Source organism: Lepisma saccharinum, chromosome 6 (genome assembly GCF_977018435.1).
Source record: "Lepisma saccharinum chromosome 6, izLepSacc3.1, whole genome shotgun sequence".
NCBI classification, from domain to species: domain Eukaryota; kingdom Metazoa; phylum Arthropoda; class Insecta; order Zygentoma; family Lepismatidae; genus Lepisma; species Lepisma saccharinum.
Window position 1 is genome coordinate 38,064,413 of NC_139234.1, and position 144,179 is coordinate 38,208,591.

The following is a 144,179-nucleotide window of genomic DNA, read 5'->3' on the forward strand; positions in this document are numbered from 1 at the left end:
AACTTCTGTTTTGGAACGTTCGGGGTCGAAAACGTGTGGATACCATATCGCTAAATACAGTCTCCAAAATTTAATGTTCAAACTCTCTCTTCGCTACAGAAATCCCTTGACAATCTAAGATTTAACACTTTATCAAAAGCTTCCTATCTCCCCCTTTAAATTTAATACTCAATCCTACCACAAAAATGTCCATGCCAATTTTAGACTTACTGTTGATATTGAAGACTGGATATTGCCTCCTCCAAAAAATTAATTCTCAGTCTCCACACCAGAATTTCTGCAACATTCTAAGACAATAGTAATACACAAGAATTGGGTACCTTAAGGCTCAATGCCCCTCTAACTAAAATAGCCGCCATAATCTAAGACTTAGAGTTAAATACTGTCCCCGCCAACGTTTAATTCAGAATTCCCCCGTAAACCCACGTGTCAATTAAGGCCTAATATATAAGAGTTGGATATTTACCCCCCCCCCCCTGTTCCTCGCACCTTCAATAATGACCTTAAACGCTTTCTTTTCTTCATCTAATGGATTAAATATGGTGAATTTAAGGTGTAAAATTTTTACCTGTATTTTGGAAAAATATATAAATGTTCAATTTTACATTATTTGAAGGGAAAAAATCCCCCAAAGAATCTCGATGGCGCAGCCTACGCCATAATCCCCTCCTGTGGGCACCCCTGAATATACGTTTTCTTGGTAGAAAAGGCCTAGCATATAGAGGCCATAGTGCGGGGGAAAAAGTGGTAAAATGTGGCTCGGGAACTGCATCATCCACTTCCCGCTCCTCCTAATCGCCGCCACTGAATATTTGGATTAAAATGAACGTCTTATTAGGAATGATTTAAAACACATTATTTGAAACAAATTAAGAAACAAATTATTTGTTCATTGTCCATTAAGTATCCCTAGGCTAATGAAAGGCTATTTTGACAAAATATCACTCGTCATAAGTAATAAACAAGTAAGATTGAGAAATCTGTTCAGAATTTAAGAGATTATTAGCTAAGTTGCTATTCGTTTTCTGAAGAACTGTCATATTACTAATGCGGGAGAAGCAATACACGTATGGTTACATGAACATATTTTTTGAGGTAACAAAATGATTTAGGACACAAGAAATTCATCGAAGTTGATCATGGTACCAGTAATACTTCATCTATTTTTCATTGGATTGTATGGCGTGACCATTTCGAACACACTAGAATGTCAACCTCTATCCTTTGCAGCATACCCTGCAAACTTTATTCTTTCAGGGCAACAAGTCCCTGGCGCCTTGGACCACTGTCAAAGTAATAATATATGAGGGTTTGTATTTTGAGTGTCAGCGTGTGTTTGTTTTCGCCCCTTCGTTACGTTCATCTAATCACCACTGAATCTTATAACATCGTCATTATTAAAATTAGCAGAAAAATGACTTAAAATAAAACAAATCAACCAGAACTTACTCTTCCAAAAATGGAGTTTCATTAGTTTATACCTCTTAGAAAGTTGAGGTAGTAATTTCAATCGTTTCATTAGTGGATCAAGGCAGCTAATTCCGTGAACAATGAAGTTGTTTTCCGAAAGTCTCAAATATTTGTCTCAGGCAATCACCCTCTTAAAATAGACGCATCTTCTGTGGTGATAAAATGCCACGTTTGGTGCGAGTTCTTTCTGTATATTTTTCACCAATGGCATAACGCTGTCGCATTATAATGAAAAGGTTCTGTGTTTGACTCCCCCCTCCTCTGGTGGAAGCACAATGCACACTGGTTTGGACTACACGTTAAACTGTAGGTTTAGTCCCGATTAGCCTATCTGAGCATGAAAGTGGGCTTAGAAACAAACTAACAAAATCTCTTCTGGATACTTCGTGACATAACTTGTTTTTCTTTACTTCAGCTGTATCCTCAGATTCTGTTGACCTTTTCGGCTGATTCATGTGGCAAAATTTATGTGTGGAACGAGGATTTCTAAATAGGATAAGCCACTCATTAGCAATTGAATAATTCTGTAGCTTTTTCCATATATAACTGATTTATTAAAATTTATTCACATCGGTATTGTAGTGATTGTTGTGATTCCTTCTTATTAGTAGAACGAATATAAAGTTGATATTTCGTATACCATATTGATATTTGAAGATGACAGGTATATAAAAATCGTAATGAAGAAAAGGGACACTTCTGGAATTTCAATGCAGAGCTAATTAAAATTATATTATACTCTATAGCAGGCGTTGGACATGCCTGATCTATAGTATACTTAAACCCGAAGGTTTATGGCTGCAGCAACACAAGCCTTCCATCTGTCCCTATCCTGGGCAAGATCAATCCAATCTTTCCCATCCTTACGGATTTATTTTAGGTCCATTTCAACGTTGTCCCTCCATCCTCGTCTTAGCCTTCCTACTGGTCCCTTACCATCAGGTTTCCCAACAAGAATCCTGTAAACTATTATTTCCTCTGCCGTTCGTGTCACATGGCCTGCCCATCTAACTAAGTCTTCTTGATTAAATTATTCTAATATTAATTAAAAAGTCGAAATAATTTATTGTGTTGCTGGTGGAAGTAACGCTAAGATAATGTTTAGATATGTTTATTTGGAGATTATTTTAACCATAGCCAGGCCGGAATATATATATACGTAGTGGAGGCCCGGAGCTGCAGCCCTCAAGTTCACCTTCAATTCTGATTTAATCTTGATCATACCCTGCATAATTTTGAGCCTCCTAAGCCTACTAGCTGCTTTTAAACATGGAAGTATTAATTTGATCACAGTTTTTGTTTGAACAATGACAAAAGTGGCTTTTTATGGGTTGATAATATGTGAACATTTCCAGCATAGATAATATTCACAAGTAAAATATACATGCTATGAACACCAGGTTACACTTAAATATTTAATCATTCATATATCCCCGAGTATATGTACTTATTGAATTTGATTGGGTGGGCAATCGGGTGGGCACACGAATTTTTGGGTGGGCGCTTGCCCACCCGTGCCCACCCTTGTCGCCGTCCCTGCACAGATTCCAGACAGAGAGTCTATGGCTGTGTCCGAAACATTGGCGTACGCAGAGGGGGGGCTGATGGGGCTTCAGTCCCTTCTGAAATTTTGAGAAAATCTATATTTTCGAAGAAAAGCCGTGAAGAACTGGAGAAAAATCGAACCCCTCTTAAAATAACCACCAATTGTGATTTTTGGGAGTATAAACCTCTTAATATACGAAATATCTTGTTGTGTATACCGTCCCCCATAGAATACAGCTTTCCACTATCCACCTTTACAAATCCAGCCCCTCCCGAAAAAAAAAATCCTGCGTACGCCTGTGGGCCGAAAGGTCCATAAAGCAGGCTTGAAGTATGCGGAGTTCCGACATTTCCGACACCGTCATTTGCAACACTAAGGCAAAAACTGTTTTTTTCCCCGTCATAAGCGACACTGCTTGGATTTTACCCTACGATTTCTAATTTGTTTACCAGAATTAGCGACATTTGCGTACGTGCAGCAGCAATAGCATCTCTGAAGAAAGTGTTTACCGAGGATCAGATCAGTGGTTGTAATTATCACTTGAACCAATGTTTGTGGCGAAAGGTGCAGGAGTTGGGACTGACAAACAATTACAGAACAGATCCAGACGTGCAGCTGTGTATAAGAATGTGTTCAGCTCTGGCTTACCTCCCTGTGGCTGACGTCGTTGATGGATGGCTGTGTGTGATGGAAGATGCGCCAAACCACGACATATTGAGAAAATTTTTGGATTATTTCGTTGAACAGTGGATGAACAACTCTGTTTTCGATATTTCCATGTGGAAATGCTCCCAACAGCGGCACGCGACTAACAATGCAGTCGAGGGATGGAACCATACAGTTAATGTATTGACGGAAAAGTCAAGTCCTAACGTGTACCAATTAGTGAAGACTTTAAGATTAGAAGCTGTGTACAACGACTACTCATGTGAGAGGAAGGCCTTGAATCGTAAAGGGAAACGTAGACGACGTCAGTACATTACATTAGATGAGAGAATACAAAGAGCGTTTGCCGACTATGAAATGCATATACCGTGCGTTCATTTCGATCTTCAGCCGAGAGATCGGGAGAAGCGTGGCGGGCGGCGCTGACGGAGATGCCGACATTTACGGCCTGTAATGCCAGCTTATTTTTATGGACATATGCAGACATTTATATAAATATTGCAAAACGAGCACTAACCTGTGTTATAACACGCAAAAGTTCTGTAATTCATCCAAGTTCTGCCCTTATATACACAAATAAATACGCTTTAGAAACGATGTTAAGAGCCACATATAATAAAACATTTTAATCATAGTTTTGACTAGTAACGTCCTGCTTAAGTTTATATCCTTGAAAGAGTTTTGTGTTGATGGGGATCGTTTGGAGGTTTTGAATGTGCAACACTGTATCAAGATTACGCTGCAGACGAAACCGTTAAAAGTCAATGGTTTTCGTGAGCTTACTTGCAATCCGAAATATCCGAGCTCAGTTCTTTTTTTGTTCCTTCGCGACTAGATGAAGCCAGAGCTGTGAATATAGTGGCGAGCAGATGTAAACCAAGAGCGTGTTAATTTCGTACAGTGCACAAGAGTGTTATTCTTGGTTACTTGCTGTTACTTTTTTGTGTTATTGCATTGTGTATGTGTGTTGTGTCAGTGAGACGATTGGAATGCCAGCCGCAAGGTTCACGTTAGAACAAAGACCTGTTATGTATGACACTTACGTGAAAATAGACTCGTGTCGAGACTTGTGTAGGCAATTTATACAGAAATTTACAGGCGTTTCACCTCCACATACAGATACGGTTATACATCTTGTCCTTAAATTACGAGAAACTGGATCGTTAAATTTTAAAACACCTAACCAAAAACGACGGATTCTAACCGAAGCAAACCTCGATGAAATTGGTGAAGCTTTAGAACGTTCTCCAAACAAACCTCTACGCCGTGTTTCACAGGAGATGGGCGTGTCAAAATCATCAGCACATACAGCCAGTAAGCTACTAAAATTAAAACCGTACTCTTATAACACAGGTTTGTGCTCGTTTTGCAATATTTATATAAATGTCTGCATACGTCCATAAAAATAAGCGGGCATTACAGGCCGCAAATGTTGGTATCTCCGTCAGCGCCGCGCGCCACGCTTCTCCCGATCTTTCGGCTGAAGATCGAAATGAACGCACGGTAGATCTTAAGCGCTTTTTGAGGAGAATGGCGTACGTTCAGAAATTAGAATGAAAATAGTAAGATGTTGGTTCAACTACAACAGAAACGACGCATTCTACATTTCTACATTGACAAGGGATTGCAGTCTGCTTCTATACTGACAAGGGATCTAAACAATCCGTCATTGACAAAGGATAAATACATCCAGCTTTTAAACACCCAGCTTCCATGATGCCAGTGTGAAGGAAAACTAATAAAGGTTTTAAAAAACACACCAGTTTCCATGATGCTGCCAGTCCTAAGCCTAGATAAAGTGTGAAGGGAAGCTATTTACACTTTGTGTCCCAGATGACTGTGTCGCAACTGTCATGGAATATATTTCCATACAGTGTCGCACATGACGGTGTCGCAAAAGTCGTGGATTCGAAGTATGCATGGTCTTGTCAGAAGTGACGTCACCTGGCGCAGTTCGAAAGCGTCAATCAAACGAGCATTCGAGTCCACAGCGCGCAGAACTCAACAAGGCTTGTTTACTACCCTCGAGTGCTCGTTATTCACTTGTTTGCAATCGTGGAAGTCGAAAGTCGGCTAGTTGTTGGTTGTAGTTCTTCTAACTGGGCTCCCGCGTAGCTAAGTGGTTAAGCCACTTGGTTCGAGCGGTCCGGGTTAGATTTCCGGTGGGTGGCCCCAAAATTTCGGCTTCGACTCAGCGTCGTGAGGACAATTGGGAAACTACTTGAAACAGAAGAAGTAGCTGCTCCCGGTCACGAAAGCCATAAATCAGTGGCGATGTGGTCCGATGCTCTGACCACGAGTCATCCAACGAGAAGCAGCTCTGGCCCTTCGAGGGCTGTTGCGCAATATAGTTTTTAAGCCCCTATCACACGGAACTGGATTTCTAGTTGGAATGCTCTAGTTGACGCTGGACTGGCTACCCATTTGCTAGTTTTCGCCTCACACGGTACTTGTTATACCGTACTTGTCGATAGTCATTCGTTCCCATAATGGCGGCCGCGTGAGATGTAAACAACGTATCACTTCACACTTTTAAAATACGATAACTATTCAACCGAGAGGAATATCGCATCGCATTAAATGGTTTTAGGTAGAGAAGAATGGCGCTGATAAAATACATACTTTACAACGTTTACTATACACGTATGGAAGAATATTTTAGCTTTTTCAATTGTAAACATGCCTTTCGTGTTGTATGCACTCGGAAGCCACAGACAAAAAAGGCTACTTTAGAAACTCACAGAATATCTTCACATGGCCAAACTTTGCTCTGATTGGCTGTTCCACAGAATCTAGTCTAAGAAGTTAGTAGCAATTAGAACATGTCCTATTCCTCAAAACCAGTCAAGCAGTCAGCCAGGCGGCCATGATTACTACCCAGAAAGTCAGTTCATCGCCAACTAGGGCATTCCAACTAGAAATCCAGTTCCGTGTGATAGGGGCTTTAGTTTGGTTCTTCTAACTGACTGGATTTGTTTATTTTACTTCGCTTTTCTGCTACTTTTGGCTAATCGCGAAGATGAGGATGAGTGACGATATGATGAAAATGGATGAAGCGACATTCACAAAGAACACCGATGCCCAAATTGGGATTCCAACCCGGGACCCCTGGCGGTCGTAGCCCGCTGTGCTAGTCACTCCGCCACGGAGGCCGGCTTGTAGTTCTTCTATTGCGTGGAAATAATGGATTTGTAAATTTAAGAACTTTTTAAAATGCTATATGTGCTTTCTACGGTGAAAAACACGTGTTTATAACTCGGAAAAACAACGTGTTCTGAGTTTTATCTACTGACCGTGTTAGATGCTGCAGTCGAAGTGTAATTCGAGAGACTCTTGCTTCCAGTCCAAAACTTCGATAGTGAGTTTGGTCGAGTGCGCTCCCTAGAAGGGCCTCAGACGAGAATTGTCGCTTCTGCAGCAAGATAATAAGATTGGTAGTTATAGTTGACCGAAATATTTTTCGTCGTCCAATCTCTGAGAGAAATCAGTGACACAAATTTGTGCTAGTAACAAACACGTGTGATTGGTCAGCAGGTGTGCGCACAGCTTAAACGTGTTTTCAGTCAAGATGAAAACCCATGCTATGCTTCACCACCCCCCTTAAGTTTCATGAAACACACATGCCTCAAATTATTTACAAAGGTTACCTTTTATTAACATGTGATTCTAAAGCGTCAGCAGCTTCTGCCAGAAGAAATAAAGAAATAAACGGCATTATAATTATTTTTGGAAACCTCAAATAAAGTGTATCAATTCAAAGACAAATTAGTGATAATGACACCAAAATTATATTAACTTTAAATTTCAAACTGTGAAATGTAAGACATATAATTTCTCAATTTTCATGTGAAATCGTAATTTATTGTATTTGCCATTTTTATTCTTGCCATTTCTACCGTTGGCATTTTTTCACTTTGCCATTTTTTCCGTTGCCATTTTTTCCTTTGCCAGTTTTACCTAAATTCCTTAAAACATCGTTAAAACATTGTACAGTGGGATCCATGAGTATTACCGTGCAAATTGTCCATGACTATTTTCATTAATTTTTCTCTTACTACGTATGTGTCTTTAAGCGATGGATTTTTATGTATGTTGGTGAAGAAGTTGTCAACAGCTTGTTTTGAGTTTTCTTTTAATTCTTGAAGCTGTTATTGGGTCAAATAAAGTGCACGAACATGGTGATGGACAATTTGCAAGGTAATACTCATGGATCCCACTGTACATATCGATACTTTATTCAACAAATTAGAGGATCAAAAATAATGCCGGTTGGGCTCTCTTCTAGAGTTTAAATACAGCTCGTTGGAATGAGCTGTATGCGCTGCGCATGCGCGAACAACAAACTGAAGCAACACGATGCACGGTATTGAGAAAACGGCACAGTCCCAGAGGGGGCCACTCCGCGACTTGCACGTTATTGGCTAGAGCTTGTGACGTCACCAAGCGGACACGAGCGGAAGAAAGCTATGCGTAGAATGTAGCAGATGACCCATGAAACGCTGTGTTTTCATGCATCTTTTGATATTATACACCAAAGCTGTTAATTTAATTTGACAACAAGAGATCAAATACGCGATAGAAGAATACATTTATTCCGAAACAATGTATAGTTTATTTTTCAGACATTATTTGCGTGATATCTTGTCCCTCTAGGCTGTAGTCCACTGCCGGCTTTTCTTTCCAGCTAACCTATTGTTCTTGTCCGGGCATATTCTGATATGACATTTTACTGAATATCCTGGAATTTCTCTTTAATATTTTTACGTTACTTTTCAGATTCTCCAGTTGATCGCCACGATGAGGATAAATTTGTATTTGTGTTTTTGTTATTTAGCGTCTTCTTCCACTTTTGGCTAATCGCGACGAAAAGGATGAGTGATGATTAGTTTAAATTGATGAAGAGACACTTGCAGCAGGCACGTATCCAAGGGGGCTTAGGGGGCTCGAGCTCCCCGCCGAAAGTTTTCGGTTTACACTAGATAAAATGAGGTTTTTTGTTTCTTGTGGTGTGAAATAAAATAACGTGACGATAATTTAAGGAGAGAAATAATTATCGAGTCAAGCACGTATGCAAGGTGGGAATCAGGGGGCTCCAGCACCCCATTCAGGAAATTACGCTACATAAAATTAGGTTCATGGCTTCTTAAATAATGTGATGATAATTTGAGATAAATAATTTTCGAGCCAAGACACAGAATGTTCTATAACCCTGTTATTGTTAATAGCGCGCACCCAAGGTGGGATCAGGGGTCTGGAGCCCCCCTTATTTTTTTCAGTTTACACTACATAAAATTAGTTGTTTTTTTTGGATGTGATTTATTTTATTTTACTTCGCGTTTTGTTACTCTTAGCTAATTTACGAAGATGGGAATGAGTGATGAAATGATGAAAATGATAAATAGACATTCACATACAACCATGGCTGAGCGAGATTCGAACCCGGGACCCTTGGCGTCGCAGCGCGATGTGCTAACCACTTTTTTTTTTTTTTTTTATTATTTTTTATTTTTATTTTTTTTTTTTTAAAGGAAAGCCCCCTAAGCGGAAGCTTCCCCCATCACATTCACTCATATCATTTCATTCACATTTCTATTTCAGGACTTTTTCAGGACAGACAATCACAAATACCCATGCCTTACCCGGGACTCGAACCCGGAACCCCTGGCGTTGTAGCGCGCTCTGCTAACCACTTCGCCACGGAGGTCGACTCACTCAGCCACAGGATCCGGCAAAATTAGGTTTTTGTTTTCTTGAATAGTGTGCCGATAATATATAAGGAGAGAAATACTTACCAAGGCAACACGGAGAATGTTCTATAAGCCTGTTGTTGATAATATTGCATTAAAACTTTTCTTGCGTTTTCGGTGTTGTTGCAACACTATGTAAAAGACTTGTCAGCATTTGGAAGCTGCAAACGTAGTGCCACACGTAGGACGATTCATTAATTTTTTAATCTCTGGAAAGCGCGAGAGGGAACGTTCTTGAATAAGAGAAGGAGTCGAACTACTGGCAACATTAACGAATCGTTTTATCTGTGCAACGTTCTAGAATATAATGAGGTTAAAATACGCGGCTTCAATTTCCAGGTTGATCTGTACAACAGAATCGGTTAATGAGCATTCAGAGGTAAGTGTGATAGTTCATACAGTCTATTGGTGGATTTATAAGATCTAGTGATTCGAAAATGAAAAGGACTAAATACCATAAAGTAACGAAGTCTACTACTAGTTCCAGTTCGGGTCCAAAGCAGAAGACATTAACTACAGCGGAATTTCCGGAGTCTCAGTGTAGTGCTAGTTCGGGTCGAGGGCCGAAGAGATCGAAGGTCTCTCTCTAAAGTGAATATTTAAGCAGTAACGGGTATTGGAGCGGTTAATTAAAAAAGAAATAAGCTGCACAGATCAACTGAAAATCAAAGTTTTGAGTGATGAGTTAGTTGTGCCCGGACCAAATTTTCCCAGAATTTTAGAAGAGGAGGGTTATGCATACTATTTTTAGTGGTCAGTCCTCATTTTGCCATCTTTTCCTCTCTTTGACGTTCTTTTTTTTCTTTTAAGGAATACTTGATCAAATTGGGTTATGACCTCACCAACCCTCCCTTGGGCACGTCACTGGAGATAAATGAGTAAGCATTTAATCATATTGGGAGAAGAAACACTAGATGTGTTGGGATCGGAAGGGTTTTCATTGTGAATTAATTGTTTCGAACTGTATTCGAGAAGACTTACTTTGTTTTGTGCCAATATATGACAAGACTGCGGAAGTTGTGACAGACAATTGTGAACACTTGCATGTGCTTAGGCCTCAATATGAATAATTTGGTGGGTTTCGGTTTTTATAAGAACTGTAAACATGGGAGGACAAGACACAGTAGTGGTGTTCAGGCTCGAATCAGAGAGAAATATTCGAGAAATTTCTGCGTCAAGTTCGCAGCCCACAGTTTGAGTCTCGCGTTGTCGAGGGGATTGTCCATCCCATGCGTGTGTAACAGCTTCGTAAAAACACTCGAAGACGCCATAGATGTTTTGATGTCTGATGATAAGAAATGGACAAACACACATACTGAGATGGTTCCGGCACATAATGTTAATGCATGGAAACAGAGGAGTTGAGTGGTAAAAAATGTTCCGATTTCACGTTCTGAATAATTTGGCAGCCTTGAACAGTGGCGACGATTTTGGGGATAGTTGCTCCCCATTTTTTTGCCTTCACACTATGACCTCTTTATGCTAACCCTTGTATACCAAGGGAAGAGAAAGTAAACTTTCCTTGCACCCCCCCCCCCACTCCCGTTTTGAACCCAATTGCCACCATTGGCCTTAAACATACAATTGTGAGGTTCTATCTATACCCCTTAAAAATATGGTGTTTAGTTCCCCACGAAAGGAATTCCTGGATACATGCCTGACTCGCAGAGAACACCTATACCCATGCTGGGACTTGAACCGGGAACTTCGGAGGCGAAATCGAAAGTCGACCACTTAACGCCCTCGGCTACCGAGCCGCCGAATGAATTAGATAATGGCTATTGCATAAAGGGTGTCTTTTCGGAAAACATTCAAATAGCAATATTTCTTCCAGGTAATATATCCTAGGAACTTCATTCTTGCGGGCTTACTAGGTTCTGGCATGTGGGCCAACAATCTGTGTAGTACTCTGTACTGTTTGTGATCCACATGGATTTGTGATCATCCATTTCATCTACTCACCATTCATTTTCATCTTTGCGATTAGCCAAAGGGTAAATTATACTTGAAATAAAACAAAAGCAATACAAATACAAAACAAAAATAATGGAACGATTATGCCGTTACGTTTTCCTGTATTTTAGGCACGTCGCATGTATCAGCCAACAGTCAGAGATTGCTTTTCGGTCGAATGATACTTCTAATAATCGGAGGTAAATGCAAGCTGAGAATTATAATTTGATCTCTTATCCACCTGAGTTGAGGATCTAAATTTTTGGATTTTATGTGTAACAATATTTACTACTGCGAGGAATTAAAAAAAAACTTACGGCTAATTTCGTCACCGGCTTCCTATTCTGTAATAGTTACATTTGTTGTAAGAACATAATACATTAATTTACTTTGTATAAATATTACATTATCCATCGCTTTTCCTAATTGAATCTCATACCATATCCAACACACACATAAAACGTGTTTTACTAATAATACAGGTAGGTTTGGTTTGAGTTGGTTTCTTAAGTCTACTTTATGAACAGTAAGGCTAATTGGGACTGGACCCACAGTTTAAAGTGGGATCCGAACCACTTTGTGCCTCCACCGGGTATCGAACCCGGGACCCTTTGATTTCAAGGCGATGACGCTACCACTGCGCCATCGGGGAGGACGTGTTCCTTGCATTTTTCTACAGACGGCCAAGGATACTTGCAAGGGGCACAGAGGGCCAATTGCACCCTTCGATTTAAAATTTTATACAAATAAAAATACATTTCGTAAAATTATCTTGCTCGCTTTGCTCACAATTTCTCCTATTCTTATAGTCCAAGTTCAGAGCCATAGCTATATGGGGCGACTGGAGTCGGACCTGGGAGCCCCCGTAAAATTATTTGCGCCCTATTAAAACAATTTCTTTCTATGAAACTTAATATCAAATATTAATGATGACATTGTAATCCAAGAAGTCATTGGTCAATCAAGGGATTCCTATTTTTTGTCAGGTGTCGAAACATGTATTTCAACTATAATATAATACAATTCACACAATATTTTGCAAAATGGTTAACGTAACCAGTAGGCAAACATTGTCTGTAGTGATGATAGAGTCTCCCCTTTGAAGGAAATAGAGTCCGTGGTGGACTAAGGGACCCATGTTTTAGCAAGGTCAAAAAAAGTATTACAATTTTTTCCACAATTCATCAAAGTGCAGATCCTAACCATTATGTAATTTGGCCATCAATGTTTCCCCCCCCCCTAGAATTGACTTCCGTCGAAGGTTGGGGGACAATGCCCCTGCCCTCCCCTGTGGTTGCACCACTGAGTAAGTCCGAAATTTGGAGGAACAAATTGAATCAATCCTGCTACAGCAACTTTTTTGGAAGCGATGATCACTTTCTTCCAGGCGATTTTCTTCTATTATTATTGCATGTGGCAAGAGCACAAACAGGTTGATTTGTTCTCATTCTACCGGCATTCAAGAAAAAGTGTGTATAAGTAAATAATCGACCCATTTATCTCAAGCTTCCGTATACGATAACGAAGTAAGTTCCATTCTGTCCTCTTAATGACGTCATAGCGCGCACAGAATCATGGGAGAAAATAGTAAAGGATATTCACTTACTTCTTCATGCCATGTTCCAGTTTACAAGATTTGATTTCACTTGCTTTATTTTACTTTGCTTTTTGTGCCATGAGTGGGGATGAGTGATGATATGATAAAATTGATGAATGGACACTCAGAAACATCCATGTCCAGGCCAGGATTCGAACCCGGGACCCTTAGCGTCGCAGCGCGATGTGCTAACCACTCCGCCACAGGGGCCGGCCCAGTTTACAAGAATTATGTGCTTGATATACATGACGTGAAAGAAATACAATGTACATAAATATAATTTTACGACTTCGTTCAATTTTATTAGCATATTTCACAAATACATTGAGCATAATGTTTTACCTTTGTACTCGGTAATGGATGTTATATTTTTACATTCTCGATTATTTCTGTCAAGAACAGGATGATGATCTTTTTGATCATTGCGATGTAGTTAGCGAACTAATTATATAAAAACGTGTACTTGTGTCACCAGCATTTAAGGTGTTTGGAAATGTAGACAAGTTGCTAGAGTGAAAATTTACTATGTAAAGAATAACGATTATTACATTTGCATAATCAGTCATTGTGATTTCATGTAACACATTTGCTTTATTTAGCTCTGTGGAAAAGTAGGAGAGCGAGATATTATCTCAATCTGTTCTAAATATCACAAGCACAAGGGGAAAATATAATTATCAACTTACATGTCAGCGAATATTTGCATGACACGATTTCAGTACTTGTTCAGGTACTGTTAGAAGTAAATTGTCGTTGTTAGGGATGAATGAAACACGCTGATTATATTAAAACTTACGTCTTATCCTGAAAAATAAAATAACTTGCCTAACCTGTCTCTTGGTTTTTACCATTATTTAGCATGCTTACCGAAAACGAATATAATTATAAGGACTTTAGAATACGATATTCTTTTAACAATAATCTGATAGAGCACGAGGTTTATTGTATTCTCTTGCTTTTGCTTTGGGCTTCTTAATTAAAGTAAGTTGCTTGCATGTTGCATTAATATTCTCAACGAGTTTCATTTTCCGTTTGATCGTAAATCACTTTTAATAGGTTTGAATTACTGTTAGATCATTTACCATTGGTGTTTTTAGCATCTAGGTATTGCGAATAGGTTAGGCTAGGCTTGTATGTTTGTTGTTTTAGTATTTGTACAGTTTCTCTTTTTGCTTTCATGTAAGATTTTAATGCAAACAAATTACATAAAAAATGTAACCTACAACCAAATCACGGGAACTTGTGCATCCAAATATTCACCAGATTTCTAGAAAATTAAACATTAATTCAAATTAGCGCAGAAATTGAGTTTCCAAAGTGGGAAAGCTTATTTAATACGAAATTCCAATCTTGCAAGCTCTTTCCTCAACCTTCTGTACGTAAACGTTTACAAAATTATCTTGGAAACATAACTTGGGCTGTAAGTTTTAATTCCACGGCAATTTAATAGCAATTATATGCTAACGATGATAATTCTTTACGAATTTACACTAAGTTCCAAATGTAAGATGAAATTTTATCTAAATCGCCTCTTTTCCATTGGTAATTTGAAAAATAAAGATACATTATGCAGAACGGTAAAGATTGGGTTTTACTTTTATCAATATTATTTACGTATTTTCTAGTGTCATATAACCGGTGAAAGAGTGGTGATGTAGAAGTAGAAGCCCAAGGGGAAATACTCGGCATTTCGGATCTCCCTTTTTGGACAATACTAGAGCAACTGTGCGTTCTGACGTCACATGGAAATTATTTTTTTGTTAGGCTAAATGCCTAAGTTGTTAGGTTATGCTAGCTAGGTTTAGTTCTCTTAGTATAAATAATAAATTTTCAGTGTATTTATGCTAATGGACCGTGTTAAAAAAGTAAACATAAACATTGGCGAGGTCTTGCCCGGTCCCCCCGGAACTTCCGGTTTAGGCCAGTCCCCGTTGTTGCCAGTGCAGATTCACCATCATACGAAGTAAGAAATGAGCGCTTGTTTTCATCAGTTGTGCGACGATAGTCAAGAACGTCTAGAATCCGTCGGATGATCAACTGCAGAGCAGATTACACTGCATAACAAATTTGAAGACATTTTCTGTCATTTAGATGAAATCATGGACTAAACACAGGATACAGAATTGAAGTGTGAAAACCGTATGCTTCTATCACGTATCGTTTTCATTGGACAGCCACCTGATGCATGTGTGAAAGGCATATTACAATACACTGTACAGTAAGAAAGCACAGTAACAATACCTACAAACATGACGTTGGGGAGCATTTACGCTTGCACATATCTGTAGGGGGTCTCCCTGATGATAGACCAACAATAGTCAGCAAGCATACTGCCGTTTCAACCACTTTTCAAAACACACTTTTCAATGCCCTGGTGGAACCTTTCCCCATGTTCATCACTGACTGCTCCCAGGTTTTTCGGAAAAAGCCCACATGTGAGTCCAGAATGTGTAATTTGAGGTACATGTGGCATCCCATGATCTGGTTGAATGCCTGCCATGCTGCATTTGCTGGGTCAGAAAGTGTAGAATCAAACGGCTCTAATCTGTGTGCCAGCAAACACACCTTCCTTAACCTTTGCCCGTATCAGCGTCGCTCGAAAAAAGCAGCGGACAGATGTCATTTATTCTTTCTAGTTTTACCAGTATTGATTCCATTTCCCCCTTCGAAGGCAAATCCATTGCATGGGAGACCTTTGCTGGAGGGAGGGGTTGCTCTTTCGAAAGAAGCAGACCACAAGGTTCCCTGTCCGCTACTCTCCCCCCGCTCAAGAGTCTGACCATAACAGGTTTCCTGTTACAAGACAAAACTTTTTCCGAGTGTCTGAAAGAAGAAAAACCATAGACGAGAAAAACACACATTGACGAACATCGCAATACAACTGAGAGCCAAGGACTATTTAGGGGAGGCGGGGTGTCCAGGGAGTCTGAATCTTCTACGAGAGACTTACGAAGTACTAAAATTAAATAATGTAAATATGCTTGTTTTGTTTAGCATCTGTCGTATAATCGAGAGACGTGTATTTCCGTCAAACATATTCTAAGGGAAGGATTACATTGGGGTCAAACAACTTTGGATGACTGTATCAAATAAGATTTATGCACACCACTACTTAAGTAATATGATTAAATATTAAATTAAGAGCTTTTCATTTCGTCAAATGGATCTAACATCCTTTTTCGTTATTCAAACAATATTCAATTCCTTATCTGTTTCACAGGGCAGTTGTTTTTATACAAATTGAAGCGATCTGAACTATTCATGAGCTAGATAATGAATATGTGCGGTTATAGCCTATTCCTATTCATATGCCGTCTTTCATGTAATAACAATATTAATTAATATTTTAATTATTAATTTAATATTACAGTTATTTTAATTTGTTTTTATTATTAGAAGAAGGTACCAACATCATAGGCGTGCGCAGACTCTCTGATAAGGGGTGGGGGCAAAAGCCTTGAAAATTCAGTCAGATCGGGAAAGAAAACCTCATTTTATCTCACTGTTTTAGTTTTTTTGCATATATATGTGTGTGTGTGTGTGTTCGCGCGCGCGCGCGCGTGTGTATATTATATATATATACACCTAGGTATTAACATATTATTTAAATACATTACGTAATCTATTCATCCGCCCCTTAACAAACCAACAGCAAAAATTATATAGATTGTCTCTGAAATGTGAGCGCTCGTTTTCCTCCAAACCAAACTGTTATAGCAGCAACCGTCTGCATTACTTATTTGTTCTTACTTTCTCTCTGGTAATTTACAATGTATTGGAGAAAAGAAACTGCGAGCGAAGCGAGCAAGAAAATTTTTCGATCCAAATTTTTGAAAGGTGAAAACAGTATTGATTTAATAGGGCGCAAAAAATTTCATGGGACGGCATGGCATTCTCTTTTACAATTTTTCTCAATCAGATTGTTCGGCGCCCAGTGCCAACTCCCGCTACTTCCTAGCTACGGCTCGGAAGTTGACAAGACTACAAGAAAAGCAGCTACCGCGAGCGAAGCGAGAAAGAAAATTTTACGAAATGTATTTTTATTTGTATAAAATTTAAAGTCGAGGGGACAATTGTCCCTCTGTAACCCCCTGCAAGTGATCCTGACCGTCTGGAAGAAATAATGCAAGATGGACGTGAAAACTAATTCCGTCTTGAGTATCCTTTTGTCCTGCTACTAGTAGATTCTGCTAGTCTTGCTTTTTTTTACTTCAATGTATGCCCCCCCCCTATAATTGATTTCCATCCAAGGTTGGAAAGAGGCATAAGGCAATGCCCCCCTGTCCCCTTGTGGTTGCGCCATTTCCTTTTAGAGTATAATATTGTTTAATAACAGCGACAATATTGCTCTCCACAAAATTTCTAGGTGAAAGTATAATAATATAGGGGCATGGAACGTCTGGGAGGGGGGCAAGGATGACCACACCTCGAAAACTAAGGTAAACCTAAAAGTATATATTTCACAAGTATAATTATATTTCATTCATAGTAATTTACATTAATTATTATGTAATGGGGACACAGGAATGCGATAATTTCAAATTCAAGTGGTGTTTTTAGAGGGGACAGCACTAGTATCGGGGTAATATGACCCATGAAAAAATACCTTTCTTGTCCCTTTGTGGAAAAGTCTGCGAACGTCCGTGATTAGGGGGCAATCCCCCCTCCCCCGCACGTGCGCACGCCTATGACCAACATATATGGAATAGTTTATAACATCGAGTAGCAGGATATCTCTCCTGTATGGTGCTGTAAACTAGGGAAATAATGACGATGTTTTGTAGTAGTGCATAGCTATTCAGCCTGTTGCGGCACATGTGCAGAACAGGCGGAAGACATTCTTTTGTGTTTTCTGCAGTTGGTGGATTATCCTAGGTGAGATGATTTTGATGTTCTTTCTTTTCTTAACGTAATAAAAACGTGTCTTGCAACCTAAGGCGTCGTGCTTTGTGCTCCGCCTGAGGATGAATTATATGATGAAACTGATGAACGGACACTCACAAAGAGCATCCATGCCGGGATTCGAACTCCCGGATGTGCTAACCACTCCATCACGGAGGCCAGTGCTAATGCACATGAATATCACTCCAAGTTAGTCATTTGGAATCATTGGGAAAGTCGTGTAGTTAGTAAAATGTGTACTTTTAGCATTTTTGATACAATTAAAACTATTTACAGCCAATGCATATTACTCATATTGAACCGGAACGACGAATTTGTGAATTTACTACAGGACTTTTCAAACATCCGCAGATAAGGCTAATACAGTTTCTTGTTCATATCTATCATAGTTATCCTGAAATACACGTATGTCAGTTTTCACGCAGCTTACTAGTTTCCAGATATGCTTGATTCTATTAACTGTTCACTCCTATTATTCATAGTTGCGAACTATCTCTCCGGATCCGAGCATGCATGTGAAAAAGATCTGAATCACTCCGCTCCGGAGGGCTCCTTTAGTACCACCGCGACCTAGCTCCGAAACCCTGCCTGCTGGCAATCGTATAATTGTCAGCGATGTTCTCTCCATCCTTTCATCCTTAGGTTCGAGTCCTCGTTGAGCCTGCATTTGTCACTGAAAATTCTACGTAAGATATGGTTGTAGCGAAATCCGGATTGTCTCCGAAATGGGGAGATTACCTCCGAAATCCGGATTCTCTCATTTTTTCATCGGATTCCCGAATAGTAAAAAAAAAAAAATCTGGATTTGGCCATCTCTACTTCACACGTCTTGCGCGAACACTGACCTGCTGATGTGTAAGTGGAATTATCAGTGTGATAATTCCTAGTAATTCAGACTTCATAACATTCTGGTAGAAAAATGTGCAGAACAAATTCTCGAGTTAGTAACCTCAAAGTTGTCTTTTCGACAGCATTTGCTCTTTTTTTTTTAACTTCGGACGGAAATGCATGGTAAAAAAATCAGAATTTTCAGTTTTCATGAGATAATTTGGAAATGTGTTTACAGGACAATAATACATCATCATCACTGGCCCTGAGATATGGATCTCACTGGCACTGAGATATGGATCTCATACAAAAATAATTTAAATACACGAATACAAGAACAGGGGAAGAACACAGAAACGAGAACTGCCGGATCTACAAGCCGCAAGACCCCGCAGTACGGGGGTGGGGGCAGAGACAAGTAAGTCTCTAGAAGGCCCTCAGTGATTGACATAGTATAGGGTTCGTATATGCGTATTTTAAAACTAAACTTAATTACTCAGGGGTTCAGAAACGAATACAAGATATACAGGTAACGGCAGTGGCGGCGAGGGGGACAGTCGGCCCCCACTTTTCGCCACTTTTGTCCCCCCACTATGCTAAACCGTACAGTATCTACAATGGGAAATATACTGCCCCCCCTCGGTTTACCCAATCGCCGCCACTGGGTAAAGGTAAAGTTAAAGTTCCCTGTGCATATAGCACCGTGCCATGACGTCCACTTGGAACACACCAATGTGTTTATATATGAGTTGTTGAGGGACTTTTGAATCTCCCTCTAGGCTCTTAGATGTGACTTTATCAACATGAGATCAAGAACTTCACACACACATGCATTATAATATACATACAGACACACAAACACACACACATATTATATATATAGAGCGTAGAGGGTATGTTTATGTTTATGTTTGTGTGTGGTAGGTTGGTAGAGGGGAGCCTTTGGTTCGTTGTTGATCCATGCAGATCTGCAGCTGCCACCTCCAACCACGATTTTACGTACAACACGTTGTAATCATCTTGCGATCTTATAAAAGCAGGAAATGTACTTGAACATTGCAATGGCCTTGCCCTAAGGGAAGTTTTATAATGGAAAATATTACGTAAGATAGCTTCTACTTCTTTAATTTTCGATCGCAAGGCGTCTACCGTACTATAAAAATCTGGGGGCTACAGGGAGCTTAGATCTGTTGTTGGGGTTTCATCCCCCCTAACCTCCTTGTAGCTCCGTCCCTGGCTGTATGTATTTCGTCCAATGAGTACAAGCTAGCAAAACTGTGAATTTAAACAAGTTTGTAGATAATTCTGCAGCTGTTCATAAAAACAGACGTACGCGTATTTTATTAGTTTCTTGCTGTGGTTCATTTTCCCATTTCAGCAAAAAAGTATTCACACTCTTTGCATACGGTGAGTAAATGTGGGGGAAGGAAGAAGTCCCCCCTTAATAGTCTCACTTAGAAATTTAGTGCAGAGGAATCTAATAACCGTTCTTAAACAACATTATGCTTTTATAGAAATAAAAGTAAATACTATTTTCAAAACTACGAAAGGGTAGTGAATTACTTCCTATGTAATTGGACTCTCCCACTAGCAAATTTCTTATTAACACCTCCACATATTTCATTCTTTAGTTGTATTATCTGTATGTGTCTGCAGAATAAATTGCCCATATAGTGCACATGAATAAATTATGTGTAGTTCTTTTGAATTTGCGGTACTAAACCACGTTTATACGTACATTAGTCTTTGAACGACAGAGATGGAAAATAAAGAGCCAGCAGAGAACAATGGTGCCACTGAAGTTGAAATTCATCTAATAAAGTGATTTTAGGAAAGGTCGGGACACACACGACCCTGTTTTGTTCCCACCAATGTAATAAAAACAGTGAGATGGAATGAGGGCTTTATTTCGTCAGCTGAACTCCTATCAAGGCCCTTGCTCCCCATAATCGGAGGATCTGAGCACGCCTAAAATTCCTTATACAGAAATAGTGTTATTTGTCGTATATCCAGAAAGTGGATTGATTTGCTTTATTTTACTTCGCTTTTTGTGCCACTTTTGGCCAATTTGCGAAGAAGGGAATAAGTGATGATATGATGAAATTGATGAATGGACACTCACAAACATCCGCGGCCAAGCCGGAATTCGAACCCGGGACCCCTGGCGTCGTAGCGCGATGAGCTAACCACTCCCCCACGGTGGCCGGCCCCAGAAAGTTGAAAGTGAACGAAATTTTTATGGTGTGTTTTGTATGGTCACTATCAATAGTAAGTCTATCATATTATTTCACTAAATAATGTCTTTGGAAAAGAAAGAACAACATATAATTAATGTATTTTATTTTACATAAGACCTATGCCTAAAAGTATTTTTGTATATGATGACACAGAACTATCTTATGTTGTGACTTCTTTGGGTCTGACTGTAAAATATATATATATATACACTGGCTGACGAAAAAAGTGAAGCACCCAGATGGAGTGGTCGAAGATTACCCCATTTCGGTATACCTGCATACAATTGATGTGTGAGTAAATGATTAGATGTACAAGGATCTGTAATGTGTAGAACGCCCACCAGAGGGCATTTGTGACGTCACCTCCTGTTGCTGATAAGGTGGGACCAGTCACCTGCTGTGAGTGAGACAGTGCAGCACGAAGTTCAGAGAGGAAAACGAAGCACCGGCGATGCCTCGCAGACGCGTTAGACAGCCGATCCAGCAATTGACAGCATTTGACAGAGGCCGCATTGTGGGACTGCATGAGGCGGGTTGGTCGTATCGGGCAATTGCCAGGCATGTGGGCCATTCAGATGACACAGTGGCCCGATGTTGGAATCAATGGGTACATGAGGGCACCCATGCACGTCGTGCAGGTTCAGGTCGACCAAGAAACACCACCCCGAGGGAGGACCGTCGTATGGCGCTCCAAGCAGTGCGGGATCCCACAACTTCGGCACCTGTCATCCGATAACATGTACTGGACACTCTACAACATCCTGTGAGTTCCCGCACAGTGTCTCGACGACTCGCATCCGCCGGATTCGGGTCCTACCGCCCCATGCGCCGGTTGCCGTTGACACCACAACACCGACACCTGCGGTTGGTGTGGTGCCGTGCTCGGGAGGCATGGACAGAGGACGAATGGCGTCGCATCATGTTCAGTGATGAGTTTCGCTTCTCCATGACCTCCGATGACCATCGTGTGCGGGTGTGGCGGCGTCGAGGGCAGAGGGCACATCCTGCCTACATTGTGGAGAGACACACAGGTGTGACCCCTGACATCATGGTGTGGGGAGCCATTGGATATGCGTTCAGGTCACCTCTAATAGTGCTTCGGCAGACTTTGACGGCACAGCGATACGTCACAGACATTCTGCGTCCACACGTCCTACCCTTTATGGCACAGCACCCTGGGACAGTGTTCCAACAAGATAATGCACGCCCACACACAGCCCATGTGTCTATGGACTGCCTAGAGCATGTTGAGGTCCTCCCGTGGCCAGCACGATCCCCGGACCTCTCCATCATTGAATATGTGTGGGATGACATTGGACGGGGACTCCGTCCTAGTGCCAACCTGCGGGATCTGGAGGGACAGCTGCAACACCTGTGGACGAACGTGCCTCAGGAGAGGATCCAAAGGCTGTTTGACACTATTCCGAACCGCATAAGGGCATGCATTGCGGCCAGAGGGGGTGCGACACCCTACTGACCTGGCGCCACCATTCCACCTGTAACTGCCAACGGGCTTGACACTTGCATCCTATATTGTAATCAGTTCAATAAAGGTACATGGACTTTCAGCATATGTAGTTTCATTCACGTCCAACCACTCCTTCTGGGTGCTTAACTTTTTTTGTCAGGCAGTGTATATATATATATATATATATATGTAATTGGTAATAAAATAACGCAGTAAAGTATTAAATAAATATATTTTATCCCCCTACTTACAAATCATGAAAGGGGCCAAATTCGAAATTAAGTTGAACGGACGTTCAAAATGTTTAAAAATAGCACTATTTCATTAACAGATCAAGTATTTTTTACCATTGATCCTCAGAAATATCTCAAACTGACAATGAACTTTCATTGAACTTATTTATGATCGACAGCTAAAAAGTCATTCATTTGCGTGGCTGGTTGATAATCCACCACCAGATAGAATTTACACAATATTTACCTAAAAACTTTGAGTAAAGTCACCTTCCCCCTAAAAAAAATCCCTTGGTAATGGACTTTCGTGTTCTCACAAAAAAAAAGTTATAATTTGGCACAATTTTTCTTTTGCAGGCAAACCTTTTGTAAAGGTGTACTTGAGTCTGTGCAACCAGCCCTTCCCATTTGTGAACAATATACTGGGGAAATCCCCCGTTCTTCACTGTTGTCATTGCACTACAACCCCATCGTGATTTAGTATTAGGATATAGCGTAGTGAAGAACTGTTTACAAGCATCGCCCAAACCATTGATTCTCCCGCAAAACCTTTCCCTGCATTCTTTTTTCTTTTCCTAGCTCTCAGCATGCGGTTTTCTTGGAAGACTGGCGGATTGTGAAAGAAAAAAGGGACCGCGGAGGAGTAGGAGAGGGGGGGTTTGAGCGCAGCGGTACAGAGGGGGAAACGGCTAGCGCGACCAGCTTAGAAAAGTCGAAGTTAAAATTTACATACATTGCTCTGTACGTCGACAAACTACAGACATTCTAAAGAAAATTATGTAAGATCAGTTTCATTTCTTTGCTGTAGAAGAACAGTTGAAACTTTCTTGCGCTTTAAACTGTTGATTTAAGTTATTACATACAATTGGCGAGCAAGTGAATTTTACGAAATTGAGATCAGGAAAACTACGTAATAAATAATATATTTAAAAAAAGGCTGCGCGACATAGCAATCTTCATATTTGATCTTTAACTCAGTAAAATTTAAATGCCACACACTTGACTGTTCGAGCACAGAAAGTCGACGCAAGAACTTATTTTTTAGGTATCGTCACCAGCGGTGATACGGGCTCTTACCAGAGGTACCTGAAAGCTTAGCTTTTTCGGCCTAGTGCTTTGACGAAGATTCTCATCAAACCAAGCTTGATGTGTAATGGGACAGAAATACATTCTGATTGATTGATTATATTATAATAACTTCTCTCTTGTTGTCGCATCCCACATTTTGGGGCTTCTCAATTAGATCTCGTTCTTGATGCCTGTAGTAGCGGCCAGTGTTTACGGACATAATGATTATCTCTGTCCCGACTGTCCCACTCACAGAGGAAGCAACAGTAATTCATGTAACCTTCTTGCATACATCTTACCCTGTCATACCAATGTATAATTTCGAGCATTTATTCTTTGTAACACAGGAGAAACACACTTTCGGCTATTGTACCTTACGTTTCTTATGTCGTACCATACCCTGTTCGATTAAGAAATATTGACCCTGGCAGACCTTGTCAGCTCCTGTTCAGAAATGTGATGGATAAGCTTTCTACAGGAAATGGTAAGAACACTGGCCTTTGGCAAGAGGTGACGAGAGGCCAAGCGAGGGTTTAAATAGGTGCGCATGAGAGCGACACGAGGTCTTTTAATCTGGAATCATCGGAGAAGCAGGAGCTACTGGTCTTATTTCTAAACCGAACAGGGTAAGCTAGTCTATACCCATTCTGCCATTCGCATTGCTCACTTCAGTCTAAATCGAATCATGAGTCTATTTTAATGAATAGTTAGATATTTGTACCTGCCCGTTCAGGGCTGTCTCTACCATCAACTAGTACTAATCGGGAGGGGCAAGTTACATCCCTATTTAAGATCCCCGCGTTCAGAGGAACGCTACGTGGTTTGAGATGCGTGGGCTTTTCATCCATTTTTACGGAAATGTGATGAAAAATTAGAGCAACGTGGTTCTTTTGGAAATGAAAGCGTCATGCCTTGTTTTCCTTAACAGACATGAAAATTGAAAGGGTAGGCTGCGGAATTTTTTCATTTATTTCACTCTGAAATAAATGAAAATTGAAATGCATTAATATCATGTTAGACTTGTTTCTTCGCGGATTTTTTTCCTAATGGGGGTTAATTTTTTTTAAATAAGGTACGTCACCATTGTTAGTAATGCCTTATGTCATTTACTGAGTTGGAGGACGAGCTTGATACCACATTGGATAGGCTCATCATTCTCGCCAATAATGCTGTTGGTCCGTCTTTTGATGTGGAGGGCCTACCTTGTGCCTCATCCACCCCAATCAGAAGTCCTCCATTAATTAGAAGTCGCGCACGCGCGCAGGCTCACTTTCAAATTGATAATCGTCCCACAGTTCTTGTGGACCCACCCACCATGGCTCAACTACCTTTTGTTCATCCCTTCCTGTTCGAGAGCATTCAGTTTCAGGGTGCTTCGGGGGAGGATGTTACTAAATTCATAGATCGTTTCGAAAGTGCGGCGATTCTGAACAATTGGGACGAGACGAAAAAACGGCAATTATTCCCGGCGTTGTTATGTGGGCCAGCCCTCCGCTGGTTTAATGCATTTAGCCAGCAACCAGGCGTCAATTTAGTCAGCTATGAGGACGTCAAGAAAAAACTTATTGAAAAATTCACAGGCTCCCTTGATCAGCTGCAGATCGAGGAGCAGATCAGATATCGGTTCCACAGGGACGATGAACCGGTATAATCTTATGTTAGGATACAAGCAGACCCTCTTGTTTAAGATGGACCCTAACATGGCTGTGAATAAGCAGCTTAAATACATAAACGCAGGTCTTCAACCGGAATTTATCAGGGAGATATACAAAAACAATATAATTCAGTTCCGGAGCTTTTGAAAGACCTCAAGGAATATGAAAAGGCAAAGTTCCTTATGCGCCGTAGAACGGTGCAAGAGCTCTTGCATTCGGCTCAAAAGGAAACTCTTTTTCCGTCTTCTGCTGAGTTGCGCATTCCTCACCAGAACCCCGTAGTTAGCACTACGGCGGTTGCTCCGGAATCAGCACCTCGGGCTAATCAAGACATGACTAATCAGCTGCAAGCCTTGCAAGCTGAATTGGACCTTGTCAAAAGACAACAAACGTCTCTCCCAACTTCAGAACCGTCCGCTGTAGAAGCTTTGGCTAAGCAGGTTAGCAACCTAGCGTTAAAAGTCGAGGAAGTTATACAGTCACACGATCACGAAAATTTTCAAACTGTAGGCCAAAATTATCAAAGGGGTAATTTTAATCACAATCGTGGTGCAAACAACAGACGAGGCTTTCAGGGCAGGGGAAGTAGAGGCTACCGTTCAAACAACGGCCGGTTTCAGAATCGTTCCAATTTTCAGCGTGGCCGGGGGCGAGGTTCACCAGCCCCCCGCGGTCGTCCCGATCAAGGTGACCGGCGTGGCCCACTACTTTGTTATAAATGTGGTTTTCCTAATCACCACCAAGAATTTTGTCTTCAAAATCCAGAAGATTTAAACGCCAATTAACCGCAAGTAATGGAGACATACCTGCGGGCAGTAAAAAGATTTTAGTCTCTACTTTCCCGTCTGAAGACCTCATTTATGTACATGCCAATGTACATGGGGAACGTCAAAGGTTTATTGTCGATTGTGGGAGCCAAATAAGTGTAACAAGTGATAAGGGTATTCCTGCCCATGCTAAGAGGTTTAAAATCAACACTCTAGTTAAAGGTGTCACGAATAATTGTTTAACAATTAAAGAAATTGTACTTTTAGATTTTTCTCTAAATGGATTTACATTTAGGCACCCCTTCAGGGTGATACAAGATTTTGGTCATAATACCATCCTTGGTAATGATTTTCTAAAAGCCCCAAGTGCAACTTTAGATTTTGAAAGCAATAAATTGGCTTTGAGCAGATTTGGCACTCCCCCACGCAACCGCATTCGGTTTGATTCGAAGAAAGCTTTTGATGTTTCCGTTAAATTGGCAGGTTTGCTGGTACATACTGTTGAACCTGAATATGTGGCTTCTAAACGAATTGTTGTGAAACCAAGATCACATTTGTGCATCCCTTTACAATTAGTCAACACAGCAAATCAAAATTTAACTTTACTTGAGCCGGATGCAAATTTTCAGGCTAAATCTGGCATAATGGTACCAAGGTCGATACTCAACCCTGCTACACAACTTGTTTGGGTATCCAACCCTTTGAATTATAGAATTGTAATTCGCAAAGGTACTCGGATCGGTGGCGCAGAATCTTGTGAGTTGGCAACGGTGGATCAGGAAAATAGTTCTGTAACAGTTAATTTAACAACGGAAGAATCAGAAAACGACGATATCCCACAAGTGTATATATCCAAATTTGACATTAATCCTCAATTGGAGGAACATGAGAAAAATTAACTTTTAGAGATTTTGTTAAAATACAAAAATGTTTTCAGTTGGTCCGAGAATGACATGGGCCTTGCCACCAATTACAAACACAGGATAAAGCTTTCTGATCCTACTCCGTTCCATAAGCAGCAATATCCGATCCCGGTACATTTGCGAACAGAGATAAAGAAACAAATTGAGACTTTGAAAAAACAGGGAATAATCCGGGATAGTGCAAGTCCTTGTAACTCACCAGTTATTCTTGTGAAAAATCGTGACGGAAGTTACCGTTTTATTCAAGACGGTCGCTTTTTAAATAAACGCTCTGTGTTCGATGCGATGGCCATGCCTTCCATTCAGTCTATCTTGCCCGATATGGGGGGAAAGCAGTACTATTCTAGTTCCGATTTACGGTCAGGATTCTTTCAAATACCACTCACAGAAGACAGTAAACAGTACACAGCCTTCTCTATTCCCAACCTAGGTCATTTTGAATTTAATGTTTTAAGTCAGGGTCCTATTACTTCTCCAGCAGCGATGAATCGAACACTTCAATTGACTTGTAGCGGAATGCAAAGTGATAACTTCGCCTTTTATATGGATGATCTCTTTACCTGGGGCCATACCTTTAATGAAATGTTGACAACACTGGAAAAATTGTTTCAGTGTCTACAAAACGCTGGCTTGAAAATTTCTCCACACAAATGTAAATTTGGTTATTTTGAGATACTCGCCCTTGGACATTTGGTGAGACGTCATGGCCTACGCTTGAGTGACCGTATTATTTCTTCCATTAAGACTTACCGCACCCCCTCCACCACAAAACAAGTTAAACGATTTTTAGGTTTATGTTCATATGTCCGTAGATACGTCCCATCCTTTTCAGAGAAGGCCCAACCTCTCCAGTCCCTTTTGGGCAAAGGCAAAAAATTTGTATGGGGAAGGACCAAGAAACAGCTTTTACAAACTTAAAACACGCTTTAATAACTGCCCCAGTTTTGCTACCCTATGACCCTTCTAAAGAAACACGCGTCTACTGTGATGCAAGTCTGAAAGGCCTTGGTGCTATTTTAACACAGCCAAATGCAAATAATGATTTCCTTCCTGTAGCATATGCAAGTCGAACACTCAAAAAAGGGGAAGAAAAATTGTCCATCATGGAACTAGAACTATCAGCGGTTCTGTATGCCCTCAAAACCTTTAGGTTTTATTTAATTGGGAAACATTTCGAAATTGTAACAGATAATAAAGCAGTCAGTTATTTGCGTACCACCCGTAATTTGAGTTCGAAGCTCTCGAGGTGGAGTGCAGAGCTTGATTCATACGACTTCACGGTCGTTCATTGTAAATATACACAAAATATTTCCGACGCTATTAGCAGGGAATCAACCAACCTCCCGGACGACGAATCGCCAGAATTGGGCGAACCTCGTATATTTCTCCTCCAGGATGAATCAATAGATGTGGGAAAACACCAGCGCGACGACTAATTTGTTTCAGAAATCATAAAAGTTTTGGAGGGGGCAGATGACGCCCAATCCCCCTTCGAAAGACAGGCTTTTTATTATGTGCTGGAAAATGGTCTTTTATACAGGAACCATGAGATGGGTGGGGGAAGTAAGAAATTACTTTGTATACCTAAGTCCTTACGTCATACTGTAGTTGAACAATTACATTCTCACCCGTGTGGTGGTGGTCATTTAGGGTTTACTAAAACATATTACAATGCGCTCAATCGCATATATTTTCCCTATATGAAACGTTTTATACAGGACAAATGTCGCCAGTGCCTATCTTGTCAAACAAACAAGCGCCCTACGGGGTTGCCACAAGGTGAACTCCAGACCTTTCCAAGCTGTTGCCCTTTTGAACGCCTAGCTATAGATTTCGCGGGACCGTTCCCTCCCAGTGGCCCAAATAAATGTAAATATATTTTATCATGCATGGACTTTGGTACCCGATATATGATTGCTGCTCCTGTGGTTGATACCACTGCTCAAACGGCTGCTAACTTTCTCTACGAGCACATAATATTAAGATTTGGTTGTCCGAAAACTCTCAACAGTGATAGGGGTGGCTCATTTAATTCCTCTGTATTTAAAGAGCTTAGTGCTAAACTCGGTATTCAGTTAAAATTTGTTACTGCGTATCACCATAATACTTCCGGTTTAGAGGAACGAGGTATCGGTATTTTGCAAGGTATAATTAAGCATTTTGTAACCCCGAAACATGATGACTGGATTACCTATCTACAACCAGCTGTGTTTACGTATAATGTTACACGCGGCGACTCCAGTCGTTTTAGTCCGTTTTACCTCATGCATGTGTTCGAAGCCCGTTTGCCCTGGGAAAGTATGCTTCACGCAGATCCCTGCGAAAATAGTGCGAACACAGACAAACTTGAAAGGCTAAACAAGGCAGGAGCCGCAGCTCAAGAAAATTTACGTAAACGATTTGAATCCCAAAAGAAGTATTATGACAGACGTCATCAAGCAACAAGTTACGCTCCTGGTGAATTGGTATTATTATATAACCCCACTCAGAAGGCAAAAACGGCTAAGTGCTTTTCAGGTGTTTATTTTGGGCCCGCGGTAATAGTAAGAAAGGAAAATAGCAATGCCTATTTAGTGGAATATGAAAATAAGCGCGGCAAGATTGTGTCCGATTTAGTGGCTGTGCAAAGGTTAAAACGCTATCACCGCCCTTCAGGGGGTGAGGAAGAAACGAATATCGTATCTCTTCAAGAAGAAGATTTCGAACCAGTAACCAACCGCCCATACGTAGCCCAAAGCACATGTCGTAATTGTTTACTTTCTGTGTGGACCTTATTTTTATAATTTTTATATTTTATTTTAATTTTATTTTTCGTTCCATTTCCCTAAAAGTATCAATACGTCAATTCGTTTTCTCGCCAAACGTATAAAACCTAATGTACGCACCATTGTTGTTTTCTCGTAGAAGTAAAATTATTTTGTTAGGCAGTTGCATGTTTTATATATGAAGTTATTTATAAACACGCTCTGAAATATATGTGCATTTTTTCCATCCATGCATGAGTTATAAAAAGAATTAAATATGTTGTCAGTGAGCTCACTTAGTTAATTAAAGCAACGAAAGTGCGGCACGAGCGTTATCTAGTGTATATTTGTCTTTTCTATTGTGTATATTAAACCTACCGGTAGCATGTGAAAAGACCCGCTATTATAGTTAATAACGTAAGAAATGTTAATGTCCCCGTGACATTTAGCCTTAAATAAAGAAAGAAGTCTGCGTAAGCCGACTAAAATGAAGCAGAGAACCAAGTTCTCATTTAGACCATGTAATTTGTGCTAATAATAAGCAAGGTGTGAAGTTTCATACGTTTGACGAGATATTTTTTTTATCTATTTTCAGTTAAAATTATTCCTGGCCGACCGTTTGACTTTATCTTCTTGACCCCTCCTTGAATAATTCCTATTTACATTGCACTAATTGCATTGTTTCTAAAAACTAACTAAAATACCCGAGAAAATTTTAAGTTAAATTTATTTTGTGTAAAAATATGTGATTTATCAAATTTATTGATTTGATATTTATTGGCCGAAAAGTAATTCATTTATTCTCAATAATAACTAAAAATAACAGTTGTGGTCATTTTAGCAAGTTTAGGTTCAATAATTGCTACATATTTCAACAAGATGCAGTTTTTCCTATATTTATTAATTTTAATTGCATTTATCTCTCATGTCAATTCCCTATCCTTCAAGGAAGTGGTCATAAGATCTTTCCAATACCCGTACATCATTTGTTCAGTAATTACGTTAACACTAGTTTTTATTTGTATGTTAATTATTGCTTTCATTTGTTGTCAGCGAAGATGTAAAAAGTTTTGGAAAATAATTGCCCAAGGGAAATGGAACGAGTAAATATGTCTTCAAGTGTACAATTTTTAAATATATCCCAGTCGGATAGCGACTCTTGGCACAGTGGTCCCACCCAACCCGTTACATGTCGAAATCTTGAGTCAGTTTTTACCTTTCAAGACCCCTTTTATGACCAAGCAGATACTCCAAACGTAATTATCCCACTTGAAATTCCTCCCGTCCGTCTAGATACATTTAATGTTGCATGTCAAACTCTTAATCCATTAAAGTTAGATGATGTTAACACCTCATCTCGCTCTGTTCAAACTAATCCTGCTAAAGTAAAAAGAGTTAAAGGAGTTACGGTGAAAACACAAAACGTAGATGTGTCTCGAACCGACGACCCCCAGCCCCACTCTGAACCAATTGTCCCTTTCATTCAAAACATGTTTTATGACGACATATAATCAAGCTGCTTCTCCACGCACTCCCCTAGCCGTTATGCAACCGAGTTCGTACTAGCCTGGGGCGCCGAGCAAACATCTCCTTTTTTTATTTTCCTCTGATTCTGCCTCGATGAAATCCAGGTACATCAAGAACCAAAAGTTCATGAAAGGTACTCTCTTCCTCTTCCTATTTGCTCCTTGGCACCGCCTCCCTCGTTACCAGTCCTAAGTTTCTATCGTCGTGTTCCTCGCAGAGAGAGAACACGTTCCTGTTATTGGTCATCACTCACGGGGGGCTCCGCCCATCCAGAACGGCCGCTATATACTTTTCCCCTTTCCCCCCCTTTTTTATGTATCTTTCGTAATTAATGATCTTAACGTCATTGGAGCCATGTCATTTACTCTTTTATTATATCTTAGTGATCCCGAATTTACTTGTGGCTAGGTCCGTTTTAACAGCTGTGACGTTACCAAATTTTGGGTTAATTTTTTTTTTCGTCAGTTCCTCATTTTTTACAATGCTTTGACACTTCTGACATGATATTAATGGATTTCATCGGGTTAACTTTCTGATACCAGGGGGTATATTTTATACCATCTACATATTACTTTTATATATTTATCAATATTTAATCCTAGAGATTTTCGTTTATTTTATTGTATATTGATCATGTCCCAACAAAGGGCTTTTAGTGATATATCATAACTTTAGTTTTATATTGCACATTATTTTATATTTTGGGAGAAGCCAGGGGCTATATATATATATATATATATAATTTAGTCAATATATACATATATTACTTTTGATGAAGTCAGATTTTCATTTTAATGGTGTTCCAGTGTTAAGGCGTCAAATGACATTTTCCGCCTGTTATTTTATTTAGCCTTCATTCAAACTTTGTTTTATAATTTATATCACTTATTGGGCAGTTTATTTTATTTTAATTTACTTATCTTTACTCATGATTTTCACTTGCCTATAAAAGACGATTACTTTACACATTTTTTATATATTTTAAATATTGAATGACTGAGAGCAATGTAGTCTTTCCAAACCTACCTGTTTCCTACCCTGTTCGGAAATTCCACGAGTTCAAGGAATTTCGAAAATAGTCCAGCGATTTTTTTTGAGGCCGGAAGAAGAACGCATTCCTGAAGGCTTTGGAGCTCACCAGCCTCCTTTGGGCTTCAGCGGTGTATGTCACGTAGCAGCACCGAAAATCCTATTCCAAGTGACATCCCAGGATCGGAACAGCGTCAGAAACATCAGAAGAAATGTCATCTTACAGAGCAAACCCCCACCCCCACGACTCTAACCCCCCTTAAGAAGAAGCATGAACATCTTTCATGTACATCGTCCCCTTTTGCTCTGTAAGGCCAGGCAGTGTACTTCACCACATATTGTAACTTTCCGGGTACAGTCAACGACCCAAATGTGTTGAGACCCACCCCTGTGGATCAGCAACCTGCCAGGCCACCTGTGAACAGTTCATCCTTCCAGTGGCCATATTTACTGTTCCCCTTCTTGGAGTGATTGCAGCACGGTACACCTTCCGTTTTCGCATGCAACCCGTACGAAATGTGTCGCCATTCGATGTGTGCCGGAAATATGCAATGGCGTCTGCTGTGAACTTTCGGGGGCCTATCCTAACATTCCCCTCCCCCCCAGTGTTCGCCATTGGACAACGCATATTTTGGGGCTTGGAAACGCTACTTGGAGTGGCTTCCCATGGACTACCCTGTGTTCGCCCGCCCCACGGCCAACGTCTTTTCATCTGACCTTTGCTGAACAGTATTCCGGAACTTTCCACACCGGGATTCGAATCCGGTCCCCCAGTGCAATTGTGATCGGTCAAGGACCGTGTATGTCCCGGGACAGTGCTTCGTACCCCAGGACTCCGGGGTTTGAGTGTATTTGGATTGCCCTGCCTTCTGATTTCTCAAGTCATAGTGTGCACACATAGTGTGCTACGAACGTCACTGGCAAGTGAAAACATAATCTTCAACTATTTTTTTAATCTTCGTGTGGTTGTGTGCAGTTGTTGCTGTTAGGTTTGTATTAGCAACTAAAACAAATATATTATTTGTTTTAAGAAAGAAAAATACTGAAATCTACTTACGAATTGGTATATTACACTATATCCCATAATACATAATTAGAACAGTAACAGTGATAATGAAATGTCTTTCTTCTTATCAAAGATTTTTATCATTAACACAACTTAATTGTGAATGTTATAAAAAGATGACAGTCACAATAACCTCCCCTCCTGGGGTGAAGAAAATATAGACATCATACTTTGGTGGCTTAAAAATATACAAGATCTTAAATATACACATCGAACAGTTACATAACTTTAAAATATTCAACATTCAAAACAACATTTAATACTATGACAAATCTTTCAAAGAATGACAATCAATTCGAAACTACGTTGTATTCTTGCGCATTCTTCATTAGCTTTGCGTAACAGTTTGATATTTTGCAAATTAGATCTACATTTTATCTTTGGTCCATCTAAAGACGCCAAGTTAACAAAATTGTTCTTAACTTCCTTTAAGCAAAGCAATATTTGTAAGTAACCCAAATATTAAATTATACATTTGGTATTTGAGCAATAAATTAAATGATTCATCAACTTCAGCTTCACAATATTCGTTGCCATAAACTTTCTTATGAATATCTTCTTTAGAAGCTACATAAATACAATCATCCACATGAGAAGATTCAAATGTCAAAGTTTTATAAGATCCAATTACGGAATTTAGCGAGCAAGTATTATTTGTGGAACTCGGAACAAAAGGAGCTGATACTTCCTTACCACTTGAATGAATTAGTTCAACAGTAGACATACGATAATTAATTATAGCCTTATACTGCCACAAAAATGGTGCTCCCAAGATCAAATCGGCATGTAATTGTTTAACTACATATAAACCCACGTGGAAAAATTCATCTCCCAACTGCATAATGACATATTTAAAACCCACAACTTTTATACGTTGCTCACCAGCGAAACAAGCCAACTGAATTCCTTCTATTGTTTCCAGCTTTATACTTGGTAATAAAGAACTTAGAGTGATCCAAACCTTGTAATCCAACAAATTATTTTGACTACCAGTGTCAATTAAACAATTAAGAAACAAGTCACAAATTCTTCCCTGTATTTCTGGTGCTTCAAGTAAAGGTGTAGGACTTCCTTTATCTGTAACAGTCCACTCAGGCTCTGAATCAAACCACTCCAGCAAAAATGCAACAGGTAAAACATCTTCTTTATCAACGCCTAAATATTTAACTCTATTAAAGTCACCGAGACAAGACTTAACATGCAAAAGGTAAGGATCATAATTACAAGTAAGCTCCATGTGGTCATCCTTTGGCAGGGCGAATTGGAGCGCATTTCCCCGCCTTAGTTGTTTAATGTTCTCGGAGGGCTCCCACTAGTAGCATTAGTTACTGAGGAACATTCTTGATTTAAACTAATGTCATTGCAATTAATTCCATTTCGGAAATGTCCATTGTTCCTTGCTGAAATCTCTGAGTTAGTGTTAATGGAGTCACCTCGCAATTCTGTATTGGTCGGACTTTGAAATCTTCTATTCCTGTTGTATCTAGGTGCATCTGTATTATTGCTATTACTAGCGTTCCTTTGAGTGTTTGTTCTTCGATTATTATTATGAAAGTACAAACTTCGATCGTTACCTTGTCGCCTATAGCTCTCTTGATTAGCTCCAGATTGCCTATAGTTGTTTCTGGGATTCCTAGCAGCTGGTTGGCCCATAAGTCTCTCTGAAGCTACTGTTTGGGTAGATGAATCGCTGCATAGTAGATAGTATTTGTACCTTTGACACCAACTCTGATTTCTTGACCAAACGACCACAAAAAGTTGAAAAACTCATTTTCTCTCCCTGTTCCGCGCCTCATTTATTGCGCTGACGATGTTTCACGGGCGCAGAAAAGCAGTGATGAGTGAAAGATGAGCTCTCATCCTCTCATCCTCTCATCTTCTCATCTTCTCATCCTCTCATCCTCTCATCCTCTTATTCTCTCATTCTCTCATTTTCTCATTTTCTCATCCTCTTATTCTCTCTACCTTCAGAATATTGTCGTCAACATCAGAGATGAAGTTGGAGTGCTGGAATCAACGGGACCAAATGTTTATATATCGTGACCTTCGTAAACCTCTCTCTTGGGGGAAGGATGTGGCATATACACACGCGCGCGCTCTCATTCTCTCATTTTCTCATTTTCTCATCCTCTTATTCTCTCTACCTTCAGAACATTGTCGTCAACATCAGAGATGAAGTTGGAGTGCTGGAATCAACGGGACCAAATGTTTATATATCGTGACCTTCGTAAACCTCTCTCTTGGGGGGGAGGATGTGGCATATACACATGCGCGCGCGTATGCCTCTCATTATTTTCCGTATTGTGACGCAAAAAACAAACCTCTCATCCTCTCATCCTCTCATCTTCTCATCCTCTCATCCTCTCATCCTCTCATCCTCTCATCCTCTCATCCTCCAAAATGTTTGTAGATCGTGACCTTTGTAAATCTCTCTCTCGAGAACGATGTGCCACACACACACACACACACACACACACACACACACACACACACGCACGCGCGCGCGCGCGGGGGCCAAAATTTTTGAATTTACGGTTGGAAAAATGTTTTTCTATGACATGTTTTCGTTCGAGGCAAACAAACAAACAAAATAATAATTGTTGTTTTTTAGGATGCTTGGCCCCTATAACCTCGCCAGGGTGCGTGGTGCCCAGCCAAGAAGTAAAGGTTTTCTAACGGCTGCGGTTATAGATTACCGCACCTCTATAGAGTTTCACGTGTTTTTTTTTTCCCCCAAACTTCCATGAAACCCTACAGAGGACCTCCGTAATGCATGCAACGTGTACTAACGACTCTAGTGTTATTTGATGTTGTGATATTTTTGGATATAGAGTTTTATTGTGAGATATAGATAAAAATAATTATGTTTATTATAATATTTTCTTGATGAAGATGGAGAATATGTGCGTGTTACAAATAAAGTTGCATGCTTTTTTCTAGTGTGTGTGTATGTGTTTTTGATGTTTCGACAGCATCTGAAACGATAAAAAAAAGAAATTTTATTGTTAATTTTCACGTGTAAAAAACAACAAATTTTTTTGTGCAAATTTTCTGATTGTCTCGTGCTATAGTGCAAAAAAGATATTGTAACTGATAACTAATGAAATTGACATTTGTAACTGATCTGAACTAGTGAAATTCGTATTGTGCCATTGTAACTGATTGTGCTAGTGCAGAAAATTTCTTATTTGTGCAAGAAAAGATGTTAAAAACTTGTTAAAACTGCTCTGTGACCCTCTCGTTCTTCACGTCGTAGGCGAAGGACTTCTCTGCAATCAGGATGACACTGCATAGGGTATCCTCGGGCAAGGCATCGTGGAACTCGCAGACGACCTTGATGTTGGTTCGATCGTTGACCACAACCTTCTTTCTCTTAGATGTGTTGATGACGGTCATGGGTCTCCGTGCTTTGAACTCGCTGGGCGTGTAGTACATGTCCACGCTTCCCTCGGTCACGCGTTTGTAAGCCGAGAACGCTTCGTAAAGTTTGAGGTAATCGTCTTTGGTCACGTCGAGGTTGTAATTCTCGCGCGGGAACACTTCGTTGCGTCCATTCTTCAGATAAACGTTCTTGATCTTGCAGTCGTCGAACTTGCTGGAATCTTTTTCCTGATTCTTGTCCCTCCCGGTCTGAAAGAGCACTACGACGAAATCTGGCATGTCGAACTGTATGTTGTTGAACTGCGTCGTCACGTCGAATTCCATGTGACTTCCCGACGCCATCTTCTGCACGCACTGGTAACCGTGAAAGTGAATCGGCACCTGCGGATTTTTCAAGATCTCTGCTTTGTACTTGAGGGCGTAGTTCGTTTCGTATTCCACCACCGGCATTCTCAATTCCATGCTCCGGATGACGCACTTGGCTGCTTCGGGTAAAGTGTTGGCTATCGGTGTGGTGCCGTCCGGACCCAAAGTAGCGTATCGCATCAGTGCGTCGTTGTCGTTGGCCGCTCTTCGAAACGTGATCCTCAGTCCTCCCTTCCACATGATCTCCTTGTAGTCCGAGAAGAAACCAGGCAGCAGACGCATGGGAAAGAGCACCGTGTGACTTCTCGTCGATATTTTGGTCCCGGCTTCGAATCCCCCGGCCTGGTAGTACGCTGCGTCCGTTTTGGATAATTTCAACGTTCCCACCGCCGTCGACGTGATGCCTGGATAATCTATTCTGTCGATGACGGTGTTGTGTTTCCTCACCTCCACCTGCGAGAACAGGTGAGGCACGAAGTTGTCCACGAGTATCAAGTTTGCTGCTGCGGGAAACGCGTCTCCGCTTTCCTTCTTCACCACGTCGAATTGAAGGTAGAGGTCCGCTCTGTGAGGATGAACGAACCCATCGCCTACGTCCACGTCGTATTCGATCTCCCTGTTCGCCTCGTTGAGATTGGCGAACGTGCGACGGTTGGGAGGGAAAGATTGCAATTCGTAACTTTCGATTTGCTCCATTTTACATGTATGGTTATTTACTATACGTTGATCTCCACGATGGCCGTCGTAGTGGCACCTGCGAAATCCACCACGTCTCCTTTCTCGTTCGTCACCACCAACTCTATGTCGTCTATGCGGTTGCGACATACTGGAAAATAGATCGGCGAAGAGGGCGTGTAGATGATCGGTTCCATGAACTCGGAACTTGGTTTGAAAGTGGCTATGATTCCCGTCTGCTTGTGACTTCCTAACAATCCGTCCGAAGATTTCGTGATCATACCTTCGGCCACGTTACAGTGTACGTTCAGAGTCTCTATGGCCAAGAATTTAGGAATGTTGGTTGCCACGTGCTTGATGCCAGCTTCGAGTTTGGTGTCGTTCTCGAAACCTAAAAGTTCTCCCATGGTGCCCAGGTCCACGGTCTCCGTCGCGGATAGGATTTCCACTCTGTGCGTGACCGAATTTTGAGAAAGGTATGTGCCTTTGGGTAATTGAGCTTGCAAAGTGGAAAGATTGTATTGTCCTGGCGTGACGACGATGTGTTCGCTTCCGACGCTAATTTTGTTGTTGTGCTGCGTAACATTGGGTATGAGGTACATGCTGTAGAATGCACGCAGAGCCATGGATTTAGGATAGACGATGTCGTCGTGCAGCGTGAGTTTCAAGATTGAAGATTCGCTCGTGAGATGGAACACGCCCATCCTAGTGATGCTGTTTGAGGTTCCACAATGCTTTCTGGAAATCCTCGATCGTAGGGTTATTTATTTTAGAGAGAAACGCGAGCACGGAGAGGCAGAGATGACCGCAGTTCACGTCTCCGAAATTTTGAATGCGTTCGTCGTTGTAGTATATAGAGGTTTTGTTCGTTTTCAGATAATGGACTAAATTTGTAGGTGGAACACCTCCGAAAGAATCGAAAACGAATGCTTTATCATCATTTTTGTGGTAACATATCCAATGCGTGCCTGGATTTTCTTGACCGTCCAAGTTGACTACTCCGCATTCTCTTCTTTTGACGCTTGAAGGTAACGAGTCGGACATGAAAACTCCTCTGAAGTGTTTGATTTGTAACGGTTCGATCAGAGATTCAATGTCTCGGTTGGTGAGTGCTTCTGTTTCTTTTTTTAAACTTTTTCATCACGCCCTTCCCCTTCTTCTCCATGGCCAGGTTGTGACGTTTCTGTTCTTCCAATTCCGCCTTGTTCTTCTTCGAGTCGATGACTGTTTTCGCGATGGCGGCACTTCCGCCGGCCAAACTTCCAACGGCCCCCAATGCTGCCAGGATGGCCGGGATGCTGAATATGAAACCTCCGATCATTTGCTGTTTCCGCGAACGTTGCAATCTTTTCAATTGAGGTGTGCTGAGCAGCAATTTCATTCCGTGTCCTTTCGACAAGCAAGAACGTTTCTTCTCGCGTTGTTTCTTGGTGAGTAACCCATCGAGGGTACCTAGATTTTTTAGATTGGAGTATGGTATCTGGTACACGACACCCTTGGGCTTCATGTTGATGCTCTATGTGTTATTTTCACGGTATGTTATTTATATATATATTCTGAGATTTTTTCTTGTGTAGTTTTTTTACGGTATGTTATTTATATATTTTCAAGGCCTCGCAGTCGTTACACAAATTCTATTACGTGCTTCGTTTTCTTGCCAAGAAGTTCCTTTGTCCCCTTGTACACAATTCGAGTTTTGTTCTCGATTAAAATAGATAGCTTCTCGTCAGATAACATGTTAGCGTATCGATCTGGTAAAAATAGACTGTATTGTGCGTTGAGCAACAGGCGTACCTTGGGACCATACTGGGTAGAAACGATTGAACCGGAAGTTATCGTGTAAGGTTTGTCGACTTCCAATTCCTGAATTTTTACATACTCAACTGACAAATTTAGCATTTGTTTTAATGCTTGGAGATCACTTATTTTTTCAGTCGTCATATCAAAAAAAATTTCAGAGTGTTAGAGAAATTTAATTGTTTTTTTCACGATGTGTGTTATTTATATATACCGAAGATTATTTATTTATATATCAAGTTTTTTTGACACGTATATATATTATTATTTTTTAACAGAGGAAGAAAGTCCGTGCTTCGGAAAACGCGATGATGTGCGTAATGATATCTTTCGTCTCCTGCATAGACTTGTACCAATCTACTGTGTACCATCTTCTTCCCTGCCTTGCCTCCTCCAGTTCGTCCAACCTCTCGTTCAATTTTTCCCCTGCAGCCGAAAGCAGAATGTTGAGATCACCGCACCTCAGGCCGCTGATCTCCCGAAGATGGTCCTTGAGAACCATTTCACAAGGGATGTGAAATTCCGGCGTTGTTCTTGCTATGATCACAAGTTTATTAACATCTCCATTAACTACCTTTTTGAATATTTTAGATAGTAGTTCGTGCGGCAAATCAGTTATGCGAGACATGTTGTTATTATTATTATTTTTTACTCTATGTTATTTATATACCCCACCCCAATTTTTGTTTCGTGTTCATGGCGATGGTGGTACCCAGTGCGGCGACCCGTTCACCCAACGATGCGTCTCTGCTCACGAACCTTTCGAAAGCTGCATGTTCCAATTTTTTGTCTGCTTCGTGACGTGCGTCCAGATCCGTCTGCGTGGTGTTGTAAGCGATGTCGTGATCTTTGCATGCCGCGTCCAACGGATTCACACCCTTGTCTCCTCTCTCCAATCTTTTCTCGAGTTTGGTACCCGGTCCGCAGTACTGGTAGCCAGGTAAATGCATCTCGAAAGGTAACTTGTTGATGATGTCGTTCACGAGTCCCTTTCCTTCGGCCACGTTCCAAAATTTCGGAGGCAGCGTGTTGATGATTTTGATCAGGTAACCTATGCCCTTGTCGTCGTTCACGATGAAGTTGGAAAGTTTCGTGTTGATCATGTCCACGATGCCAACCTTCTCGTTGTAGAAATTACGGTTACCTGCATTCTCTTCGCGGGCAATCACCAACAATCGGTCCACGAGTTTCCTAACGTCGTCCACCCAAACGAATTCTTTGGGTAACGTGTTGTAGCGTTTGACGCCGCTGCCTGTTTTGACCTGGTTCCAAATCGGTTTGATGAGATTCCTGTACTTCTCGCCGCTGCTCGATTTCACCCTATTCTGCGAGGCGTCGTTGTTCTGGTACAAGGCATCCGTCATGATCAGAATTTCCTTGTAACTTTGGTAATCTTCGTCGGTGTAATCTTTCGGCTGCTTTTTGGCAACGAGTTCCCACAGTCCCACCGTACCCGGATACCTGGTCCAACTATCCTTGTCGCCTAAATTGACTTTAATGTCGTTGCCTTCGAAGGTCACCTTCGATTTCCCAATCTTCCACACCACACCGCCGCCTTCGCTGGTTTCCATGCTGGGATACAATCCGAACACTTCATCTTTGTCGAATTTCCCCGTGCTCAGGTAGTTTTGTGCCAAAGGTCCCAACTCAATTTTATCCGAAGACGACGTGCTACCAATGGCTCGACGTCGTGCCGGTGCATCCTTCAGTTCGAACGGCGTCGAAGGAATGCTCGAAATGGGTGTGGGTACGGCGTAACTTTTAGCTGCGAGCGGTACGAGTTCATTAATCAAATTTTTATTTTGTTCCGTGACACTTTTAATTTCTTTACCTACACCGCTGATGGCATCGATCACGGGTTGATCCTGACGTTTCTTCTCTTCGTAGAATCCGCGATTCTCGGATTTCCAACCTTTGAAGCGTTTCGCGAGGTAATCGCGAAGCTTGAGATTTTCGTCTTCGATTTTTCGTTTCGTCATGACGTTATTTATACACGTCGTTTCTCACAACGTTGCAACGTTTAGAAAGTCGTTGATTTTGTTTCTGTATTTTCCGTCGTTGGGTTTCCTCGTCATGTCGATCGTCGCGAATCCGAAATCGTCACCGTTCCAGCAAGTAGAGCAGCAGCCTTCCGAAAATTGATTGTAGCTCATGTCTCCGCCTACGTAGTCATCGTACGCATGCTTGAGGTTGGTGTGATCTTGACGAAACAAACATATGAAATTAGCGTTGTCGCGCACTAACTGTTTTGGAATTTTGGAAAACGTTTGAGCTAGGTAAAAACAATCCATTCCTTTGTGACGACCTTGCGTGAAAAAGTTGCGAATTTCATTTTGATTTTCCAGGATGGCGTCGTCGAACACAACGACTGAATTTTCACGACAATCGTCGAGTGGTTTTATTTCCGAGGCGAACGTTGCAATGTCCAGACCATCGTACAGTTTCATCAGTTGCTGGTATTTGGATTGCTCCAAACTTTTCGAGAACACGTACAGGTGCCTGTTCTTCCAATCTAACCAATTCGGTGCGAGGAGAAAATTGTCCACGAGCAGTGTCGTTTTCCCACACCCCGAAGGACCTACGATCAGACAGCGGATGCTGTCGGGAAGCAACTCGCCGTTCTTTTTTTTTCTCGTTTGACTTTCCGGATCCGGTAGACGCTTCACCACGTTCCACGTACTCACAAGATCACTTCGTCCGCGTCGATCCAACTCTTTTCCGGAAGTCCCAGCCATTTGACAAACAGTTTGTCACCTTTCCTACGCAATACTTTCTCGATGAGGTACGTGTCGGGGTGTTTCGTTTTAGAGAGTTCCTCTTCGTAAAATCTTCCTTTCAAAATCTCGCCGCTACTATCTTTTATTATATACGTGTGTCGGTTTCCGGGTAGAACTCGAAACACCGTAAAAAGTTCTGTGCTCCAATTTTTTGTGAATCCCTTCTCGAAGGTGCGTTTGAATTTGCTGATCCTCACCTGGTCTCCAATTTTGTATTTAGCTTTTTTTGTCGTGGGTGTGTACTTTGGACAGTAAACTGTAGAAATTAAACGCTGCTCGTCAGATTTCGTAACGTCAGCTGGCTTCATGCCTATCGTTCTGTGCCCCGTATCATTATAGGTGTCGACGAGTTCCGGCAGGATGTCGACCCATTTGTAATTTCCCCGAAGCGTGAATCGCTTCCACATGTGTGTTTTCAAGGTTCGATTAAATCTTTCCACGATGCTGGCTTTGATGTGACTGAAGGTCGAATAATGTCGAATCTTGTGTTTTTGAATAAACTTTTGGAATACGGCGTTGTAAAATTCTTTACCGTTGTCCGTTTGCAGAAACCGTGGTCGTCTGCCACCGCTTTCGCGAAAAATTGTCTTGAATGCTTCCGTGACGCACGTCCCCGTTTTGGCTTTCAAAGGTAGAGCCCATGCGAATTTCGAAAACGTGTCTATGACGGTGAGAAGGTACTTGTTGCCCTTGTTCAATTTATGCACGTTTTTCAAATTGCCGCTGCTCATCTCCACGAGGTCACTTTGCCCTTGGTTACCACAGCCAAACGTTCGTAGTTACGGCGTGCAGGTTTATGCAATTCTTCGACGATGGCTTGCCTAGACATTTTTTTAGAGATTACGTTTCAAGAGAAGCACAAGCGTGATGGGATTCAAAGAGGGTGGCACTTCGCTCGTGTTTTGAATGATCAGCTTATCGCCGGCACTCACGTCGAAAACGGTGAGATCTTCGTCTTCGTGTATTTCATATATGTTGCGCGTTTCGTTCCAACGTGCCAGAGGAATGTTTCCTGCTTTCTGGACACCACGATTCGATATTAAAGTCATGGTAGGAACGCTAGCTTTTCTACCGTGAGACCAGTACGAAAATTCGTTTATCTGAATCGTGCCATCGAGGAGAAACTTGTAGTACGGATGATAAGGATGCAACATGTACAGTTTGTTACCTTCGACGAACGTGGAGATTCTCTGTTGATTGGGTACGCTGTTGATTTCGATGGCTTGCAGAAAATGCAGTTTAGCGAATTTAGTGTCGACGCCGAGCAGATTACTGTGAACTTGTCCGAGTTTATTTTCGATGGGGAGCAAATGCTCGACTATGGTATCCGTTACGGTAGAAAACGACGGTTTGATTTTCACTTCCACGTTCAACTGCTTGTAGTTTTCGTTGAGTTCTTGCAACTTGGCACCGAAAGAGGCCAGCGTCGATTCCTGTGTGGATTCCAGCACTCCAACTTGATCTCTGATGTTGACGACGATGTTCTGAAGGTTCTCGACTTGATTCAATTTCGAGCTCTTCTCGGTAAGATCGTTCACGATGCTTCGCATCTCTGTAAACTGCGTGTGAAGATCGGCGACGCTCTGCGAAGTGGGCAGCGTCGACACCAGCGAACTAATTTCGTCTCGAATCTGTTCCACGTTCGCCGTTTCCGTTTCTAGTCGTTTCAGCATTCGAGATATGTTTCTTTTCAAAGCGTGCAATTCTTTGGAGGTGGGGAGATTGGCCACCCTACTCTCGAGATCGCTCAATGAGCTTTTGATGTCGTTCGAATCGGATAGTGCCGTCACCGCCGTTTTCAATTTTTCCAAATCTTCGCTCGAAGGCACGCTCGTCCGTAACGATTCCAAGTCACCCTGTATGTTGTCCAGTACGTGATGAAAATGAGCGAGATTGGATTCGACGTTCAAATTTTCTAAATATTCGATCTTCTGCTGAACCGTGCTTAACGTGTCTTGAATGCTCGTCAACGCTCTCGCTTCAGCGTGAATATTTTTAATTTCTTCGTTGATCAATTCCAAGGACGCCTGAAGCGTAGCGATGGTGGTTTGAATGTGTTCGAAATCTTGATAAGCCTCCAGTTGAATTTTTATGTTCGCGACGCTTTTACCGATGACCTGCAGTTCGTCCGACGATGGTAGGTTCGTCATTGTATCTTCCAAAGTCTGCAACTTGGATTTGATTTCTTCCAACGTGCCGGTGAATTCTTCTTGTAATTTAGAAACAGCGACCTGCAAGCGTTCTACATCAATATCATTCACGACGGTTTGAAGTTCAGAGAAATTCTTTTCTATTGCGGAAGTTCGCTCTTCGATTTCGAGTTTCAATTTTTCCAAATCTTCATTTTTCGATTGAAATTGCTGTAATTTGGCCAAATCATTTTGAAGCGAATCCATGCTCAACTGTATATTTTGAATGTTGTCGTAAGAAGGTACGTCGACATAATTTTTTATCAGCGTCTTCAGTTCGGAATCGATTTTTAGAATGGGGTCGAGACATTGCGTTTGGAGCGTAGCGATTTCCGACTCTAAACTTTTGTTTAAGGTTTCCTGCAAAGCGATCAAATCGGTCCTCAACTTCTTAACTCGAATGTCCAACATGAGAATCTCTTCTGCATGGTCTACACGCTTGGTGTTGCCGAAAATGTCGTTAGGCATTTTTGGTTAACGGTTATTTATAATAGGATAGACGATTCGTAATTCTACGAAGAGAGGAATAAGTTTGTCGTAATCTCCGAGGAGTTCCATGTAAAAATAATCTCCTGCAGACACATCGTACGTAATATTAGAAAGCATCTTGTCGTGCTTGATTCGAAAAATGTTCTTGCCGGTAGAAATTTTGATTTCGCCTGCGTTTTCCGGATTCACGGTGATTTGAAGTTTCCCGTCGATCGGAATTTCATAGAAATGTAAATTGTTATTGAAGACGTAAAACATCTTGCCCACATCGTCATTCATTTTCGTCCATATACTATTAAGATGTACAATTAGTAGACCATTGAGTTTAGATAACACGGAAGGTAAGAGGTTATTGAAATTTGGTGATGCAGTGTCCATGTTGCTTTGTTTGCGAAAACCAAAAAGATTCATTGTCCTTGTTAGTTATTTAACACGTTGTGCCTTTGCCATTCTTCAAAAAACACAGCGGACTTCATGGCTATGGGGTTACAGTTAACACACGTCACATTTATCGCTTCCATTGCAGTGGCCCCACTCTCTCGTGTGGATTTTACAATCGAGAACACGTAACTTGTTGTCTGTTGCATCCAATGCTACTTTGGTTACGCGCGTCGTGTACAAATCATGCAATTTACTTGCAATGCGATGATCGGTGCTAAGTTGCCTTTTACCATGAAAAAGGCATTCCTTGTAGTCTTGCATGCTAAATTTGCTGGTACTTATTTTTCCCACCCCCTTCGCTTTCTTGATCTCTTTTTCTTCTGCAATCTTTACACAGTACATTTTGGCACGAAGCCCCGCAAATTCGCTGATGTAATTACCAGCCGCTTCGTCTTTGAACTTTCCTATGGTCATTTTATTTTCTGTCGAATGCAAGTGATGGCCTGATGGTAAGTTGCTAAAATCAAACAGATGCTTCATCTTAGTCAGATCATGTTCGAGGCTTGGTGTGTTTTGGATTAGAAAAATAAAGCTATCCGTGTCAATGTAACATATTTGGATGTTATCTCCATAAAAGGGTTGAAACTGATCGTAGTACGATTGGTACATGTGCAATTTTGATAGTTCAAGGACAGTGGCACCTATGGCAATCGGCTTGTTGAGCATCACTTGCTTCTTGTTCTTCTCGACGAATACTAGATTCTCGTCGAAAATGGTGAAGTTTTTGAAGTAGGGGGACGCGACGATCTTCTCAAATTTCTTTTCGTCCGTGACCAACGTTGCGTCGATGTAATTACGCACGTTTTCCATCGTCTTGCCGTAGATGGCGTTGTTAAACAGTTTGTACAGATCCTTGTCTGCAGGCGATGTCGATTGCGCTCTGCGGCGCGTGTTCTCGGCTATGTAGGGTTCCAGCCATTTGCTCTGTCGGAACTTCAATCCTCTATGAACTTTCTTCAACTGCAAGCCGTGACTTATGTAAAATTGGAGGAGTCGGTAGTGCAGAATGTAATTCCGCTTGTTCCCCATACTTAGTATTAGTTTTGGCTCCGATGATCCTCCAGGTGGCTTCTCTTTGGTGGGGGCCAGGGCCAATCCGTGATGTTTCTCGTGAAGCCTTTCGGGATAATCGAGATCGACTTCCAAGAAACAGCCCCATTCATTATCTTCGCTCCAGTTGAGAAAATCTTCGCAGGAGAGTTCCTCTTCGGTCATCCACGCGTAGTCGCTGATGGGAAGACACTGGGACATGGAGTGGCCGTACAGGTTGTTGACATCCCAGTAGACAATATAGGTGTTGGGCTTCGATGCATCGTAACCAGGCGTATGAGGATTGTTTGCCTGAGCATGGCGTCGGGGGCATTGGACGATGCCACCGCGTATCGCACTCTCCATGAAAGCATACTGTTCCTTCTCTGCGATGAGTCCCAGTTTCACGTTGGTATATTTCATCATCGATTCCCAAGTCAACCCCGGCGTCGTGAAGAAATACGCAGGATCCAACTTGTATATTGCGATGCATCTCTTACGAAACGATTCGAAAATGTCCATGAGGAGAGTCACGTCCAATTTCAGATAGAGATCGTGATAATCGCGAAAAGTTTGGCAATTGAATATCGTCCATACACTACGAGCGTGTTCGTAGTCCTCTTCAGAACAGACGTCCTCCGTGAGATGAGAATAAAATGCCTCCCGGGGTGGGAGTTCCGTCTCGTCAAATTTCTCGAAATCGTTGACGTACTCGTAGGGGTAGACGCCCTTGCGACGCAACAGATTCAAATTTTCATCTCTCCCCGAAAAACATTTTTGCTTGGTGGCCACAAGATCTTCGTCGCCAAGTTGAGATGCAAGGCTTGCGAGGCTGGAGGACAGGAAATTGTAAGAGTCCAGGATTCGCACTTCCACACTTCCTCCTTCTTGGAGAGGGATCCACACTCTCACCGCGATGTACTTCTCGCTCGTTCTCGGAATGATGCTGATTCGAGAAGTTATGTTGTAGAGCTCTTTAACGAAGAGATGCGTATCGTACTTCTCCGTGTAGTGCAGAAACACGGCAACAAAATGCGACTCCTTAATCTTGAGATTGCACGAATTACAGATGGTGCTCAGGAATAATCCATTCTGGTGGTCATGGTGGACGACCTTGTAATTTTCGGCGGTGAAAACCTGGTTACACTCCGCGCATCTTGTCGCCGCGTCATGTCCCCGTTGTTGTTCCGTCGTGAGAGCAGGTGGAGAAACGTAAGAGCCTTTCAGGCTGGGTGCAAGTTCTTTCGCGCATTCCGCTATCTTTTTAACAAAATGTTTTGCCGCATCGGGTCCGCAATACAGGATGACATCATTTAATTTTTCTCCGTAGATGGAGAAACTGCAAGGCTCGTGGTGAAAAATTTGTATCGTGCTTGAGGTAGAGGGATCAGGGTTGCAAGACGTCATGGGAACTTGGAAGCTTTCAAAGTCGGCATAAAGAACAGCGGGATGGTGGAGAAGAGCCTGGTGTTTCTGAAATTTCATCTTGGTTCCGGGTTCCGGCATGACATCTTCGGGTTCTGCATTCACGGAGCCAAAACACTTGTGCTGTTTTTTCATCTTCTTTCCCTCGCGAAAAATTCTCAAGCATCGATCGCAAATTTCGATCTTATCGTGATGCTTGCTGATCTGTCTTCCTACTAATCGTGAGAAATTCCGTATCAAACTGTAACGGTCATCTACAAGTAAGAGTCGAATTACATTATTCTGGCTTCTAGCAGGTCTTAACACACGAATGTTGTCGCAATCGTCAACCCCAAACACAGAAATATTGATATCTTCTCCTTTTTTCTCTCTATAGTTTTTTTCAAATTGATTGATCTTATTCAGAGGCACAGGATAGGAAATTCCTCGCATGACATTCTTGTATTTCCTCTCGTATCCTCGGTAATTGGACAGGCGTTGGGGTTTATTATTATTTGCTGGGTGTAATGCGGCGATGACAGACCACAGGAAACTCTTCGCATCGTTACTTTGTATGTTCAACACTGCATTTTGCTTTTTTTTTTGCTTGTTTTTTTGAGCGCTGCGTAATGGTTTGAAATTGCAGACTCGAAGTTCTAACGCGTGATTCTCACCGCAAAGAGTCCACCCACTTCCTCTACCTTCAAAGTCTTCTTGTTTTTCTCCCAAGTGCTCGAATAGCCGTGTCACAATTTCCTCCAGATCCTCGTTATTGTCATCGTGTAAGCATTCGCACCCTACGTAAAAACTGAAAGTGCTTGACTCGGACGAGACAACTTTCTCATACAGCAGGGTCAAGACGAGATGAATTTTAATTGCAACATTGACGAGGCAATCACGTAATTGATCAACTACCCGCGATTTCACTTTGTCGAGGAAGATGCTCGAGTCACACTTTTCACTTCCAGATTTATAGGTCATGATGCGTGCACTTTTATTCAAAGCACCGCCTTCATGCCCATCAATGCGAGATTTCTTTGCCGGCGGGACTACGACATCATGATCCGGTAGACGACATTTTTTCAAATGCCTAGCAATGTTAGGTTTAGAAATCAACTTCTCACAGTTGCGACATGCCACTTTCCCGCAAAGACCGGAGGGACCTGGTTGCGATTCCATTTTTTCCCTCTGTTATTTATATATATATATACACAGAGAAATTTTTTTTGGGGGGGGGGGGTTGTGGTGATGGTGGTGGTGGTAGGGGAAAGCGCACTGAAACAGAAGGAAAAAAAAGTTGAGAAATGTTAAACATTTTTTTTTCCTTCCACAAGTACATATATATATATATTAGACGCGAACAGTGCACACACTGTTGTAGGAGGTGTGTGTGTCAATTTTTATGATTCCTCTGAATATGTGTGTGTGTGTGTCAGACGCAAAACAAAATAAATATATATATCATGAAAAAGAACTTACCTTTCAAGAGAGATAGAGAGACTTCAAAAAAACTTGTAGCTCACTAAAACTTCCACGATGATATATATGTATACTGCCAGACAAACAAATTAAAAAATACTGAACTGCCACAATTGACGTTCACCTTTCAAGAAAAGTAGAGAGACTTCAAAATAAAACTTGTAGCTCACTAAAACTTCCACGATGATATATATGTATACTATCAGACAAACAATTAAGAATACTGAACTGCCACGATTGAGGTTCACTATGATAATGATGTACAAAAAGAGAAACTGGTGTGTTATATAGGAACCGCGACCCCCTTGGTGAAAACACAATGAGCGCTATAGTCAATGTCCTAGCAATGAACCCCGTTGACACTTCCACCTCATGCGTGTTTATCATGGTATTCGATCATTTTTTCCTCGCATCCTCTTACAGATTCGCTTCGGGCAGAAGCGGATGCGAGATAATTAGGTTCGGGGAGTTTGTTGCCGTTTGTGGTTGCCGAGGGTGGAATCGTCCACTGCGGAAGCGGATGGCAATGAACCCCGTTGACAGTTCCATCTCATGCGTGTTTATCATGGTATTCGATCATTTTTTCCTCGCATCCTCTTACAGATTCGCTTCGGGCAGAAGCGGATGCGAGATAATTAGGTTCGGGGAGTTTGTTGCCGTTTGTGGTTGCCGAGGGTGGAGTCGTCCACTGCGGAAGCGGATGGCAATGAACCCCGATGACAGTTCCATCTCATGCGTGTTTATCATGGTATTCGATCATTTTTTCCTCGCATCCTCTTACAGATTCGCTTCGGGCAGAAGCGGATGCGAGATAATTAGGTTCGGGGAGTTTATTGCCGTTTGTGGTTGCCGAGGGTGGAGTCGTCCACTGCGGAAGCGGATGGCAATGAACCCCGTTGACAGTTCCATCTCATGCGTGTTTATCATGGTATTCGATCATTTTTTCCTCGCATCCTCTTACAGATTCGCTTCGGGCAGAAGCGGATGCGAGATAATTAGGTTCGGGGAGTTTATTGCCGTTTGTGGTTGCCGAGGGTGGAGTCGTCCACTGCGGAAGCGGATGGCAATGAACCCCGTTGACAGTTCCATCTCATGTGTGTTTATCATGGTATTCGATCATTTTTTCCTCGCATCCTCTTACAGATTCGCTTCGGGCAGAAGCGGATGCGAGATAATTAGGTTCGGGGAGTTTGTTGCCGTTTGTGGTTGCCGAGGGTGGAGTCGTCCACTGCGGAAGCGGATGGCAATGAACCCCGTTGACAGTTCCATCTCATGCGTGTTTATCATGGTATTCGATCATTTTTTCCTCGCATCCTCTTACAGATTCGCTTCGGGCAGAAGCGGATGCGAGATAATTAGGTTCGGGGAGTTTGTTGCCGTTTGTGGTTGCCGAGGGTGGAGTCGTCCACTGCGGAAGCGGATGGCAATGAACCCTGTTGACAGTTCCATCTCATGCGTGTTTATCATGGTATTCGATCATTTTTTCCTCGCATCCTCTTACAGATTCGCTTCGGGCAGAAGCGGATGCGAGATAATTAGGTTCGGGGAGTTTATTGCCGTTTGTGGTTGCCGAGGGTGGAGTCGTCCACTGCGGAAGCGGATGGCAATGAACCCCGTTGACAGTTCCATCTCATGCGTGTTTATCATGGTATTCGATCATTTTTTCCTCGCATCCTCTTACAGATTCGCTTCGGGCAGAAGCGGATGCGAGATAATTAGGTTCGGGGAGTTTGTTGCCGTTTGTGGTTGCCGAGGGTGGAGTCGTCCACTGCGGAAGCGGATGGCAATGAACCCCGTTGACAGTTCCATCTCATGCGTGTTTATCATGGTATTCGATCATTTTTTCCTCGCATCCTCTTACAGATTCGCTTCGGGCAGAAGCGGATGCGAGATAATTAGGTTCGGGGAGTTTATTGCCGTTTGTGGTTGCCGAGGGTGGAGTCGTCCACTGCGGAAGCGGATGGCAATGAACCCTGTTGACAGTTCCACCTCATGCGTGTTTATGTGTGTGCACCACATTGTTCCCGAGAGAGAGGTTTACAAAGGTCACGATCTACAAACATTTGGTCCTTCAAGAATGAGAGGATGAGAGGATGAGAGGATGAGAGCTCATCTTTCACTCATCACCGCTTTTCTGCGCCCTGAAACATCGCCAGCACAATAAATGAGGCGCGGAACGTGTCTATATAACGTGTGTATATGCCACATCCTCCCCCCCCTCCCCCCCCAAGAGAGAGGTTTACGAAGGTCACGATATATAAACATTTGGTCCCGTTGGTTCCAGCACTCCAACTTCATCTCTGATGTTGACGACAATGTTCTGAAGGTAGAGAGAATAAGAGGATGAGAAAATGAGAAAATGAGAGAATGAGAGCGCGCGCGTGTGTATATGCCACATCCTTCCCCCAAGAGAGAGGTTTACGAAGGTCACGATATATAAACATTTGGTCCCGTTGATTCCAGCACTCCAACTTCATCTCTGATGTTGACGACAATATTCTGAAGGTAGAGAGAATAAGAGGATGAGAAAATGAGAAAATGAGAGAATGAGAGAATAAGAGGATGAGAGGATGAGAGGATGAGAAGATGAGAAGATGAGAGGATGAGAGGATGAGAGCTCATCTTTCACTCATCACTGCTTTTCTGCGCCCGTGAAACATCGTCAGCGCAATAAATGAGGCGCGGAACAGGGAGAGAAAATGAGTTTTTCAACTTTTTGTGGTCGTTTGGTCAAGAAATCAGAGTTGGTGTCAAAGGTACAAATACTATCTACTCTGCATGACTTATTTTCCATAGACACTTGCCTTACAAAATGCCTAGATTTTTCGAACCTATTCGAGTTGTACTCCCCAATTATATAATCACCAGGTAGTGACAAAGATTTGGTTTTATCACTAGAATATAAGTCTATTGCCCTGAGTTTTTGTGTTAATTGTTTAAGGTTGGAAATTTCGTGGCAACCCACATTCTTAGAAACTGTTTCTGGCAATTGCTTCAGAATTACTCTTACTATCTCAGCTTGTTTAGGCTTTTCTACAAGGTTGCAATAAGATGAATATACCTTCAATGCGTACGCTTCTAATGATAAACCAGAAGATGTGTTGTATTTACGAGAACGCAAAACTGTCAGTTGGCTTTCTAACAAATCATTCGAAGCAAATTGTTCAAGAAACTTGCACACAAAATCATCATATGATGAGAAATTCCGTCTTTCACTATTGAACCAATACGCTGCAGTATTGTAGAAACATTTGTGAATAACTTGCAGGCGATATTGAGAAGATACACCAATCAAATTTAACATTGTTGTCAGCTGGTCTATAAACTCCCTAGCTGATTGTTTCGAGACGTCACCTCCAAAACGTGGTAACTGGCTTAGCTCATTTACACGAATAACTTTACCCGGGCATTCTCCAAATGGGTTTCTTGCAGAAATATTTGTATTACATTCTGCACGCGCAGGTTTACAAAACTGGTTTGATTCAAAATTTGGAGACTGAGAATTCTTAGAAGCAATGTTAATTGGATCATTCAAAATGTCGTTTCTGGGAATGTAATTTTGATTACAAAACATCGGACTCATTGAAGTTGTAGCATTTGTATTACCAGCCACAGTATATAATGGCTTCTCACATGCAGGTGTATGCTGAAAACACATTTGTGAAATTGGATTATTTGAATAAGCTTTCGTTGTACAACACTGAGTTTCATTATGAAAACTGGCATTCAGAGGACTTCCATAACCATAATGGTTAGTAGAACAAGGTTCATTGTAATGCACTCTATTTGTATTCTCCGAAAGTGCGAAGTCCCTATTGGCCAACGGATGTGTAGTGAAATGAGCAGGTGATTCGTCACGTGATGGAGGATCCCACAAATAAGATGTATTGGAAAGCCTGTAGTTAAAATTAGTTCCTAAAGAAGCGTTCTGACCTGATTTACGTTTAGTAATTACAGGTACATCAATATCAGATGAATCATAACCGGGAGAACCAACACCACGTTTGTCACTTCGAGCACTATCCCGAAATTTAACATTTCGTGATCTTCGATTTGAATTTGCGTTATTTGTTTGACAAGCCACATGCTCAGTTTGTTTACTATTTCCATCCTCTTCGCTCAGTTCTCGTCTTCCATTCAAAGTTTCGTTAGCAACACTGTTGCTGATGGCATTGCCTTGCTCCAAAGAAATAACCCTATCTCTAAGGTCATTTACCAAGGTTTCAGAGCTACATGTAGCAGTCTGAACTACCTTCATTCTATCTAATTCCGTATTTAATGTTTCAAACCTAACCTCATGTTGAGTAAATTTCTCCATAATTTCCTCATTGCAGACTTCCAACCTTTCCAACTTTCCGTCATGACTCTTCATTTGTTCTTCAATAACTGAAACTTCGACATGCATTGTACTAATACCTTCATCCATTTTACACCTCAACTCACTGCTAACATTTTGACAAGTTTGGGCAACATCTTGTAACGAATGTTCAATATGATCAAGCCGGCCGTTAAACCTAACATTATGCTGCTGTAATTCATTTAGAATGGCTTGAAACGTCTCTTCCAGATTTTCATTATTTTGTTGCAATTCCCTTTGTAACATTTCATTATTTTGTTGCATATCCTTTTGCAACTCCTTTTGCAACATTTCATTATTTTGTTGCATATCCTTTTGCAACTCCTTTTGCAACATTTCATTATTTTGTTGCATATCCTTTTGCAACTCCTTTTGCAACATTTCATTATTTTGTTGCATATCCTTTTGCAACTCCTTTTGCAACATTTCATTATTTTGTTGCATATCCTTTTGCAACTCCTTTTGCAACATTTCATTATTTTGTTGCATATCCTTTTGCAACTCCTTTTGCAACATTTCATTATTTTGTTGTAATTCACAGCGAATGTTCTGTTGCAACTTTTCTTGAAGATTTTCATTAGTTTGCTGCAAACTTTGGGTAACCGTAACTTGAAATGCAGCAATAATCTTGTCCAAGTTTGGATTCACTGTACTTGTATAAGACTTTAACAAAAAAGGATCAAAATCTGGTTTACAAGATTTACAAAAATAGCTTTCATTAGAAGAACTAAATATTACCCAGTGCATTACAGTCAAACCTCTGCACTCCAATTGTTCCCATTTATTGCAGCTATTGCACTTCACAAGACGAGAATCTGCTTCAATGTTACTGCAACAAATAATATTCTTCATTGGGTCAGCATTTTCTTCAATAGTTTCATTTTCCCTGAAACTATCGACGACATCGGATCTTAAGAAAACTCCCGTTCTTAAGTTGTAAGAATGTTGTTTCCGATCCATTATTTAAAGTAATCAGAAGATAACTTCCACACTATATATTCACGAATCCTGGCTGAAGGTCGCCATAATTGTTGCTGTTAGGTTTGTATTAGCAAACTAAAACAAATATATTATTTGTTTTAAGAAAGAAAAATACTGAAATCTACTTACGAATTGGTATATTACACTATATCCCATAATACATAATTAGAACAGTAACAGTGATAATGAAATGTCTTTCTTCTTATCAAAGATTGTTATCATTAACACAACTTAATTGTGAATGTTATAAAAAGATGACAGTCACACAGTTCAGTGGAGTTTGGTGTTTACCACGGTCTTTTTGCTCTCGCCTCGAACTGTCATCCTGATGAGGCGGAAGATTGCAAGCATGCGGCCTTAAGGTTTCTCACGGATTACGTTCGGTGCTTAGTTAGCACTTGTTCAGAAGCCATTCGCATGTATCGCGTTACGATGCAGTGTGTTGAACTTTCCGCTGACTCCACGGACCTGCGAACAACACTTTATATCGCATGTTGACCAACCGTCAGCATTGTTGATTACGAAAGACTCTTCCAGCGTGTGGCTAATGAAAACAAAAGGCTTTCTTTCAGCATTCAAGCTTGAGCTTAATTCTGTTCCATTTACTTTTCGGTGAAGGGTCTCCGACATTTTTTTATTATTTTATTTTATGTAACCTTTTTTTTCATGTAATAAACAAAAACCTTTTAAATTTTGGTGAATGGCAGAAGGTTCAATTTAAACTTTTAATGATTACAATTTCAATTTTGGAAATTGTCTCGCAAGAGGGAGTGTCGTGCCATGCCCTGTTCGATTAAGAAATATTGACCCTGGCAGACCTTGTCAGCTCCTGTTCAGAAATGTGATGGATAAGCTTTCTACAGGAAATGGTAAGAACACTGGCCTTTGGCAAGAGGTGACGAGAGGCCAAGCGAGGGTTTAAATAGGTGCGCATGAGAGCGACACGAGGTCTTTTAATCTGGAATCATCGGAGAAGCAGGAGCTACTGGTCTTATTTCTAAACCGAACAGGGTAAGCTAGTCTACACCCATTCTGCCATTTGCATTGCTCACTTCAGTCTAGAAACGAATCATGAGTCTATTTTAATGAATAGTTAGATATTTGTACCTGCCCGTTCAGGGCTGTCTCTACCATCAACTAGTACTAATCGGGAGGGGCAAGTTACATCCCTATTTAAGATCCCCGCGTTCAGAGGAACGCTACGATGTAACTTTCAAATTTTGTGTATTTTGGCTAAATTATACGTCGGAAACAAATTGCAGATTCGTTTTTGTCATGCACAAATACATTACAATCACACATTTTCATCTAAAGGACAAATTTCGTGTTGTGCAGTGTTATTAAAATATGACGTGTCTCTGCGGCCGCCAGTTGTATAGCATACTACATACAAGTATCTCATGTACATGCACGACGAACTCAAAACGTACGAAAGTTTAGATATATTCAATTATTTTGTAAATGGAAACCTGAGGGAAAGATAATTCTATAAAACTAGTGATATTATTATATTATAAAGTATGCTTAAGTGAATCTTTGCCAACAAATCTGCAGAACTAATGAAATGACACATAACAAATGCTAGTAAATATACGTATGTGCTTTCAACGTCGCCTTTCCGCCTGAGGGATTTAGGGAAAACCTATGATATAGCATGCCACTTTCACTTACACGAATTTACTTCAAACAACAATGGAGTTTTCAGACTGAAGCCACAAGCGATATCGGAATTTCGCACAGAAGCATTCGATCTAAAGCAAACCATTCACCAGTCACGTTTGCGCAAATAACAGACCGGGGCAACACAATGCACAGTATTGATAAAACGGCCCAGTCCGAGCGACAAGCGACACCTGCAATTTGTCGTGTCGCTTTAATTCGGAAGGTGTTGTTTATTTTTGAATGTTGGTTTCCAAGAGACACGTATTGCTGCAGTCTGAAAGCTTCCTTTCCAACCAATTCACCACGAGAAAATGTACGTGTCGCCTCGGTTTGTTGTACTTGTATGCAAGGTGATTTTTTTTCCTTGAGAGTAAAGGGGCTGTTGCTTGTCGCTTCAGTGTGTAATCTCCGTGCCACTAAAAAGTGAGTCCTCAGTGATCAATGATTTTTTTCGAACCGAAGCGACACGACAAGCTGCACGTGTCGCTCAGATTCCCAATGGCGTGTATTGTGCCGCCTGAGACTTGATTTCGCATGAGCGGAAAATGTTTATTTATAGACTAAATGGGCCTGTGTCGCTTGTCACTTCGGTACGAACCACTGCTGTCGTGTGTCGCTTCGGTTTGAAACCTCACCACAACACAATATGCAGATAAACGATCAACATGCTTGCAACAAAATGCAATCATACAAATCCTTTCCGGGTACCAATCCTTTCTTTGTTCTGCTTGTATCAACAGGTTTCTTCTCTCTACGTCCTTCGGAAACCTACGAAGACTCAATAAATTTGTTCCTGATCGAACTGTGCAACCATATGTTACACAGTTGAGTTGACACACTATTTCCTTGTAAAAGAATCTCCACTTTGTCCTTCATATTAACGTCCATAGCACCGTAAGCGTAACCGGATGTTCGAGGGGGACCAGACGCAGTCGCGTAGCTATAGATTGAGGGCAGGGGGGCAACTGCCCCCCCCCCTGAGAGCCTGCTCTGCCTCCCCCTGTGAAAAATACAGAACACATTCCTACCTGGAATTCTCACTAATCTTTACAATTATATCATGTGTTACTCTAGCAACATTGCAAAGACACTTATTGATTTTGTGATTTATTAGGGTATATGGGATTCCGTATAATATCGTATCAGGATTGGGGGGGATTCCCTTCCAGATTAGACTTCGGAAAATTATTTCACAATTTTCAGTATCTAGAACAGTTGTGACATTTTGAGTAGTATTGTATTAAAGGTGCCTAATGTGTTTGGATGTTGTTCTTGGATGTGTTGCTATGAACTTTGAATTGCTTAAATTTTTGTTTCCCAAGTCTATCTTTTGGTAATAGTGTGGTAGAGAGAGGGAGTGGATATTTAATTTTTGTTACTTTGCGTTGCTTTTCTGCCACTTCTAGCTAATCGCAACAATGAAGGATGACGTGAAATTGATGAAGAGACACTCATAAACAGTGCCGCAACTACAGGGGGCATTGTCCCCTTCCCCTGACATTGGACAGAAGTCCATTCTAGGCGAAGCAAACATTGAAGTAAAACGAACAAGACTAGGAGAATCTAAGAATAGCAGGACAATTGGATACTCATGATGGAATTAGTTTTTACATGTTCCTTGCATTTTTCTACCAGACGGCCAAGGGCACTTGCAAGGGGCACAGAGGGGCAATAGCCCCCCTCGATTCCAAATTTTATACAAATGAAAAAACATTTCGTAAAATTTTCTTGGTCGCTTCGCTCGCAATCTCTGCTCTTCTTATAGTACAAGTTCAGAGCCAGCTATGGGGCGGCACGAGTCGGACCTGGGAGCCAAAAATCTATATATATAAAAAAAAAATGTTAAAGAGAATGCCATGGTGCCCCGTGAAATTATTTCAGCCTATTAAAACAATTTCTTTCTGTAACACTTAATATGAAATATTAATGATGACACTGTAATCCAAGAAGTCATTGATCAATCAAGGGATTCCTATTTGTTTGTCAGGTGTGAAAAAATATATTTAAACTATAATATAATACAAGTCACACAATATTTTGCAAAATGGTTAACGTAACCAGTAGGCAAACGTTGTCTGTAGTGATGCAAGTCTCTCCTCTTTGAAAGAAATAGAGTCCGTGGTGGACTAAGGGACCCATATTTTAATGTTTTAGCAAGTACAAAAAAAATGTATTAGCTACAAATTTTTACACAATTCATCAAAGTGTAGTTAATATGTAACCATCATTATTTAATTAATTCTATTTTTCTTGCATAACACAATGGTGTTGTTGGATTCTCGTTAGATTCCTTTGTGCGTATAAATCTTGCATACTGGAAACTAGAGGGAATAATTATGAAGCATGATTTATAAAGGGCTCCCTTAATCAGTTCTGCAGAGAGGCCCAAAGTTGTTGGTGCATATTAATCATCTATTAACATTATCGACCTGTAAATATCAAGTAGATACAGTCCCTATTAGCCTATTTATGTTAAACTTTATATTATTTGGCAATCTGGAAAGGTCATTATCAAAATATTGTTATTTGATGTTGCTAGAAGTTCTTTTGTTCGTTGCAGTTTCAAGATATAATCCCTTTTCTGTTACTTATCTCTTTTGGGTTAGGGGGCAAGTGCCTCTGTGTACCCTGTTATATGTGCCAATCCGACACAATATATTAAAAATTTGCCCCTCTAGGATTGACTTCGCTCCCCCCCCCCCCTACAAATAATTCCTGGCTACGGGCCTGACCAGACGAGTGCGCATGCTCCGCATAGCTCCACCTTTAACACCGTCTAGACTAAACCTGACGTCAGAACGCAAGGTTGCTCCAGTGTTGTGCGATAAGGAAGACCCATAAATCTAAGTTGACGAGGTGTCCTCATCTGGTCCGTAACAAGAAATGTTGACGACAAGAAAGTAATTTTTCGAATAATAATAATACTTAATAATAGTCATTATGTATGTGTATTTACTTATTCTATTTTAATACAAGATAAAGTACACATATTGATTTATAATTTAAATAATGTTGGTTTTCTTTTAAAAACTCTAAAGGTGGACAAATTTACGGACCAACGACGGAAAGTAATCACAGGAAGATCTACTGCCTTGCACTTTTGAGTTTTTGGTGTTATTTGAGCAAAATTTATAAGTATGGATAAGTGACGATAAACGTATGATAATGATGGCAGTTAATGTACAAGTACTTTATCTTCTTTCAAAATATGCAACAAAAGCAACAGTAAAACCACTTGGGATCACCTACCGGTTTCTTATTAAGGTTAGTGTATGCAATGCTTTTACCACAAAGACTAATTATCTTAGAATTTTGGAAATCATTGTCACACGAAATTTGAACCTTCCTTAAAGTAATGAGCACTGTTTGGACTCGAAAAAGAGTTATTTATGTTGAAATTAAAAAAAAAAACTTGAAAATTACCATTACATTATGCGATATCGCCCGAACACCTCTCACTTGTTTATTTCGTTCATTTTAGCATTGATACTTACCTATTCTGCAGTGCGGAAAATTTTTGAAGGTGAAGTTATGCCTTGTTCCATAAAATAGTGTCAACTTTTCATATTACGAGTCATTATTTGTCTTCCTTGTTCGCTTGGGTAACAAACGATATGGCGTGCACTCATAATGGGTCATCGCGCGTCGTGCTTGTGTTTTGTCGATTTGGAGTGGGTATGCAGTGTTTCAGTCTTCACCGAAAAATACCTACTTTTGTGTTCATTATGTCATCACAAACCATTTACGGATAGCCCCAAAAAAACATTCACGATAGCCCCAAAAACCATTGACGGATAGCCCCAAACACCATTCACGATATCCCCACAGACCATTCCCGGCAAGTTTAAGTTAGGTAAGCATAAAATTCTCGTTAAAAAAAAGGCACCTTTGGAAACACTGGCGAGACTGCGTGACTTTCGACGCTCGCGCCATCTGCAGGTACATAATGGAAACAATGGCATAATGTTGTCGCTTTACAGAAAATGCAAGTTCCTTACATAAAAAGTGATTATTTCTTGTTCTGTAGCATTCTATGGTGAAGTTTTCAGTTTCCGCGAAAGAAAATACCTCGAAGAACTTCGACAATGCTACAGAAACTGATTTCAGTAAGTAGTTCCTCCTGTAAATTTGAAGAAATCCATTCGGGCGATATTCCATATTTACCCTCATTACTTTAACGAAGGTTCAAATCGTGTGACAATGATTTCCAGGACAGAAAGATGGAAATAAGCAAATGAAGATAGAAACAGAGAGTAAAAAGGAAATAAGCAAACAAAATTGTACGATAATTAGTCTTTGGGTAACACTTTCATCTAGTCAAAACGTATTTTTACAGAAGAAACTACTTACGCAAATCACTTTCTGTAGCATTGTTGAAGTTCCAGAATGTATTTTCTGTCATCGTTTCATCTTTTTTTTTAGCAATAATTCATGTTTATATGTATAAAAATATCACAATTGCCGTTGCTTCCATGTACTTCATATACGAGAACTGGATGTTCCATGCGTTTGATGACATAACCCCCTGTCACTGTTTCCAACCACCCTGTGTTTTTTCAAGAAGATGACGTGACCCCAAATTTTAGCTATGCTTGCCTAACCTAACCGTGAATGGTTCGTGGGGCTATCCATGCATGGTTCTACGACCTCAAATTTTAACTATGTTTGCCTAACCTAACCTAACCTTACCGTGAATGGTTCATGGGGCTATCCGTCAATGGTTATACGACCCCAAATTTTAGGTATTAGCATAATTTCAACCCTGGAAAAAAATTGAAAAGGAACGACTTGAGATGATCGGACCCCTCTCCGATTTTCTTCATATTTGGCATACTCACTAATTGAGGCCTCCTAATCACGAATATGAAGTTAAAATTTGTCGGAAACGTCTAGAAATTGCAAAATAAGTTAAAATAAGGCTTTAGTTTTTGGAATGGAAACCGTCAATTTTTGCGAATTTTTTTGTTTCACAAGCAAATATATATATTCCTCATACTACCACAACACAAATTTTAACTATGTTTGCCTAACCTAACCACGTTCCAATGGTTCGTGGGGCTAGCATCAATGGTTCGCAATTATTTGCAATTTCTAGATCCTGATAAAACCACGACATGAATTTTAACTATGTTTGCCTAACCTAACCGAAACTAACCTAACCACATGCCAATGGTTCGTGGGGCTAGCGCCAATGGTTCGTGAGGCTAGCATCAATGGTTCGCAATTTCTAGACGTTTCCGACAAATTTTAACTTCAGATTCGTGATTAGGAGGCCTCTAATAGTGACTATGTCAAATATGAAGAAAATCTGAGAGGGGTCCGGTCATCTCAAGTCATACCATAGAGAATTGATAACACGGAAGTAGGTATTTTTTTGGTTTAGAAGGTTGGAAACGCTGCATACCCACTCCAAATCAACAAATCACAAGCACGATGCGTGATGATCCAGAATGCTCATGCCATATTGTGTGCCACGCAAGCGAAAAAAATGAACAACAATAATTACTCGTAATTTGAAAAATTGAAATTATTTTCATGAGAAATTCATAATTACACCTTATAGAATGTTTCGTAATGCAGAATAAGTAAGTGGCAATGTTAAAAAGGACAAAATAAATGAGTTATAGGTGTTTTGATTAGATGAAAGTAGTAATAGTCTTTATGCTAGGAAAAATCATAAAACAATCGGAACCGTTACCGAAAGAAAGGTTAAGAAAAAGTCAAGAATTTTGGATTTGTTATTTTGGTAGACACACTGCATGCTGAATGTTCAGTGTGTCTTATGCAGAACGAGTTTTTATCTCTTTTTCCCACACACAAACATATATTTCTTGATAATATTTCTAAGCAAGTGACCATCTGTTGACTAGATTACAAAGTAAACCCAATCTCTCACAAAGCCTGGTTAGAGTTGGTGCTCTTAGCATACTTGTACATTCTTATTGTGATGCTATTTATACATCTTAAGTAGGTTAAGATTGTTAGGTTTGATTTCCTTAGTTTTTTCACAGTTTATATTCTATGTGTGCTTACAACACTATACCTAACACTTTTCACAACATAATTCCAAATTAGTTTCTCTCAACTTTAAAGTTCTACAGATATGTCTAGTACTCTAAATGCATTTCTCATCCTCCTGGACAACTTCAATATTAGCCCCATCTAGTTGGCTGCACTTTTTGACACTCGGTGCAGTGCAGGTGTATCCAATGTCAGGGTGGTGCAAGGGCAGTGCAAGGAAATGACGTTCAACCAACTAGACGGAAAGCGGTGTTCAAGTTCAGAAGTTTCAACAAATGCTGCCTGTCTCCTGCTTTAAACGTTCATTTGATTAGTTGGCACCCACCACGTGACCATACACCAAACATACACCGGTCCGGAAGGGAGTGCAGACACCAAATACACTACTTGACTCCAAATCAACGAACTAGACAACTCTGTGTTGCACCGTGCAGCCAACTAAACACTTCGGTGCAGAGAGTCAAAAAGTGCAGCGAACTAGACGGGGCTATTCATTACACAATAGGAACCAGGACCTTTGAAACTTTTGTAACTTTTCGTTTGCTTTTTTTTTATTATTTTTTTTATTTATACGAGGTGCATCGATTGAATGAAAAGTGCCAGTGAAGTGGATGATACAAATTGATCTAAATTATCAATACAGTTCCTTCTCTTAGGAAAATACAAGACATAAGTGAAAAGAAAGCAGGAAGATTATTTATAATGTACCTACCATTATATTGGCTGTTGGCTGTAACTGTGCATTCTCAGTAATAGGTCAGAATGAAATACATTTACTTGGTTTAATCCATGAGCGACATGTGACCTTAGTAATGCTTCTTACTTATTTTCAGACTGTGAGAAACTTAAGTACTTCCAGCATAATCTGCAGTGGAAATGTTGATGAGCAAGCCGAAAAAAGTAAACCTCAGAAGAAAGTTAGCATTGCTATGCAAGCATACTTGAAAAGAGCCCAGGAGCATGGTACGTTTTGTATATATGCTTTAAAATTTTCTCAGCCCTAAGTGTGATTGATTATAACATTAAAAGTGTTAGAAATATTCACAGCAGGTTTACTTCATTGTAAAGCCTTATTCTTTTAAATACTTTTTAACTAAAAATGGTTATAATATTGCAAAAAATATTTGCAATGTCTTGTGTTGTGTTCCAGAATTCTACCAGGGTGTGTTTCTTTCAAGATCTTCAATGAGGTCAGGCAAGGTTGCCAACACATTTTCTAATCAATTTTTCTTGAGCATCTTAGTCTCTGGTCTTCAGACTTCACAGATAACCTATTGTGTTGTATTGTTTTAAAAGAACCAAAAAAGAAACAACTTTTTACTTCATCTGTATCATTAAGTGTCGTAAGTTTATAATAATTATTTTTAGGTCTTTATGGTAATGCAATGTACGTAACTTTCCACCGTTGACATAGTATTGTTAATGTTTTTATGAAGGTATTCTGTTTCTACATCATGTTAATGTAGGTTGATTGATTGAGTTGGTGTTTTAAGTCCACTTTATGCACAATAAGGCTAATCGGGACTGGACCTACAGTTTAAAATTGGGATCCGAACTACTATGTGCCTCCACTGAGTATCAAACTTGTGATCCTTTGATTACAAAGCAATGATGCTACCACTGCACCATCGAGGAAGGCTCGTAATGTAGGATGAGTTATTCACAGAGGTACAGGGTATTAAGCCTAAAAGTACATTGAATATATTGAAAAAGAAAAGTTGCTGAAAAGAAAAGCAGATGCTGAAAGTGATCTCTATTGTGTTCTACACAACTCTAGCCACCTAGTGACACCTCCTCCTCCTTAACTCTTTTGCTGCGGAATTCTCTGGCACACAATATCCCTTGGCTGCGTAATTAAATTTGAAAAAATATTTTTTTTATAAACAAATAGTTTTCACAATTACATTGCGTTATATATGAGAGAGAACTTACAAAATTCATTCTTGCACTGGAATACCATTCTGTAGTCCCTGGTGGTATGATATTTTGAAATTTTGAAAAAAAAATAGAAAGAATAATTTTAAAAAATTGCATTGCAAAATATGTTATAGAGAAATTACAAAAGTCATTCCTTGCACTGGCAAACCATTCTGTAGTCCCTGATGGTATGGTATTTCTCAAAACACGGGATGACACAGAGTGGTGGAGCGGCGTGGAAATTCGTAAGTAGTATCAAGATACTGGGTGGTGAAAACTTCAGTTTGTTCTGCTGTGTGTTCAAATACTGAGCTGGGGAAATATTTGATAAAACAAGAAAATGGTGTGCTAAATACTGTACTGTCACCAAGTAACGTAGCACTTGCCTGTGTCGAACTTCCCGCACTTAGATCAATGCTGCTTTGCACTCTGCTCCATGATGTTACGGACGGCGGTACAAATTCTTCATCAGACACTACACAATCACTGTCACCAATTGAAGTCTCATAAAAACTGTCGCTATTATCGTCACAATTTAATTTGCCTTCTGATTCAACAGTTGAGTAACATCATTATCAGACAAGTGTTGACGACTTGACGAAGCCATGTTGTTTACATTCGAACATGCATTTGAAACTGACATGTCAGAGCACTCAACGCTCGTATTCTAAACGGAGGCGTAATTAGCGACATCATACGGATATAAACAAAACTTCAAGTTCAAATAGTTCCAAATAGTATCAACAGATGTCTGAAGGCTACTAAAAGCGACGTACTGCGGAAATGCGACACCCGCAGTGAGTGGAAGTATGAACTTGCAATAATGCGACTTCCGCAGAGCAAGGCACCTGGCCTGCTGTGCATAAATGTGACGACCGCAGCGAAAGAGTTAAGCAACACAACCTAAATTGTAAAATATTTCAAATTTTGATGATGGTGTACTTTTAAGCTGAACATCCTGTACTTTGTGAAAAAATAATGTGTACATTTTGTAGGTAAAATAACTGGAAAAGAAAATATAAATTAATTTGACATATTGTGTTTATTTTTCAACATAACCTCCTTTCAACTTGACACATTTTGCCCAATGATGTTCTAATGCCATTATACTATTTTTGTAATCAAATTTGTCAAGATCTTCAAAATAATCATTCATGCATGTATCACTTCACTGTTCACACAGCTTTTTTCTCCTCTGAGCTCTTGAAAATCAGAGGGGGCTAAATATGGCAAGTGGGTCTGAATCTTCAACAATTCAATAAATTGTGCGTCAGCAATAAATTTGCATAATACAGGGAGGTTATTTCAGTCGTTCACCGCCAGCGTGTCAGCCGTTCGGCGGGCTCTTCATGCAACAGGTCCCGGCAAATTGCGTTCAGGAAGTCCGTAACAGAAACCGCTTGTTTTGTAATGTTTCCACTTTTCACAATTACAGTTACAATTACAATTGAAATAAGCACGTACCTTGTCGCAAGGATGCTGTGTGTGTGTGGAAAAGGTGTCCTCCCAAATACAAATATTTCTGGCACCTTATTTCTGACAGAAAATCTTAGATTAGACATCGTTACTTTATCGTCAGTTGTCAGAAAGGGAAGACAGCATCCCGGCGCATAAAGCAAACCGAAAGCGTAAAATGATATTTAAAAGTAATAATAATGATGATCACTAACCTCCTGTGTTATAAGAGATGTTGAAAATGACCTCCTTTAACAGCAATACAACACGTTTCGTAGGTTCAAGAGATCCTGTCTATCGTAATTCCCTGACCACTTTTCTGCAAGAATTCGTTTTCACGTAATTATCGTACATAAAAACTCTCTGTTCAAGACTATATTTGTTTAACGACATAACTAATGAATGAATAACAATTAACACACAATAAAGCACTGGCCATGAGTAGCACATTACAATAACACAGTATAAGCAACACGTGTACTGATAAACGCAAACAGAAGTGAACATGAACGTACACTGACGTCTGGTAGCCGACAGTGTTGCTAACCATTTTTCGGCAATGTCCCTACAGACGTAGTCAAAATGTCCCTACAACTGACCAAATGTCCCTACGCCAAGTAAAGCGACTAAAAAAATTATCACCTCATGAGCATGCAAAACAGAAGATAAAATATACACATTTACTTACCAAGATAAAATATACACATTTACTTACCAAATCTTTCTGCTCGGTGCTTCCACAATTAATGAAGGAGCGAATTTACATTTGCCTATCCTAACTTAACCTAACCGTACCTGGAAGCGGCCCCGACGCCTGCCCAGCGTCGAATAACATGGGTACCTGGGGGAAACCCTGGGGGGTAAAGGCGTTCAGGGCGTGATGCTGATCACATCACCCCCACTCACGACCGGATCAAGAAAGTGTGGGGCGTTACCCTCACACCCCCTATACGCCTTCATGGCGTGGTGCTATGCACAGGGGAACACTTTACCTTTTTTGTACCTGAATGGTTCGTGGGGCTATCCGTCAATGGTTTGTTGGGCTACCCGTTTTTCGAGCCCAAATTTTAACTATGTTTGCCTTGCCTAACCTAACTTAACCTAACCTTACCGAGAATGCTCAGTGGGGCTATTCCTGAATGGTTTTGCGGTAATTGTGATTACGAACCGATAAAAAATATTTTTTTCGTAGCACTTTAACATCATCGAAGACGCCATTTTAGTATCCTGTAATTTTATGATTGATGTAATGTTGCCAAATTTACCTGTAATCAAATCAGTTCTTCTACATCGTGATTGTCGCTGTCACATGTAAGCACGTTCTTTGGGCAATATACTGAAATGAATAAGTTTATTAATTAGCCCTCCTGCACACTCCACCTAACAATCTGTATAACATTAACAACTTTTTTACTGTTCTCTTCCGCTATTCTTACACAATCCATGCTCTCCAAGTATGAAATCAACAGTGTGGCAACGCTGTAGACAGCGTAACTAATTGTAATTTGTTCATATCAACAAATATGGCTACCATACTTGTATACAGAGAATCATTGCGAGAATTGAAATGCTTATTTTACAACTTCTACACGTTAATTAACATTTTTTCCCCCTCACCCCAACATGTTAACTTGAGATAAATCATCACGAATAATTATTTCGTGAGTATAAGACGTAGCATAGAAATTACAGAAGGGTCCGGTATTGTAAATTCTTGCCTTAATGAATAATAGGGGTGTGCGGGACAGAATTTTTTGGGTCGGGATGGGATCGGGACGGTAATTTTTTTAAATCCCGACATTCGGGACTGAAAAATTTGCAATTTCCCGACCAAGTCGGAAAATTTTCGGGACGGGAAATGTTCGAAATTTCCCGAAGCACTGGAAATCTCGAATTTTACAAGTCATTTTCACTTTAAGTGATTGTTTTTGCATTTCTAGAATAAAAACTTACAATTTTCGATAAGTTCCAGAAACTTACAAGGCAGAAAACGTCGAGAATTAACGACTTTTTAAAGTAAAGGATCCCACACACACCTAATGAATAACGTTGAGTCGTTTACTGTTGATTATGTTATTTGAAGTCATACATGCTGCTGCTGTGCAGAGATAGATGTTGGTTGGTGATGCTGTATTTCCTGCAGTCTTTAACAATTCTGGTCCCATTTTATTTCCCTTTTTTGTTTTTGTATCACTTAACATTGAAAATATTCTTTCCGTTTCCGCTTTAGAATGTGGCAATGTTAGCACTATTTTCGCGAGAGTGGAAATGTTTTCAAAAAGGAACTTGCCTTGAAAGTTTTTGGCAACCGATAACATGTTCCAAAATTCTGATGGAGATTTGTTAGTTAGTTCTTTTTTCTCCTCTTCGCTAAAGTATCCAGATAAACTAATTCATAAAATGTCATTTACCAAGATTGAAAAAAGTACCTACGTTTTCCCTCATTTGGCAAAATCTGTCCCTACGTTCCTACGCGGGCGAAATTTAGTGAAAAGTCCCTATGCTTTGGGACATGTCCCTACGGTTGGCATCACTGCCGACACGTGCAGTATGAATCGCCCTCTCACGGCTGACAACTCACCCAACCCCCGATAAGCTGCCGGCGCTGTCGCGACAACTGAGGATAAAGTAGCGATGTCTAATCTAAGATTTTCTGTCAGAAATAAGGTGCCAGAAATATTTGTATTTGGGAGGACACCTTTTCCACACACACACAGCATCCTTGCGACAAGGTACGTGCTTATTTCAATTGTAATTGTAACTGTAATTGTGAAAAGTGGAAACATTACAAAACAAGCGGTTTCTGTTACGGACTTCCTGTAATGCAATTTGCCGGGACCTGTTGCATGAAGAGTCCGCTGAACGGCCGTCACTCTGGCGGTGAACGACTGAAATAACCTCCCTGTAATTTCCAGTAATGGTTTTTTGCCTCCAAGTAGTCAATACTGTGGCCATGATCTTTACTGCAAATGTTATTTTGGGGTGGATTCTCCATTGTCCCTCCACTGTCTTGGCTGTTCCTTCGTCCTAGGATGAAGTAGACCCATGTAAAAGGTGGATTCATTTATATCACTTTAAATAAATAATTTATAGAATAATGTACATAAGTAATTTGTAGGTATCAGAATGTCACTTTTGGTGAAAGTACATTAATCTCGTAATCTTTCAATGATATTTATTAGGTTCTAATATAGGATAAGGAAGGGAAAATATATGTACTGTTGGGGTGAAGCTTATACGAAAGAAGAATGTAATATGTAAACTGTAATCAGGCTTAAATTTCTCATAATTTAAAATCCAATAATTTTTAAAGGCAAAAATTGCAAAAATTTTATGTACAATAATATACAAAATACTAATCATGTTGAACAGTAAATAGTGTCATTACCATTAAGCTGTAAATAAGCATGGCAGCTGATATTCTAAAAAATCGCCAGAATTCAGCTACAAAGACTAAAATACATTTTAAGTTAACAGTTATACAGTATATGTTTTATTTTCACTGCAAGATAAGTTACTGAAATTATTATAGTTTCATTAACACACTCAACAAATTTTTGCAAACTAGGTTCATGTATAAAGTATCAGAAACAGAAAAATGTGTATTTACATGTAATTTTCTATTTGCTTTAATCAAACTGTTCAAACATTTTACATGGCTGTTTACTATAAAGAATCTACATATGGAGCCAAAAAACATACAAGCAATTTTAAGCATGTTTTTTTAAAATAAATAAAAGTTATTGATTAAATTTAAAAAATCATGATTTATATCCACTGTATGATCAACAGGTATGAACTGGCACAGAAATACATTTGTGTTAAACTTGAAATTCTCTGAACATTCAGATGTGACATTCATTCCAGCACATTTCTGGTTCAATGTGATCAAAATCTGCATCCATGAAACTCATGCTTTTCCCTATGTTCAAATGTTCATGTAAGTTGTAAACATGTTCAGTTAAAATCCCCACCATATCTGATATACAGGTATATCTAATTTTCAGTCTTTGATCATTAAAAATGACTTTTATGATCTTTTATACTATGTCTGAGCTTGTCACTTTATTTAGTCACCCACTATGATGTTTATCTTGTTTGACCATGTTTTCAGCAACCCATTGGTGAACAATCTTACAAGGGTCATCCAGAAAAGGATGGAATGTTTTGGTGTAAACCACAAACAATAGATGATGTGTGCAAAAAAATTGATACAGAAACTATATACCTTACTCTACTTTTCAACATATTTCCCATACTGTCACGTGCCAGTTTCACACGACACAATGAAGGTTGCAAGGAGGAATGGTTTCTCGGAAGCGACGATAGATGGCAGCACGCCATATAAAGAAGAGCAGAGCTCATTGTACAAACTAGGAGCGGAGAAGAGGAATTATATATATTATAGTAAATTGAGAAATATATAAAAGAAGAGTTCAAATACTATAATAGAAGTAAATAGAATGATGTATATAGTAATTTAAAAGAATTAAGAATATAGCCGCATATCAAACGTTTAGGAAATTTATTAAGCGAGCAAATGAATTCAGAAATGTATCTCAATTTCTTTTTGATTCTCTGACGAGGAGAACATCGTCAGCTTTTGCATTTGTCTGTTCCCCAGTGGTGCTGTGTCAAATTAGACGCCCCGAAGCACTTTTCGGTTGCGCTTTTTATTAGTCGCACTGGGCCATTGGCAGCGCTCGTTATTAGCGATCCTGGTTATTCCCCTTTGGTCGTCAAATAGGAGGTGGCGCTATTGTCAGTTTAGTCGACCCTACTCTTTCTACAAGTATAGCTTGTATTGTTTGACAAAGAAGCGGGGGGAAAGCGAGCACATAAGATTACGCTTTAATAAAAGAAGAAGAAATTCAAAGAAAAAGAAGAAGAAGCCATTTCCATATTAAAAGAAGAAGAAGCCGTTTTCATAATAAAAGAAGAAGCTTTTTCCATATTAAAAGAAGAAGAAGCCTTTTAGATGAAGAAGAAGCCTTTTAAAAGAAGAAGAAGCCTTTTAAAAGAAGAAGAAGCCGTTTCCATAATAAAAGAAGAAGCTTTTTCCATATTAAAAGAAGAAGAAGCCTTTTAAAAGAAGAAGAAGCCATTTAAAAGAAGAAGAAGCCTTTTCGATTATACATATACATATATTTTCTCTGTATTTTGTCAAGTTCTCAGAATATAGATCCGCATTTTACTATATCCTCTTGGCTATAAAACGCTTTCTTATTTGGAATTCTCAAACAAAGAACCTATCCCCCTGAGATTAAGATATCTGTAGCCGTGGTAAATAACATTTAAGTACGTACCCACAAGGGGCGTAGCATTAGTGGCGACCAACGTTGCGGCTAGCAGAATTGTGAATAAGAAAGCGAAAAAGGAAGAAGGCCAAAATGGAGGAAGAAAATAATATCGAAGGAGAGAACAGAGGAACTATAACAGATGAAATGGAAGACAGAAAGGAAATATTAAACTGCTGTGGAGAAGAGGGAAATAAGGAAGAAACTATCCTATGCAGCTCATGCAAAGAAATGAAACATTGGCTATGTGAGAAGATAAGAAGAGAAAAGTACATAGGAATAAGTGAAAGAGGAGATTACGTATGCAAAAATTGCAAGGAAGAAAGGATAAATGAAAAAGAAGAGAAGAAAAGGGAAAAGGAAGAAGAGAAAATGAAGGAAAAACCAAAGAGGACGGAAGAGGTGAACATAATAGAAATGCTCCAGAACTTATCGATGCAAGGGGAAGAGAATAATAGAAGACTCGAAGAGAATAATAGAAGACTCGAAGAGAATAATAGAAGACTAGAAGAAAAAATGGAAGAAAATAGCAGAAGATTAGAAAGAGAATTAAAAACACAGATGGAAGAGAATAACAGAGAAGCAAAAGATAATAATAGAAGACTCGAAGAAAAGATAGATGAAAGTAGTAGAAAGTTAGAAGAAAGTAATAAAAAGATGGAAGAAAGGCTCGAGAAAAATAGCAGGAAATTGGAAGCATCGAGGTCCGAAACCCACGAGATGTTCTTGAGATTGAATGAAACTTGTGAAGGAAATAGAAAGTCGTTGGAAAGAAAGATAGAAGAAACAACGTTGTTAATCGAAAGTATAAGTACAAATAGAAGAATAGAAAAGGAGGTTTCGAATCTCAGAGAGGAAAATAAACAAAGAAACGAAAATTTGGAGAGAAAGCTGGTTGAAAGTAAATCTCAAATAGAATTAACCGTTTCAAGAATAGAAGAAAACGAAAACAATATAGAATTAGCCGTTTCAAGAACAGAAGAAAATGACAGCAAGACAGAAGTAGATGTTTCCAGAATAGAAGAAAACGAAAACAAGATAGGAGTATCGGTTTCAAGAACAGAAGAAGATGACAGCAAGACAGAAGTAGGTGTTTCCAGAATAACAGAAAACGAAGACAAGATAGAAGAAGCGAAGGTCTATATAGAAGATAGAAGTTGGAAGACGAAAGAGGAAAATTCCAATGACAAGCATGACAGCAAGATAGAAGAAGAAGCTATAAAGTTAGGCAAAGTAAACAAAGAAGAGACAGATAAGAAAATAGAAGAAGAAAGAGAGGAAAGTTCCAATGACGAACATGACGGCAAGATAGCAGAAGTAGCTATAAAGTTAAGAGAAGAAACCACTCAGGAACTTAAAGAGGTCAAAGAAGAGGAAGATAAAAAAATAGAAGAAGAAGAAAGAGAAATAGAAAGTGAGGAAAAATGTAGTTGTCAATGTAACGGTGAAGAAATCCATGTCGAAGTGAAGATGATAGAAGAAAGTTCCAGTGACGAGTCTCTGAAGGAAGAAGAAAAGAAGTATAAGCCTAGCAGAAGATGTAAACAAAGAAGAAAGAAAAGTAAAATGAGATTTAGATATATTCACGTAAAGACATGGAAGAAGAAGAAGAGAAAGAAATTAAAAATAGAAAGGAACCTGAAGAATGTTAAGAATATGATAAAAAGGGTCAACATAGATCAAATGGATTTTGATGCTACTTCGCCAAAGAGAAGGAAGAAGAAGACGAGACGGAAAAGACAAGGAAAACATGCATTTGATGAAGATGTAGAACATAAGAAGAAGACTTGGCAGAAACCAGATTGGAAGAAGAGAGAAATGAAAGTAATTTCTTTACTGGAAGAAAGTTGGAAGAGGAGGAAGAAGAATCTTGAGAAGAATAGAAAAGAAAATAGAAGAAAGAAAAGAAAGAAGAGGAAGGGAAAGAGAAACAAAATAATAACAAGCAACGAGTATTTGAAAAAATTGGAAGAAACAAATAAGACTGACTAGTGCAAAGGAAGGAGATGTTATGATTTACAGACTGGCAAGCGTACGTTTCTAGAATTATTAAAGTTGTCTGAGAAAGTTCTAGTTCACCAGAAGAAAAATTCGTGGAATTATTAGTTTGGGCAAATATTAATGATATATTTGAAAGAAGAAAATTTTAGTTCTTTAATGTTAGTTCCTGTAAGAAGATATATAATACCCATCGTTGGAGGAAAATCTAGTCTGCAAGTAATATGTTAAGAAAGAATAATAACTGCTAATTTATGTCACTACTCCAGTGAACAATGAGACCGATAGTGGAAGATGAAACCTGTAAAAGGAAAGAAGCCAAAGAAAGTAATATGGAAAATGGAAGTAAACTTTTCAATTGTACGAACAGAAGAGAAAGAAGAGAACAGTTAGGCACAGAATGAAGAAATTTATGAAGAAAACTCTCAGGAAAAAGGAGAAAACAATATGAAAGAAGATCGAATAGTATCAGTAAAATGAATTCTTTGTAAGCTTAGACGACGAAAAGTCATCGTGTATTTAGAAAAGTGCAAATGAAATGGGCTGTAGTCCCAGAAGCTAAAGAAGAATCGGTTGTATTCCGAGAACGGGTTGTAATCCCAAAAGTTAAAGAAGAATCGGTTGTATTCCGAGAAAAGGGTTGTAATCCCAGAAAATAAATATATCTAGATACATGCTGATATGAAATTAAGGCTGATGTGAAGAATTAGTGTAGCTGATAAAAACACTTAGATGGTCAACTTAGAGAAGAGAGAGAGTTCTTTGAAACGGAAAAATCTGAGCTAACTGATAATCTGTAGAGAGGTTGCTGAAAGAAGAAAAGAGTGAAACGAAAATTACTATTTTGGCATGACATTGTCAGGTAAATACTATCTTGGAGAAATTAGACGAGCAGACTTGCAGGAGATGAACTATTGAAGAATTATATTTTGTATCTAAAAATAACTTAAGAGGTCACGAATATTTCCGGAATGGTGATAAGATATCTAGAAACGAAAATAGAAAGAAGAGATAAATCGAGAGATGAGAAAAATGCTGCATGCCAGGAGATATAATTTCACAGTCAAAGTAAAAAGCAATGTAAGCTGTAGAAATGAGAACCAATGAGAAAAGTCAAACGAGATGTAGAGAAAGTGGAAAAATTTATCTATTTCCAAAAGATTTTTTCCAATATATAAATTTTTATCCTCAAGGAGGGGGATATTGTGTCACGTGCCAGTTTCACACGACACAATGAAGGTTGCAAGGAGGAATGGTTTCTCGGAAGCGACGATAGATGGCAGCACGCCATATAAAGAAGAGCAGAGCTCATTGTACAAACTAGGAGCGGAGAAGAGGAATTATATATATTATAGTAAATTGAGAAATATATAAAAGAAGAGTTCAAATACTATAATAGAAGTAAATAGAATGATGTATATAGTAATTTAAAAGAATTAAGAATATAGCCGCATATCAAACGTTTAGGAAATTTATTAAGCGAGCAAATGAATTCAGAAATGTATCTCAATTTCTTTTTGATTCTCTGACGAGGAGAACATCGTCAGCTTTTGCATTTGTCTGTTCCCCGGTGGCGCTGTGTCAAATTAGACGCCCCGAAGCACTTTTCGGTTGCGCTTTTTATTAGTCGCACTGGGCCATTGGCAGCGCTCGTTATTAGCGATCCTGGTTATTCCCCTTTGGTCGTCAAATAGGAGGTGGCGCTATTGTCAGTTTAGTCGACCCTACTCTTTCTACAAGTATAGCTTGTATTGTTTGACAAGGAAGCGGGGGGAAAGCGAGCACATAAATAAGATTACGCTTTAATAAAAGAAGAAGAAATTCAAAGAAAAAGAAGAAGAAGCCATTTCCATATTAAAAGAAGAAGCCGTTTTCATAATAAAAGAAGAAGAAGCTTTTTCCATATTAAAAGAAGAAGAAGCCTTTTAGAAGAAGAAGCCTTTTAAAAGAAGAAGAAGCCTTTTAAAAGAAGAAGAAGCCGTTTCCATAATAAAAGAAGAAGAAGCCTTTTAAAAGAAGAAGAAGCCATTTAAAAGAAGAAGAAGCCTTTTCGATTATACATATACATATATTTTCTCTGTATTTTGTCAAGTTCTCAGAATATAGATCCGCATTTTACTATATCCTCTTGGCTATAAAACGCTTTCTTATTTGGAATTCTCAAACAAAGAACCTATCCCCCTGAGATTAAGATATCTGTAGCCGTGGTAAATAACATTTAAGTACGTACCCACAAGGGGCGTAGCAATACCCATTCAAGCACTTATTATAGCGTGATATCAGATTGTGGTAACGTCATTGTACTCGGTTGCCGCCAATGCATTCAACCATGTAGCGACAGCATCTTTGAGTTCATCAGTCGTGGCAAAGTGCTTTCTGGATTGAAGGAACATTCGACTTTAACACACAGCACACTCCACCTATACCCCCTCAGTTTGAGCCAAGCATCAGACATGTACGGTATCGAGCTGTGATCCCTGAACATGTGCGACAAAATTTAGAATCCTGCCAAATGTTTGGTGCGGAGTGTGATTTTGTGCCAGTGGAATTCATAAGAATATAAGGTAAGTGTATGGGAATGACGTGGTGAATGCATCATCTGTAAGAAAGTGGTGTGCCACGTTTCATGTGGCATCGTTCTGGTCCATGATAATGTTCGTCCTCACACAACTGTTGTAGCTTGGGACCAACTGCAACTTTTAGTTGGGATGTACTCGTATTCAACCATCTGCCATACAGCCCTGATTTGGCACCCAGTGATTACCACTTGTTCCCAAAATTGAAAGACTTTCCTTCTGAAAAGCACTTTGCCATGGCTGATGAACTCAACGACACTGTCACTACATGATTGAATACATTGGCGGCAACTAAGCACAATGGCAGTATCAACAAACTGGTATCACACTTATGGTAAGTGCTTGAATGGGTATGGCGAATATGGGGAAAAGTAGAGTAAGGTATGTAGTTTTTGTAGCACAGACTTTTTTGCACACATCATTTATCATTTGTGTATCACACCGAAATGTTTCTCTTTTTTTGGATGACACTTGTAAGTAAAGAAGATTGTCCAAGAACAGGATTTAGCTTAGCTACCTGAGCAAGTGCTAAGTAAGTGACTGTTTTCACCTTTAAGAAATGGGGTATCCCCGATGGTGCAGTGGTAGCATCATCATCTTGTAATCAAGGGGTCCTGGGTTCGATACCCGGTGGAGGCACATAGTGGTTCAGATCCCACTTTAAACTGTAGGTCCAGTCCTGATTAGCCTTACTGTGCATAAAGTGGACTTAAAACACCAACTCAATCAGTCAATCACCTTTGTTTTTTGTATGTGTGTGTGTGTGTGTGTTGGGGGGGGGGGTCGTTACAGTGTCTTCTAGAAAGGCAATGGAACGTTTTTGTTCATAGTGCTGGCATGTGTGCCATTTACCTTATGTATCAAAACCATCCTGGTATTGTTTCAAAATGACATTTTTCTAACAGTAATGTTTACTTCATCTTTCCAGAGGAATTCATGAAGGAGCAGACTTTGCAATACAATTTAGGAAAACGCCACCTAGCTAACATGATGGGAGAAGACCCTGAACACTTCACCCAAGAAGATGTTGATGTAAATACATAAATATCTTTTAATGCGTAGCGTTCCTCTGAACGCGGGGATCTTAAATAGGGATGTACTATTAGTACTAGTTGATGGTAGAGACAGCCCTGAACGGGCAGGTACAAATATCTAACTATTCATTAAAATAGACTCATGATTCGTTTCTAGACTGAATTGAGCAATGCAAATGGCAGAATGGGTGTAGACTAGCTTACCCTGTTCGGTTTAGAAATAAGACCAGTAGCTCCTGCTTCTCCGATGTTTCCAGATTAAAAGACCTCGTGTCGCTCTCATGCGCACCTATTTAAACCCTCGCTTGGCCTCTCGTCACCTCTTGCCAAAGGCCAGTGTTCTTACCATTTCCTGTAGAAAGCTTATTGTACACATTCTGAGCATGAGCTGACAAGGTCTGCCAGGGTCAATATTTCTTAATCGAACAGGGCATGGTACGACACTCCCTCTTGCGAAACAATTTCCAAAATTGAAATTGTAATAATTAAAAGTTTAAATTGAACCTTCTGCCATTCACCAAAATTTAAAAGGTTTTGTTTATTACATGAACAAAAAGGATACATAAAATAAAATAATAATAAAAAAATGTCGGAGACCCTTCACCGAAAAGTAAATGGAACAGAATTAAGCTCAAGCTTGAATGCTGAAAGAAAGTCTTTTGTTTTCATTAGCCACACGCTGGAAGAGTCTTTCGTAATCAACAATGCTGACGGTTGGTCAACATGCGATATAAAGTGTTGTTCGCAGGTCCGTGGAGTCAGCGGAAAGTTCAACACACTGCATCGTAAAGCGATACATGCGAATGTCTTCAGAACAAGTGCTATCTAAGCACCGAACTTAATCCGTGAGAAACCTTAAGGCCGCATATTCGCAATCTTCCGCCTCATCAGGATGACAGTTCGAGGCGAGAGCAAAAGGACCATGGTAAACACCAAGCTCCACTGGACTGCGCACAACCACACGAAGATTAAAAAAAATATTTGAAGATGATGTTTTCACTGACGTTCGTAGCACACTATGTGTGCACACTATGACCTGAGAAATCAAAAGGCAGGGCAATCCAAATACACTCAAACCCCGGAGTCCTGGGGTACGAAGCACTGTTCCGGGACATACACGGTTCTTGACCGATCACAATTGCACGGGGGGACCGGATTCGAATCCCGATGTGGAAAGTTCTGGAATACTGTTCAGTACAGGTCAGATGAAAAGACGTTGGCCGTGGGGCGGGCGAACACAGGGTAGTCCATGGGAAGCCACTCCAAGTAGCGTTTCCAAGCCCCAAAATATGCGTTGTCCAATGGCGAACACTGGGGGGGGGGGGGGAATGTTAGGATAGGCCCCCGAAAGTTCACAGCAGACGCCATTGCATATTTCCGGCACACATCGAATGGCGACACATTTCGTACGCTGGTTGCATGCGAAAACGGAAGGTGTACCGTGCTGCAATCACTCCAAGAAGGGGAACAGTAAATATGGCCACTGGAAGGATGAACTGTTCACAGGTGGCCTGGCAGGTTGCTGATCCACAGGGGTGGGTCTCAACACATTTGGGTCGTTGACTGTACCCGGAAAGTTCCAATATGTGGTGAAATACACTGCCTGGCCTTACAGAGCAAAAGGGGACGATGTACATGAAAGATGTTCATGCTTCTTCTTAAGGGGGGTTAGAGTCGTGGGGGTGGGGGTTTGCTCTGTAAGATGACATTTCTTCTTATGTTTCTGACGCTCTTCTGATCCTGGGATGTCACTTGGAATAGGGTTTTCGGTGCTGCTACGTGACATACACCGCTGAAGCCCAAAGGAGGCTGGTGGGCTCCAAAGCCTTCAGGAATGCGTTCTTCTTGCGGCCTCAAAAAAAAAAAAATCGCTGGGCAACTTTCGAAATTCCTTGAACTCGTGGAATTCCCGAACAGGGGAGGAAACAGGTTGGACATGGGAAAAACTACATTGCTCTCAGTCATTCAATATTGAAAATATATAAAAAATGTGTAAAGTAATCGTCTTTTATAGGCAAGTGAAAATCATGAGTAAAAATAAGTAAAAATAAACTGCCCAATAAGTGATATAAAGTATAAAACAAAGTTTGAATGAAGGCTAAAGAAAATAAAAGGCGGAAAATGTCATTTGACGCCTTAACACTGGAACACCATTAAAATGAAAATCTGACTTAATCAAAAGTAATATATGTATATATTGACTAAATTATACAGGGTGTCATTTTAATGGCGCCCACGGACCACGGAAACGTACAGAGGACATCAAAACAAACAAAATTTCTCAATAACATTTTTCTCGTTGGTTCATCATTTCGGCGTTACAGTCGTTCAAAAAAGCCCGTTTTGCCGCCTGAATGCTGGCAACCACACACAACATTTGATTGCATTCGTGACGTCATATCCCGTCGTGAAGCGATGCGTTCCAGGGTTGCCAGGAGCACTCATATTCTGTGAAAAATGACATAGCTACAATCAGCCACATTATGTACCGTAAAAGAAAACGAGAAAACACGTTCTTTAACCTAACAGTAAGTAAACAAACTATATGAAAAATGATAGGAAGACAATAGAATTCAAGTGGAAGTCTTGGAAGTCAAGTCTATCCATTTCGTCCTTTTGATACTAGTTGTCTGTGACACACTGAACAGATGACAAAATAGAAATGAGAAAACTCAAAATTCCAAAGGTAAACAACACATAATATATTATTGTATATTCAGGGCATTATGAGGCAAGTGACAAAAATGGTTGAAAATACAGGGATATAAGTAGTAGTAATACAAGCTCTCCGACGACTGTATTTCATGTGTATCCGGTGCATAGATAAACACTTAGCAACTGTGAATAGGGCAGTATATTCCCTACTGATTCATCATTAGATTGTTACTGTGGCTGTACGTGTTTTACCCGTAATTTAACAACGTGAACCTCGGATACTTCCGTTATCAGCACGAAAGTACCACAAGTCATCTGGATACAAACCTGTAGATATCAACCTTTCAACGAGATTTACAAATATTTGACATGTAGCTGGGCGTAAACAGCCACATTTAAGCTGTAAGCCCAATAAAATGTATTGTTGTTGATATTTGACATGTAGGCTGAGACAAAATCCGATATTGACACTACATTTTGAATACGTTTTTACCATTTCTCATATCGTTGGTTCACTTCCCCCTTCCCCTGAGATGACTGCTGATCTTCTGGCTGGTAGGCTATGATGTTCGGTCTACTGGACGCGTTTCTCGCTTCGTTTTACACCTAATCATGTGGTTGGTAGTTTGTAAATTTTCACAAAATTTGTGTGTTCCTTGCAACCCTGCCGTGCGCTGTTTCGCCGCAGGAAAAGACGTCACAGATACGATCAAATGTTGTGTTGGGTTGCCAGCATCCAGGCGGCAAAACGGTCTTTTTTGAACGACTGTAGCTCCGAAACGACGCACCAACAAGAAAAATGTTACTGAGAAAAGTTGTTTGTTTCGATGTCCTGTATACGAATCTGTGGTCCGTGGGCGCCATTAAAATGTCACCCTGTATATATATAGCCCCTGGCTTCTCCCAAATATAAAATAATGTGCAATATAAAACTAAAGTTATGACATGGCACTATAAAATAAACGAAAATATGTAGGATTAAATATTGATAAATATATAAAAGTAATATGTAGATGGTATAAAATATATCCCCTGGTATCAGAAAATTAACCCGACGAAATCCATTAATATCATGTCAGAAGTGTCAAAGCATTGTAAAAATGAGAAACTGACGAAAAAAAATAATTAACCCAAAATTTGGTAACGTCACAACCGTTAAAACGGACCTAGCCACAAGTAAATTCGGGATCACTAAGATATAATAAAAGAGTAAATGACATGGCTCCAATGACGTTAAGATCATTAATTACAAAAATACATAAAAATGGATGAATAAATCAAGGCGACATAGTGACACTCTGTTAACGCTCACTAGTCAAGGTTTGTTTGCGCTTGCATACGCCTGACGTATAGCATAAATAAACAGTTAAAATGAAGTTCCAAATTAGTAATAGGATAATAGTAACGGGAAAATGGGACAAAAATATTTCATGAAATTTGGGTTCGTTCGCGATTGACTGATTTAATTTCTCCATGGCCAGTCGAAAGTCAGTCCAATCAGGAAGAATTACATTTGAAAAATTTACAGAGGTATTAAAAAGTGTAGAAATTGCTCGAATAGCTATTTCTGTATCTAAAACTCTACGAGTGTGGATGATTTCATCATCAAAAATCAATTGATCAAAATTCTTATAATTACAGAAAAAGGATGTTCCTTCAGACACTGTTATTGTTTTGTGTGTATTTAAATTGCCGTTTAAAGTTTGTGATTGGAGGAATTTGCCTGTGCCGGAAACTATCACTCCTGTTCGAGTGCGAACTTTCGTGAGGTGCCCCCCGACGTTGGATTTTATTTCTGTGGAGCAGGAAATAGTGGAATTATGAAATAGAATATTTGTTAAACATTTTATATTATCGTGAATTGAAAGTTCCGTATGAATACAAACGTAAATGAAGGAATTAAATTTACAATGACTATCAAGAATTTCCACGATTTGGGTTTGACCATTATGTTCCATTTTATATGATAATTGGGGAACCTTAACCCGGAACCATTTATTATCAACAAAAGTGCCAACATTTATAGTCCGATAAACGGGAGAAATGGCGTTACGTAGTAAATTTGGAGTTTCTAACAAAATATGAAAAGAATGAGTGGATAAGTCATAATTGACAAGGTAGACATTGGTTAAAGCGTAAAAGAGACCAAGATCCGTCATATACAGGGTGTCCTTAAATTCAGAATGAAGACTGAGAAAAACACGGAGCCAATCGGGAGAAATCATATGATAAGACAGTTTATTCATCGATAGATCGGTTACCATAAAATCAATACGGGTAAATAATTCTGAAGCATGCAAAAGTGCCATTAGGTGCCTTTCTTCCGTATAGATGTCACAAAATTTCGAAACTAAATCCGCTTTAAGAGCAATAAGAGAACGTTTGAAGATTACCAAAATGTTATTAACAGCTCGGAAAGTCTGGATTTCGTCTTTCTTCATTTCCTGTAATTCTGCCTGAATCTGATCTTGATTATGTTTTAGAGCTTGAACAGAAGAGCTAAGGTGATGAATTGAAAAGGAGTTATAAATGGAAAGGCCTGCCGAAAATAAATTCATTAAATTAAAAAAAATCGATCTTTTCCCTCGAATGCTCCCAGATACATTTTTCCACACCCCGTGGCAATTCGGCCGGCTATCGCTGGTTTTAAAACGACAAGGGAGGTAAAGTGAAATTTCGCGTAAGTATTGCTGAATACGATCATGGGTATCATTTTGAATAGCTGACCACTTAACACAGCCTGAGTGGTTATCAGTCCGAATGTTAATATCAATATGAATATTGGCAGTTGTATATATGTAATCGGAACTGTGAACCATAAGACCTTGTTGTTTGTAAAATAAGCCCAACCCACTTACAAAAATATCCTCATTTTCATTTGCAACTGTATATTGAAAGGTGGGAAGGGTTGTCAGGAATAGAAAAATACACCTCCAATAAAATTGCGCGATGTCAGCCATGCTTGGTATCTGGAAGGGAGAGAAAAAAAAATGTTTGTGACGTGAACAAATTGATCTAAATAAACTGAGAAAAATAAAAAAAAAAACGGTATAGAATACTAAAAGAGTAAAATATAAGCACAATTACTCGCTATTACCTACTTTACGAAGATTAACATGAAGTTAATCTGTAAGAGGTAATTAAAGTTCATTTGGGAAACTTTTGAAAATTCTGAAGGGACGAGAAAAAAAAATCGCATAAATAAGCGCCCTTGAAGAGGCTATTATTCACACCTCGTTTGGAGACTAGGAATTTCATTGCCGAAGCCAGCTGAGTGTATAGTTCATCCACAACAAAGAAAGGTGTCATCAAATTCTCTCTCTCTCCGAGACTGAAATAGGAAATGTGTCTTCCGCTAACTCGAATGTGGAGTAGAAACTGCGCACCGAAGTGGCCTCGACGATGATAATTGCGAGGGAAATGCAATTCAGCATAAAGCAGGAACTCGAGGAGTCTAGCTAAAGACATCGTTCATCTCTGCTGGATGTGTGATCTGAGTCGGGGGGGGGGGGAAGGGGAAAAGTATATAGCGGCCGTTCTGGATGGGCGGAGCCCCTCGTGAGTGATGACCAATAACAGGAACGTGTTCTTTCTCTGCGGGGAACACGACGATAGAGACTTAGGACTGGTAACGAGGGAGGCGGTGCCAAGGAGCAAATAGGAAGAGGAAGAGAGTACCTGTCATGAACTTTTGGTTCTTGATGTACCTGGATTTCATCGAGACAGAATCAGAGGAAAATAAAAAGAAGGGGGGAAGCTTGCTCGGCGCCCCAGGCTAGTACGAACTCGGTTGCATAACGGCTAGGGGAGTGCGTGGAAAAGCAGCTTGATTATATGTCGTCATAAAACATGTTTTGAATGAAAGGGACAATTGGTTCAGAGTGGGGCTGGGGGTCCTCGGTTCGAGACACATCTACGTTTTGTGTTTTCACCTTAACTCCTTTAACTCTTTTTACTTTAACAGGATTAGTTTGAACAGAGCAAGATGAGGTGTTAACATCATCTAACTTTAATGGATTAAGAGTTTGACATGCAACATTAAATGTATCTAGACGGACGGGAGGAATTTCAAGTGGGATAATTACGTTTGGAGTATCTGCTTGGTCATAAAAGGGGTCTTGAAAGGTAAAAACTGACTCAAGATTTCGACATGTAACGGGTTGGGTGGGACCACTGTGCCAAGAGTCGCTATCCGACTGGGATATATTTAAAAATTGTACACTTGAAGACATATTTACTCGTTCCATTTCCCTTGGGCAATTATTTTCCAAAACTTTTTACATCTTCGCTGACAACAAATGAAAGCAATAATTAACATACAAATAAAAACTAGTGTTAACGTAATTACTGAACAAATGATGTACGGGTATTGGAAAGATCTTATGACCACTTCCTTGAAGGATAGGGAATTGACATGAGAGATAAATGCAATTAAAATTAATAAATATAGGAAAAACTGCATCTTGTTGAAATATGTAGCAATTATTGAACCTAAACTTGCTAAAATGACCACAACTGTTATTTTTAGTTATTATTGAGAATAAATGAATTACTTTTCGGCCAATAAATATCAAATCAATAAATTTGATAAATCACATATTTTTACACAAAATAAATTTAACTTAAAATTTTCTCGGGTATTTTAGTTAGTTTTTAGAAACAATGCAATTAGTGCAATGTAAATAGGAATTATTCAAGGAGGGGTCAAGAAGATAAAGTCAAACGGTCGGCCAGGAATAATTTTAACTGAAAATAGATAAAAAAAATATCTCGTCAAACGTATGAAACTTCACACCTTGCTTATTATTAGCACAAATTACATGGTCTAAATGAGAACTTGGTTCTCTGCTTCATTTTAGTCGGCTTACGCAGACTTCTTTCTTTATTTAAGGCTAAATGTCACGGGGACATTAACATTTCTTACGTTATTAACTATAATAGCGGGTCTTTTCACATGCTACCGGTAGGTTTAATATACACAATAGAAAAGACAAATATACACTAGATAACGCTCGTGCCGCACTTTCGTTGCTTTAATTAACTAAGTGAGCTCACTGACAACATATTTAATTCTTTTTATAACTCATGCATGGATGGAAAAAATGCACATATATTTCAGAGCGTGTTTATAAATAACTTCATATATAAAACATGCAAATGCCTAACAAAATAATTTTACTTCTACGAGAAAACAACAATGGTGCGTACATTAGGTTTTATACGTTTGGCGAGAAAACGAATTGACGTATTGATACTTTTAGGGAAATGGAACGAAAAATAAAATTAAAATAAAATATAAAAATTATAAAAATAAGGTCCACACAGAAAGTAAACAATTACGACATGTGCTTTGGGCTACGTATGGGCGGTTGGTTACTGGTTCGAAATCTTCTTCTTGAAGAGATACGATATTCGTTTCTTCCTCACCCCCTGAAGGGCGGTGATAGCGTTTTAACCTTTGCACAGCCACTAAATCGGACACAATCTTGCCGCGCTTATTTTCATATTCCACTAAATAGGCATTGCTATTTTCCTTTCTTACTATTACCGCGGGCCCAAAATAAACACCTGAAAAGCACTTAGCCGTTTTTGCCTTCTGAGTGGGGTTATATAATAATACCAATTCACCAGGAGCGTAACTTGTTGCTTGATGACGTCTGTCATAATACTTCTTTTGGGACTCAAATCGTTTACGTAAATTTTCTTGAGCTGCATCTCGTGCCTTGTTTAGCCTTTCAAGTTTGTCCGTGTTCGCACTATTTTCGCAGGGATCTGCGTGAAGCATACTCTCCCAGGGCAAACGGGCTTCGAACCCATGCATGAGGTAAAACGGACTAAAACGACTGGAATCGCCGCACGTAACATTATACGTAAACACAGCTGGTTGTAGATAGGTAATCCAGTCATCATGTTTCGGGGTTACAAAATGCTTAATTATACCTTGCAAAATACCGATACCTCGTTCCTCTAAACCGGAAGTATTATGGTGATACGCAGTAACAAATTTTAACTGAATACCGAGTTTAGCACTAAGCTCTTTAAATACAGAGGAATTAAATGAACCCCCCCTGTTAGAATTGATAATTTTTGGACAACCAAATCTTAATATTATGTGCTCGTAGAGAAAGTTAGCAGCCGTTTGAGCAGTGGTATCAACCACAGGAGCAGCAATCATATATCGGGTACCAAAATCCATGCATGATAAAATGTATTTACATTTATTTGGGCCACTGGGAGGGAAAGGTCCCACGAAATCTATAGCTAGGCGTTCAAAAGGGCAACAGCTTGGAAAGGTCTGGAGTTCACCTTGTGGCAGCCCTGTAGGGCGCTTGTTTGTTTGACAAGATAGGCACTGGCGACATTTGTCCTGTATAAAACGTTTCATATAGGGAAAATATATGCGATTGAGCGCATTGTAATATGTTTTAGTAAACCCTAAATGACCACCACCACACGGGTGAGAATGTAATTGTTCTACTACAGTATGACGTAAGGACTTAGGTATACAAAGTAATTTCTTACTTCCCCCACCCATCTTATGGTTCCTGTATAAAAGACCATTTTCCAGCACATAATAAAAAGCCTGTCTTTCGAAGGGGGATTGGGCGTCATCTGCCCCCTCCAAAACTTTTATGATTTCTGAAAAAAATGAGTCGTCGCGCTGGTGTTTTCCCACATCTATTGATTCATCCTGGAGGAGAAATATACGAGGTTCGCCCAATTCTGGCGGTTCGTCGTCCGGGGGGTTGGTTGATTCCCTGCTAATAGCGTCGGAAATATTTTGTGTAGATTTACAATGAACGACCGTGAAGTCGTATGAATCAAGCTCTGCACTCCACCGCGAGAGCTTCGAACTCAAATTACGGGTGGTACGCAAATAACTGACTGCTTTATTATCTGTTACAATTTCGAAATGTTTCCCAATTAAATAAAACCTAAAGGTTTTGAGGGCATACAGAACCGCTGATAGTTCTAGTTCCATGATGGACAATTTTTCTTCCCCTTTTTTGAGTGTTCGACTTGCATATGCTACAGGAAGGAAATCATTATTTGCATTTGGCTGTGTTAAAATAGCACCAAGGCCTTTCAGACTTGCATCACAGTAGACGCGTGTTTCTTTAGAAGGGTCATAGGGTAGCAAAACTGGGGCAGTTATTAAAGCGTGTTTTAAGTTTGTAAAAGCTGTTTCTTGGTCCTCCCCCCATACAAATTTTTTGCCTTTTCCCAAAAGGGACTGGAGAGGTTGGGCCTTCTCTGAAAAGGATGGGACGTATCTACGGACATATGAACATAAACCTAAAAATCGTTTAACTTGTTTTGTGGTGGAGGGGGTGCGGTAAGTCTTAATGGAAGAAATAATACGGTCACTCAAGCGTAGGCCATGACGTCCCACCAAATGTCCAAGGGCGAGTATCTCAAAATAACCAAATTTACATTTGTGTGGAGAAATTTTCAAGCCAGCGTTTTGTAGACACTGAAACAATTTTTCCAGTGTTGTCAACATTTCATTAAAGGTATGGCCCCAGGTAAAGAGATCATCCATATAAAAGGCGAAGTTATCACTTTGCATTCCGCTACAAGTCAATTGAAGTGTTCGATTCATCGCTGCTGGAGAAGTAATATGACCCTGACTTAAAACATTAAATTCAAAATGACCTAGGTTGGGAATAGAGAAGGCTGTGTACTATTTACTGTCTTCTGTTAATGGTATCTGAAAGAATCCTGACCGTAAATCGGAACTAGAATAGTACTGCTTTCCCCCCATATCGGGCTAGATAGACTGAATGGAAGGCATGGCCATCACATCGAACACAGAGCGTTTATTTAAAAAGCGACTGTCTTGAATAAAACGGTATCTTCCGTCACGCTTTTTCACAAGAATAACTGGTGAGTTATAAGGACTTGTACTATCCCGGATTATTCCCTGTTTTTTCAAAGTCTCAATTTGTTTCTTTATCTCTGTTCGCAAATGTACCGGGATCGGATATTGCTGCTTATGGAACGGAGTAGGATCAGAAAGCTTTATCCTGTGTTTGTAATTGGTGGCAAGGCCCATGTCATTCTCGGACCAACTGAAAACATTTTTGTATTTTAACAAAATCTCTAAAAGTTGATTTTTCTCATGTTCCTCCAATTGAGGATTAATGTCAAATTTGTATATATCCACTTGTGGGATATCGTCGTTTTCTGATTCTTCCTTTGTTAAATTAACTGTTACAGAACTATTTTCCTGATCCACCGTTGCCAACTCACAAGATTCTGCGCCACCGATCCGAGTACCTTTGCGAATTACAATTCTATAATTCAAAGGGTTGGATACCCAAACAAGTTGTGTAGCAGGGTTGAGTATCGACCTTGGTACCATTATGCCAGATTTAGCCTGAAAATTTGCATCCGGCTCAAGTAAAGTTAAATTTTGATTTGCTGTATTGACTAATTTTAAAGGGATGCACAAATGTGATCTTGGTTTCACAACAATTCGTTTAGAAGCCACATATTCAGGTTCAACAGTATGTACCAGCAAACCTGCCAATTTAACGGAAACATCAAAAGCTTTCTTCGATTCAAACCGAATGCGGTTGCGTGGGGGAGTGCCAAATCTGCTCAAAGCCAATTTATTGTTTTCAAAATCTAAAGTTGCACTTTGGGCTTTTAGAAAATCATTACCAAGGATGGTATTATGACCAAAATCTTGTATCACCCTGAAGGGGTGCCTAAATGTAAATCCATTTAGAGAAAAATCTAAAAGTACAATTTCTTTAATTGTTAAACAATTATTCGTGACACCTTTAACTAGAGTGTTGATTTTAATCTTTAATTGTTAAACAATTATTCGTGACACCTTTAACTAGAGTGTTGATTTTAAACCTCTTAGCATGGGCAGGAATACCCTTATCACTTGTTACACTTATTTGGCTCCCACAATCGACAATAAACCTTTGACGTTCCCCATGTACATTGGCATGTACATAAATGAGGTCTTCAGACGGGAAAGTAGAGACTAAAATCTTTTTACTGCCCGCAGGTATGTCTCCATTACTTGCGGTTAATTGGCGTTTAAATCTTCTGGATTTTGAAGACAAAATTCTTGGTGGTGATTAGGAAAACCACATTTATAACAAAGTAGTGGGCCACGCCGGTCACCTTGATCGGGACGACCGCGGGGGGCTGGTGAACCTCGCCCCCGGCCACGCTGAAAATTGGAACGATTCTGAAACCGGCCGTTGTTTGAACGGTAGCCTCTACTTCCCCTGCCCTGAAAGTCTCGTCTGTTGTTTGAACCACGATTGTGATTAAAATTACCCCTTTGATAATTTTGGCCTACAGTTTGAAAGTTTTCGTGATCGTGTGACTGTATAACTTCCTCGACTTTTAACGCTAGGTTGCTAACCTGCTTAGCCAAAGCTTCTACAGCGGACGGTTCTGAAGTTGGGAGAGACGTTTGTTGTCTTTTGACAAGGTCCAATTCAGCTTGCAAGGCTTGCAGCTGATTAGTCATGTCTTGATTAGCCCGAGGTGCTGATTCCGGAGCAACCGCCGTAGTGCTAACTACGGGGTTCTGGTGAGGAATGCGCAACTCAGCAGAAGACGGAAAAAGAGTTTCCTTTTGAGCCGAATGCAAGAGCTCTTGCACCGTTCTACGGCGCATAAGGAACTTTGCCTTTTCATATTCCTTGAGGTCTTTCAAAAGCTCCGGAACTGAATTATATTGTTTTTTGTATATCTCCCTGATAAATTCCGGTTGAAGACCTGCGTTTATGTATTTAAGCTGCTTATTCACAGCCATGTTAGGGTCCAACTTAAACAAGAGGGTCTGCTTGTCCCTAACATAATATGATACCGGTTCATCGTCCCTGTGGAACCGATATCTGATCCGCTCTTCGATCTGCAGCTGATCAAGGGAGCCTGTGAATTCTTCGATAAGTTTTTTCTTGACGTCCTCATAGCTGACTAAATTGACGCCTGGTTGCTGGCTAATTGCATTAAACCAGAGGAGGGCTGGGCCACATAACAACGCCGGGAATAATTGCCGTTTTTTCGTCTCGTCCCAATTGTTCAGAATCGCCGCACTTTCGAAACGGTCTATGAATTTAGAAACATCCTCCCCTGAGGCACCCTGAAACTGAATGCTTTCGAATAGGAAGGGATGAACAAAAGGTAGTTGAGCCATGGTGGGTGGGTCCACAAGAACTGTGGGACGATTATCAATTTGAAAGTGAGCCTGCGCGCGTGCGCGGCTTCTAGTTAATGGAGGACTTCTGATTGGGGTGGATGAGGCACAAGCTAGGCCCTACACATCAAAAGACGGACCAACAGCATTATTGGCAAGAATGATGAGCCTATCCAATGTGGTATCAAGCTCGTCCTCCAACTCAGTAAATGACATAAGGCATTACTAACAATGGTGACGTACCTTATTTAAAAAAATTAACCCCCCATTAGGAAAAAATTCTGCGAAGAAACAAGTCTAACATGATATTAATGCATTTCAATTTTCATTTATTTCAGAGTGAAATAAATGAAAAAATTCCGCAGCCTACCCTTTCAATTTTCATGTCTGTTTAGGAAAACAAGGCATGACGCTTTTCATTTCCAAAAGAACCACGTTGCTCTAATTTTTCATCACATTTCCGTAAAAATGGATGAAAAACCACGCATCTCAAACCACGTAGCGTTCCTCTGAACGCGGGGATCTTAAATAGGGATGTACTATTAGTACTAGTTGATGGTAGAGACAGCCCTGAACGGGCAGGTACAAATATCTAACTATTCATTAAAATAGACTCATGATTCGTTTCTAGACTGAATTGAGCAATGCAAATGGCAGAATGGGTGTAGACTAGCTTACCCTGTTCGGTTTAGAAATAAGACCAGTAGCTCCTGCTTCTCCGATGTTTCCAGATTAAAAGACCTCGTGTCGCTCTCATGCGCACCTATTTAAACCCTCGCTTGGCCTCTCGTCACCTCTTGCCAAAGGCCAGTGTTCTTACCATTTCCTGTAGAAAGCTTATTGTACACATTCTGAGCATGAGCTGACAAGGTCTGCCAGGGTCAATATTTCTTAATCGAACAGGGCATGGTACGAATGCATGTATCTGATTTTGTATTATTATGACAATAGAAATTAAGGATAGAAGAGATTTTTGATGCTTGATTCATATTACCAAATTACTTAATACAAATTCACTAATTCACGTATATTGTGCAATGTTCCAATCACAAATGAATTATGCAATAGATTTTTTTAGGAACTCACCAGCAAGTTTAGAAGTATTTAGAAAACAAAAGCAAGCCATTAGGACTTTATCAGCAATAAACACTAGGAAATTGTGTGAAATGTTTTTTTTTTTTTAAGAAAAACAAAATATTAACCCTCCCTTCATTGTACATTTATGAAATGGCATTACATGCGAGGAAAAATATTATGCCATAAAGTTCAATAGAACATACATAAAATAAATAGCTTTTAATGCCATACTTCACTAATTGTAAATTAAAGAAATTTTGTAATTATATGTTTCGTCTGAACTGTACTGCACCCTCCAAATACTAGTCTGTGTAGTTCATATGGAGTAATAAAGTTCCAATCCAAATCCAAATGTAGACATTAGTTTCTATGTACGTGGGGTGACCCAAAAGAAAACTGAATTTTGTAATAAAAAAAAATTGGTTGTTATTAATTTAATCCCCTTCAAAATACTATCCATTTGATGCAATGCACCAGTCTAAACGTGTTTTCCACTTTTCAAAGCAGTCCTGAACCTCTTGCAAAGTGATGCCTTTTAATGTCTCCATCGTTTTTTTCTTCACCTCTTCCACATGTGCTAAACTTTTTCCTTTGAGAACTTTATTCATTCAGTGGAATAAAAAGAAGTCGCGTGGAGTGAGATTGGGTGAATATGGTAGGTGGATAAGCTGGGTTATGTTGTTTTTAGTTCAGGCGCGGCTCGTGCATTATTTAGCCGGGGGTTCACTGAAGTCATGTGACACATATTCAGTTTCCGCAAAATAGACTTCCTTCGCCTAACAAAAGGATGGGGGAGGGCTTAAAAGATTTGTCCAGAATGTTTTGTATCTGGGAGTATAAGGTTTTGTAGTAGGGGTGTGCGAATAAATTTAGGGCTGAAACTGCAATAAATTGTGCCTTTATGAAAAAAGTTGAGTATTGTTGGAATGTCATGGACGTCCTCAAGTAGGGGCAAGTAATATATTTTTTTCCCAGGAGGAGCAAAAAACACTCCTTCAGTCTAAAGTTACTCCAACGCTTTTATAATAATTACCAAAAATTACTGTGACTGAAATTAAATTATATGCGTGTAATATATAATTTTTGGTTGAAATTCAATTTCCATGGGGGGGCGGCCCCCTTTTTCCCTTCCGGACGTCCATGCCGACTAATCAGAACTGGTCCTACATTTATTAAAGGGAAATGGCAACTAATGACATGTGCATACTAGAAAAAGAACCTGAGACCCTTTCATTGATACACGACAGCTCTGTTCAAATTTGGGTCTGGTCTACCAGCACACACTTTTTTTTCAGTGGACAGGGAAGTTTGTTTATGTTAATTATGTGCATTTCTATGGGTCATTTCTTACCTGCGCGGACAGCAACGCCTACACTGCATCAAATTACATAACCTAGGTAAAGTCCATCCCTCGCTTCACTCGCAGCATCACTTAATACTTTCCAACAAGTATCCAAGCACTTCAAAAACTAACAGACTTGAGACGATTGACACCGAGCGACAGCGAGTCACGTCTTCGTGCCATTCTTTCTCCTTCGCGAACCCGAAGTGTTTCCACCTTTAAGGAAAAACCTCTGAATGCATGCATAAGGTATTTTGGTAATGTATCTCCTTTATTTTAATTCATCGCATCTAATTCCAGCTTTTATTTGTTTCCACTCATCCATCTCTGCCACAATCTTGCAATTATTCCAATAAGTTCGGTGAAAAAATGATACAAGAGAAGATTGAATATGTAATGTGCACACTTCAAACTTGAACCGCACACAGCAACACTGGAAGGGAGGAAGCAACGAGAACTGAGCCTTGTCCCGCGGCTTCTGCGAGAGAACGAACTGCGCATGACCATTGGGTGGAGACATAGGTTCTGCAATATCCTGTTCCATGTATTTTGCCCTATACCCTCCTCGAGCTTCTGCTCCTGCACGAAGCTTTCACAATGGCACAAGCTGTCTTGTAGGGGTTCAACTGAGGGTCTGTATCAGGATGGCCGATTCGCGGTTTCTTCTTAGCAAAAGAGTTTGCCGTATTACGGACACAAATACATGACTTATTGTGTAGAATTTTTAGCGAAATAATGTGAAAATGTAAAGACATTGTTTATTGTTCATTCTCGAGGTGATTATCGTATATTACTAGGGGTTCACTGATCCTGTGCGCTATTGGGCCAACCGCGCCTGTTTTAGTTAAAAATTGTTTCACACTCAAGGCTTTGTGCGCTGGCACTTTGTCATGATAAAGCCACCACTCCCCACTTTGCCACAACTCGGAGCGTTTTCGTCTCGCTGCATCGTGCAAACGTTTCACAACTTGTAGGTAAAACACATGGTTAACAGTTTGACCGTTAGGAACAAATTCTGTGAACAATGCCGTTGCATTAGAAAAAGGAAACAGTATTGACTTGACATGCAGGCCAACCTTGCTTAGGGCGACAAGTGACAATTCACTATTCCTGAAGTGGGAAAACCACTCGTAAACTTGTATTTTCCGCAGAGCAGCTTCCTTGTAAGCTGTTCCAAGCATTACAACGGTTTCGCCTGCCATTTTCCCTAACAGAAAACAGAATTTTTCAGCCGCACGTTGTTCAAACTTTGCAGTCATCACAAAAATCAACGAACAAGCGAGAGGTGCTTAACAAATGAATTTATAATTTATTACGTGGCACCACAACTTTACTTGATGATGCTGGTCGGCAGACTGATGCAGAAGGCATCTAGCGGTGGAAGCATGTACTACAACAGGCCTGCCCAGCAGAGAAAAATTCCAGTTTCTTTTGGGTCCCCCCACGTAATTTATCAAGAATATGAAATATGCTCCTGTGTATTTCTGGTTCAGACTGAAGTGACAAGCAAGAAGCAACAGGGCCCTTTCAGTCTGTTCAAAAACATCGCTGTGCATGCAAAACCAACAGACCAAGGCGACACAGTAGAACTACCAAAAAGATGTCCAGTCTGATTGACAAGTAATAAGTTCCCCTTACGATGTCACTCCAGTACAGAAATTTTCTTTTATTTCTCAAGTTTCATTTCAGTCACTTCGGGACACCGTATTTTTATCCTCTGCACCAACAAATGTATGCAGAAGTAGTAAAAAAAATAAAATTGTACCTGAATATATTCACTTGGCAAATCAGTATGGTCCAATTAAGTCTAGTATTATTGAATTTAACAAAAAAAAAAATGAAAATCGCAATTGAAGGTCTTGCTTAGAGCATTCGAACAAAAAAAGAAAAATTTAAATCGGTTGAGAAATAGCTGAGAAATGAGCAATAGCGATTTAAAAATATGAATTATGCAATTTTCAATCAAATATGGTGGCTAATCTACAAAAAAAAAAAAAAAAAAAAAGAACAAGTCCTGTAAGCAATTTTTTGTGCATACCAGGACCACCTATTAAAAGCCTGTGAAGTCAAACTGAGGATATATTTCAGTGCATGCGAAAATGGACTGTGTGTATTGAGTACACTGGAAAAAAATTGAGGATTCTGAGTGGAGCATAAATGAGATATCAAGAATTGTTCCAGAGAAATTATTAGAATCTTATAGAGCTTCCAGATTGAACCAACGAGCAGCAGATGACGAGCAGTACTCAATAGGCAACAAGCAACATTGATATTTCACAACAAAGCAACAAGTGACATGGACCCTTACAGTGTAAAGCAAAACATTCACCGCACATGTGGAAACACGAGACAAGGTGACGATGCAAATTATTGAGATAAACGACTCAGCAACATGCAAGTGGCTTGTTCAGCTAGGTGTACCTCTTTGGTTCGGATGGTTGCATTTATTCCTGAAGGTTGGTTTCGAAGAGAGACATTTCGCTTTTCTCTTCGGTCTGAAATCTCTCTTAGTCACATGCTACTGATCCAGCTGGTTTTTAAAGATTAACGAACTCATGTTAAACTATACTTGAATGCAAATAAAATTGTTAAATTTTTCCGTGTTTTGCATGTTCTTAACTTGCTATTGGTAACCTGTTGTTCCTCCCTTGTCTCTTTGCAGAGAGCCATAGAGTATTTGTTTCCATCAGGACTCTTTGTGAAGAAATCTCGTCCAATCATGAAACCACCTGAAGAAGTTTTTCCTAAGCAAAAAGCAGCAGAATTCGATGAGACTGGAAGACCACATCATTATCTATTCTATACAGGGTGTCCAAATTACTATCAGATACTGCATGTAAGTATGTATCTCTGTGTGCGTAGTGGATAATGGCATATTTGGAGGGGAGTTTGAGCGACAGGAAAATGCGAGGGCAGTGATTTCTTGCATCGATTGAATCAATATTGCTGGGGTGTAGCTTATTAGTAGTAGTACAAAAATATAATAAATAATGATGTTGGTGACGTAATGAAGTAGAAAATGTACTGATTCAGATGTACTTACCGATTCCAATACATGTTGTTATAGTAATTCAGTGAAATTTCAGCATACCAAAAATAAAGAAAAGTAAAATATCCTCAGAAATTATATATTGTTGAAGAGGTAGCTATTTATACAAGAAGGGAATAAATTACATGAGCTTTGAAAATACAAGATGTCCAAGCTAAGGTATCCAAAAATTCACAGATGTTTATGTGTGTATTTTTACAGGAGACAGTATTGTCAATAAATTACTAAAATGCAGGCTACAATTCCCATGACTTATACCCTTTTGTGGTAAACAATGCAAGAAATGGTAGAAATCAAGTGGTAATATACCATGTAATGTTGGCTTTCAGTAAAAAGGTGTAGCATTGGTTTTAATTATTCCAAAGTGATACTAAGTTGCTTCTGGCAGTACATGAACTACTTCAAACGAGTTCAAAGGTATGTGAATAGTACCAGGATGTAGAAAGTATTTGATGCTCTCCGTTGTACATTGTATAGTTTCATCATTCACTGTTAATGCATAGCAGTTGGTCATAGTGATAATGTAAAATTCAGGTACGAAATATGTACAAGGGGCATGTCAAAATAAAGGGTAGATTGGTTATTACTAGGGAGTGGAAGATGATGACCTAAAAAACATAGGTATATATGACCTATAGAATGTCCTAAAGAATTGGAAAAAATGACTATGAAATTTGTTAGTTTCAGGTTATAAATTGAAATTAAAAGAAAATTAAACAAAATGCAATCTTGCTTTAAAAAAAAAACACCAACCTGGTGGTTTCTCCCGACACAACAAAGACTGTCACCAGTTTAGCATTTCTTTTGCTCGTGAATTGCAATCCTACGTGATATATATAGTCCTATGTTCACCTTGGTGAAAAGACTCAAGAATATTACCAAAATGAAAGAAGTGACAAAATATGACGAAACAATACACTGAATATTGTGAAAAATATCGGAAAAATGCCAAAAATCGGGGAAAATGACCTACAACCTGAAAATTGGCAAAAAATGCAAAAAAATGCACTTTAAAATTACCTTTTTGGGGAAATATTGTATAATATTGTGTATATTTAATGAGCATCGTGTTCGAAATGTCAGAAAAAGGATGACATTTCATCAACTTCTGCTCCCTAGTTATTACAGATAATAAAATCAAGCGAGAACATTTTTATTTTGATGCTATACAATTGTATACCCTGACTATTTTTATACATAGTAACTAGACACTCCAAGCATTTTTGGTACCATGGAACATGTTTACGTAGACCCTCTGCGTAATAGTGGTACTCGTTCCATAGATATTCCTATAGTTCGTATGTTAATTACTCTGTCACCTGGGATCTCAGCCTGTCGAGAACTGATGTCTTGAGAACTTCACTATCATCGAAACGTTGCGAAGCAAGCCACTTTTCGGGATGAAAGAACAGAAAGTATTCATTGGGGGCAAGATCGGGACTGTATGGTGGGTGACTAAAACGTTCCCATTGGAATTTTTGAATTGTCGCAACAGTACGGTCAGCTGTGTGTGGGCGGGTGGTGTCATGAATAAGCAGAATTCCAGACCGTAACTTTTCTCTTTGCCGGTTTTGGATGGCACGTCGCAGATTAGTCAGTGTTTGGCAATATACATCTGCTGTGATGGTTTGTCCCGATTCCAGGAATTCCACGAGGTTTACACCTTTTTGGTCCCAAAACACGGTTGCCATGATTTTGCGATGTGATGATGTTTGCTTGAATTTCTTTGGTTTCGGTGAACCGGAGTGACAGCATTGCGACACCATTGCATGGATTGCTGCTTCAACTCACCAGTGACGTACGATATCCAGGTTTCGTCTCCAGTCACTATGTGAGAAAAAAGTCATACCAATCCTTCTCCCAGCGGGCCAAAAAATCACGTGCTGATTTCATTCTTTCATCTTTTTGAGTGTATGTCAACATTTTTGGAATCCACCTCGCACACAGTTTGCGATAACTCAGATATCCGTTACAATTCGGTGCAATGTTTTATCAGACACTTCAGGAAACTCCTTGCCTAGATCAGTAATGGTGAAATGGCGATTAGATCGCACTTTCTCATCAACACGTTGCACAAGGTCGTTCGTCTGAACACTAGGCCTGCCACTCCATGTTCATCATCATGAACATTTGAACGTCCTTCCCGAAAAGAACGGCACTATTGTCTTACCTTTCCTTCACTCATTACTGTTGGTCCGTAAATGGCACACAATTCCCGATGAATGTCAGCTGCACTCAGTCCTTTTGCATTGAGAAATCTAATCACCGACCTCACCTCTCATTTGGCGAGATTTTCTATTACAGCAGCCATTTCAACTTCCTGCTACTCGCACCTATGCACCTCCACACTGAGAAATATACCTCTGTTGCAGGCACAGAATACTAAAGTATGCTTCCCTGCATGCACAGCTTCGTTAGTGTTGCCAGTCCCAAGTATAAAAGCCAGACCCTGTGGCCGAGTGGTTAGCACATCGTGCTGCGATGCCAACGGTCCCGGGTTCGAATCCTGCTCATGCTATGGTTGTTTGTGAATGTCTATTCATCAATTTCATCACTCATCCCCATCTTCGCAAATTAGCCAAGAGGCACAAAATGCAAAGTAAAATAGACTAAATCAATGAATCAATCAACCCAAGTAAAAAATTATCGGCCCCTTTTTTTGACATGTGCCTCATTGTTTCCAGTGAGTTAGTCCTGTATTCTTCAGTTAAAAATAGTACTTTCAACTGTACAATATAATTTATTGCTCATACCTATTAATGCATTTCGCAGCTCAGTAGCAGAGCATGTTAAGTGGTCGCCTTCCAGTCTCAGCACTGGAGATCCTGGGTTCAAGTCCCAGTCAGTGCATGAATGTTCTTTGCGAGTGATCCTTTATCAATTTAATCTAATCATCACTCATCCTGATCATCACAATTAGCCGAAAGCAGCAGAAAAGCAATGTAATGTAACAAATATACAATATTCAAATACATAATCTTTTTAATGTACAGTACTGATATTACTTCTCTTGTAGGAGATTGTTGTCCATATGAAAGCTTTAAACAAGTTTGAAGACACTATGTTACGGAAGCAGCTACAAGCAGATGAGACTCAAGCTTTGTAAGTAAAATGTAATATAATTCTTACAATCTTATGTTGTGGGCTGGAAAATATATGTGGTTGAGTGTTTCATGTCATAAGCAGCACTCGATTTGTTATTCCCAGTTATGGCATTTCACAGTCGTTTTGTTCACATGATCAGATTCACTGCAATTGAAGAAAAATATTAGTAGGGTGAACTTCTTATCTTGTCATCATCGTCCTTTGCCGTTTCTTGCCTCTAGATAGGTCACCATAGAAGTAAGTCACTCTCCATTTTCTTCTGATCTTCCACCATTCCTCACTCTTAATTATATTTTGTACTGACGACATGAGAAGTTTAAACTAATGATATAACAAGAAATGCCACCACGTATAATAGAATAAATATGATGTTTATGATATTAAGTAGTGAATAAATTGTAAACTGTAATATTAAATGAGTAGTAGTAACAATGGTTCTTTATTAACATGTAATAATTATTGAACATTACTGTTTGTCTATTTTTTCTGCCTTACCTGTTCTTATACTGTATCGAAACGTGGAACAGACCTGTGAATTACTGTTGATCCAAATCATTAGAGCCACATGTTTATAGTGAACAAATGATCAAGATTTTTGGTACAAAAACTGGTCATATTTTGGGATCAAAAGCAGTATATATTTTGGTGTTAAAATGGTGAATGTAATTCTAAATTTGATGTAAAACTATACTTATTACACAAAATTAATATTTCACTTCTAATAGCACATTTATATAGTTATCAGAGTATTAAAAATTTATTCCTGGGTAAAGGAGTCTATTTTGCTTCTCAAATATTTACAGCATAATTAATCAAAGCAATTTTCCGTGATTTGAATAACTCTCAGGATAATTCAGACCTCAGAAGGTGTCATGTCGATAAATAAACCCTAAATTTCATGTTTGAGTTTATTTCACATTTTGCAGTTCATTTCGCATCATTTCTTGACAAAACATGGTAGCAAAATGGACCTCGCACCTTTCAAAAACATGATAAATGAACATTGCAATGTGTTACTTCACATTTCGTGTTTTCATCCAAAACGAAAATATTGTACAGGCATTGGAAATAGTTTATAACATAGTCTCTAACCATGAGTGTAAATGGCCACTAGGACTGCCAACATGAGCATGATGTTTCTTTTTTTAAAAGGAGGTTTTGAAATAAATTTTTTTATCATTAGGTATTTCAGTATCTCTCTTCTTTTTATCTCTCTCTCTCCAGAAATCCAACTGGTAGTGAATGGTTATCAAAAGAACTTTTTCAGAAACAAATTTTGGAAAATTTAACTGATACTCAGGTGAGATATGTATTTACTGATCATTTTTATATAGTATTTTTGTGTTATATTATTGAATTAAAATGTTATCACAAATATATTGAAAATGCTTTGAATTTAAGTAAATAGTATTATTTATAATTTCTATTCACTATAGTGACGATTGCAATCATAGCAACAACAATTTATTAATTTCTTGAAGAGTTGAAAGTGTTGATCATTAAATATTGAATCATCCGTTAAATTCTTCTTATGAACATGAATTGCTGCCAAATCTACTAACCATGCAGCTTTTTTTGGAACTGCTTTCTCCAAACAGGCTCATATTTACAATCCCTCATGCTGTTGTTTCTTGTGTAAACAAATATGTATATAGTTAGGCAACTATTTTAAAATCTGTTAAAAACACACAAACAGCACGATAAAAAACACTTCAGGAGTTCTTCTAAGCTTTTGATTCCATCTCTGAATCATCATCAGGGCTGGTCGAGAGACAACGAAATTGGATGCGGTTGCTGGCAGACAGGGAGTAGCGCCAGCAGAACTTCAACTGCGTCCCTTTCGTCGTTTCTTGACCAGCCCTGATGATGATTCCATGATGGAATCGAAAGCTTGGAAGAACTCCTAAAGTGTTTTTTATTGTGCTCTTTGTGTCAAATTCTTTGTCAGTGTCACACATTTGTGATGGCCTCCTTGTAATACACTTTAACAGTTGGGCTGAAAAGTTCGTAGGCTGACTCATAGATGGTGTTACTAGAATTAAATCCATGTGATTTTTACTTAGTACTAACCTTCAAAAGATACGTGTATAAATTTCACAGCTGCCGGATAATTAGTTCGTGAGATATAGCATTGTGAGTGAAGCAGCTTTTGTTATTGTGAAAAAATGGATAAAAAAGAATTTCGTGTGTTAATAAAGCATTGCTTTTTGGCGAAAAAAAATACTGTTGAAGCCAAGGCTTGGCTTGATAAACATTATTCGGACTCTGCACCAGGAAAATCAACCGTTGAGAAGTGGTTTGCTAAATTTAAACGAGGCGAAATGAGCATCGAAGACGATGCACGCAGTGGACGCCCCAAAGAGGCTGTTACCGACGAAAACATCAAAAAAGTCCACAAAATAATTTTAAATGATCGTAAAGTGAAGTTGATCGACATAGCTGAGACTTTAAAAATATCAAAGGAACGTGTTGGACATATTGTGCATGAATATTTGAACATGCGAAAGCTGTGTGCAAAATGGGTGGCGCGCGTGCTCACAATCGATCAAAAGCAACAACGTTTTGATGATTCGGAGCAATGTTTAGCGATATTCAACCGTAATAAACACGACTTTTTCCGTCGATATATTACAATGGATGAAACATGGCTCCATAACTACACTCCAGAGTCCAATCGACAGTCAGCCGAGTGGACTGCACGTGATGAACCGAATCCAAAGCATGGAAAGACGCAACAGTCGGCTGGCAAGGTTATGGCATCAGTATTCTGGGATGCGCATGGTATTATATTCATCGATTACCTCAAAAGGGGCCAGACCATCAACAGCGATTATTACATAGCGTTGTTGGAGCGTTTAAAGGATGAAATCACGAAAAAACGGCCCCATTTGAAGAAGAAAAAAGTGCTGTTTCATCAAGACAATGCACCGTGTCACAAATCAATGAAAACGATGGCAAAATTATATGAATTAGACTACGAATTGCTTCCCCATCCACCATATTCTCCAGATCTGGCCCCCAGTGACTTTTTCCTGTTTGCAGACCTTAAAAGAATGCTCGCTGGAAAGAAATTTAGCACTGATGAAGAGGTAATCGCCGAAACTGAGGCCTATTTTGAGGCTAAAGAGAAATCGTACTATAACAATGGCATCGAAAAATTGTATGACCGCTATAATCGTTGTATCGCCCTCGAAGGCAACTATATTGAATAATAAAATCGAATTTTGTCAAAAAAATATTTTTTACTATGTTAGCCTATGAACTTTTCAGCCCAACTGTTAGTTGCTTATATTTGTATTTGACTTGGTGCAAGTCCTTATGTTCATAATACAACTTTTCACACTTTTTACCAGCAGAGGCTTCTAAGAGGTACTGAGTCACATTCTCCCCCATTTTAGTGCATGAGAGACAGTTCCACTTAAAGTGAACTTTTATTTCAGTTTTGGTGCAATTTATGTTCTTCTCTGCTTCTTCCCTCTTTAACGTTACTCTTTTCGCTGATGATACTACTGCTTTAGTAGATTCTGTTAACGATGTAACTTTAATTCAAAAAACGGAAGAAGCTCTTACTGAACTACAAAGCTGGTTTTCAGCAAACAAACTTTCTATGAACAACGAAAAAACTAATATAATAAAATTTGGTGTATCTAGAGCCAAAAACTCTTCTATTAAGCAAGATAATTTCACAGTAGGGCATGCCGTTATAACAGCTACTAACAATACAAAATTTCTTGGAATATTTATAGACGAGTGTCTAAACTGGAAAGTTCACATAGATCATTTATGCAAGAGGCTAAACACCGTATGTTACCAATTAAGAACCTTAAAAAATAGTTTCAATACAGTATGTATGCTAAATATTTATTTCTCAAACTTCGAAAGTATCTTGAGGTATGGTATCCAATTTTGGGGGAACTCGGCTCAATCGCAGAGGATTTTTAAAATTCAAAAAAGAGCATTGCGTATTTTGGCAAATGCACACAAAACTGATACATGTAAACCTCTTTTCAAAAAATTCCGTATATTAACACTTCCAAGTTTGTACATACTTGAAACACTTACTTTCATACACGAAACAAAATCGAACTATCCAAAGAACATAGACACCCACAATTACAATACCAGACAAAAAGATAACTTCCACATTCCCAAAGTGCGGCTAACTGCATACCAAACAGGACCTTTTTACTCAGGCATTCAGTTATACAATATATTACCAAAAAGTTACAAAAATTTTGAAAGATCCACAATCTTTAAAAGTAAAGTGAAAAAATTGTTATTGGAATACACATTATATTCAGTTCAAGAATTTCAAGAATTAAATAACTTTATAAAATAAATGTAGATTGTATACACTATATAATATGTACTTTTACAGCACTAGTTCACTTCAAAAAATAATTTGTCAATGTATGTTTTACTATTATATTATGTTATATTATAAAAAATTCTGCCAAATTGATGTATAGATATATATTATGTGCGATGTCAACATGTTGTATTTTGTAATGTACATGCACCAATGCCCCTCAGGGGTACTTTCGGTGTGAAAATTGCTCAATAAACTCAAACTCAAAACGTAATGTGTTAAGTAATCAGAACATTGTTTTACCATATTTCAAAATTTTTTACTTATTATTTTTCCTTTCTTCTTTTCATTCATTTTTTTGTGTATTCTGTAACCAGTGCATTTCGTATTTTGGTCTTCAAAGCACCACGAGTAATCACATTAGTTTGATACACTTTGTCCTTGACAGAACCCCACAAGAAAGTTCAGGAATGAAATACAGCAGGATAACCTAGGTGGCCAGGTGATAGCACCACCTCAACCAATCCAACTCAAATGCGTTTGAAAAGTCCCTGCACTCAAACTGAGAATTTTATGCTTATAATTTATTGAACTTGTCAACATAATGAATATATACATTTGTTAACTATATCTTGAAATGCACAAAAAATAATTTGTGAACTAAATGTGAGTAATACTGCAATCTCTGAGGTCAATAACACTCTGACAAATTGGCGAATCACTTTCCGCTCTCATTGAAATACACAAAGAATATATTGAAACTAAATTTGAAACACACTTTACTTTTACCTGATTCAAGATCATCGTGAAATATACTTCTCCATTTCTCTACACATCTTTCATTTGACTTAAACTCAAAATATGCTTCCAACAAAGCAATTCACTGTGTGCACGTAAAAGGCATTGTTGACAAACTGAGGTCTGTAACAGAGACACTGCTCTAATCATATGACTGATATGACCTTAAGAATGAGTTTATGTTATGATTAGAGCAGTGTGTCTGTTACAGACCTCAGTTTGTCAACAATGCCTTTTACGTGCACACAGTGAATTGCTTTGTTGGAAGCATATTTTGAGTTTAAGTCAAATGAAAGATGTGTAGAGAAATGGAGAAGTATATTTCATTATGATCTTGAATCAGGTGAAAGTAAAGTATATGTTTCAAATTTAGTTTCAATATTTTCTTCGTGTATTTCAATGTGCGCGGAAAGTGGTTCGCCATTTTGTCAGCCCCTACTGACAGGCTTGCCAACTCATCCAGCTAAATGCCTTAGTAGCTTTTTCTAAAAGTATGAGTGCGGGAACTTTTCAAATGCTCTGTATAATCATCGTAATAAACAATATAGCCAGGTCCAGTTAACACTTTGGTTACTTTAATTTATGAAAATCAGTAGCGTACGCAGGATTTCATCAAGGGGGGTGTTACTTCGAAAAATTTCTACAAATTCACATTACCATCGTTTTATTATACTTTAATTAATAATAATAATAATAAATTAATAATTCTCATAATTAATTAATTAATTAATTTAATTACTACAAATGCAGCTGCTATTTATGAAAGAAATAGAACAAAATTACATTTCCTTTGTTTCTTTGTTACAAAATAATTGTCTAGTCAACAGTTATTTGTATGTGATAAGTCAGTCATTTTAAGTGTGAAGAAAATCCATAAAAAGAAAGCAAATATATTAAATTTATTGAAATAATCAAAATATGAAACTCATTCAAGGAGCCATGCTGGTCTAGTCTGACAACTTCGTGGGGTATCCGGGTTCGATTCCCAGAATTGGTTGGAATTTATCCAGCCTTGTCTCCGCACCCAGCCTCATCGCAATGGGTATCTGAGAGCAACCCTGGTGGATGAAGGCTGCCGGAGCATGGTGCTGATCACATCACCTGCAAAATAGTTCGAGATCGAGAATCTTTGGCCCACCACACCACTACGTGTGCCTTTATGGCACGGTGCTATATGCACGGGGGAATTTACATTACCTTTACCTATAGAACTCGCCCAGGATGATGAAGCGCGAGAATACATGTTGCTAAATTCCACTGAGTCTGTGTTTTCTTTGAAAAGTAAGTTTATAGACATTCCAACACATTTATCACTTCTATGTGATTCACAAAGCACTTCTTCAACATTATTTAATGTAATATAATTAAGCCTTGTTTCCATATTAAAACCAATAAGTTGCTGACCAAGGCAGTTTATTAAGGTAAAAACACTTAACACGTAACGTTTCGACCCTGTATCAGGGTCTTCCTCAGAGGAAGAACTAAACTAAAATGATGAAATATACTACACACAGAAAGATTACAAAAGGGGACACGTAGTGGATATAGTGAGGAAGAAAGTGGGGAAAAGCATTATAGGAGAATGGGATAGTGAGAGAGTGGTACAAGCGCTGGAAACCATTTGGGACAATGGCTACAGCAGAGTGGGGAGTAAAATCATCAAGATTAGTGAAGGTCTGAATATAGGCTCTTGCTTGAGCCCTGTGCTGGCGGAATTAGTTATGAATGAATGGGAGAAGGAAGTGATAGTGAAAGGAGGAGATAAGTTAAGTCTGTTTTGTAGATATGTGGATGATTGTTTTGGGATATGGAAGGGAACAAAAAGGCAGCTGAGTAAGCTTGTTAAAGATGTAGAAGATGAGAAAGCAGGGATATTCCTTGAGCTCGAAACGGAACAGGAAGGAACATTAAATTTCTTGGATATTGAGATGAAAAAGAAGAGAGGAATGGGGATTGTGGCTACATGGTATCAAAAGAAGTGTTCAGCAGGAGTGTTCTGCCACAAAAGAAGTGATGTGGGTGATGGAACTAAACTTAATTTTATAAGGAATATGGAAGACCGAATAAAGAAGATATGCACAGAGAAAGGGGAAGAAGAAATCAGGATTAATAGCCTGTGGGAACAACTAGAAGAGAATGGCTATGAAAAGAAAGACAGACACAACATCAACAGAAGAAGGAAAGAGATAAAAGAGAGAGGACTAGAAGAGAAGGAAGAAAAAGAAAAAGAGAGATGGTTTGGTATAAGAAGTATGAGCGATGCCACAGAGAAGATATGCAAAGTGCTGAGGAAAGTGGGTATAAGAACTTACAGGAAGGGAGGACGCACTATTTTAAGTATAGCCAGCAAGAAGAAGGAAGAAAAGAGAGAGGAAGAAGAGGAAGGGGTTATCTAGGAGGTGAAGTGCAGAGGATGTGAAAGTGTATATATAGGGGAAACGAAGAAGAGACTTAAAGACAGGTTAAAGCAACACATGGATGATGTGAGATTGAAGAGAGACAGGAATGCCATATTCAAACACACTAGAGAAACAGGACATGAAGTTGAATGGGATTTGGCTAGGCGAATAGGAAAAGAGAAGAGAGAACTAGTGAGAAAATGGAAGGAGGCCAAAGAAATAGAAAAGAAAGGAGAAGACATCATGAATTGGAATGGAGGACTCAAGATAAACAAGGAATGGAAGAGTGTGTTAGAGAAAGTTGAAAGGATGAAGAAAAGGAATGAAGAAAAAAGAGAAGTATGAAGAAGGAAGAAAGAAGAGAAAAGAAGAAGACCAGAGGAGGAGGTATTCATCCATAACCAAAAAGGCAGGAGGGGTGGGGGAGTGGTAAGCTGGTGGTTCTAGACTCTTGCTAATCTTGACCTGCCAATCACCTGTCAGTGTAGTACACCCATTAGTCAACAACTGTCAGGAGGTGATATGTTTAATTCCTTTGGGGAAATCTTCCTAGATAAGGACTGTCAACTTGATTTGTTGCCATGTGACTTGTGACCCTGCTATGTGTATGTAATCTTTCTGTGTGTAGTATATTTCATCATTTTAGTTTAGTTCTTCGTCTGAGGAAGACCCTGATACAGGGTCGAAACGTTACGTGTTAAGTGTTTTTATCTTAATAAACTGCCTTGGTCAGCAACTTATTGGTTTTTATTATTTAATGATGCGGATGTAGACTCAGCATCACTTGAGAGTTCACAAGGGGATGCAAAATCAGTACCGGGAAGAACGTTTGCAATAACGTCTGCACACTGCGACAAAGCAAGGAATTTTCACAATTCTCACAAGAGACTGTGCGACTTTTTGCAAAAGAATTGCAAAATTGAACTTTGTGGCCGCTTAGATTCTGTTTGGAATGTTGATTTTCTCCATGCTGAATTGGAATAATAATTCAAATTATTATTATTATTATTATTATTATTATTATTATTACTGTCGCAGATCTTTCACTGTGATAAATTAGCCATTTTAATTTTTTCTACAGCATTTTCCATAATATTTCAAAAGCTCAAGGGGGGGGGTTAAACCCGGTGTCCCCCCTTGCGTACGCCACTGATGAAAATACACACAAAACTACAGTAATTTCATGGAATGCACTTAAACCTCAAATACTGACACCAAGTAAGTACAGTGTAGTAAATACAAGAGTCATCTGATAATTACTGTAATTTTCTTTAGGTTCACCATACTGGTTTCTGCACACGTTTGTTGTTGCTATGGTGCATATTTATTTGATCTTCATCACTTCGGGTATACATCTTCCAGAAACTTGAAAAGAAACTAACCCTGTCATGGATCATCTCATGTGCATAGCCATGACTAATGTGCAGATGACTTGCCACTTCATCAACAGTTACTTGTGGGTTTGTCAGAATCATGGCACAGATTTGCTCATTGTTGTAATCAGTAGAGGATGTGAATGGACATCCTGCTCCTCCTTTGCTCTTAACACTTGTCTGGCCATTTTTTAGCTTCTCACGCTTCACCATGGTTAGATCTTTTTTCATTTTGTGATGCAAGCCTTCAGTGTATGTAGCCTCTGGTACACAAGAAATAAATCACTGTGCTTTGTTCTTTTTCGGTGCAAATGAAGAGTGGCATTGCCATATATTCTTATTGTACTATGTTCTGTGCTTTTATTTTATTTCAGTATGATGAATTTATTACCTCCATGGAGAGATTAAGTCAGCATCCATATTCGTACAGAGCTAAAGATTTCGTAGAACAATTCAGGAGACCACTGACAAGTCAGAGAATATCGCATGAAGTGCCTAAGGTAACTGCAAGCATACAGTACATTCAAGCGAATTCAGTATATTGGAACTTATTAATTCAAGTATTGCTCAGGAGTGTATGTGTACTTTGTGTGTAATATATTCATTATTTTGGGTCAAATATGGCCCTAAATATATATATAGACACACACACAAATGAAGAAGGAGACAGTAAACACTTACCACACAAAAAGAAAAAGTTTGATATTTCGCGACCCAGGTCGCATTTTCAATGGAGAAGAAAGAGATCGTGGTTACGAAGAGTAGAGGCACAGAATACTGACGGCAGCATCACTACTGTCAGTGTTGTCAGAAACTGTAGATAGAAAACAAAGTTACTTTCACCAGTGTTTACTGCATGATGGCAACACGGAAACAGTTGTTGAAGGTGGTGTTATGGCTGTTGGTATGGATGACAACTGTGAAATCAGAGTGATGGGTGGAGGAATGGTGATTATTGATCCTTAGGTTCAACGGGGTGGAGGTTTCGCCTAGGTAGAAGTTGCCACAGATTTGGCAGATTAGGGTGTAAATCAGGTTGGATGGATGAGTGGCAGGTGCCCTTAAGGTGAAGGGTGTACTCACCTGTGGCTGTGGGGATCAGGAGGGTGGGGCAGGTGATAAGTATGGAGCAGGTCTTGCACCTGGGTTTGTTGCACCTGTGAGCTGGGGGAGTGGTGTGGAAGGAGTGGGAGTGTTTTGGACCAAGATGTTCTTGATGTTGGGGGATTGGAGCCTCCCCGATGGTGCAGTGGTAGCGCCGTCACTTTGTAATCAAGGGGTCCCGGGTTCGATACCCGGTGGAGGCACATAGTGGTTCGGATCCCACTTTAAAGTAGGTCCAGTCCCGATAAGCCTTCCTGTGCATAAAGTGGACTTAAAACACCAAATCATCAATCTTGATGTTGGGGGGGGGGGAGCGACGGAAGACAACCCTAGGTTTATCCCGAAAAATGTCCCTGGTGTTGGATCACTGTGCAGGATGGGGAGGAGGGAGTGGAGGGTTTGTCTGATTTTCGTAATATGGGGGTGGTATTGGGTGATCAGAGCTGGAGGGTTGGTTTTGGGTTGTTTGGTGCAGTTGTGGGAGGTGGCTCTAGTGATTTGTTTGTTGATGAGGGTGCAGGGGCAGCCACGGTTGGTTAGGGCTTGGTGTAGGCGTAGGTTGTAGTTTTGGCAGGATGAGGGGGATGAATTGAGGCGCTGGCCTCTGAGAGCTAGGGAAAATGGGATGGGTTTTTTGGTGAGGTAGGTATGTGAGCTAGAGTAGTGGAGATACTGGAGGTGGTTGGTCTGTTTGATGTGTATGGAGGTTTCCAAGTGGTCTCCCACAATGTGGATGTCCACATCTAGGAAAGTCACTTGGTCTTTGGAGTGGAACCAGGTGAATTTGAGTGTAGTGAAGTCGTTCAGTTGGTTAAGGAATGTAGTGAGGGAGGATTCGCCATGTGTCCAGAGGAGGAAAATGTCATCTATGAATCATAGCCAGAGGAGTGGTTTCAGTTGCTGGGAGTCAAGGAATTTCTGTTCCAGCCTGCCCATGAACAGGTTGGCATAAGAGGGGGCCATGCGGGTATCCATAGCTTAGCCAAATATCTGCAGGTAATGTTGGTCACTGAAGCAGAAGTTGTTGCAGGTAAGTACAAGGTTGGCTAGTTGTATCAAGAAGTGAGTGCTGGGATTTTGGGGTTTGGGTTAGCTGTTAAGGAATGATTCCGTGGCAAGGAGGCCATGGGCATGGGGAATATATGGTGTAGGGATGTGACATCAACTGTTGTGAGGATGGTGTTTGGTGGTAGAGATGGTAAGTTGTGGATGATGTTAAGGAAGTGGTTGGTGTCACGGAGGTAGGAGGGCAGGGCCTGGACGAGGGATTGGAGGTGACAGTCTAGAAAGGCTGATATGCGTTCAGGGGGTGAATTGTATCTGGACACAATGGGTTTCCCGGGATTGTTCGGTTTGTGAATATTCCAACTTTTTCAATTTTCCAATTTGCCAACCTGTTCATGGGCAGGCTGGAACAGGAATTCCTTGAATCCCAGCAACTGAAACCACTCCTCTGGCTAAGATTCATAGATGACATTTTCCTCCTCTGGACCATGGCGAACCCTCCCTCACTACATTCCTAAACCAACTGAACAACTTCACTACACTCAAATTCACCTGGTTCCACTCCAAAGACCAAGTGACTTTCCTAGATGTGGACATCCACATTGTGGGAGACCACTTGGAAACCTCCATACACATCAAACAGACCAACCACCTCCAGTATCTCCACTACTCTAGCTCACATCCCTACCTCACCAAAAAAGCCGTCCCACTTTCCCTAGCTCTCAGAGGTCAGCGCCTCAATTCATCCCCCTCATCCTGCCAAAACTACAACCTATGCCTACACCAAGCCCTAACCAACCGTGGCTGCCCCTACACCCTCATCAACAAACAAATCACTAGAGCCACCTCCCACAACCGCACCAAACAACCCAAAACCAACCCTCCAGCTCTGATCACCCAATACCACCCCCATATTACGAAAATCAGACATACCCTCCACTCCTTCCTCCGCATCCTGCACAGTGATCCTGCCACCAGGGACATCTTTCTGGATAAACCTAGGGTTGTCTTCCGTCGCCTCCCCCCCCCCTCAACCTCAAGAACATCTTGGTCCAAAACACTTCCACCCCTTCCACACCACTCCCCCAGCTCACAGGTGCATCAAACCCAGGTTCAAAACCTGCCCCATACTTATCACCTCCCCCACCCTCCTGATCTCCACAGGGGCAGGTGAGTTCAACCTTCACCCTAAGGGCACCTGCCACTCATCCAACCTGATTTATACCCTCATCTGCCAAATCTGTGGCAACTTCTACCTAGGCGAAACCTCCACCCCCTTGAACCTAAGGATGAATAACACCATTCCTCTACCCAACACTCCGATTTCACAGTTGCCATCCATACCAACAGCCATAACACCACCTTCAATAAATGTTTCCGTGTTGCAATCATCCATCTTTACCCCCCCCCCCCCCCACTCTGCTGACACATCTTTCCGCAGGCGATGGGAAAGAGCCTATATAGCAGGCGTGCAGGCCAATATACCCCCCCCCCCGGACTCAACCTAGCCAACCAGTAACCCTTTCCTCTCCTCCCCTAAACTACCCACCCACCTTGCAGTAAACACTGGTGAAAGTACTTTTGTTTTCTATCGACTATTTCTGGCAACAATGACCATAGAGATGCTACGGTCATTATTCTGTGCCTCTACTGTATGTGACGACGATCTATCTTTCTTCTCCATTGAAAATGCGACATATGTTGCAAAATTTCGAACTATTTCTCTTCGTGTGGTAAGTGTTTACTGTCTCCTTCATCATTTGTATTTATACAACCTTCTGGCACCTTTTCTCATCCTATTCCTGTGTGTATATGTATATATAAGTATCAAAATTCAATAACATATATTATCCTACAACCCTGCATGCAAAATATTATTGGCTTGAAAACATTTATAACTAAAATGAACTGACATTGAATATTCATGCATTTGGTGCATTTTACTTGCACCTTGAAAACAGATTTCTTTTGAATTAAAAAAAAGTCAGAAAAAAGTTTGTTATGTGATCCTATAACCCCTTACTTTTCTTGAAATGGATTTTAGTCTAAGAACATTGAACTTAAATGTCTGTTAGTGTTTAGTCAGTTTTGTCCCAATATCAGGGTGCGAAATCATTTAAGATTGGTGGGAGGGAGAAAGATCTTAATCTACAAAAAACCCATCCCTCACATACATACATATAAATACAATATATATGTTATTAAAAGTAAAAATAAATTACTAAATTTAAAATATATTATTATTATTATTAATTACAAAAAATTAAATAAATTTGTAACTTTTATATACGAGGGGGTACCCAAAAAAAATGGAATTACGCTGCGCTGGGCGGAGCTTCCGTAGTACGAATTTTTCCTGCCAGGCAAGTGTCGAGCAACTCTTTGTGAGTTCAGTGCACCCAGTGGCTTCGCCAGGGAAGGTTGTCTCTGGTCACTGTGATTTTTTTTTCGTAAAAGCAGTTTCGCCCGCACCTCGTTTTTTGTGGTGGCCGATGTAAGAGAACAAACAGTGTGTGGCTGTGAAATTTTGTTTCCTGCTCAGGAAAATGCCTCAGAAACGGTTGTGATGTTGAACACAGCTTACAAGGACAGCGCTATGGGGAAAACTCAAGTGTACGAGTGGTTTTCTCACTTCAAGAAAGCTGACATATCGATTGATGACAAACCCCGTTCTGGACGTCTGTCAACTTCCAGAATGCACGAAAATGTCGATAAAATTCGTGAACCTGTGCTCGAAGACCGACGACGGCCCATTGAAGAGCTGGGGAACTTATCTGGACTACCTTGGAGCTCGGTTCAGCGAATTTTAACGGAATATTTGGGAATGAGAAGGGTTGCTGTGAAATTTGTGCCTCGGAATCTGAGTGACCAGCAAAAAAAGTGTAGAGTGGAAACATGCTGTGCTTTGAAAGAAGAGCTCCGAGCGCAAGTTTTTGGCAAAAGACAGCATGACTCTCTTGCTCCATGCCCCTTACTCATCTGACCTCGCCCCGTGTGACTTCTTTTTGTTTCCTCGAATGAAGAGGGACATGAAGGGACAGCGATTTGACGATGTAGAAGAGGTGAAGAAAGAAACGAGGAAGGAGCTGTCAGCCATCACAACAGATGAGTTTAAAAAATGTTTCCAAGAATGGAATCACAGATTGGACAAATGTATTAAGTGTCATGGAGAGTACTTTGAAGGTGATAAGGTTGAAAAAAAAACAAAAAAAAACATAGCTTTTAAAAAAAATAATCCGGTTTCTTTTGGGTACACCCTCGTATATCAGAAGTGGTTTTATTATGTGTAAGTTTTTATTTAGATTTTGCTTTATGTTAATATAAATCAATTAGATTTCATAGTTATTATTGTTTTGCATTCTTGATTTACTTTTATTGTGCGTATTGGTGTAGATTTGTTAATGATCTCTTGAGAATGAAAAAACATTGAACACTCACAACTACACTAATTTGTGTATGTTTTCGATATTATTCTTAGTACAGTATATTTGAAATGAAAAGTAATTGCTTATAAATTGTTTGTTGTAAAAAATCTCTCCCTCAACTCTATCTCCCTGGAAATTTTTGGTGGGGGGATTTTTGAGGGCAAGATCCTTGGTGGGGGGAAATCCCCCCAGGATTTTGCACCCTGCTCAATATTCCACTCTTATTGAAAGTTACAGATCCCATTGCATGATACAATGTATGACAAAATATGATCTAATACGGTATTAATATAATAAATAAATTATAATTTCAACGTCTCTGGGAATCTCTAGCCTCCTTGTGAGTATTTGAGACAAACAATGGCATATTAAGCTGATTTCCATATTTTTTTCTTTTATAGATTTTGTTGTACACAAACATGCATCAAACACAAAAGTATTGTTTACGTTCAATTAGAATATGCATTTAATGCTAAAGAAACTGAATTTTGCTCCACATATCAGCACCATAAGTAGTATAAAAGACTAATGTCTAGACACCTACCTTAAAACTTACGTAAACTTTCGGTTTACTTCATGGATTGAGAAAGAAATAACATTACATGATTGCAAGAAACTTCGTATGTCATGTGCCAGCAACATACTTATTAAAAAACACACAAAACACGTAACCAACATGATGCGAGGCACTTTAATAGTTTGGCACCTAATGATTCGGATCCCACTGTAAACTGTAGGTCCAGTTCCAATTAGTCTTGCTGTGCATAAAGTGGACTTAAGACATCAACTCAACTTTAAAGTTTATCCAAGCTTTCGACTCCATCTCGGAATCATCATCAGGGCTGGTCGAGAGGTGGTGAAGAAGTTGCAGTCACAATGACATATTCTGGCAGATGCAGCAAGTAGTGTCATCGGAACCTCGACTGCATCTTCTTCACAGTCTCTCGGCTAGCCCTGATGATGACTCCGAGATGGAGTCGAAAGCTCGGACAAACTAAGTGTCTTGTATTGTGCTGTTTATATGTTTTCTGTGTTTTTTAATCAGAAATAACGTTACTTTGGATAAAATAGGTATATGGTTACCCTTGGTACCAGGAAATCATGTCAGTTGATTCTTTCCTCACTGTGTAGTAACTTCCGCAACCAGGAAAAATATTCTTATGGTGTCACAGATCATCTCCAATGCAGAAGAAAATAAGACAGTTCCATCTAGGTTCTGATGATGCTGTGCACATCCCCATCAGTGAGGTAGGAATCAGCATAACCTGGTTTTAACTGCATACATATTGTACCCAATATAACATTATGCTGTTCCCAATTCAGTGAAAAAGAACCAGGCAGGTTTGGAGATATTTTGAAGGTACTTTTCTAGATGTTAGTCTTTTATTCTACCTATGAACATTTAATGGTGTTATTTATATTCCTTGAGAGGGAAATAAATGTTAGTAATGTTTTTGTTATTAAATCTACTCTGTAATAATTTATTAACAACTGAGACCATTTTTTTATGTTTTTCAGCCAGAATATGACGAGGATGGAAGGGCATTTATTACTGTAAAAGGTAAGAATGTTTACTGTATGTATATATGTTTTCTGGCAAATTATTTACTATTTAGGTAAATTTTAATAATCAGAATGAATAAAAATAATGTCAATGTAAGTAAAAGTAGGTATATCATTTGTAGAATTGATTCTTGATTACAGTAATTTGTTTGCATATGTTAGATACAATAAATTCAAAGAAAATATTCAATTTATTATGTAGGTTTAAATTTTGGGGGATGGACAGAATATTTTCACACCTTTGACTTTAATGTTTAGATGATTAGAAATAGTAGAGCTTTTTTTTTTAAATTTTATCTTCAGCTATTTGTATAAATGTAGCAGATGTCGATAAAGTTTCAATATAAAATTTTTCAATTCAGATAAATGATATTCTACCAATCTGGCATTAAATGGCACATGTTTTTTTGAAAATACTGAATGATCCATACATTTCCTTAATGTGTATAATCAGGTTCCTGCAATGGTTTTTGCCTTCGACAAAATAACCTTTCCTGCTGAAAAATTCCTTGAATTCTAGGAATTCTGCGTGAATTGTTGGCAACAGGAATTATGCATAAATTTTCCTAACGATTGTGAAAAATTCCAGCATGTTGTAATCAAACCCCACGAACATAGATGAACGGAGATGGCAAACTATATTATATTCAAATATCCATTACTTTTTGTTGTTGTTGGTTGTGGTGGTGGTTGTTGGGCATCTCCACAATCTATTTTGTCAAAATAGGAAAGCCATTGGTAGAGTCAAGTTTTCAGCCATGAATATACAAGCTGTGTACTGAAAGTAATGAGCCAAGTGATATTACTCAAAGTCAGAAACCACTATTTTTATTCTACCTATATGGTAATGCATAATTTGCACCTTGCTTTACTTTTCCACATAGCATCCAGATCGGTCAACATATTTGCGCCACCATAATGGCAGCTGGAAAATGTCACTCCTGTAGAAGTCCGTTTCAGCATGACGTAAACACCAGCGAACTTCATCCTTCACCTTGGCATCCATCTTTAACAAATCTTGTAATAACCAAGAGCTTTTATGATGCCCTGTATAGCACTGTGTCCAGTGTTCAGATAATGTGCAATTTCTCTTTCTTTCCTTCTTTTTGCCATCCTCCTTTCACTTTGGATAAGCTTGTCAGTCCGGTCCGTGTTGTTGCGCCTGGAAGCTGTTTTCAGTCTGCCACTAGGATGATTATGTCTGTGTTGCCATCTCTATAATGCTTCACCCATTTTTTCACTGTACTGTAACACATGCACACATCTCCAAATAAGTTCTGTAAACGCTGATGAATGTCTGCAACTCCAACGTTTTCACTAACAAGAAAATCCACTACAGCACATTGACGAAACGAACTGTCTGGAGGACATTTTTCTCCTACTGACAGGACTGCGCCAGCATGTGGTTCATGAAGTGGACAACAGATGGCTGTACCTGCCAACCTGGGGAGAGGTCGTCGAAGATGAAGAACTGATCTAAAAATCATGAACAGCCTCTAGGGGTAAAAACTGTAAAAGAATAATATCAGAACCCCTCATTAAATCTTAACTAAAGTTTCTTTACCATAAACTTCCTGAAATTTTAACTTGAAAATTAGTAAACTTGGAATTTGCTGGAGTCCAGTAGGCACACTAGAGGCTGGATATAAAAGTAAACTTCAAAACCATGAACAAATTAAATTAAATTAAATATTTAGCAATGAAAGTGTGGTCATAATTATGAACATACATTTATACACTTATTACTAATTAATATAATCTAATTTAAAAGGTTGTTTTTCTTTCTTTCCTTCTTTTTCATAATTGGGAAAAGAGACACACGGTAGTATATAAATACGTAGAAACTATTACTAAATACGTAGTACTAGTTTCTCCATATTTATTTCCTTCTTCTATTATCATCATTAGTATTATTATTATTATCATCCAGTCTTCATATTACTATTCACGTGTTTTTGTGTATTTTGTGTCATATTTATTTATTACATATCTAACAATTAGTTTCCGTGCAATTAGTATGCTATAAAAACTCAGTACCCTGTATTACTAATTCACGTTAAATTATGCGGCTGATATTTCATTCTGAGATCTCGTAGCAGCCTTCGTTTGCACGGACATTGAACCTCGAACGGTCACTGTCGCTAGCGTGGAATACAGTGTCAGCTTCATGTTGAAAACCAAGATGACGTGGAGTGCTGACGCTGGTATCTTATTGGCCGTGTGTCCTCAACACACAACTGCAACAAAGGCGAGATAAATAAGAAAGTACAAAACCTCTTACAGGAAGGGTTTATTCGGAATCTATACCCACTAAATTAATGAACTAGCTCAGTATTCTGTGTGGACTTAATTCTTTTCTAAATTGCAAATTCTTGCCACACACTAAAATAAAGCCTGATCTGGAAACCAGATGTGGACTAATCCAAGCCATCACTCACCGAGATCCACTTAATGTCACCCTAATCTAAACGCTCACCCCCATCATACTCTCCTGCTCAAGCCTAAAATCGTTCTGGACTAACTAGAAGATAACTAACACTAACCTATAAACTAACTCAAATTAATCTATACTACTAATAAGTTTATTTAATTACCAACCATACTAATGCACAGGAAATAAACAAATAATTTCAAAACTTGTTCCGGTCACCAGAACGGGCTAATACAATAATACAAACTCAAAATTACTAAATGTAGCTATGTATAGAATCTCCATCTATTTTATTTTCTTATTGTATTTGTATTTTATGTATGAGAATTGAACATGAAGATGAAACGAAGCAGGATAAAAAGGCGGGGGAACCATTTAAATCCAGGAAACTGACTTCCCGGTTTATTTAAAGGTACCAGGACACTAAGCACATATCCTCAAATGTATGCAGGTGGAGGGTTCCCCTCCATTTTGTTTCTACTTAAAAGAACTAGATGTTTTTAAGTGTCATATTTGCTTTTAAAAATTGTTTCTATTTCATTACAGAATGCCCAAGGAAAACTGCACGTGCTGTGGTGACAGTTCGAGTTCCTGGAACAGGCAAATTGACAATTAACGATCAGGACATCAACTATTTTCAAGTCACTCAATGTAGGGAACAGGTATGAGGTGTTTTCTTCATTTCTTTTTTAATTAATTCATCAAGGTTCCCACTATGAGGGAATTCAGCCTTTGAGTGAAAAAAGTTACTGAAATGTCAGGGAATTCAATAAGAATTCATATTTCTCCATGCATTTCCAAAACTGCTATGGCTGCTTAAAACTGCTCCAGTCATTTTGGTACATGGTATATATTCTTGGTACATTGTGTCCCAAAAGATATAACGGTAACACTGTCACCTTTTAGTAAAGGGGTCTCAGGTTGTCCCCAGTGAAGGGACATCGTGCAGTGGTTCAGATTTCTTTTAAACTGTAGCCCAGTTCTGATAAGCCTATCTGAGCATAAAGTTGGCTTAAAAAAATATACGTAGTGTTATTAATAAAAAAGTTTCCAACCAATCAAGAATCAACTTGTTTCTTCGTTCTGACTAGTAAATACCAATATATTTGATGTAAATCCTTTATACCCTTATTATGCAAGCAAAAAGTTAGTGAAACATTTTTTTTCCCTTACAGCACATGGGGTTAGAGTGCATCTCAAAATTGAACATAATTGCTTTCTGTTACAGTTGCTGTTTCCCCTACTTTTCACCAATATGCTGGGTAAAGTGGACATAGAAGCCACTGTAGAAGGTGGAGGACCATCAGGACAAACCGGAGCTATACGATATGGGATATCTTGGGCTATGAGGAGCTTTGTAGACAGTGACATGCTGGAGAGAATGAGAGTGGGTAAGTCCCATCTTTCAGTTGCATATGTGCTGCATATTCAGAGAATCTACGTACTGGGAATTCTGCACAGATTCTTCTTGCTGATGTAGAAAACTTGCTGCAGAAACATTGTCCAAAACAGTTGAACATTCATAAATGTCCTGATCTAGTTGTGTTGCAAGGAGGAAAATTCATGCAAAACATTCCCTCAGGTGTCCCATTATCCCCATGTTAAAACATAGAAGCATCCCCTCCAGTTAACCCCAAGGTTGTAACAAACATCCTCCCAGCTAACAATTTCCACTTCAAACACTGTTTATAACTGCTTATCGCAGTACAGTATAAGGATACAAGTTTCTTTTGCCACCGTTAATTAACTTTCAGAGGATTTCATAAAGGATAATATGCACATACAATTTTCAGAAACAATCATGTTCTTATTCTTAATTGTGCAGATTAGCTGTTGCATTAACCCTGCAATGTACAACTTATTATTATTATCCAGGAAGAAAATTAGGCAATATGGAAATATAGAAAAATATTGAACCAATTATTGCTGAAGTGATGCCCTTTCTTTGACCCAACAAATGGTTTGAATCTCAGGAAGAACAGTGTACATTTTGATCCAAATTAATACTTTTAACACAATATGTTAGTGAGTTCTCTATTTTATTACATACTTATATAAGTGATAAGTAAAAGTTGTTAACCAGTATTACTTCTTAATTATATTCTTATTCTTCTCACATTATTATTTTATTCATGTATTATACAAAATGTAATATGTGTTCTTTCTCTAATTGAATTGTATTTCTTTTAATTAGAATCCGTGCGCTCATGAGAAAATTACTGTTATCTAACAAGAGAAGTATCAGTTGTAGCTTTCCTGGTGACATGATTCAAACAAGTTTTCTCGGTTTAGCAGGCAGGTTAAATTGCCATTAGCATTCAACATTATGAGTGCATACATTGCTCTCGTCATCCGAGAATGTTGATTAGAGACCAAGGCTGATGTTAAATGTGAGTGTATTGAGAGACTGAGCTTAGACTCTGTCTCTGGTGTTCTTTTGGTGGATACCATGCTTTTACGGAGAAGTGGATTCCAGGTAATGCTGAGCTGGAGTCCCACGTCCCTGTTGATATTCATTTGTTTGTTTGACATGGCCTACTGTTTAAAGTTGGACCTGAACCACTAATGGCCTCAACTGGCTACTGTTGAGATTTGTGTTTTCTCTGGCAATGGCTATGGCTTCCTTTACTCTTCTGTCCCAGTAACTGGTACATTTGGCTATGGTTTTGGTGTCTGAAAATAAAATTCTGTGCGCCTCATTGATACTCTGTTGGTTGGAACATTCTGATGTAGCATTGTTAAATGGTGCATCCTGTTTGTCCTATATATGGTGGCCTGCATTCACGGAGTATGTAGTATATTGCCGGAGTATGGAGTTCCAAGTTATCATTCACCAAGTAGAGCAGGGCCTTGGTATGCCCAATGAATGGTAAAAGAGTTGTAATGGTATCTTCCTCTCTTGTGTTGCTGCAAGCAGAGGGACTGTGCACTGCAGAATTTGTGCTTCCAATGGGTGCGTTTCCATATTCTGCTGGTAAGGGCTATACAGTCTGTGGCTGGTCTCTGCTAAGATGTAACTGCTTTGGTAAGTGACCTGTTGATATCTCTGGTATTGTATCTATTCTGTTGTAGTGTGGGTCTAAGATGGGTGAATCGAATTGTAAATTTTCCTGGTCTAAAATGGTTATTGCCCTGTAGGCTAGTGTGTTCAGAATGGTACAAATACTAGACTCGCATGTACCGTCAACTCATTCTCATGTATTCATTGCAGCTGGGCTTCTATCAAAAGACTACCGGAGAAGAGAACGAAAGAAACCTGGACAAGCAAAAGCAAGGAAGAAGTTCACTTGGAAGAAGAGATAATAATTTTAGATATTTGCATTTGTAGAAGTTGCAATTCCTTGTAGAAAGTTCAATAAAATTGTATTATAATTTTGTAATTTCAATGTGATGAAGTAGGCTAGCATGAGATGATTTCCCGTGTATGAATTCTACTGCATGACTAAGAAACAGTGGCGAAGCGTAACATTTTTACGTAGTCATCGCAAGGCTTGCCAAACGTCAGATAATATGTCACTATCTCACGGTGCTGTAAGCACGTGTCCACATTATCTCAGGAAAATTCTGAGTATGTTTACCGTACATTTTCAACCGATGAGAAGTTCTGAATTGGGAGAGTAAATCCTATCGAAAATACAAAATTTCAGATTGCTAACATTTTTTACTGTAATGTTACGAACATGATTTAAAATCCGAATTACTATGAATTACACCAAAGAAGAGACAGATGAAGGGTGCCATTCCTACATTGATAATGATATCATGACGTGTGAAGTAGGGATGGCCAAATCCGGATTTTTTTTCTACAGAGTATATGATCATCTTATGAGAGAGACGAAACTTTGTTAAAAAATTCTACCTGAAAAATGGAAAGATTGTTAAATATCTCTGTATCCAAAATGCGGATTGCCTCTGAAATCCGGGTAGTAAAGTTTCTGAATCGAGATTTAAAATTTTCCGGAATTCTGATATTTTTAGCCATCCCTAGTGTGAAGGTAAGATGTGCTAGGAAAGAGATTCTGTCTGATTTGAACCGCAGAATTCAAAAAATTGAAAGGAGAAATACTATGAAGGAAATACAATGGGTCAAGAGTTGTTCTTTTTCCAGTTTTTTTTTTTCAGCACGAACCGTGTGTAAATTTATGCTTTTGCTTCCTTATAATTGTTTGTATGTACCATTACATTTATGTAAGTTGTGTTGCGATGCTCTTCAATATGTTTTTCCTCTTTAAAAGAAGAGTGTTGTTGAATGCTTTACAATGCTGGAAATAGCAGACACTATGAGAAGTTTCATCGTGATGATGTCACAGAGACCCTGCCGGGGTTATAAACATGGGAGCTGAAAAGAAAAGGTCTTCTTCAAGAGCGATGAGCGGAGCCGCCTGACAGCATTGCACTAAATGGAAAATGCAGCAGAACGGTTCGGCACAGGAGGCAGGACTGAGCTCTCCTTTCAATGCGCTAAACATTAGCGAATCTCTTGCATATTTCGAGCTGTTTCATGGTGTCACTTGACTAATTTCACACAAATATGCAAATATTCTGACTTATATTTTACTTCTCTAAAATATTTAAAATACAATAATTTTATTATTTTACTTTGTCATCGCCGCATCTCCCACTGACCAGACGCCTCTGCTAAGAAATTCACCAAATCCAGAAAATAACTGAAATTTCCTAAATATTTAGATAGATGGAATTTATTAACAATGAGGGATTCTGGTAAATAATGGCATAAGTGTTGTTCTTATATTTAAAAAATATACTGACAGCATTCTAATTGCTGTATAAATTCAAAAGCATGCTTTCTTTAGTTGTCTTACGATTGTTTAACAAGGGTGGAAATTTCATTTACTGATGTCTGATTTCCTTCGAAATATTCTTGATTGCCTCACTGCAAACATTGCTTAACAAGAAACTGATTTATTCCCATGCCCTCCCACACCCCACAAGAAGTAGATTGATAAAAATTTTGAATTGACCACAGTATTATTGTTATTGTACTGTGCAGTTGCTTTGTACTTTCAATCTTTAGTACCAACATTTCAATGTATATCTTACCAAAAAAAAAAAAAATTGTAATATTAAGGGAAGTATCCTATAATGCCACACAATGCCCTTCCCGTTCAACATTTTTGAGGAAACCACCAGATACATTCAAGATGTTACCTCTTGACTCGACCTTGAGGAGACATCTCCGACATTGATTTGGCCAGTCAACATACAATCAAGAAACAGTGTAGCACATGCATTTGGAGAACCATCAGCTCAAAACCACTCAGGGTCTGACAGTTGCATGTAAGCAGCACTGAAGGAGATAGCATAAACAATTCAAAGTTGACTACTCCAAGTGTCAACCACTGCAAAATAATCTTCCTTGGCATCCTATTTTCTTCATTTATTTCAATTTGCCTTCACACCATCAAGCAGGACTTCCTGCCTAGGCTACTAGACTGGGTGGTTGAACCACTAGGCGCATGACACATGTATGTAAAATATCCATCCTGGCAGTTTCAGCCCCCATTCATCTGCTTCATTTTCATATGTCACTGTATTGGTAAGAGACTAAACTACATTTTAACATGGAGACAATGACTATGTTTACTTAAGTTTAAATTTTACTGCATCTTGCACCGCACATCCATATTTGAGAGCCCACTACCACAGACAAATTACAGTAATATCTGTACTACTGAGCTTTGAGCGTATACCACTTTTTTTTGCCGGTTCAAGCGTTATTCGCTCAAGCGAAGAAGCTCTTAAGAGTCTGTACGCTCTCTAGTATAATCCGCGCGAACTATTTGCCACTCAGGCGATACTCTTTCTGCAGCATCCATCTATTGGATGGAACCTCAATCACCTGTAAATAATCCTGCCAGGTATTACAACTCACACTGACTGTTTTCTCCAAACACATCCTGTGTTCGCGGACTACCTACATTAGAGCATATAGCACAATACCCTGCCCTAAAGATGGATACAGAATGATTTGGAAAGTCTTGTGAATGAGCCTAGAAATTCAGAATGGCCTTTTCCCATGTTATCTGCATCTGGAAATATGGATTTTATATTAAGAAGTTCAATATTGTAAACAAACTCCAATATTATTATAAACAATAAAATATTGTCCCGTTTTGACCTCCCAACAAGCTGTGGAATATATATACTGTTTAATCGATTTATATAATATTTTAGAGTCTGTTTTCCTCAAAACTTTGAAACTACGATATAAAAGTTTGTAACATTTTTTGAAGCCTTGCAAAACCCTGATGAAGGCTCTTGGTGTCGGTGGACCACAAGGTAAGAACTGCTGCTGTCTTATAATGCTATCTGGGTGCTTACTTTTGCTCTTTTCGTTTTTGTTTCAATTTTATTGTCATTCCAGTCACCTACCGTGATTTGGAGTAAGCATACAAATGTTATGCTTCTTATGTCGGCTGTAATTGAAGCTGAAAGGTAATTGGCATGTACAGGGGATGGACAAAAATATGGAAACACCACGACATCGGAACGGGTGATGTCGACGTAATTTTTCCACTTGAAATTGGATGCGATGCGACATTCTTTTGTTTTGCGCCGTGAGATAAGACCCTGTCGGACTGGTAGGAGTCGACAGTTGCGCTGTAGATAGTGTACAGTGCAGTTGATACTGAATCATGTCCGAGGTGACAGTGTTTCAAAGATGGCAAATTGTTGTTACCAAAGTAGCCATGTTATTTGGCATATCGCGAGGAACTTGATCCAAGATCATGATGACATAATAGTGTGTCCGGAAAGACATCATCAGATAAACACCTGTGTGGATGAAAATGTACACTGAGTGACAGGGACGGAAGGACACTGAGAAGGATTGTGACCATGTTTTGCATTTAGAATGCTGCAAGATCCCATTATTGACCATCCAGGACTTGTTATTGTCCATTCCTCGGAGACTGCAGGCCGTTTTGGAAGCTAAAGGCAGTCCTGCACCTTATTAGCTACAGCATTCCGGCTTTTCTTCGCAGATGTTTCCATATTTTTATCCATCCTCTGTACTTGCAAATGAAAAATACCTACTCCAAATTTCAGAGAATTCTAGTCTGAATATCAAAATATCCTTTCCTGTTCATCTTTCCTTGGTACTACTGGTGCGAGTATTTTAATAAGCATACTATATTTTTCATGATGACACATAAATACAGAATAATGTTTTCAACAAACTTAGAAAATCTTTTAATTTCTGAACAGTAGAAAATAAGATGTCAGTGTCTTTAGGTCGCGTGGAATGCATTCAACATGAGAAACAAGCTCCAAATAGGTAATAGATAGGAGAAAACATTGTTATTAGTTTTGAGTTGAATTTTCATCAGAAAGTTACATTAAATATATTGTTTAAAAAATATATATATTACATGGATGCATGGTTAATAGATGCCACCGACTAGAAGTCCATATGAAAATTTTAATTTTAAACAAAATATGTGCTGTAATTTTTTATGCATAGTTTTGTGTTGTAATATAAATATATATATAAGTTATTGTGAGACTATATATAAACTTCAGTATCAATTATTTCTGTAAAATTTAAATTGATGCAACACTTTCTCATTTATATGGTATCATTGTTTTCAAGGTATCTTCAAGTGGTAGCGTTCTAGTTTACTTAGTTTCATGGAATTTGGTCTGCACATAGCATTGTCTATTTTATATATAGATAATGAACAGTGGCAGTGATTGGGGGGGGGGGCATTGAGGGGTCTAGTTGCCCTGCACTTTTTGTCACTTTTGCTGACATGCTAGTCTAAACCTTATTTAGGAAGCAAAATTAAACTGCCCTTGCCCCCCCCCCCCCCCGTGTTGGAACCTTGCCCCCTTGTTTTGGGACCCAATCGCCGCCACTGATAATGAACTTCTTTCACAAGAATACTCTTGTTCTGCTTGAGCCAAACAAACAAACCATGAGCAACACATCGTGCTACGACACCAGAGGTCCCGGGATCAAATCCCAGCCTGGTCATGGATGTTTGTGAGTGTCCATTCATCAATTTCATCATATCAAAAGGGGCACAAAAAACGAAGTAAAATAAAGCAAATCAATCAATCATGAGCAATTCCCAACACAGAAATATCTTTCATCCATGGCAGCTGACAAAGGACTTGTGAGTGACTACAAGTCACGAATAGCTTCTACTTTCATTGACAAAATATTATATTTTTAGTATGTGCTGTGGCTGAAATATTCGGAAAGAAACACTGTTACACGTAATTTATTTTACACTCTAGAATTTACAGCATACTGTACAATATGGTCTTAACAGAAGAAAGTAATTTTTGAAAACTAATTTTGCCTCATTTTTCCATGGTTAAGCAAGGAGTGGAAACAACTTTTGGACCAACGTAAGACTAACTTCAATTTGCCAACCAATGTAAATCCAACCTTACCCATGTAAAAAAAACTGTAGTTGGCCCAACCATTCTGGTTACTTGCAGTGCCGGATCTACAAGCCGCAAGCGGGGTTGGCCTGGAGACAAGTAAGCCTTTAGGGGGGTGCCCTCAGTCATTGCCATAGTACAGGGTTCATACGTACTATGCATATGTAAAAATAAACATAGTTACTCAGGAGTACAGAAACGAATGCAATATACCTTGGTATACAGGTAAAGGTATAATGTTTCCTGTGCATATAGCACAGTGCCTTGAAGGCACATTTAGGGTATGTGGCCCCCTCGTATTTTCGATGTCTGCAAATCTTGGAAGTGATGTGATTAGCACCACGCTGCAGCTGCCTTTAGTCCTTCTCCCCCGGTGCAATTTGATTTGAGGCTGGTTGGGTCCTAGAGCCGCATTATGTTGGGACGAAGCCAGAAAAATCCCAACCTAAGATCACCCACTCCGTGTTTCCCACGTGGCAGTCAGACTATAATCAAATGAGGCTAGAATTTCACGAGAAATGCAGTGGTGAAGATTTCGTCAACCCATCTTTCTTTAATAAGGAAAAAGTTATGACTGTACGATTGTAAGAAATGTAACATTTTCCAGGTGTAAGAAAGCAGTGTCATATATACTATATCGCATCACGCTCTCTGACATCACCTCCTTCCCATTTAAAAATTGTGAGTTGAATTCAATATGGCAGACGTCCACTTCGAACACAACAATGTTGTTTCCCCCCTAATCCTACTTGTTTCTATCATGACCAATTGTACCCAGCCTAACTCCTTTGCTTTTTATTGAGGGTGTTAGGTGACTTTGGAATCACTCACTAGGCCCTTATATGTGACTTTGTCAACATGAGATCAATAATCGCATACATACACATACATTATACAGGGTTTTTATAAATGATTGACCCGATTTCATAAATTCACTGTAGCTTTATTATTTGACATATTGTCAAAAACTTTGCAGACATCTAGAAAAACTCAAAAACTTTTTTTTTTTGTGACATATTACAAGTGCTCTATATGTTCTCCCCTAGCAATTCTGCAAATATCAAGTCGATAATCAAGTTCTTCCCACACTCGGTGCAGCATGTCCCTATCAATCCTTTGGAAAGCACTGTTGATGCGAGCTCTCAGTTCTGTTAGGTTTGTTGGTAGCGGAGTCATAAACACTGTATCCTTCACATAACCCCACACAAAAAAATCGCATGGGGTTAGGTCCGGAGAGTGTGGAGGTCATGACAGAAATTGCTGATCATCATCCCCACCACGACCGATCCATCGGTTTGTCAATCTTCTGTTTAGGAATTCACGAACATCGAGATGGAAGTGGGGTGGAAGTGTCGTTGCACTGTTACGACAGACTGATGTGAATGAAACTCGAGCACAACATACGTTTTCTCTCTGTCTGTCGTCATATAGAATAAATGCTCAAGCTGTACTGTCGTGGCAGAAATCAGAAGTGAACCTGCAACATAAAGAAACTTTTTGAGTTTATCTATAAGTCTGCAAAGTTTCTTGACAATATGTCAAATAATAAAGCTACAGTGAATTTATGAAATCGGGTCAATCATTTATAATAACTCTGTATATGTATATATGTTTATATGTATGATGTGTGTGTAAAAGTAGGTAGGTAGAGGGGGCCTTTGATAATATTTTGCAGGGGGCCCAAGCTTTGTAGATCCGGCACTGGTTAGTTAGGATAGGTTTCCTTGACATGGGCCATAGATTGGCACATTGTAGATCTGTGGACTGACTGTGATGCATTTCGTGAGCATACATCAGTCGAACCACTAAAGTGGGCAGTCATTTGTGTACTCATCTTGCTGTCATCACACATTGAAATATTCCCCTTCACTTGTGTTCAAGTACCCCCATGTTTGCTCACCTAGGCTTGAAAATTCAATGACAACGCATTCTTGGTAGAACAGTAGTTCGTGTTTTATACGTGTTTTATGTGAGGCAGGGGATCCACCAAGTGGCGTGTTTGATGGGATTTACACTAAATTAAACAGGTAAGTCATAAAGGTTACATCGACGGCCAGATTTTGCTGTTATATTGAGCGTTTGAAGTGGAAAATGTTAGCTGGGGGGATGCTCCTATGGTTTAACGTGGAGACAATGAGACTACTGGGGGTATGCTTTTTTTAAAAAAAAATGCTAGCTGGGGATACCACCCCCTGCATCCCCCCTCACTTCAAGCACTGGCTATGTTGAATATACGTATCAAACTAGGTGTGTTGTACAGACATTTTAGTAAGTTGGCGGTTTGCAGGGTCCTCGAATACAGAAGGTTTGATACTAAATATGGTCCACATTATTTATCTTCATATAATTTATTTTACACACACAAACACATGCTCGTTCATTTTAAAGTGTTAATTATTAAAGTTGAGATAATTTAATACTATGTTCCATCCAGTGGCGTGGCGTAACTTTTTCAAAAGTGTTACCGGCCATCAGACGTTATCATCTCCACCCTACCCCCCCCCCAAAAAAAACAACTGCTTTGATCTGGATTTTTGTTCTCGTTTTTTTTTTTTGCAATCCGCTCAATGATTTATTTAGCCGCCACAATCACTCCTAGAAAGAACTACCACTCATGAGAGAGTTACCGTGAAAATCCAGTGAATAGTAGTCGAGCCTTGTCAACCATCTCTGTTTATTTGCAAAGAGGTGGAAAGGGGAAGAAGAACCACACATTCGGGTCAGTTTGACGTTTCTGCGTTGAGCAGACCACATAATTCCCCTCCTCCAGCGATGGGAGGAAGTCCAGATGTACGTACTACTGTTGCCAACTTAGTTTTTTTGGAGCAAGGTTTGTCCAATTTACGAATCGCATCAAGTACTTATCTTTTCGTCTATTACTAAACGGTCTCAGTTGTAGTTCAATCCAGCTTTGATTTTGCAGTCTAGCTCTTGTTGCTTCAGAAAAATAGTAGGCTATCCCCGTTTTAGGCGGGATTTAGCTCTTTTCTGGAAATCCAATGTGACAACACTTGCTGATCCGGTATGCCGCAGTGGCAACAGGGCCCCTAAAGAGGCATATGAATAACCCCCTAGCACACTTGCCTCCAAATCCTTTCCCGGTGTTCCCTTGCATTGGCGGTCGCCCTTTCCTCTTGTTGCCTCTTGAGGATAGCGGAACGGCCTGTCTCTTCGCTTTTGTCGGCTGCAGAAAAAATGTCCTCTGCAATATACACTCAACTGCAACGCTGTCAGTTAACTTATTTAACAATGTTGTTATTTTATTGAGAAAAATAACTTTTTAATTTCTTTACATTTTGCTGTTACCTGCGGTAACTCTGGTTCCATCGCTTTCATCATCCTCGAAAATGTAGGAAACGACACATCAGGTGCACATGATAGCAGTAAATAATAATAATAAAAAATAGATTTTTTGATACTTCTAAAATGATCAGTATTGTTAATGATGTACAGAAAACTAAACTCCGTGGAGCAACAGCTGGGCACCGGAGTCTTCTAGCGGTTTTTCGTTGGGCGATGCATGGTCAACACATCGATTCCCATCACCATTGTTCCGACCTCTGTGGCAGAGTGATTAGCACAGCATGCTATGATGCCAGGTGTTCCAGGTTCGAATCCTGGCCTGGGTATGGGTGTTCTTTGTAAGTATCATTCATCATCGTTTTCGCAATTACCCAAAAGTGGCAGAAAAGCGAAGTGAAAAGAAAAGGACATCGCCATTGTGTTGTGGCCTGCAAGAGAGAGTCCTCTATTCGTGTTTTCATGTAGCTCCCTAATCGTCCTCACGGTGCTCGGTCAACACCAAAATTTTGGAATCCCATCGGGAATTGAATGTATGACCGCTGACATCTAAGGTGAGAGCTCTGAACATTCGACTGAGTAGATCATTGTTGTCATTTACAAAAACGCATCGATATGTATAACTGTGTAAAGTGGGACGTTTTTTTAAAGAAAGTATTTTTCAGAAGAGACTAATAGCCTAATGTAACTTAATAGGTAAATTTTCTAAGCTTGTCGCCATCTCTAAGGCACGTGCACAGGTGGGAGGGGCAATTACTCCCTCTAATCATGGAAGTCCTCGGATTTTTTCCACGGAGGGACAAGCAAGGTATTTACCCATAGGGCATATTACCCCGATAATGGTGTTGGCCCCCTCAAAAACACCACTTGAATTTGAAATTATATTATTCCTGCATCCCTATTACAATAATTAATTTAAGTTACTGTGACTAAAATCAAACTATACGTGTGAAATAAGGTTGATATTCGTTTTCTAAGGGGGATGTGTGGCCATCCTTGCCTCCTTCCAGATGTCCATGCCCCTATATTATTACACTTTCACCTAGAAATGTAGGGTAGAGGAATCTTATCACCGTTATTAAACGATATTGTACTCTTAAAAGAAAATGAAATATTTTCAAGCCGATGAAAGTGCAAAGCAACTACAGGAGAAGGGGGTGCAGTGCTGAGACCACAGAGGGTCAGGGGAACATTGTCCCCTAACCTTGGATGGAAATCAATTGAAGGGGGCAAACATTGAAGTAAAAGAATGCAAGACTAGAAGAATTTAAGAGTAGCTGGACAAAAGGATATTAAAGATGGTATTACTTTTCACGTCTGTCTTGCATTATTTCTTCCAAACGACCAAGAGCACCTGCAAGAAGGTACAAAGGGGCAATTGCCCCCTCGATTTCAATTTTTTTCAGTAGTTGGCCCTGTGTGACGAACGATGTAAATGTAAAAGACAATGCCATGGCGCCCCATGAATTTTTGGGTGCCCTATTAAATCAATATTGTTTGCAGTTTGGAAAAATTTGGATCTAAAAATTTTCTTGCTCGCTTCACTCGCATTTTCATTGTTTTCTGTAATGCATTGTAAATTACCACAGAAGAAATAAGAACAACTAAATACTTCCAACTCTTGCTACTAAACAGTTTGGTCTTAAATGCATGAGCAATTATTTGGAGGAAAAGGGGCACTCGCATTTGAGAAAGAATTTATATTATTTTTGCTGTTGGTTTGTTATGGGGCAGATGTATTGATTATGTAATGTAATATATTTAAATAATATGTTTACACACACAAATGCAATAAAACCAGCGGCGGCGTTAAAATTAATTATCTGTGGGGTGCGAAAGGAAATTTAGGGGGTGCGATGTTGAAAACGAACATAACATGAAACATTCATGTACATTTAGTCCCTACATCGAATTTTGTTTTCGTTGAAATGAGGTTTTGAAAAAGGGGTGCGGAAGAAGGCGCGTAAGCAACCCTCTGACGCCGCCCCTGAATAAAACAAACCTATAGACTCCCGAGCAGGTTTACGAAAATATCCCCGTTCTCACCCGGGCTCTCGGCGGGAATTTTAAATTCGAACATTCTTTGGAGGAAAATTGTTATAGGGTTCTCGGTGGGAATTTTAAATTCGAACATTCTTTGGAGAAAAATTGTTATAACTCTGGCACTATGGGAGCAATCTACTTCGGATAAGTTTTGTTTTTCAGCTAAAACATCAGCGCATGCAACCGTGTACAATTCAAAACGCCGGACCGAGGAAGGGGGCTTGGTTGGCACGATCCCCGAATTTCAATGAAAAAAACAAAAATAGGAGTTTGCCCCCTCTTCTCCCGCTATTTTGGGGAGAATGCGCAAACTTTAGTATTCTTTTCAAAGAATGGACATTTCTGAAGAGAATGAGAGGGGGGAGGTTGGTCATCAATGTGAATTTCCCAGGCTTGCTCCAGACCCAAACATAAGAGTATGAAGGTCCAAAAAGCACATTCCTTTCGTAATCAGCACCATGATACCATATGGTATCATCGGGGCAGTACAACCTTACTCTGATGATACCATACGGTATCATCGGGAGAGTAAAGGTTAAAAAGTGAGGTAAAATTAGGTTTTTCTTTCCCGACAACTCTCATGAAGGCTTTTGCCTCCCCCCCCCCAATCAGAGGGTCTGCGCGTGCGCAGAGAGAGCGTTAATTGGTCGACTTTCGATCTCTCCACCGAAGTTTGCGGGTTCGAATCCCAGCATGGCCATGGATATTAGTTGTGATCGTCCATTCATCAATTTTTAGCTAATCACCACTCATTCTTAACGTCGCTATTAATTAAAAGTGGCAGACGTGTGACGCTAAATACGGAATTTATTCAATTAAATCATCATTATGGAAATGTTAATGGGAACTTCCATTTTAAATGCTTTCCAAATCAAAGTTCCTTCACACCGAAATCGAACCCAGGATATCTTGATTACAAGGTGAAAGAATCAGCCACTACGCTATTGGGCATGCCCATTTATCTATTGGAAATTATGTACGAATAATATTAATAATAATAATTTCATAGGTTAGTGCCCAATAATATTTTGGAGCGAATTTGCAATATAGAGAAAGTCTCCAATTTTGATAATTTTCTGTATACTAACTAATTTTGACCTCCTAATCACGAATCTGTTGGAAAAAACCGGCGGTCACGTCTGAAAAGTTGAAAAAAAGCCGATTGAATTGTTTATACAGGGTGTTAATTTTAACTTGACATATGAAAATAGCGGAAGTGATATGCATGTGAGGAAAATTTGGTCCAAACAAACCATGATCCTTGTCGGGGGGGAAAGTTAATGGCGTACAAATGAGCCCCCGCACAGGGCCCCCCTGGGGGCAGGGGGGCACGTTGTGTTTTTCAAATAGGAACTCCCGAATTTTGTTTCATTTTGGGATTCGCGAAGTCAAAATAAATAATAATTATGCTTGACATGGATGCAACAACATGCGAAATAAAAAAGATATGGCCATGTGTATGTTTGGAAACACATAAATGTCGTGCATGGAAAAACTGTAACAGGCTCCCACGAAAATACGAAGAATGGCGTGTGCAGAGGAAAATTTCATTGCTGTCGATGGTGTCATTGAAGAGTGGAAGAAGTACCAAAAGAAGAGTACGGAGGGGATAGGGGGAGGGGGCAGCATGCAACGAACAAAGTGGAAATACATCTGCTGGATTAATGCAGATGCCAAGGATATGTGGGAAACAAAATAACGAACTGTGCCTGTGCCAGAAAAGTGAAGGGGTAGGGGATGTAAATCGTGTTTCCAGAACTCACGCGAAGAGTACGTTATCGCCACCGACGTTGTCGGATCAGCTGTGTTATCAGACGCCAGCCACACGTAAGGTACAAACTTTGCCATTTGACCTTGCGCTGAAGTCAGCTCTCTGTGCCAGTGTTTGCTTGGGGAAATAGGTGGTTATTGGGAGTGAGTGCTTCAGAAGGTTAGTTGACGTACCCGTGTTCGAAGTGAGTGCAGGGTAAAAGTGCAGGTATACCAAGGACGATGGACCGTGTATCTGTGGAAGACAGAATTGAAATGATATTCATGTATGGTGAATGTCGACGGAATGTGGACAATGCTGTCACCGAATATGCCAGACGCTATCCGAACAGAGTGCGTTCGCGGTCGACTTTCGCCAGGGTTGTCAAGCAATTTGCAACAGTATGAAGCGTGTGTCCGCAACAAAGGTGGCGTCGAAGAACTGTCACTGGGGAAAATAATGAAATCGCTGTATTAGCTGCAGTGGCGTATGATCCCCATTCCAGCACGAGTAACATAGCTCGCCAGAGTAAGATGTCCCATGTCAGTGTTTGGAACATACTCAAGAGGCACAAGTTTCACCCGTACCATGTGTCCCTGCACCAGGAAGTTCATGGTGATGATTTCCGTGCACGGATGGTGTTTTGTGAATGGGCACGTGGACAAATACATCGAAATCCGGCATTCTTTCGGAACGTTCTGTTCTCCGACGAAGCAACATTCACAAACCATGGCCAGGTTAACCGGCACAACATGCACTACTGGAGTGCCGACAACCCACACTGGTTGCGTGAAGTTGAACATCAACGCCCGTGGTCAGTGAACGTATGGTGTGGCATCATAGGTGACAAACTCATTGGTCCGTTTTTCATTGACGGTACATTGAATGGGCGAAAGTATCGCAATTTCTTGCAGGACGAACTACCGCTATTGCTGGAGGATCTAAGCCTTGCACAGCGACAGCCCATGTGGTATCAGCATGATGGTTGTCCGGCGCATTATGCTGCCATAGCTCGGGAAGTATTAACGCGCAAGTTCCATCATCGCTGGATCGGACGACGTGGTCCTGCCAATTGGCTGGCTAGATCACCAGACCTTACTGCGCCAGATTTCTTTTTGTGGGGTTTTCTTAAAGGAATGGTGTATCAAACTGTACCCACAATGCGCAACTACATGATGCAACGAATACGAAATGCTTGCACACAAATTGATGCCGCTACACTTTTGCGTTGTGAACAGTCATTTCATGCAAGAATAAATAAATGCATCGACGTTCATGGTCACCATTTCGAGCATTTGCTTGGGTAAGGCATGTACGCCCACGCACCACCCCACCCCCACAGGTGAGAGGAAAAGGGGACTCACGTGAAACAAGCACCCCACAGGTGAGAGGCAAGGGGACTCACTTGAAACAAGCACCCCACAGGTTCGAGGGTAATAGTATTTGCATTCCATCCTTCCCATCTCCTACACTTTTCTGGCATCCCTGAATACGTTTTTGTGTTTCCCTCATCTCCATGCCATCTGCATTAATCCAGCAGATGTATTTCCACTTTGTTCGTTGCATGCTGCCTCTTCCCCCTATCCACTCCGTACTCTTCTTTTGGTACTTCTTCCACTCTTCAATGACACCATCAACAGCAATGAAATTTTCCTCTGCACATGTCATTTTTCGTATTTTCGTGGGGGCCTGTTACCGTTTTTCCATGCACGACATTTACGTGTTTCCAAACATACACATGGCCATATCTTTTTTATTTCGCATGTTGTTGCATCCATGTCAAGCATAATTATTATTTATTTTGACTTCGCGAATCCCAAAATGAAACAAAATTCGGGGGTTCCTATTTGAAAAACACAACGTGCCCCCCCGCCCCCAGGGGGGCCCTGTGCGGGGGCTCATTTGTATGCCATTAACTTTCCCCCCGACAAGGATCATGGTTTGTTTGGACCAAATTTTCCTCACATGCATATCACTCCCGCTATTTTCATATGTCAAGTTAAAATTAACACCCTGTATATATAGATGTATATGCGTAGTTTTACGAACACAAATGTAATCTCCTGTCATTGTGTCCAACCACGCCGTTGTTTTACAAGAAAATGATTTATGATGTTCAATTCTAGTGCGATCCCTATTTTTTCGATTAACTTAGGGGTGAAATGAGTACTAATGGAACCTAACCTAACAGGCCTAACCTAACCTCGTGCGAATGGTTCGTGGGGCTACCCGTGGATGGTTTTTGGGGCTAACGTCAATGGTTTGTGGGGCTACCCGTAGATGGTTTATGGGGCTACCCGTAGATGGTTTTTGGGGCTACCCGTGGATGGATTTTGGCGCTAACAAACAATTTTTCATCAAAATGTACAATTTCCAGACGTGACCCCCGGTTTTTTACAACAGATTCGTGATTAGGAGGCCAAAATTAGTTAGTATACCGAAAATTAACGAAATTGGAGACTTTCTCTATATTGTAAATTCTTACCAATATTTTTGTATGCTTAAATAAGCATGCTTCTAGTTCTATAATGCTGAAATTATACCTGGTTTCAACCTTCTAGAGTTCTCTGAGATTGACTGAACCTACTACGTATATGCCATGAAGAATCTCTGTGTACTGCAATGCCAATGAATCTGACGTCCTTCTACAGGGAGGTTATTGCAGCATGCCACCGCAAGAGCTTCGGCCGCTTGCCGGCCCAGTCATGCAACAGGTGCCGGCAAATTGCGTAACAGATAGCCCGTTACACAAACCGCTTGTTTTGTAATGTTTCCACTTTTCACAATTATAGTTACAATTACAACTTAAATAAGCACGTACCTTGCCGCAAGGATGCTGGAAAAGGTGTCCTCTAAAATACAAATATTTCTGGCACTTTATTTCTGCCCATATCGCTTCTGACAGCAATGACTCATCCAACATAAAGGATTCAATTTTTCATTCTTGTCTTGCCTTCGAATAAACAAAACCGTGACTCTTATTTTGCAGATAACACAAGATTAATCCTTTTGAACACTAGAGTCAGTGGCGTGCCCAAGATTTTCGAGGGGGGAGGTTACGTATACATTATTATGCAAAACGAAAGCGCAGATAAACGAATTATTTAACGTGTCACTTAATTTTAACGTGTGAATATTTTTGAAGTAAAGTAGCGATCATACACTGTGTGCGTTTTTCTTTCTGAGAGCGCCATTTGAAATAAGCACTTTTCCCCTTTTGCTACTATGGGATAAACTGAATATAAAAGGCTATAACTGCTCAACAACTGCATCTTTTTAAGAAATTTAAATTCTAAATGTAAGAATGAACAAAAAGCAACATTTTATGTAAATTCCGACAATTGTGAGTCCAGGGGGAAACGGGGGCCAAATCCCAAAGTTCTATTTTCCCCGTAATTACGCAAAATTTCTGAACGTCGTAATTTCCATATTTTTTTTTTTTCAAAGTTGCGGCAGGAGCATTACATATCCTCATAGAGTAGTCTTTCGTTGTGCTTCCCTCAAAATTTGGTCCATCCAGTGTCTATAGAGCCGACGCTAGAAGCGAAATTCCTCAGATGTCGCAAGAGCGTCAGCGGCTTATCGGAGTAGTGGTAAGCCGCGAGAAGCCTCTCGATACTACGCGAATGCGACAGCTGTCGGCTACCAGTTGTTTAGACGTGTTCACTTCGGTTTGCGTTTATCAGTACTCGTGTTGTTTATACTGTGTTATTGAGTTGGTGTGCTAAAGTGCTAGTGCTTTATCGTGTTATTTGTTATTCATTCATTAGTTATGCCGCCAAACAAATATAGTCTTGAACAAAGAGTTTTTATGTACGATACTTACGTGAAAACGAACTCTTGCAGAAAAGTAGTCAGGCGATTCGCAAGAAAATTTCCTGGCAATCCTGTTCCGGACAGACATACTGTTTACAACCTCGTTAAAAGATTACGAGAGACAGGATCTCTTGAACCTAAGAAACGTGTTTCCAGACGACGTGTTCTTACGGAAGAAAAGCTAGACGAAATTGGTGAACGACTTGAACATACTCCAAAAAAATCCCTCCGTCGGCTTGCTCAGGAAACAGGCATTTCAAAATCCTCAGCACGAAATGCCACTAAATTACTTAGATTAAAACCCTACAAAATTACAGTGGTTCATGAATTGCAACCGCGCGATCACGCGACTAGAGTTCGATTCTGTAACTGGATGCTGGATAATATTGTTGCTGGCAGAGTAAATCCAGAATTAATCATATTTTCAGACGAAGCTTGGTTCGAATTGAATGGCCGAGTTATTTCACAAAACAATCGCTATTGGAGCGCAGAAAAACCTGACCTTGTGCATGAAGTTCCGCTCCATCCTGCAAAAATTGGTGTGTGGTGTGGTTTGAATGCGCACAGAATAATAGGGCCTATTTTTTATGAAGGTACTATCAATGGTGAAAGGTATCGAAGAGACATACTACAACCTTTTTTTGAACAATTAACGGACATTGAATGCCAGCAGTCATTTTTTCAGCAGGACTCTGCTACTGCTCACACTGCTTATGAATCACTTAATTTTATTGCCGAGATTTTTGAGGACAGAATTATCAGTACTGAGTTGTGGCCCTCTCGTAGCCCCGATCTTACTCCTTGTGATTATTATTTATGGGGAACATTAAAAAACAAAGTGTATCAGAATAACCCGCTTACAATAGAGGATTTAAAAGAAAATATAAGAAGAGAAATTGCCAGAATCACACCTGAGGAGCTTATGGATGTTCAGAGGAATTTCATACGCAGATGCCGGAAATGTATTGGTGTTGAAGGAGGTCATTTTCAACATCATTTATAACACAGAAGGTGAGTGATCATCATTATTATTAGTTTTAAATATAATTTTACACTTTCGGTTTGCTTTATGCGCCGCGATGCTGTCTTCCCTTTCTGTCAACCGAGGATAAAGTAGAGATGTCTAAGAAAGATTAGATGTCTGAAATAAGGTTGTAATTGTAACTGTAATTGTGAAAAGTGGAAACATTACAAAACAAGCGGTTTCTGTTACGGACTATCTGTTACGCAATTTGGCGGCACCTGATGCATGACAAGGCCGGTAAGCGACCGACGCTCTCGCGGTGTCTAAGAAAGATTACATGTCAAAAATAAAGTGCCAGAAATATTTGTATTTTAGAGGACACCTTTTCCAGCATCCTTGCGGCAAGGTACGTGCTTATTTAAGTTGTAATTGTAACTATAATTGTGAAAAGTGGAAACATTACAAAACAAGCGGTTTGTGTAACGGGCTATCTGTTACGCAATTTGCCGGCACCTGTTGCATGACTGGGCCGGCAAGCGGCCGAAGCTCTTGCGGTGGCATGCTGCAATACTTGTTTGTAATAGTTGCGACCTGACCTTGATATTCCTGTTCATGGAGAAAGCAAAGTTCATAAGCAAGCCAACTTGATATATGGGGGAATGTCAAACACGCGCAGATCCTATTTGCCAGAGGGGGCCACTCCACAACTTGCACGTTATTGGCTAGAGCTTGTGACGTCACCAAGAGGACACGAGCGGAAGAAAGCTATGCGTAGAATGTAGCAGATGGCCCATGAAACGCTGTGTTTTCATGCATCTTTTGATATTATACACCAAAGCTGTTAATTTAATTTGACAACAAGAGATCAAATACGCGATAGAAGAATACACTTATTCCGAAACAATGCATAGTTTATTTTTCAGACATTATTATGCGTGATATCTTGTCCCTGTAGGCTGTAGTCCACTGCCGGCTTTTCATTCCAGCTAACCTAAGGAAAGTTTTTGTCCGGGCATATTCTGATATAAATTTTTATTGCGAGCAAAGCGAGAAAGAAAACTTTTAGATCCAATTTTTGCAATTGAAAACATCACATGGCGCCAAGACATTCTCTTTTTCACATTTTTTTAAAATTTAGATCATTTGGCGCCCATGGCCGACTCCCGCCGCCCCCTAGCTACGGCTCTGAACTTGACGAGACTGAGAAAAGCAAGCATTGCAAGTGAAACAAGCAAGAACATTTTACGAAATGTATTTTTATTTGTATAAAATTTGAAATAGAAGGGGGCAATTGCCCCTCTGTGCTCCACGCAGGTGCCCTTGGCCATCAATGTTTGCCCCTCCTAGAATTAACTTCCGTCAAAGGTCGGGGGCAATCCCCCTGCCCCCCCCCCCTGTGGTTGCACCACTGAGTAAGTCCGAAATTTGGAGGAACAAATCCTGCTGCAGCAACTTGTTTTTTGAGAAGCGATTGTTACTTTATTCCAGGAGATTTTCTTCTTGCACGTGGCATTCTACCGGCATTCAAGAAAAGGTGTGTATAAGTAAAAAAAATCGACCCATTTATTTCAAGCTTTCGTATACGCTAACGAAACAAGTTCCATTCTGTCCAAGGGCTTCCCCGATGGCGCAGTGGTAGCGTCGTTGCCTTGTAATCTAGGGGTCCCGGGTTCGATACCCGGTGGAGGCACATAGTGGTTCGGATCCCACTATAAACTGTAGGTCCAGTCCCGATTAGCCTTACTGTGCACAAAGTGGACTTAAAACACCAAATCAAATCAATCCATTCTGTCCTCTTAATGACGTCATAACGCGCACAGGATTATGGGGAAAAATCACGGAACCTCGGGAATGGCCTACCTAATAAAGGTACCTTGCCTAACTGCATTCTCAGTTGACTTTTTGAGCCCTCGAGTTGATTGAACATGCCAATACTTTCTTATAAAAAGGCCTTCGCCATCTCTCTGTGTCATCATTCAACATCATCATCGGTAGGTCTTGGATCGCAACACGATATCAGCATATTGCAATACACTACGTTCAAACTATGTCAATTTTCAGCATAAAATTTACGATTTTCGCAGTTGTTTTGCACTGAGAAATACGAAGTCATTAAAATGCTAACTTTACATGTGTTAGCATGTTATTTGATCCATTTATGAGTAAATCAAGGCAACAATGCACGTTTTTTGATATTAGCACGATTGCGAAAAATAAGTCGTCTACCTACACATAAAACATAGCTACATTTGTGGGTTTGGCTTCAGTTACATTCCCCTTGCACAATATGAAAACAAGCAAGAGCCAATCAACAAGAGCTAATGCCAGGCCCGTAGCCAGGCAGGGTCGCCAGGCTCCCCGACACTGCCGTTTGACATTAGGTAAAATTATTTTGTATTCTAATTTGTTTGAGGTGAAGAGTGAAAATGTAGACAGAATAAATTATTTTGTTCCCAACTTCGTTTGTTCATTCTGTTTATGATCAGAAGTCTAAGCAGCGGCAAGTGTTTAGAAGATTCTCTAGACTTTAGAAAGATCCTTCATAGGGAGCCTTCTTCTATATCTGTACCTTCCCTGCCCCTGTTGCAGCCTTTCGTTTGACAGAAATCTGTGACTTTGACGTCATGATCCAAATTCCTTCCACATCTGCGTCAAATGTCAACACCTCGCACGTTTTGGGAACGAATGGGAGTTTTATTGCTTCGGCCGGGGGTGGAATGTACGATAAGCACTATGATTGAAGTGAATATTGTACATTTTAACATGTATGATATAAATATCTGTATCATCAAAAATAGTATGGAGTGGGTACTAAGGGATGGTGTCAGTAGCAGTCATTAACACTTCAAGAGATGTTTTAGAAGATATAGAAAAAAAACTATAGTATTTGTATGATATTTCTACGTTTTATATCTTAAATTAACTTAATGAACCCCGACACACATAATTTACCTTCATTTAATACTGTTAAACTTTTGAAAAATGGACTTGGTTTACAAAGCCCCACTGATAACCCGTGAGCCCCCCTGGAGATCAGTTCTAGCTACGGGCCTGGCTAATGTAATTTTCGAATTCAGTGCTTACAGTCCAGTGTAGTTCACGAGGTGGCCTCTTGGTGTGCCACTTCTTAGTACGGCATGGGCGAACAAGAAGGCCGGTTGACGGATATCTGGTATCGTTTTTGAAGGTATCTGGATGACATTTATCCTGATGGCTGTATGCTGATAGTCAGATGAAGGATAAATAAACATCCGAACTCCTGAAGTATAATATGTTGGTACAGGTAGATGTTGGTGGAAAGCCTCACAACGACGTCAACGTCTCTACCACTGTGAGGGCCTCTTTTTTTTTCAGTTGGAGAGGGACGCAAGGCCTCTTGTACCTTACGGCCTTGCGCCGGAGAACCAACTGCAATCGACTTACAAATCGATTGCATCTGAGTATAACAAGATCCACATTTTAGGAGAATCTTGTAACACATATAATATCTCTTCACTTTGAGTCCGCAAAAACTGCAATAGCTATATATATATGCAGGGGGTGAACAAATTAATACGGCGTGGGACCACCTTTAGCCTTTAGGACAGTTTGGATTCGTCGCGGAATCGAGTCGTACAAGCCCTGAATAGTCTCCAGTACCACTCTTCCAAAAGCACATCAGACAGTTGATGTTACGCATCTTCGGCGTACTTTATCCTCTAAAACCGACCACGGTTGAGGTCCCGTGATGGCGCTGGCCAGGAAAGATGTTGAGGTTCATCTTCATGTTCCGTATACGAAGACTGAACAGCTCTGGCAGTGTGAATAGGCGCATTATCATAGTAAAAGATTGCATCCTTGTTGGGGAACAAGAGCTAGGATGCACCTGGTCGCCTATAATGTCCACGTAGTTACTGGCCGTAATTTTACTTTGCAGAGGAATGATGGGGCCAACAGAATACCAGGAGATCGCCTTCCAAACCATCACAGATCCGTCTCCATGTCTGACAGTAGGGCGCAGGTAGTCCGGAAGTACGCCTCTTTAGACTTACGCCGCACTACATACACCCTGTTGTCGGAAGCAACTAGAAAGATAACTCATATGACCATGTTACCTTTTCCCAGTCACTACAGGTCCATTTTTCGTGCTCATTGCACCACATTTATTGTGCACTGGGGTTGGTAACGGTAATCAGAGGTTTAGGAAGGGCAGTCCTACCCCTAATGTTGAGTTTGTGAAGCTTCCGTCGGACTTTTTGTGGAAACATGATCTGACAGATGTTCATTGAGTCCTGCTGTCACTTTTTGCACGGTTCTTTGTGACAATCATCTTTAATGATCGGCGATCCCTGTCACCTAGGGTTAACTTTCGTCCACTGCCTTGCCACGATTTATGTATGCCGCCATAACCTTCGACACTGTCCTTGCTACACCAAATAAAGTGGCAGTCTTCGGTATTGATGCACCATCTAAATGCGCTCCAACATTGAAAATCCGATAGATCTCCCATTTTATAGCTTTACCTTGGAGCCGTTGCACACGAAAGTTCGTTCTGCACTGATTCAGGGCCTGAATCAGTGCATCAGGCACTATGCAATGAGTAAACATGGTGCAAATGCCCATCGCAATGCAATCAAATTCTGTTCACCCCTGAATATGTCTACATTCATAAAGCACAATAAAATGTATCTTAACCTAAGCTACAAGCCTAAGACGTTAGTTTGCAGACCCAAAATGAAGAACTATACAAGTATACATGAGCAGCACCACAAATTCAGGTAAGCCAAGGAATAAAACGTCCTCGCAGGATATTTTTTAAAATTATTTTTATTGACGTTTGTTCCTGAAGATGAAAATAAGATTAAGTTTAGCAGCTAAGTAAAAATTTAACCGATAAAACACATCTGCTACAGCCAGTGGCGGCGATTAGCGGGAAGTTGCCCTTCCCCCTCTTTTGCCACTTTTTGTTCCAGCACTATGGCCTCTTAGTGCTAAGCCTTGTCTACAAAGAGAATATAAACTCTTGCCCCCTCCCCCTCTCCCCGTTTTGGCGCCCAATCGCCGCTACTGTCTGCAACCAACATGTGGTACTTAGATTAGCTTAATCTTTCAAGTTTTCACAATAAACAATACATACACATACACACAGACGTACGCAGTGGGGGAAGAGGGGGGAGCTGATTGGGCTGCAGCCCTCTCCGAAATTTTGAGAAAAATCAATATTTTCCAAAGCAGTATAGAACTCGAGGAAAAACCAAAGTGGTAAATGCAAACCTCCGATTGACACTTCTCGTCTTTGAACAACTTTTAAAACGAAGGTTAGTAATGGTAATTACGAGATTTGTAATGGTCTATCGCCCGCGCTTCCCAGAACGCAGCTATGTAATATCAACCTTCAGAATTCCAGTCCTTCCGAAAAAAAAATCCAAAATCCTGCGTACGTTAGTGAACATTCGTGCAATATTCTGAAAAACGCCATAGAGTAAGATATGAATATATAATTCAATTGTTCCTACTTTTGTGGTGCTGCAGTCATTGCACGCTGTGAATCTAAATGCAGGCACAGGTGTCTGTAGTTGTAATTTGTGCAACTTCGAAATAGCCACAGTCCGTCTCTTCCCCCTTCTGGTATTTTTGAAAGCATGTGCACCAAAGAAAAACTTTTAGACCACTTTATGACATCACAAATCGGTCAGTATAACTGTACATAAGACGATGCTCTGTAAAAGTATAAGACTTTCCCAAAAAGCTTGTAGGTGAGTTGATGAATGATGCAGTACTATTTCAGAGTTAATTGATGAAATGTATTCCTCGAGACACCGTCTTACATTGCGTATCATCCCTGGAAGACCTTTGATCCCTCATCTTTTCATATCCGCGTTTGGATCTGGACGCAGTAACGGTCTCTCCGAATAAACGGTATAGGGAGAATACTCGGGTGCAACCCCCAGTCCCTCGTCTTGCAGAAGCAAGAGAGTCAGTTTCTCCCTACCCATTCGTCCTTGATACGTAGATTCCTGGATCCAGGGACAAGTCCTATAGTTTTTTTTTTTACATACCATTTGAATCACGTACCTTTTCCCGGGATCGAAGTCGGAGCCCTTGTATATAATGCCACAAATGCAACCACAAAAAATCATGAAATCCTCAAGCTATACTGGGAAGCAATACATTTAAGGTACCTGTAGAACTGTGTTACCTGGTAACTTGCGTACGAATGTAATGGAATTAAGTACTTACGTTGCCTACTCATGCCTAGTAATCAATATGAAATAGAAGAGTTCGAAAATATGAAAGGCCAGGACACTCCAAGCTACCACTGTATGCTATTTCATGCTGTTTGGTGCCTCTAAGTTAATCTCTAGGATGAGAATGTTTAAAAAACTGATAACAATTATTGATCAGGCAGAGATCTGGATTCAAGGACCAGTGTATACGCAGAACGCAGATGCTATCAGCCATAAAAACTAGCGAAGAATGCGTTAAGGAATATTTGAAAAACACAAATAACGTTTAATTATGCGTTTAAGAACTATTTCATACTTATTAACGATACTTAGAGGATGAAAATCTTAATTATTGACAACAAACTTAATGGAACAGAAATATTAACCGTTATCAACATATTATAATTCATATATACTATCTCTATATGCCATATACAATTTTCAGCAGTGGCACATCGGATTGGAAATCGTTTGATGTAGATCTTTGATTCTCTGTAAAGAAATACTACATGCTATAATATTACCTTAAAGATAGAACCCCTTCCATGAAAACATTGTGATGGGTCGCGATTTGGTGTCGTTTCATAGTTACTGCTATTGCTTTCAACAATGTACAGCATTATTTTTTTGTTGTTGAATATTTTCAGCATTGTTGTACAGCAAAGTCTGCTATCTATCGTTGCAAATTATATAGACATGCTTGATTCTGTGACTTTCGGATTGGAAAAGCAACAAATTCCCTACATTTCTACGTGATCGGGGTGCAAGTTTAAGGGGGATGCCAAGGACCTCACAGTAGTATAACTATGTCCCTAATTCCATCCCCCACTCATAAACTAGTCCGTTTTATGACAAATATTACCAACGCGAGCTTCTTCAAGAAATTATTGCCGACCTCCGTGACGGAGTGGTTAGCACAGCGCGTAACGAAGCCAGGGATTCCGGGTTCCAATCTTGAGTTGCGAGCGTCCCTTCATCAATATCATCATACCATCACTCATCTTCATCTTCGCGATTAGCCAAATGTGGTAGATAAGCGAAATAAAATAAGTTGCAAAATAATGCAAATTTAATGTTTTACATGGTTTTTATTGCTCTTCCCGATTTTCACCATATTTTGCACATATATTG

General features: G+C 39.8%; 1 protein-coding gene across 1 annotated transcript; it reads left to right on the plus strand.

The window, feature by feature from the left end:
* Window positions 1-59,515: 59,515 nt before the first annotated feature.
* On the plus strand, window positions 59,516-119,929 carry mRpS9 (mitochondrial ribosomal protein S9). The gene is made up of 11 exons (XM_083124656.1): window positions 59,516-59,717; window positions 63,308-63,437; window positions 76,646-76,749; window positions 94,659-94,832; window positions 98,062-98,147; window positions 99,375-99,450; window positions 107,404-107,529; window positions 114,082-114,124; window positions 117,104-117,219; window positions 117,786-117,948; window positions 119,769-119,929. Exons 1-11 carry the CDS (start codon window positions 59,613-59,615, stop codon window positions 119,858-119,860), a joined length of 1,215 nt encoding a protein of 404 aa, XP_082980782.1. The 5' UTR covers window positions 59,516-59,612; the 3' UTR covers window positions 119,861-119,929.
* Window positions 119,930-144,179: the final 24,250 nt, after the last annotated feature.

Coding starts and splice junctions, on each gene's coding strand:
- mRpS9 (XM_083124656.1), top strand. CDS start 59,613: ATGATAATGATGGCAGTTAATGTACAAGTACTTTATCTTCTTTCAAAA. Junction 63,438..76,645: donor GAAAAGAGCCCAGGAGCATG/GTACGTTTTGTA, acceptor TCATCTTTCCAG/AGGAATTCATGAAGGAGCAG. Junction 117,220..117,785: donor TCACTCAATGTAGGGAACAG/GTATGAGGTGTT, acceptor TTTCTGTTACAG/TTGCTGTTTCCCCTACTTTT.